This window comes from Amphiura filiformis, chromosome 15 (genome assembly GCF_039555335.1).
Source record: "Amphiura filiformis chromosome 15, Afil_fr2py, whole genome shotgun sequence".
NCBI classification, from domain to species: Eukaryota; Metazoa; Echinodermata; class Ophiuroidea; order Amphilepidida; family Amphiuridae; genus Amphiura; species Amphiura filiformis.
In genome coordinates this window covers 31,437,844-31,582,022 of record NC_092642.1, presented here as the reverse complement: position 1 = coordinate 31,582,022, position 144,179 = coordinate 31,437,844, and the positions used below count along the sequence as shown (strand labels likewise).

Below are 144,179 nucleotides of genomic sequence, written 5' to 3'. Positions count from 1 at the left end.
ATCCAATCAGAATTTTTCTTATATCGAACGAAAGCTAACACTTCTCCCTAAAATAGATTTACCACATTTGCCTTGCTATAAACATTGAATTGCGTTATCTGTTGACCTAATGAAAAAAAAAGTGTTTGGGGGAGTGTTAGCTTTCGCTCAATTATTTAAAAAAAAATCTGATTGGATAAAGGGAACACTTGTGGTTTTGACAAAAACCAATCACAGATTTATATTTTCCAGCTAGAAGCTCACTCAGATCTTATGATGCCATGCACTCAACCGTGTAGTGTAATCAAAGATTGTGTAGAGACAATTCACTGCTTGCTTGGAAGCTCTTGGACAAAATTGTGTGCTCAGGTGTATCGAGATGGAAACTGTGCATAGGCCTAGATGGTTTATAAGATAATCGTTTTTGTAGCCAAACCTTTCAATATGCCTCTGCGGTAGTTCATAAATTGTGATGCGTAGAGAGAGTTCAGTGAATGAATGGAGTTTGCATAGAAGGAACATAACAATTCCGGTTATTGGAACGGGATTTGGTATCAAATGGTGGTTTAACAAGGCAAAATAAAATAGTCTTTGGAAAATATAAAACATAATGCTGTTATGAAACTGCACATCCGTTTTGTCCGTCTGAATTTTTCGTAAAATCAAGATTGTACAACATTATTCGCCGGACTATGAGATGGAGTATCTATAAGCTTACCGATTCACTGGCCACAGGTAGCTACCAAACATCAACTTTTAGGCGCCCACAATTGAACATTTTCGCAATATGTTTACCTATTTAGAATTTAATTAGACTATGGATTTTCATGAAAGTATGAATAATTTATACCGTGTTTGAACAAAATATCAAAAATACATAGTCAACCGTGTATTTAATTTTAATAAGTGCAATACAATGACACACATGTCTCCTACTTATTCTGTGACTTTCATGGAAATAGCTTGATTTGTTTTGGCGTGACATTGCTATTACTGAAAATGGGCGAAAACGGCATGTGTGTAATTTACAGTACAAAGGCATCATAACACATGGATCTTTTATCACCATCGTTCAGCCGCACTGTGCAATATATTGGAGCAATCCTACATTCTTTTATAGGAAATACTCCAAATTTGGCAGCTTAATAAATGTTATATGGGATTAAGTGAAACATTCCAATATGACCTCAGATATTTAGGTTGAAAAACATACTTTTATGTGATTGTTACCACGATTTTACCCAAAAATGTCATTATTACAGAGGATATGTACGTGTTACGCAGTTGTGGGTTTTCCAATATACTGTGGACATAAATACATGCCAGAAAAATCTGGTTTGTCTCTGCCGGCATTTCAAATGATGAAACTCACACACCGCAATAATTGTCTTCAAAACTTTAAAAAGTGAATTTGTTTCATCCTTTTTCGACTTGCTTAAGTGATGTTTACGATAGAGCAAGTTTGTCAATGTAAGTGCAAAAAACAATCCGGAACAAAGCATGTTTCCTAATGAAAGTGAGTGAATGGTGAAAACAGCACCGTTTTGGATATTATCATCTGTGCAAGGATTTTATACGCAAGGATACAAATAGTTCGCAAGTCAACAGCGGTCTTCGGTGGACAAGTTTGAATCAGGATATACATTAGTAGTCCGGAACATTGAGTGCAACAGAACTTCATAGTCAACAACAATCGGCTGCCGGGTAAGTAAAAATTGTAAATCATTCTTAAGCACTTGATAAAGTTTCTGCAATCTTATTGGTTCTTAGCCGTGTTAACACGGTTTAGGGAGTCGATGCGATAAGCGTACCCGCTATTTGTACCAATCGGAGGCGCATAGCAACAACGAGTCGATTCTAAGCCCTAGGTAATTCCATGTAAAATGTAAGATTTTTAAATCCCAATTAGATTAAATTTTGTCATACTTATGATTGATATTTTTATTAAAATAATTCGCCTCGTTGAAATAATGACATCTTCCGTGTTATATTAGTGGATAGATGCAAGAGAGCGGCTAAAAACAATACCTCTATTATCTAATAATATTGTAATTCATTGATTGTACATGTTTATATACAAGAACATTGTCCAATAATACCGCGCTTTCCATTAAGGGCTGGGGTATGAACGTTTGGACAGTATTTATTTTGGGACATTAGAGCACATCAGACATATCGAATAAATTGCATTCTGAATACGAAGAATGTCATTCTGATATCAAATAATTTTGAATTTTTGAAATTCGCAATTTAATACACATTTTATGGCAAATCATTAAAAATTGATATTTTTGATATTTAACGACAGGGCTGTGTGCTATCACCAAACCTATTTAACATCTACTCTGAAGACATAATGAGAACAGCTTTGGAGGGGTTTGAAGGTGGAGTGAAGTTTGGCGGTACAAGAATTACTAACCTGAGGTACGCCGATGATACCACTCTTATTTGTAGCAGCAGAGTAGAGCTGATTGATCTTTTGAAGCGCATCAAAGAGGCCAGTGAAGAAAAACACCTTCTCCTGAACACAAAGAAGACAAAAATAATGGTTGTAGACAGAGAGAGAAAAAGTGATGAGTTTGTGATAGATGGACAACAGATTGAGGAGGTGAAGCAATTTGAATATCTGGGTTCAATGATTAACAACAGTGGTGACAGCACAACTGAAATTAAGAGAAGACTGGCTATTGCAAGGACAACTGTGCAGGGCATGTCAAGCATATGGAAAAGCAGAGGCCTATCCATTGACCTCAAGGTACGCCTACTTCGTGCAACTGTGTTTTCCATTGCCACTTATGGATGCGAGTCTTGGGCTATGACCAAGAATGATAGGAAAAGAGTAGATGCTTTTGAGATGTGGTGTTACAGGAGGCTTCTACGAGTGACATGGAAAGACAGGAGAACAAATTCCTGGATCCTTGACAAGATTGGTACAAGTCTAACCATCAGAAGCGGCATAATGGAGAGAAAGCTGAAGTACTTTGGCCATATTGTCAGGAAACATGGAGGTGTAGAAAAACAGATTTTGCAAGGGGCCATGGAAGGCAAACGAGGAAGAGGACGTCCACCAACATCTTGGACTAATGACGTGAAGCTGGTTTCTAACCAGGGAATGCAAGGTGCAACACACTTGGCATCGGATCGAGTGAGATGGCGTACTCTTGTGAAGACCACAGCAGCGCTACACAGCGCCACCTGACACAGAGAGAGAGAGAGAGAGAAGTCAACTTTATAAATCTGATGATTTATACTTAAAGTGTATGTAGGTGGGTTGAAAAGCCGACGATCAATTGAAAATGTTGACCTTTCGTATTGAAGATATGGATTGACCGTCGGCTTTTCCTCCCTGCTACATACACTTTAAGAATATATCATTAGATTTATATAATTTACTTCGAGGACTGTTATATATCAAAAATATCAAATTTTTATAATTTGTCATAAAATTTGTATTATATTGTGATTTTCAAGAAATGAAAATTATTTGATATCAGAAAGACATGCTTCGTATTCAGAATACAATTCGATAGGTCTGAGGTGCTCTCATGTGCCACAAAAAATACTAGCAAAACGCAATAAACGCTCATTTTTGATCCCTTAAAGATTTAAATTTTATTAACTGCAATCTACGAAAAAAGTCCTTGGAACGCTTGATACACTCTGTCGAAATCCCGTGTAGAATTTTATATGATCATGGAAATGACGTATATTTTGCCAGGAAACAAGCATGACATCTACAACAATGATTTACCCTTCCCCTCTCCCCATCAATCAATGTTGGAACACATTGGGAAACCGCTGAAGACATTGGCATTTCTCAACATTGAACGGGGGAGAGGGGGTGAGAGTTTTCCGTTATTTACACGCAAGCGTTCCAAGACATATTTCGCTGATTGTGGTATACAAAGAGTGTGTTATGCATTCGTTCACATGTTCATCTATCAGGGCACAGTTCTTTAACACTAATACATTTGCACAATCATCGAGTGACCTCTGAAAATTTGGGTACAAAAACTCATACTTGAGGTCACATTCTGCACTAAGATTGTTTAATTGAGGTTATTGAGCTATGCAATTGGGTTGAGGCCATTGTGGACCATGGTGATTCTACAGTGATCTCGGGTAAAAGGTAATTTGGCCTCGGGTATTTCCGACCCCATAATTAAGATTAATTCAAAAACCTTGTGTTTCAATTGGTATAACGCTTAGAGACTGATAACTAGGTTCAGTAAACTCTTGATATGCTAACAAGTACCAAGTCCAGATGTTGTAGTAAAACAAATAGATCAAAGTACATAATTTTTGGTCAGTTATGGCTTAATGTTCATATATAATAGTGAAATTAGGGCTCTTATGAGCTAAAACACTCTGATGACTGGTTAAGTTAACGCAGAGATAAGAACCCGTGGATAAGATACGTTTGCTTTATCAAACATCATGAATTTAAAGCCATATACTAGGAGACAGTTTTCCGTGAAAAATCTGTGACAAGTTGACAACTCCGTGAAACATCTGTGTTGAAATACAGATTTTTCATTGATTTTTCAACAGATCATTGTTTCATTTTTTGTCTATAAACATACGATTTCAGTCTAATAAAAATTTTGCAATTCTTTGCCAAATTTTTAGAATTAAAGCCTTAATGTACGATTTTTTGTTTCAGAATATACCTTTATGTTTTTCAAAACCGATTTTTTGTTCCAACTTAAATCTATGAGCAAACTGTCAAATTCGCCCTATTTGTCATGTTTGTAGTAAAACGGGATGATTTTCTGTTGGTCCGACATATTATCATAAATTGTCAGATTATGATAATATGTCGGAACGACCTCAAATTGTAGTCTCCTACGAAGCCAGTTTGGTTACGCTATGTGGAGGGAGCGACACCAAATTGGCTGTGATTAGGAGACTAACTCTGATGCTGCACTCGCCGTCCTGATCCAAAAAGCGCGGGATATTTTATTATTGAAGTTTATGATGTTGTTTCTTTAATGTTTTTCGCGTCCAAATCAGAGGCGGATTTAAGGAAAAGGGCCCTGTCAGCAAAATATCCCGGGGCCCAATAGTAAAGAGTTGAAATCAGGAGCGTCCCTGATTTTTTTTCGGGAAGGCAAGTGAGCATTAGTTCGGCCTAATGTTAAGAGATATGTGCGCGTAGTGCGCGAGCATTCATTCCATTTCATAGCCTACTTTTTGAAGTAAATGTACATTTAAATGTACAGGTACATTTAGCGCGAAGCGCGCGAAAATGTGCAATTTCACACTATTCTATATCCAAATCAAGGTTTAATCAGATTTGTGAGTGTTTAAAAGGTAGTACTAAAGAACAAGGAATATTTCCTTTTATGTTTTTGCTTGATAGTCAAGAAGCAAAAAAAAAAACCCAGATCAAGGTCCAGAATCAGTTTTAATATCATAATCTGACCTCAAGGAATAAGAAGCAAATACGTTAGTACACGTGAATTTTGACATTAGGGGGATGGGGTTGGAAAAAATTCTTAAATCCAGGACCTTTTGGCGACAAAACAAAATTGTGGTACAAATGCGCGCAAAGCACGAGAAAAATTTTGCCATTTTGAAACTAAACTTTTAATACATGGTGCAAAAGGGGGATTTATACTCCACCGGATCTATGCCTTTATGTATCTTAGGGCCCCGGTCAGGGCCGGATTTGCCTCTTGTTAAAATTGGCCAAAATTTGGAGGGCCCCAGACTCACTGTGAGGAAGGCATATACACTCAAGTGGTTTTAGTTTAATTTGTCTTACGTATAAGATTGTGGCGGAAGCATAACAATAGAGGGAGCCGAACATATTTTGTTTTCGATTTTTCTATGACATTTGCGGGTGAAGCACGGAAAACATTCAGTCTGAGTTTTAGCCCAAAATGAAAGTGAATATTGCTGTATACAGGGCCAGAGTGCGCTTCGCGTGGGCAAAATTTTACCCTATTTTGGCCCAAAACATGGTGTTTAGGTCTAAAAAGGAAGGTGCACAAGGCAATTTTTGGGGCCCCACATTTGGGGGGGCTATAATATTTGACCTTTTGGAGCTCATGTACCCACGAATAGTTATTGAGAAACGAATGGCCCTTTGTATTGGCATTTGGGCTCCCGGGAACTCTTGATCTTGGATATCTGGGCCAAAATTGGCAACATTCCTATATCCTATCTATAAGGGGAAAGACCTTTAGGCCTAAGTGTATCACGGTCCACATACGGGGTCCTTTGTAGTTTTAGAGTCAGCTAGCTTTGATGATACCCTTGTATCTAGCATTGGGGGCCCTGGGCCCATACTAGATTACCTACTTGTATTTTGAGAATGTATAATGCTCTAGGTACCAATTCGTAGTCCTGTTTCTATACAAAAAAATTGTATTCCGAAATATTAAAGGGCCCTTGACCTTTGACCTCTTACTGGGGCAAAAACGAAACTTTTCAAAACTCATAAATGCTGGCATAAATAAAAAATGTCCAACACGGGCATGATAATTATATAACCTTTTCAGTACTATTCTACCCATCGCACCTTTGAACCTTGCAGAAAACAATTAAAGCAAAACAAAACAAAAAAAAAAAGCAGGGGGGGGGTCCTTTGGCCAAAAAATAACAGGGGGCCTTGTCAGCAACTGCTGACTTGCTGACAGCTTAAATCCGCCACTGGTCCCAATGTATTGGGAACTTTCATAATGTTTGCATATTATCATTTTGGAAGAAAAAAAGAAAAATCTAAAAATTTAAAAAGATCGTACATTAAGGCTTTAAATTTTCGGTCCACTTAAAGACTAAATAATGAGGTAAAATGAAATAATAATGAGAAAAAATATATATGAAAATATGGAGCACTATGATATCGTAATAATGACATTGCAGCAAAATTGCCCTGTTGTCCTAAAGTATTTTAAATTTGGCTGATATCAATTAATTCAAATATGCCAAGGAATAAGAAATTAAAAAAAATTTAATGTGTTTAAAAAATACATTGTGGCTTTAATTAATGTAAATTGACGTCAGTATTAAAGTTCGATAGATATTTTAACCGTTATCGGTTACGCCTTATAATTTATCAGCACTTATCAATACCGGATGTAAAAATGTCACTGAGTCAAGTAAATAGAAATAGCACTCTAAAGATCCATTTACAAGATACCGTAAGATACTGTCTTAATTAAAAAAAAAATTATCAGACCTACCCCGGAAAATATTAGAGCATTCTTGTTACCGTTGGAATTGGCATTACATATTATTGCTCCTATACCCCAATCCTAAACGTTGGAGATATGTTGTGTAAAAGGTCATCGAACTATACGGGGTCAATTTTTTTTTACTGCTAATGACGGAGAATGGTTTCTGTTTTTCTTATTTGGATAAAATGTGAATGTTATTGACCAGTTGATATTTTTGCTTTAAGGAAATTACCTGATGTAGCCCCGGGTGAGGTTCACGCCCAATCAATGAGGCTGTCTAATTTCCCTGGGATTCACGATATAATATAACAATATATAATCTCAATTAAATTTGGTGTAAAAGAAACAACCAAAAAAATAAAAAAATAAAAAAATAAAAAACAGGACCAAAGGTTTGTTGGTACCGTTGGAATAGGCATAGCATGTACTTTCTTTAAAATGGATCCAGTCCTAAACGTTGAGGGTTTTGGGTAAATGGTTCCCGATTTTTTTCATATATCACGTCTGTGCTCTCAATGCCGTGCTCTTAATATTGTGTAATAAGCAGATTGTCCCCAACCAAGCAATGCAGGTCTCACAAGCGCGACGATATTTGAAAAGGCTTTTCTTGTTAAAGCTACCTTCGAACCGCGCGCAAAATGACAATATGGCTAGGTTATGTGCTAACATGTACACCAGGCACGAAAAGAAACTCGTCAGTTATGGTCACCCTTGCTGTTCAACAACCTGGTAATTTTGGATTATTCTGAAATATACATTTTATTAATTGGACATTGCTTTCTCATTTGGCACCCTGTTCGTGAAAATCAAACAAGAATTGACCAAGATATGCGCCTCCAAACCGTCTAACCCCAAAATCAAAAGTTGCAATTTTAACCATTTTCAATGGTAACGCATCGTTGTATTACACACATTAAGCACCACGGGCCAATCAAAAAAGCACACAATGTAACAGGCACAATTGAATCCTTGGGACATTTTTTAAAAAATTTGTTAACATAACCTAATGTTTTCTATACGCATTATTTCCATTCTGGAGACGTCGATTAAAATAAGTTAATTTCCGAGGGTGCACGATAGCCCCTTCTACCAACTAACTAGTAAGTACAGCTTGTCACCAGACGGGTTGTTTAAGCACATGCTGACTGAACAGGCAAAGTTCACTAAACTTTCTTCCGCATTTTTTTATAGTTTAAGAAAGGGGTCCACATTATTTATGCATACTGGACCGATCGATAGATTGCCTCAATTGCCTCGCAAACCAGCGGAATTGGTCTAGTTAGGTTTGCGTTGGTAATAGAAAAAACATGAACTTAGTGTCATCACCTGGCCTGGTATAGTATTTGCATATTATATTATTGCTGCCTGATGGGATCATAGAAGCTATACCCACTTCCGCCCGGTCTGACCACGATTGAGGGCGTTTTTACTCTCTTCAACGGGTACGATTCGCTAAACTTAGGACATCTTTATGTGGTGACCTCAATCACATGGGCCGATGAAGAGTTGATGTGAATCATTCATAACCGATCGATACCGTGCCTCATTTGGTTAAGAACAAGCCAACAAAATTCGTCATAGGTTTGCGTTTTTAATACAAAAACCGTGAATGTAGTGTCACCCGATATTACTATCAGCCTTTGCTCATCCAGATACCACCGTAAACGCGGTAAAACACGACCTTTGGCATTAAAGAAGCATCCCGGAGTGAATGATTAACAGGTTCACGCGTTTCAAAACTGGGTAGATATGTGCATTAATCATTATGTGCCTACAATCAACGTCATGTTAGGCAAAGAAAATGTCGTTTTATGTTAATAGTGGTCAAGATGAGGTATACCTGTCTCTCCAAGATGCAGGGATAGCAAAGTCAATAGGTATGTTAATTAATCGTGTGCAAGTGTCCAATGGGTATAGCCAAGGGGTGTGACGGGTCACCTTTGTTTTATGCATGTTCCCCGAGAGCCATTCAGGCCCGGTCGTATAATGATCACACTGGCCAAGTGCTTAAAATTAGGCGAGCCCTCGGCCAAACTCCCGTGAAAATCAGTACGGGCCCACCGATATGCTAGGCTTCGGGCCGTTAGGGCCAGTGATTTAGGGGTGGTGCAATAATTATGTGTACCCCCGGGGTGGTGAATTCTCCAAATGGTTTGCCAAAAATCGCTTGCCCCCCCCCTTTTGGCCGTGCCAAAAATCTTTGTCCCCCCCCCTTTCGACATGCCAAACAACCTTTGCCCCCCCTTTTGACGTGCCAAAAATCTTTGCCCCCCTTACACATGCAAGATTTTGGGGAACCCGAATTTAAAACCTTAAATGCGAGCGCAGCGAGCAGGAAATTTTGCATATTTGAACGTGTTCCTAACGTTTTCCTACGCCTTTTTAGGGCATAATATAAAATGGTACCCAAAATATCTGTGCCAAAAAATTGCTTGCCCCCCCTTTCGACCTGCCAAAATCGCTTGACCCCCCTTTGACCTGCCAAAAATGCTTGCCCCTCCCTTTTGGCCTGCCAAAAATCTTTGCCCCCCTATAATTCACCCCGGGGTACATAATTATTGCACCACCCCTTATGTCACCAAGCATGCCCACGAAGCATGCCCATCTGTAAGACGGATTCAATACTGACTTCAACGTCAATTATGGCATTATCTGTTGTTGATTTAGGAGTCGGAAGTCTTACAAAGTGTCCAAAGCTGGACCAGTGTTATGTAACATTAAAATTAGTTCGAGCCCATGTAAATTGACGAGGGCCCGTATATTTCAAACTTAAGGGCCAACATGGCCCTTGAAGAGTGTGGCTTATTTCAAGTACAGTACTGCACTGAAAATATTCAGGTCCTTTATTTAGTTATTGGATGTGCGGTGGGTGCAAAACCGGGAAAACGAGGTGGAAGACTACCCATACATTGAATCATATGTTAAACTTAGGGCGCACACCACTAAATAATCGTCCCATTGAAATACCCGGGAAATTACAAGAAAGTAAGTTTGTTTTTCAACACCATGTAACAACATTTTAAATATTTTGATCAAACCAACGTCTTAAATAAAGATTAAACTTTTATTTAAATTTGATTTTTTGGGACAAGTTAAGACAAACTCCTGAACAGCGCCATCCCGAATTTCAGCCTCCTTACCAGTTCCGGCCATGATATTGTTCCGAGGGCCTATTACCCATGCATGTTCGATTCGGAACATTTTCTGAATAGATTTGTAATGTTGAGCTCCTATTCTATTGTTTTTATCAAAACAACCAAGAGTCACTCAAATTTGGTTCCCTCGGGACGCCGATATCTTTCGCATAGGCGCTATTTTTTACCGGAACTATGAGGGTTACACCAAATGCGGAAGGATTTAGTGTAGTGCACCATAAATTAGCACCCGTTATCGACAGCCCGTCACCCAGTAGAGACAGCCCGTCATCCTTAGGGTTACTCTTGCTTTCTTGCCATACGGGGCCCTTGTTAACATGATAACAATGGTGTTAATTGGGTGCTACTTATATTCCAGACAAAATGTCTGCGGCAGGTCTAAATGTGATGGATATATCTCGCCTTTCCTCGCCATTCCTTGCCAAACTGAGCAAGACTTAGTTATCTCAACCTCACCATTCCGCGCCTAATAAACTACCTCGTCTTTCCTCGGCTTTTCTTGCTTAGCCTTGTCACTATTCGCGCCTTTGTGGGCTCCTATATTGTAGAAGGAATAAACGTATTCTTTTAGCATGTTATGTATTTTTTAATACTTATTTTAGTAATGTTTATACTTATTTTAGTATTGTTTATACTTATTTTAATGCAGATGCTGCCAAACAATTATTAGAATATATAAAAACGGATAAGACAGAAATCATACACCAGTTTTCAGTCAACCTGCCAGAAGAAGTACAAGATACACTGTTCCCCTTGCGTAAACAAGGACTGATCACAACTACAAACAATGAGCTAAAGAAATTATGTCAGGAGTTTCTTCCAGAAGCCTGTATTCGCGGAGATAAGGACATACTACGCGTTCTCTTGTCGCTTGGAGCAGACCCGTTTTTAAAGGGGTCAAAGGTATCTATTTTGTGCCCCTGACAGGTTCACTGTCATCCTGCAAGCATTACTTGTTTCACCTGATGAAGGGATAGGCCCAATACTAGTTATGTAGAGGAAATATTTTGACGGCAATTCCTCCACCTGTAAACTGCATTTGACTTATTGTATTTTTTAGTAGCCGGCGCAGTATAAACTCTCTAAACTAGCTTAAACTCTCCACTCCCATTCAAAAAGGATTTAGTATTATTAGTATGCTTCGAATATATGATCGCTCGTGACCACCTCCGCGCTGCCATAACATCTTGTAGACAGTAAGTCCCGAAGTAACCTTCTACATAGCGGGTGGTCTTTCTGTACATTTGAATGCAAAGGCGGTAAACAACACAAGACTACTGTGCAGCAACCCAGCAAACACAAAACGTTTTCGACATCATTCGCAAAAGGTTATAAAAGGTTGTCAGAAAACGTTTAAATGTCGGGTTATATAAAGGGTATATTAAGAGTATATTACGTTTTCATAACCTTAAAAAACATTTTTTGACAATCTACTGCTCAGCAAACAAAAATGTTTTACAGAAAACGTTTAAATGTCGGGTTATATAAAGGGTATGAAAACGTTTTAATAACATTCCAAAAACATTCTTGAAAACTTGATACAAAACATTCTAAACAAAATGTTATATTGGGGTTGAAAAAATATTTTGCGAAAAATGTTTGCCCAAAATATTTTCAATAACGTTTTAAAAACGTTTTCATGACCTTTATATAACCCGACATTTAAATGTTATTAAAATGTTTAAAAAAACAACATTTTAAGAACATTTCTGTGTTTGCTGGGTTCAAATATTTTAGCATAATGTTATTTAAGTATTGACACAATATTTGGCAAAAATGTTTGCAAAAATAGTTTACAATAACATTTTTTGAAAACATTTAAAAATATTGTTGTAGTGTGTTATCATACAAAACGTTTTAAAACGTTATCATGACCTTATATAACCCGACATTTTAATGTTATTAAAACGTTTTTACCTAAACCAAAAGCCAAACTATAACTTATTTAAAACATTTTTTAAACGTTTTTGTGTTTGCTGGGAAAGTTGTCTATCATCTTTGTGATTATATTGTCAACGTTTCCGTCGATGACTATTTTTTTCCGATTACAAATTTCGGAATCCTCCATGTGTAATAATTTTGCTATTCAATTGTACTTAAAATTTGAAGATATTTACCTAAATAGTTCCTATCCTTTTCAATCCCTCATTTCAAATATATAGTTTTGGTTTCTCTTTTGTTCAGAAACCAAAAATCAAGGGATTAAAAAGTAGAGCTGATCTGTTCTGCAATCATAACACTATTATGCTGGGAGGACACAATATAGGGTATATAACCAGAAGTATACAATAGCCTGGCTATTGTGCTAACATAATTATTATCATGATTGATATCGGAAATCTATCCCGCGGACGACAGTTGATGCTCTCTGTCGACGGTAGGTGGCATATTACACTCACGAGTTCTAGGCCTAGAAATCATATACATGCGCGTATATTGAAGGATGGGGTGGGGTGGGGGGATTTGTTTGTTTGTATGAAACATAAACGATGCATGGAGATGATTTGATTATGAATTAGTTTATTATCCCCGGGAAGCACAACCCATACCTCTTTAAGAGGGGGCCCCCCTCCCTATATAACCACATCTTCCCTAAATTACCCCTTTCCCCTCCTCCTCCCCTACATTCGATATCTTCATCTCGAGCTCTCCTCCCCTTCTCTTTCACTTCCAATGCTCTCTCTCATATGTTTCTCTCTCTCCCGGCCCATATCCCCCTTGCCCTCCAACACCCCCCCCCCCCCACACACACACATCACACAATCTTTTCTCCCCTCTATCTTCTACTTTTTGCACTAAAAATTGCTTCAGTAAAACTCATTAGGTTATTAGAGGTCATATAATGGCCTTCCATCGATTCTGGTACATGGGATTAAGGACATGAATCGATTTTGTTTATAGCACCTATACAATTACAATAGTGGCCCTTTTGTAATGTCGAATGCAAATATTTCGACGGTCTATATATTTTCACAGTGAAATCAGCTTAGGCTATTTCGTAGTCTCAAGTCAATGCTTTCAAACTAAATCAATGCTTTCAAATGTAGACTGCTTTGTTCGACTTCTCTGCTCGTGAATATTGCACTGCGAAATTTAAACATTTCTTTTGTATACTTAGATCAGGTAACTCGAAAATCCTGTAATTTTATTCGTCACACCACTTATAAGAAACTGAAACCAAAACCGAAACTGACTGACACAAATGTTCGGTTTTAAACAAAAGGTAGAAACAATGAGTTCGATATCTTATGATTCAAGTGGTTAGGCAGGACAATAGGAAACCACGTGACCAAAACCAAAACCAAAACTAAAACTATATATTTGAAGTGAGGCAATGGCATGAAGATTTGGTCACACTTGCTGGACTTGGTATGTCGTGCCCAATGGTCACGTGCGTCTTTATAATTAAGTATTTAGAAAAATTAAATTGTAAATCGCTGTGGCCATTATCGACAAACTAAAGGTATAGTGTGACATAATTGAGCTCCTGCGCAATTTAAAATATTCGTATTATTTACGCGCGGCCTTTGGATGTTAACTTTTATTCCATGCAGCACTGTGTACACTCCAAATAAAACATAGTAAAAATTACTCAATCCGGCTAAAAAAAGGACAGAACAACAACATAATCAAATGGAACTCAATATTGATTAATTTTTTACACAATATGAGTACAATTTAATCAAATTTGAGTTCAATTCACTCATTTTGTTGCTTTGTTCCCTTTTTACTCAACAAACGGGTTTTTTGATCCACCAAATATTTACGGGTTCTTGTTTTTATAATTTTCTACAGGGAACACCATTGGAAATATGCAGTAAAGAAGGAAACAAAGACTTGATAGATATATTGGCAGAAGTTCGTTCGGGTATGTTTTAACATTTAAAAATGTTAACGTAACGTCACATCATTTATAGCGTTTATTTAATTACTTACAATTTTAATTTAAAATTGGCTTCAATGTTAATGATAAGGCAGATACATAAACATGAGCAGATACTGTACGACTTTCAAATGCTGTAAATATAAATCCTTAATCAAAATGAACTCATGACGGATTAGCCCAAGATCAAAATATAATTGTCTATTTTTTTGCAGGGCTTTTGTATGATATTGATCAACTTCAATCGTGTCTTTTCATTGCTTGTCGTCTGGGTCATCAAGATCTTGTACAATACTGGATCCAAAAAATCAAAGTCGTACTCGGTGACTACTTTTGGGAATTTGATTTTTCCTCGGAGTATGACTTCCTCAATGCAGCTCGGGCAGGTAAGATTTCATTTATTATAATTTCTTAAGGGATGGGGTATGAACGTTTGGACAGTATTTATTGTGGGACATTAGAGCACATCAGACATATCAAATTGCATTCTGAATACGAAGAATGTCCTTCTGATAACAAATAATTTTGATTTTTTTTAAAAATTAACACCCCAAACGCACAACACAATGTACTATATCCTAGAATTAATCATATACACAGTAGTAAACATTGCTTCTTACTTAACATGCTTAATAGGGTATTTCGTGATCCACAGCATCATCTGCCCACTTTTCTAAAAAAAGGTGAAGATTTTTATAATATTGGAAACCTCTGGCTCGATAATGTTTATGTACAATATGACAATTGAACCTCTTTTTTTTATTTTTTATTCCAAACGATGAGAGGAATAATTTCAGATACATTACAACATAATACGACAAAGGCATAAATTGGAAAAGATTCTAAGTTTAGTATTCGAGGTGGCTAAAAACGTTGGTTCTGCTAAAGTACCAAAATAACACCCCAAACGCACAACACCATATGTCTTAGAATTAAACATAAACACAGTAGTAAACATTGCTTCTCACTTAAAAGGGCATTTGGTGATCCCCCACTTTTCTAAAAAAAAGTTGAGATTTTTATACCACTGGAAACCTCTGGCTCGATAATGTTTATATACCAAACATTTCTTGCAGGTATTAATTTATCAAAAATATTGTGAACTTTGAATTACGTTCTGGTACACCAGAACGAAATTACAACACATTGTCTATGGAGCAGTGTGGTATTTATGCAACTTACAAACACAAAATCGGAATCAACTGAAATTTACGTGGATATCTACCGCAGTGGCGTGACTAGGGTTGGTAGCGCCCGAGGCAAGAAACAAAATTGGTGCCCCTCCCCCCTCCCGAGAATATAGACGCGGACAGTGTCGTAGCTAGGGGTTGTGGCGCGCAGGGCTAAGGATACATAATGGCGCCCCATTCTTGAAACAATTGCGCGCGTAGCACGCGAACTTTTGGACAAATAAGGCCTAAACTAATTAATTTTGGTTACTAGAATATCGGTCTTAAAATGTTCTTTCTATTGATTTTGTGCTGAAGCGCGCGAAAATTGTGACTTTCATCGCTTGGAGGGGCGCAGAATCGATGCTGAATTGGTCAATTTGGCGGCCCCTAAGGGTGGCGCCCGGGGCACGTTGCTCACCTGCCCCACCCCCCCCCCCGTAGTTACGCCACTGATCTACCGAAAAATGTTATAAAAAGAGGATGCTAAGAACATGAAATACTCTATACTTTAATTTAATTCTATATATAATGAGTTTTTGTTTTATCGTCATCACTTAGGAAGAAATGATGATGTTGCCAAGCAAGTGCTTCTACAATTGTGGGCGGAATACAGAGTAAACAAAGTAAGGGAATTTGAGTTAGAATTTACACCGGAAAAATGCACTATATAAGCTTTTGTTTTCAGATATGTAACACATTATAGTGCCGAAAGATGACCAGCAGCGTCCTCTATAGAAATATTACTTTTACGGTTAGTTATCAATCTGAGCGGTATTATGATTAGTGTCACTTCTACACAAGTCACTTCCTACAAGTCACGTGGTTCCATAGCCAATTAAAAACCTTTTTTTTTATATAGAAATTCATAAACCAATCAGCGATCGCTATTTCGAGCTTGTCGTCAGACGGTTTGGACCGAGACTAAAGTTTGTTTGGCTTATATAAGGCGGTAAAAATAAAACTCATAACACTGTATTGATATAGAATGGCATGTACGCAGCTGGGCGCAATGCTTACGCTAGTTTTGCGTTGCGTAATGCGTGACAGGCGCACGCTTATGTGAATTTACGCGAGCGTAAGTTGGGACTTTATTGACGTGCGCAATAGCAAAAGCCAAATAATTTCCTCCTTATATAAGCCGAACAAACTTTAGTAGACGTAGAAAAAATGTTTTTTGCTTGCTACTGTCTCTAAGCAGCACCATGGAAAATATATCAAAAACCTGAAAGTGCATTACATAATTATTTTATGATTTTTGACACTGTTACCCAGGTAACAAAACACCTGATATTATGGCAATCTATTCTTTGTTTTAAATGATTTTCCAAGTGGAAGAATTTGAAATAAATTTGAGAACACGGTCAGTTTTGCTTTATGCAAATTAGAATTTTTGCACTAATATGCTCCTTTCTACTTTTTTTTGATACGTTGTTGGAGCGTTCTTTTAGAGATGCTTACAAAAAACCATTGGTGCTCCAATTTGTCTTGGCCAAACGTAGATTGAATCGTCTATAGTATAGTTGTGTATCGGTACCAAATATATATATATATACAACAGGATAGGAGGTTGTTAAACATGTTAAATATTATAGAATTCTAGATGGGGTTGTATCTCCCTCCCTCTGCTAAAGCGTGTAACCACAAAATACCTTCATTTCGATTCTTAGTACTTAGAAACTTTTCTGATGAGCGTTTTGATCTTGTTTGAGCCCTCTCGAGCTAGCTTTTGAATCATCAAGCTAATATAATAGAGGCCGTCAGCCTTTCGCCGTCTTGTGGGTACAAATGCTACGCGTGTTCATGCGTCTGATACTACGCGCAGGTCGCAGCTTGCCACGCAGTTGTTACCACGCAGCAACGCGATGATTTTGCTGTTCACGCATGGACATCGAACGACCATCGCAGCGTGTACCCACAGGATGGCGGCATATGACGTCACGCTGACGGCCTCTATTATTTTGTGTAAGCTAATCCTAATTAACCCTAAGCCTATTCATAACCCTAATCCTAACCCTAACTCTTATCCTAACCCTAAACCAACCCTAACCAATCAATGACAGTGCCTGTTTCAAGCCTATAAGCCTCCATGCATGATCGCCTGCCGAATTCGACCACCTCTATGAACCGGAGACTAAGTTTTGACCCCAGTCCTATTGGGTATCTGTGTTAACGTGCCTATGACCGAAATCCTATCGTATTCGACAAGTAATATTGGTATAATGAGTAATCATAATCCTCCGTTAGTGGGAGACCCTATTTCCTATCGTTTATTAAATGTCTCGATTTATACTTATTTCGAAGCAGGACGCATCGAGTACATCTGGCGGCAAAGCAAAATCTGCAAAATGGAAGAAGAGAAACATTCCGTCCCTTGACCCCAATTGGCTCCACCCAAACGACCCTGAAGAATTCCTGATAAGTATCGATTTATCACACAATTCCCTTTTCAATGTCGACGGAGAATTGATATGGGGACTGCCAAAGCTGGAAGAGCTGAATATATCATACTGCGCCTTGCGTCAGGTTCCAGAAGTCAAGAAAGATAAGAACATTCTAGACCTCAGGTATGGTATAATTATTATATTAAAAAGATTTCATTTTTTATATTTTTTATTTCAAGACATATCAAGGCATTGACAGCTGTTATCATTACGATTAAGTTGACGGGTTGGCGGCTAGATAGTGTTTAACCTCTTATTGGGGTTTCTGCATTTTTTTGTGGCATTTTGATGGTATAATTTTAGAAAAAAAGGTATGACCCCATCGGGTAAGGGGGGTCCTATTGACAGGCACGTACCGTCACTTCAAAAGTTGAGTGCCCCCAGGGAAACGAAGGACCAAATTGACTAACAGTGTTACATCTTGGAATTTGAACTATATACAATTAAGGTCGTGAGTGAGATAATATTATAATATTATATTATAATGAAGCGGCGAAGATAAGGGTCAGTCTAGAGCTGGTCAGTACCAGCTTTCATAATATTACAATACTTAATCTGATCATTAAGTCACGAAAAACATTAAATAAACGACAAGAAAATTTGATCTTATTTTAGACTTCAGAAGCTTGACTTGTCGAACAACAGGCTCAAAGAGGTACCTGCCGATCTGTTTATGATTTCCACTCTGACAGAACTGCACCTACAAGACAACAAGATAAAATGCATAAATCCTATTTCAGCAGCGCTTCAGTCGAAAGCAAAGCATGGTAATTTTATATTTCTAATTTATATTTCTGTTATATCAGTAAATACTCAGATTTGATAAATTGATGAAATGTCAAAAATAGTCAAACTTATAGTCATAGTCATATTTATAATCATGCTTGATTTTGGATGAGTATTAAAAGAACTGTTTAAGATGCACATGTGTTTAATTTGTTTATGATTTATTAGATATTGCTCATAATTTGGTATAGTGTTGCCTTTTTTTAAATGTGATTCTTTTCTTTAGAATTTATCTTTTTTTGGTTTAAGTTAACCTTCATAATATTATTACAGAATCACTAGCTACTTGGCGCTGCGAGAACCTGAGAAACTTCAATCTCGCTAATAACAAACTGGAGGAAATCCCACTTGGAATAAGAGGAGCGAAGAGCTTGGAAACAATTAATGTCTGCAATTGTTGTCTTACAAGATTGCCAGAATCATGGCATTGTCCTCTGGTAAGCCCAAGTTAGTTTATTCTAACATCACATTGAAATGTCTAAACTACTTATTATTATTATTAATTTTTGCATGATTTGCCGTTTATTTTGTTTTCCATATAATTAGAGTGTTTTAGATGCAGCAGGCAACAATATTTCATCAGTGGTAAACATGTCAATGTGGAGAAGATCATTGAAGAAACTGTACTTGGCCAACAACGACTTATGTGAATTTCCAGTGACAATATGTAAATTGTTTGCCCTCGATGAGCTTGTTCTTTCCAACAACAAGATTCAAAAGATACCAGCGGTTAAAGAGTGGAAGACTTACAGATTATCGATTCTAGATTTAGCTGGCAATCAGATACTTTGTCTGAACAGTAATCTAAGAAGCAGGTAACTATAATGTTTGTTGATATAACAAAAATTTAAGTTGACCTTTGGACAACACTCATACACAAGCAGACAGACTGATAAACAGCCGATATACACCTAAATACATGGCTGAGTAAAAGTCCAAAGTTTGAATTGATCTTATTGATTGTTGGCAAAAAATAAAAGCTTCCAATACTTTTAGATATAACATTGTGCAATAACACCCCCAAAATAGAAACTGTTTCACTTAAAATGAATCAATCCAATCTTCCTTTAAGGCTGCATACTGTTCAACCAACAGGTATAATGCTGGATAGGGCCTACACCAATCTGATACACCTGGTCATGATGCAGTCATGTCTAAAGTAGAATTCACCACGACCTTTGCATGACTTAAACCCCATTAAAAGCTATTAAACCAATATAACACTCATTGAAAACAGCTCAACTGATTAAATCAGATCTTCTCTGGTTAAATCCACACTACACATGTTTCTGTTTTACCTGTGCGGTATTGGAATGACCTGGTATTATAGTTTCAGTTGTGCAACCGATTATAAAGCAAACCCAAGGTAACAATACTACTATGCGCCTTGGTTCACGAAATGAGACAATAGTCTGCTTATTTTTTAACCAGCATTCTTGAAAATGAGAAACATAATGGTTGTTGATTTAACACGGTTTGGAAATAATTTCTTCATATTTTTGGTGTTATCTGTCGTTTACATATCCTTCCTAAAACACAAAAGTGCGAATATTTCCAAACACCTAAAAATTTAGGACATGTTACAAAACTATATTTTTAGAATTTCAGAGAATACTTTAAATATTGGCCGGTTATTTTTCACACAGTGACGTTAACTAGGCAATGTCCTAAAGGTTCCTATTACCTATAACATACACTAAAACACCAAATATTTCCAAACACCTAAATTAGCTAAAAATGTAGGACATGTTACAAAACAATATTTTCTAAAATTTCAGAGAATACTTTAAATATTGGCCTGTTATTTTTCACACAGTGACGTTAACTAGGCAATATCCTATACTTCTAACATACACTATTTGTAGATGTCACGCGTCAATGGTGAGAGCACTGTGTATTGTGTATAGGAAAACGGACAGTAACTGCAGTATGTATTACTTTAATTAGATTACTTAAGGCACACTCTCCCAGGAGTAAGCAAAAGATTTGGAGAGAAGCTACTGGTTCAAAAACCACTCCGGATTGGATCCTGAACTTGCGTGGCATTGATGAAGGCGAATGCACATTCCCCCGTTTACTTACCACCAAGTTGGACGAGCTCAATTTACAAAACAATCGACTGCAAGAACTTCCGGAATCAATTTGCGACTTGCAGTTGCAAACACTTGACATATCCGGGTAGGTAGACAGTTATAAAAAGATGGACCCAGTATTTTTAAATGGTCAAATTAGTAAATTCCTATGCCTATTAAATTGTTATTACAGAAGATCAATTTACATTAGATAGATGTAGTCCGGCTGCCAAACAAAATTTTCCACAAAAGTTCAGTTTAGTTTATTTCTTAATTAATAGAAGCTTGTGTTGGTGTCCATACTTTTGTTTTTGATGGATTTTGCTTTTCAAGACCACCAATTTTAAAAATAAGTTTACTGGGCCTCTGTCAGCATTAATCATGAGATATGGAGGGGAAAAGTTCATACAAGGGTCAAAATTAAAAACTGCTCAAATGTTGTTGAAATATTCACCAAATTAATCCACTTGTCATAGCTGTCCAGAAAAAGAATCTTTTTACCTATCCGTGACTTACCATTCTGGAGTTATAGGCAAAAAGGTCAAAGGTCACGATTTAATCTCCGCAGGCCCACGTGGGGGTGCAATGGTGACCTTTGACCGTTTTTCTTATAACTCCAGAATGGTAGGTCAACGTCAACGTCAAAACCACTGGCATTAGGTAGATACAACGTAGCTGGATACAACGTGACATATTTGCAGTGATTACGTAGTCAACGGCTGTCTTTTTTCTTACATGATCTTCTTCTTACACAGCCGTTGACTACGGCTGTGTCTTTTTTCTTACAGGATCTTCTTCTTTCTTTCTTCTTCTTCTGTCGACCTTTATATTTGCTCTGGCACTGACATGCTTACACCGATTTTGGCCATACTTGGTCATAACTATCATTGCCCATACTCCTACATGTCACATGAAACTTGTGGAGTCAAAGGCACGTAGGGGTCATAGGGGTAAAAAACATGATTTTAACTCAAAATGCTTCTTCTCCCACAGATTACGTAAGACAGTGACGCCACTTGCACAAATGCAATGCTATTACCCAGTGTCTATGGGGTCCTCACAGATTTTATTTTTTTGGGGGGTCAAAGGTTATTAAGGGTTCACTTCCGGCCTAAAACGAAATTCCTGCAAGATGCCTATTCGGGCACAAATAACATATAGCAGAGTGATGCCACATGCACACATGCATTGACATTAGCCAATGTCAATGGGATGTTCAGAGATTTTGGGGTCAAAGGTCATTAAGGGTCACATAACGGCTGTGTTCGTGGTCTTAGACAACAGTTATGTACATGTCTAATTTGTTTTGTCTCTAAACATAGGAATTCATATATGACAAATCTGCCGAAGAGACTAGGCTTAATGTCCTGGTTGATAACCTTAAAGCTAGATGGAGTTAACATTAGAGAACCAAACCAAGTCGCGCAAATCTTGCGACAGCGAGGAACAGGAAGAGCATCGGAGATTGTCAAACTGCAAAGAGAAATGCTGCTAGACTATCAGGAGTACAGAGGAGTTAAAGTTATGCTTATTGGACCAAGGGTAATATGTTCGACCATATTTATTTATAAATACGCACGTGATCCATGGACACGACATACCAACATCAGTAAGCGTGACCAAACCATCATGCCCCTGAAAAAAATACCATTAAAAATTTAAATATTAATTGAATAGCAAAAATATTACACATGGGGGATTCTGAATTTGTAATAAGTTATAAACAAACAACATTTTGAAAGTATTTGCCGACGGAAAAAAAAAATTATCGACGGAAACGTTTACAATATGATCACAAAATAGACAATTTTACTGCACAGTATTCTCGCGTTGTTTACTGCCTTTGCATTCAATTGTACAGGAAGTCCACCCGCCATTTAGAAAGTCACTTCGAGACTTACTGTTTACAAGCTGTTATGGCAGCACGGAGGTTGTCACGTGTGTATTTATAAATACCTATTTAACAAAAAATAAAAGAGTTTTTTCCGACCACTACATTCGAACGAGCGGACCCATTTCTTGGAACTCAAAGTCCGCATTTCCGCAAACAGCTTAAACAAACTCTTATTTCTAATAAATTTACATACAATTAGGCCATTCTCGAGCACCGTAATCTGTCATGTCTGTTAGTCTTTTTATTTTTGTTTGTTGGTTTCATAATCTTTGTTTTGTTGTTTCGTCGGGCCTTATTGGCCTTCCTGCCTTTTCCGCCATATATATATTTATTTTTGTGATTCTTTTGTACTTTATTATAATGACATTTGATGTTGTTGTTTATTTTTATATATGAAAATAAACGAATAGAAAAGTACTATAAACATATATGCACACATATGGCACTAATCCCAAACAAACACGCACTCACCTAAATACAAATTGTTGAAGTGCGCTTGATATTATCCGGGTGTGATGAAAGTACACAATTTCATTATATTTCCTTCTGTGCTATTTTACTGTCTAGAAAACTGGCAGATCAACGTTGTGCCGCAAGTTGGGCGATCTAATGGCAGAAGTTTACACACCCCTACGTAGCCACACGTCAACCACTAACGTGAGTTTATATGAACATGAGGCATGATCTATAGTAATTTACGCAAGTTATGGGCATGCATATGCTATGGCACTAACTCTTCGCTGTAGAAGTGACGTCATAATCGGATTAACTACAATAGCAATAGATGAATACAATTTTTAACTATATCGCCCTGCACTACAAGCAGGTTGCACTCATCACCTGTCTGCAATCACAGATTGAATTCAATACCGCTCTTTTCAAAGATACTAATATTACAGGTGCGAGTGATCAGCATGATATGGTTCAATGCATAAGTACCGCGCGAACTTTGTAGTGCTGGGCGATGTAGTCAAAAATTGTATTCCTTGCTATACCCTTACGTCAGTTCTACAGCGAATATATCATGTCGCCATCTCCATAAGGGTGATTAGTATTGGTAAAATTGTACTGTATAGCACACAGCATCACCATCCTTATATCTTCGTGTCAGAAATTGCCATGATAGTAGGGTGAACCACTAGTTGTTCAACAGCACGGCATGGCGATTTTGTTCCGCCGTGATTTACTAGTTTCGAGATAAAACGCCGAGCACTCCAGGCAAAGTATAACACACCACCTGTACCTGTACGAACACCACCTGTACGATAGATACATAATTTTTCTTTTCCACGACGCATATACTCAAGCAAATTCGATTTTTTGTTGTCGGGTTATGTTTTCAAGACGCAAGCGGGGAATTCAATACGCAGAGTAAAGGTTATCAGATTCATTCAACACATATATTCATGTGCAAGCCTTACAAATGTTTTGTTGAAATAGCAAAAATAACGAACTATATTCAAGGATTTGAGATTTTATCATATCAATAGTAAACACACCAGCATGCCTATGTAGCTATAGGAGCGTGGTCGGGTCACACAATTCATGTGCTTCATCAGGAATGTGACATGTGAGTCGATTCGGACTATTCATTGAGTTATCAATTCTATAGAGACTGTGTAAATACAAGCTTTATTGTCCGACATTCAACAATAGAATAACCAATCTTGCCTGGATATTTTGAAAGACAACTCAAACAGCTAAATTAATAACATGATCGCTGCGCTATAGCGATTAGTTTAGCCGTTTTTTAACCAATGAGATACCAAAACCAATCGCTTACCGCACCGGTTCGTTTCACTAAATTATTTACCTAGTGGAGACGATGTGTAGCAGGTATTACTATACCTCATAAATATGTATTGGGTAATCCATACATCTTATTGGTTAATAACGCCAGCGTCCGAGTACGGTATTTTGACTACTACCACACGGTGTCTCGTCCACGCGAGTCACCATTTCTTCAGACGTAGCATTATGCTACACAACGGCGATTCTGCAGATGCATTTATCGTGAAAATGCTGCAGTTATTTTGCCGATATTACCGATGGATAATAACACACGAATTTGACGTTTTATGAAACAAAATGTTACTTATGGAGTGTTAAAAAGAAAATTAGAATAATATAGGCCTAAATTTAAATTGATTTAACAGAAATCCTCCAATAAAATCAGGTAAGCAAGATATTAAGCTTAATGTTACCATGTCGTTCGGCACGGTGGTACCCGTGTAGTTTGACTTTTGTTTACGATTTTACCGTGATAGTGAAAATATTTACGAGGTATAGTAAAACAATTACAACATGCTCATTTCGGGGAAGTACTCAAAACTACTGGTCCCTCGGTGTTGGATGATATGACTACTTCCCTCCGCTGTCGCGTCGGGAAGTAGTCAAACAGTAGTTTTGACCACTTCCCCTCAAAACATGTTGTACTATCCTAATTGCGTGACACTTTTGAAGAAGTATTAATTCAATTCAATGTGTTTGGTTTCTTATTGCTGTATAGGAAAGTGGCCAATCAACATTGCTTCTTAAACTTGGCACATTGAGGAAAGATCGAGCTGCTTTGGATACGTCAGAGGATATCATCGTGTCTATGCAAAATTGGAAATCAAGATCAAAATTCCTGGTATGTGAGGGATATTAGAGCCCAGCGAACATGAGACTTCAAAGAGACTTCATCAGAAATGAAAGAAAACTACACGGTCTTAGGAAATGAGCCTTCATTATCTGAACTTTATATCGGATTTTGATTGTAATGTTTGGAGTGTGGTCTGCAGATTCATTGAAATATTAATTTTATTGCTCGTGGGTTTTATATATATATCATGAAGATTGATTGGAGTGCCAATGTGTGGGTATTCGTCTCCAATTGAGACGTGCTTTGCTACTGCATTTTACAGGAGTTGGTGTTTCTAAAACGGTCAGTGATTGGATCTTTTTTGCACGTGGCTCCGATATGTTGTGATATAGACTTTAAATTTCCGCAATGAATACAGTTGAATAGTTTTTTTGTGATATTTTGTTTCTCGCTTTTTGGGCAAGAGGTTCTGGGTTCAATTCTCTGTAAGGCGGGTTAGAGTTTAATCTTTTTCTGTCCATTTTGAAAATGTACATAGGCCTATTGTACTGAAACGGTGCTGCGTGGGTGCGAAAAAGAGCCGTAAAATGTACCTCGGAAATTGCTTTATTTTAGAGGTCGGGTGGCTTCCCAGCAAACACAAAAACTTAAAACGTTTTAAATAAGTAATTTTTTTTCTTTTGGTTTAGGTAAAAACGTTTTAATAACATTAAAATGTCGGGTTATATAAAGGTCATGATAACGTTTTAAAATGTTTTGTATGAAAACACACTACAACAACATTTTTGCCAAATATTGTGTCAATACATTATGTCAAAATATTTGAACCCATATATAAATGTCATGAAAACGTTTTTAAAACGTTTAATTGAAAATATTTTGGGCAAACATTTTTCGCAAAATATTTTTTCAACCCCAAAATAACATTTTGTTTAGAATGTTTTGCATCAAGTTTTCAAGAATGTTTTTGGAATGTTATTAAAACGTTTTTATACCCTTTATATAACCCGACATTTAAACGTTTTCTGTAAACATTTTTGTTTGCTGAGCAATATATTATCAAAAATGTTTTTAAGGTTATGAAAACGTTTTATACTCTTAATATACCCTTTATATAACCCGACATTTAAACGTTTTCTGACAACCTTTATAACCTTTTGCGAATGATGTCGACAACGTTTTGTGTTTGCTGGGTTAGAGGTCAGCGTCTAATGCACTCCCCCCTACGGGGCTCGTGCATTAGACGCATCAACATCTCAGTACGCGTGCATTGTTTTGTACAATATCACTTCCAAGAAGTGATACGCATTACCTATAATTATATGAAGAGCTTTGTTGCAAAACCCCTTACATCCACTTTTGACTTTTTGAGAAAAACAGCTTTTTTTAATTGTGCAAGTATTACTGGTTCGATTTGATTCAATTTGGGTTTGGATAAAGTGTTGATGAATAGAAACTAAAAGAATAGGTTTGGTACAATTTTGAAGCCTTCCTATTTATTTTATGATATCTTTTATATCGTGCCTTTTGTGGATGTAAGGGCTTTTGCTACAAAACAAATTTATCCCTTTTCTAGAAACCATCTTTGCAATCATATTTGAGCCCATTCGTTTGCGCTACTTAATGTAACTTGACTAATGCTTTCAAAATCAAAAAGAAAATTTGAAATATCTCATTTACTTTTTTAATTATGAATTTTTAATTAAATTCGGGAAAATAGCATTTTTTGAGTATTCCGAAGCTACACCTCTTGTTAATTAAAATGATTTTGTCAAAAATAGTGACCCATAAACAGTTCCCTTTGGTTTTAACACGTAAAGAACTTTCCATGCTACTAGTATACATTAAAAAATTAAAACAAAACAATTCTATATTCATTTTAAGTTCAGATTTCCGAAATTCCCTAAGATTTCCCAAACGGGAAATATACCATATCTCCGGAAAGGAAAGTGGTATGAAAGTCAAACAACCACCAAAATGTGTATTTTTACCCACACTATAATGTCATGTCAATAACTCAAGTTCAACCAAAAGTGGATGTAAGGGGTTTTGAAACAAAGCTCTTCATATGTTAGAAAATAATTTTCAAGCACGAATCACGTGTTTTTTTGTTAAATAAACTCATATTGACCTTAAAAACAAAATAAAAACAGCCGTCTCTCACCACGAGATTTAATTTCATGGGCACCGAAATTGCTTGTGGCAATGACGTCCCAGGAACACAATGAAAGTTGACGACAATTGTGCACAAATAACCAAGATGTCACTGCCACAGGCAATTTCGGCATGGAAATTGTGAATATCGCGTGTTGAGAGCCATCTGTTTTTATTCGTTTTTGTGGTCAATATGGGTTTGTTTTAAATAAAACCATATGATTCGTGCTTGACAATTATTTTTCTAACATAGACCTATAAGGCATAATGGTATACAGCAATTGGTTCATTTGCCTCATGAATATTAATACGTATATGAATGGTAATTAAGGGTCTAAATTTTATTCATTATACATTTGGCGCAACTTCAACTTAGTTGCTTGCTCTCTGTCCATATCTCAGAATGTGCGAAGGTTATTTAAACTTGAAAGTTCAACCTCCATTTCAGAAAATGTTATGCATCGGTACCCTATAAATTCTCTTTCCCATTTTAAACTTCTATATACTGCTTAACCTGTCAGAACGTTTTTTTGATTGAATATTTTGACAGGGTGCACAACAAATGGAATTCACAGTCTGGGACATCAAAGGTGGAGACGACATGACCGTTATTAGTCAGTCATTGTTTACGCAAAATACCATTTACATCTTGGTCTGGAATTATAATAGCTTGAAGGAAGATCTTCCTGAGATTCAGAAATGGATGCTGAATGTCAGGGTAAGGTGCACTTCGCGGTTATTTGATGGCATGTAGAACTGTATTCATTTTTAAGCAAAGTTGAACATTGATGGCGCTATTTATCTTACATCTTATTTGCATCTTTACAAGGTGAAGACAATATGTTCTATAATGACATTTAAACATCTTTAAAATGAAGTATATATTGAGAAATGTTTGGGTGATTTGTCTCAATTTGACGTTGAAATGTTTAGAGTTATAGTTAAATGTTACAGGGTTAGGATTATGGGGTTAGATTGTTAGAGAGCGGATGGTAGTTTGTAGTCTGGGTTCTATAGTTATTTAAATTTTACCTAGCTTTCGTTTCAAGGTCCTTGACCCGATCAACAAACCCATCCCCCATTTTTGTCATTAAAACAAAAATTTTGTTGTTAAAAATGTTGTAAACTAAAACGTGGTGTATTGTGGTAACCACACTGGAAGTGTATGTAATATCTTATTGGGTATGGGGCACTGTTATACACCTTTTTGCTTCTCATATTAAAACCGCTGGAAAATTTGGAAATATTGTCTTATTGGTAGGCCTCAATGCAAAATAGAAAACAAAACATACAAAATCGGATCATGCCTCTTTAAACGTTTCACGTTCCATAGGTCTCGGCTCCTAATTGCAAAATTATTGGAGTTGGTATCTACTACGAGGATATCAAGAATCAGGGAAATTTGACAGAACATCTGAAGAAAGACCTACAAGCACAATCATTATGCCACCTTCTAGAGACTGATATGCTTATTGACGCCTCCAACTACAAAAGTGAAGGAATGAAAAGATTGTATCAGAATTTATTGGAGCTAGCCTTGAAGATGAAAACACAGCATGGCCGTGATCAAGGACCTCTCATTGGCCGAAGGGTAAGCAAAATTGTATGTCATGCCAACTGAATTTAATCAAACCTGGAAGATCCGATAAATAGTATGCTTCAGTTCATATGTATAGTTTGCCTTGTCGTTCAGGTTATTTGTAAAATAATCTTAATCAAATTATCATTATGTTTTAGGTTCCGCAGTCATTCCTGAAGATGAAGGAGAAGTTATCATCGGTTCTGAAAGAGCTGTCACAAACAAGTGACGATTCTCCCCGTATTGTTAAAGAAACGCATTTCAGAAAGATGTTCAAGGAGAGTGCGGGGGAGATTGAGAACAAGTATTTTTGCAATAAGGAGCACTTGCAAAAAGGTTAGACTTGAGTAGTAATATAGCTTTCCCGAACGTTCACATCCGGTTCCGGGTCACGAGGTCAAAGGTCACTTCCGGGTTAAAAGTCAAAAGAAATGGTCAAAGGTCAGTCGGAAATGACGCCATTTTGAGTCGAGAAGAAAAATTTCCAAAAAAATAAAATAAAATAAAAACTAATTAAAAAAAAAATTCGAAGAAAAAGAAAAGAAAAGAAGCTAAACAAAAGTGGTCAAAGGTCAACCGGTAGTGGTCAAAGGTCAATCGAAAATACCGCCATTTTGAAAGGTCAACCGGACAAACATTGTAAAACAAACGAGAGAGACGAGAAATGTTCATCTTTTAACTTTAAGAAATAATACTAGTAATTGAGCGAAACATTTTGTACTTTATTAAAATCTATAAATCCCCAGCAAATTTGCCGAAGCGAAGAGAATCTTCCTTTTTGGAGGCGCGCAATATAGGTTGTCATATCCCTTCCAACAACCACACAAAATACCAAATGCGTCGATTGAGTCATGAAATGCGTAAAATGAGTAACGAAATAAGCGAATAAGCGGTGAAACGGGCGAATGAGTGGTAACAATGAGTCAATGAGCATGTAAATGAGTCAATAAGCAATGTATATGACCAAATGAGCAGTGTAATGACCATAATATCAAAATTGGTATTTTGATAGTAAAGGGGAATTGCGATGTAGAATCGGATAAAAGCGGTTCTCCTATCCCTTACCACCACATATACGTCCACCACCACCACCCCGCATACAGCAAAATGCACTAATACATCAAAATGAATCGATTGCATAAGAAATTGCTTCAAAAATTGCCTCAAAGCGTAACAGATTGCATCAAAATGTGTAAATTTCGTGGTAGCACTATTAAACTATCATTGTTTTATTCATACTGCATAATCGAAACAGACCTAAAATTTCAATGTGGTTGTGAGAAAAAGGGGAGCTTTTACCTGATACCAAAATGTACATGTCGATGGGGTCAAGTCCGGTAAAGTGAGGCTGTCAATATGTTTCAATATCATAGTGCATTATTTGAAAATGCGAAGGCATGCAGTCATTAGCTGCTTACATAAGCCTGATTATATAAGGCTGGTGGATAAGCATCAATAAGTGTTTACCCTGACTGCTCATATCCATAAGTAACAGACTTAAGGTGGTACTACACCCCTTGATTTTCACAAATAACAACACACTGGTAACAAAAGTTATGTATATTATAAGGGCAAGGAATCCAATTACTTCACTGAAATTTCAGTGATTCAAGACAAGTGGTTCATTATATATGTTAAGAAATGAGGTACATTCTAGCGGTACCTCTTTTCTTATCATAAATAGCGTACCGCTTGTCTTCAGTCACTGAAATTCCAGTGTAGTAACTGGATTTCTTGCCCCTATAATATATATACATTTTGTTACCAGTGTGTTATTATTTTTTGAGAAAAATGCAAAAATAGTCACAAATTTATCAAGGGGTGTAGTACCACCTTAAGTACTGTTTATCAGGGACAGTCTTTTACTCTGGTATATCTGCCTATGCATGTCATGTTTCCATTTGTAATTTCATGTTTAATTGTGCTAGAGTGCGATGCGTAATTGTTAATGGATGTTAATGGATACTTATTTTAATTTTATATATTTAATTGCAGTTGTGAAATTCCTCAAAGAGACAGGAACCCTTATCCACGTTAGTGATCATACTTACAGTCTCACAAACATGTACTTCCTGGATCCCAATTGGTTGTGTAAAGTTCTCCTCATGCCTACAAGAAGCCGCCTTGCCGCCACAATCGGGAGACAGCCACGTCAGCGAGTTGACAAGGACATGATGAAACAGTATTGTACAAAATGCGGCTTTGGCGATGATCAATTTGACGAGTACATAGAACTGCTTGGACGTTTTGAAATAGCAATAGCCTACACTGCTGACAGGTTGGCCAATAATACCTATGCCCACTCTTTATTCAAATTCAAAAATTTGTGTAAGGTCGTGGGGGGGGGGGGAGAGAAATATAATTGCCTTCGGCGGTTTTGGTATAGCGGGGTCGAGGTAGACGGTAGATTGCATAATTGTTACCGACATTGTCGGTGGCGTAGTATACCCAAAATGCACAGCCCAAAATGTGTAACTGTGGTGTTAAAATGCGGATAATACGCAAACATGATTCGTATATAAAAATGTGTACACTTTTATATATTGAAATAGGGCCCCCTGTTGTCTGTAAGTATAGCGGTTTCCGAAAAAATAGATGAACCGCAATAAATCAAAAATATTTGAAACAATAGAATATGGAAACTATTATATTTATTAGTTAAAAATCGAAGTGAGGTATGCGGCTGGCTGGGGTGCCTGCGGGCGTTAAGAAAGAACCACTAACCGCCAAATGTTGATATCCAACTAGTTTGCCCCGCAGGGCTACAAAGAAGCACTAACCGCGAAATATGGATATACATCAAGCTTAAACTATAAATTAGCCCCCGAAAGAGGGCAGGACTAGAAGAATGTGGGAAATTATGGGATAAAAAGTATAAAAAGTAGGGTTAGGGTTAGGTTTAGGTTTAGGGTTAGGGTTAAGGGTTAGGGTTATTATTTTTATCATTATTATTATTATTATTATTATTATTATTATTATTATTATTATTATTATTATTATTATTATTATTATTATTATTATTATTATTATTACTTAAAATCCAAAGCTTTAAGATGCAAATATAACGCAAAATATTCCAATTATTATTATTATTATTATTGTTATTAGTATTATTATCATTACGATCATCTCATATCATAACCTAAATTGTCACCAGTTTCCTCTTGCCAGGACTATTGCCTACTGAAGGCGCATTCACAGAAAGTCATGGTGAGAAACCAGAAAACTACACTTACGACTTGGTGAGGCTGTACAAAATGATGCACCTTCCTCCTGGTTTCTTCATCAGACTGATGACCAAAATCCTAGCGGATATTCGTAAAGGAAAACATGACGATACCAGGCAAGAATTACAAATGCTAAAAATACAGTCAGCCACTATAAATAAGGTAACAGTTGATAAATCATGACCTTAGAGCCAAAATGAGGGTCGAATTCGAAAATCAACAGTATGCTTCGACTATTTATAAATACGCACGTGATCACCTCCGCGCTGCCATAACACCTGGTAGACAGTATTCACAAAGTGACCGGCTGCATAGCGGGTGGTCTTCCTATACATTTGAATGCACAGGCGGTAAACAACACAAGACTACTGTGCAGTAAAATGGTCTATTTTGTTCAACTTTGTAATATTGTAAACGTTTCCGTCGATAAATTTTTTTCCGTCGATAAATACTATCAAAATGTTGTTTTGATAACATATTACAAATTTGGAATCCCACATGTGTATTAATTTTGCTATTCAATTTATACTTGAATTTGATGATATCTGTCTGAAGAGTTCCCATCCTTTTCAATGGCATGATAATTTGGTCACGCTTGCTGGACTTGTGCCCATGGGTCACGTGCGTACTTATAGATATAGTCGAAGGTAGCTGATCAAGGTAATCTACCTAGATGGTTCCGAATATTCACAAATATATAATAAGGCATCACTTAAAATTAAAACATAAAAAATTATTTTCTTAATACTCACCAGCTCTAAACATGATTTCCATGCATGGAAAAATGGTATCATCATCATCAGGGAGCATCAACAGCAAGTAACCATCAACTGTGTGCAAGTTCGTGATGGGACATACATTTGTGTATCTGTAAAGAGTCATTCAATTCGATTGTTGGCTAGGGGTATTGCATTTGTAGCAGATCATATCGAATATCTCATTAAAGAGTGGTATTCAGGTAAGAAATATTAATTTTGTTATTGGTTTTGATATGCTTTTTTTTGATCAAAAGTTTACTTCATGATGACATTTCCTGAGTCTGATGTTATTGATGCCTGTGATTTGTATGTAGACCCCGCCCGTGCAATATGCTTTCCAAAGGCACATCTTTTGTTTTTCAAATAAGAATTGTCAAGACCTTCAAAATCCTGCCGATTTACAATACGATGCGCCGTAAGCGGTTGCTCTTTCCAGTCCAATTTTTGACCTTCATTGTCGACATAGCCGTTCTAGCCACCATTGGAATTTCACACAAGTGTGATAATAATAATGTTGAAAACAGGTCCACGCCGTGTGATCAATAGATAGAAAATGGATCTATTATAATTGTGAATTAATGTTTTACTACGCATTTGCGTGTAACATCATTAATGTCATGATGTGTTTAGATGTCAATTATTGACATCTAAACACACAATGACATATTTCTGTGTTGTATTCGTATTACGCAGGATTTGGATGTTGACATTTTCCCATTATATACTTCGTATTTTGATCTCTCCCCCAGCAAATGCTGGAGGCGCATCGACCGAATTGTGCTTCATTTGATATTTAGCATTCTTACAATACCATCATTATTATATAATGGAAAACAAATGTAAACACGTTTTTGTGCATTGCCGGGATTATCATCAAAATCTATTTTCTGTTATTGTAAGATTTCTAAAAAAATGCAATTTTTTGACCAAATTATAGATCTCATTATCAGAGATATGTGGTCTTTTAATTTTGAACCGAACAAGTAATGTAATGACAGGAGATCACTATTCCAGTCCAACGCCTAGATCGTGAGGGCATGTATCGGTGAATCTGATTGGCTGATGAAATCTCGGGATCCCTAGACCTTGGGCTTTCGGGGAAATTAGAACTTTGAAAAAATGAGGGCGTTCTTGTCTTCAAATCTTACAATATTGCTTTTCAAATGGCTCTATATTTTCAAAACGGCATATAGTTGTATATAGGCCTATTTGTATTTCTATTTGACTGTGCTACGTGTTATTGGTGTACGTGTCAGTAGAGTAGGTATCAAATAACAATTTGATCATAAAATAAGTATAAAATAATCATCAATATTTTTAAGCTTGTCTTGTTCCTGTTTCTTGTTTTTCCCTTTGTTTTCTTGTATTTATTATGGTTTATTATCTTTTCACTTACTCCTTATATTTGTACAGGCCTACTTTCATCGCCATGTGCAGAAGAATCTGTACAAAGACTAGTGCCCTGCCCTTTCTGTGTTAAGGAGGTTTGTCCAAGCCGAAGCCCAATGCAACTGACTGACGTCATTGCCGATTGTTTTCAATTCGAACTGACAAAGCTGACTGAGGAAGCGATTGTACGGAAGAAAACAGCGGTCAAGTGCGAAAGGTAAATAAATGGTAGTTATTTTCTTTCCACATCAAAATTTAAACAAATGGCTCAATGAAATATTGAGAACCGGGTATGAGAACTGCCAGCATGCAACGTCATAGGTGAGGTCATTCAACAAAGTTGAAAACGGCATTAGATGACATTGGGCCGTCCTCTTTCAAGTCTAAGCTCATTAAATTAATTGGATTAACCAAATCTATCTTATTAGATTAAATATGTTATTATATTTGCTGGGTCCATGATCATGACATTTGAAGTTAAAATATCGCAGATAAGGACACGGAAAGGAAAAAGGACCACTTTTTCCCATTGTCTAACTCTTGGTTTGTTTCTCCATTAACAGGTCAACAAACCACGCTAAGGAATCCGTAGAGCTACGATTAATCGTACCAGATCTGCTTCTTTTAGATCTCGGTGTTGAATTCTTTCACGAGCGAGATTTAAAGCCGGTCAGTACAGACATCGATACACCCAATGAGCCGCTGGGAAAGGGGAGTTTTGGAATTGTCCGCGCAGCCGTCATATCGGGAAAATCGGTAGCCGTAAAGAGTCTTCTAAAACATGATTATAATAATACATCAAGCGTATCTCGGGGAGATACATTAGACGAGTCCCGGAAGAGAGAGCATTTCACAGATTCGGTAACAACGCAATTTCCCGATTTTAGAAAAGAAGTAGCTACTATGTCACAATTACAGCATCCGTGCATAGTCAAGATCATCAGTGTCAACATACTGAAGTTAATGTTTGCCATGGAATTCGCACCATACGGTGACCTTTCGCAATATCTAGAAAACCAGTTTTGTAGCCCAGATATAGATGAGGTACGCGTGGAAGGTTCTAAGACAATCATTAGCCAAACTGCTTTGGATCGCAGACTTACCTTCAAGATTACCTACCAGATCTTAGCAGCCGTGGAGTACTTGCACAAGAAGGGTATCATTCACACCGATTTGAAGACAAATAATATTTTGCTATTTTCTTCCGAGGTACAAGATCTTGTGAACGTCAAGCTAGCTGATTATGGCATATCTCAAATTTCGGCAACAGGTGAAGCTATTCGCGGTCGCGCCGGTCTACACGCGTTTACGGCTCCCGAAATAACTAGTGGTAGCGCTTTTAACGAAAAGGTAAATTAAATGTCTTTCATATCAAATTATTAAGCAATATAAATGACAATATTAATAGTAATGTCATATTATTAAGCAATAAAAAGTGAATATATTAATAATCATACCAGCTTTGGGGCAAAATCATTTTAATTGCTTGTGTTTTTTCTTTATTCTTTACCCTTCTTTAATTTTCTTTCATTCCTTCCTTCCGCCCTTCTTTCTTTTTTCCTTTTAAGGTTGACATATTTTCCACCGGAATGATCTTCTACCACGTGACGAGTGGCATCCCTCCAGGAGGACACGATGTTTCTATGGAAACAAAACTTGATATCGCCAAAGGGGAGCGACCGAAATTCGAATTTCAAGAATACATAGTACATCCAAACTTCAAGCATCTGGAAATCACCATGAATTCTTGCTGGAAAGAGGACCCCGGTGACAGGCCTTCGGCTTCTGAATTACTTCAGTCTATGATGCAACCCCAATTCTTTTGTCTTAAGGATTATCTCGAGATTACAAATTTGGGCGAGGACGGATTAGTTGCTCAAGCGGTAAGGGTTCCCATAATAATAGAGAGTTGCGATTGACCATACGCCTTATATCTTATAAGATGTTGTAAGTACATACGTTGTAAGGACACACGTTATTTATGCAGCTATATGACTCATCAATAAAGCCTACGTAGCACTATATAACTCCATAAAGACAACAGCCAACATTCTAAATTGTGCATTTATTTTCTCCTTACAGTCAAACGGTAACGCTGATACTGTGTTCATAATGACAACGAGTAACGCGAAAGGAGGTGACAGGAAGTGGTTGCGATGGCAGGTCAGGCTTCATAACTTAGAAAAAGACTCTTACCCTAGTGGAGAACGAGATTTTACTTGCGCGTTCAACCACGAGAAGCTTCTGATTATTTCAACGATGGTAAGTTAATACCTATAGATGAAGTGACATGTGGTATAATATACCAAACAGTTGGGCGATAACCCGCAAATAGATTCATCAAAATTTTCCAAATACAATTACATAAAATCTTCTTCAACAAAACCTAATAAAGGTGATGTTGAGATGCTTCAATGACGTTTCGTGCTGTGTCACTTTTATCACTATATAGTTGGGTGATAAATTCACGAGTTTTTGCCCGGCAGCATGTTTTGTTGAACACTATGCGTACTTAAAAAGCTCCTGCCAGATGAGATATAATAATGATGGTACCGTTTGGTACGTTATTTTTAAAGGAGCAATCCATGATGTTCTCTATTTTAAGTTACGTACGTACGTACAAAGCGTTTTTAAGGGGGGGGATAACTATTCTGGTATTGTGTACGTTTGAAAATGGTGATTTATTTGAGTATTAAAGTGATCCATGTCGCAATATTTTAGCGCTTCATATCAACGATGTTTTCCTTTTCTTCCGTTCTTATATTACTATGTTGCTTTTTTTCCCTTATTGTTTTCGTTTCCTTATTGAACCAATTTGCAGGGAGACGGAATATACGTTTTCAATGATGTTTCTAAACAGAAGACGAAACCACAAGTTCTTGAAAGATCCACAGAATTGAAGCTTATGGTGTCATGTTTGCTGTATGTACCAAGAACGGAAAAGGTAGTGTCCGATATATTTGACATAAATAGTACCACGTCTGGAAAATGAAGATTGCTTAATATTCACGCAACAACATTTTGTAACCTTTTTTTTTATAAGTCTCACACTTGGTTATAATACGAAATAAATAAATTATATTAATCTGACAATGCTAACATAGAGAAGAAAATGCTGCTGGTACGCGGATATAATCGACAACCGATGTTTCATATAATTAAACGTATTGCTATTAGTCTTGTGTTCTAAATTACGTCGATTGACAACACTTCATCCATAAACGACGTTGCATAAGACATGGCGGACCTCGTGAATAATTTAGCGAAGGCACTTGCTGCTGCCGCCATCGTTGACTCATGTCAACTATAACGACACTGTCCTCTGATCAATTTGGGTAGTTTATTGCCACGCCAATCGACCATTTTGCTATAAGGAAGTGTTTATGTGACATCGAAAACTAACATACTTATTTATATTTATAATACAGGGTGCCCGTCATCATGGATTTCTGTATGCCGGTCTTGAAGATGGCAGGGTGGCCATCTACGAACGCTCCGAAACAACATGGAAGAATCTTGCGTTTGCCCTGATAAACGACACAGCCATACCGTGCATCTGCATGGTCCATGTCGATGGAGACGACACAAGTCCTTCACGGCTTCTTGTTGCGTGTGGTAACAGTATCAAAGCAATCAACACTACAAATCATGCCAGGAATCTTGAAGCGCGAAAATTCATCGATATTCCAATAGAATCTTCGGTTGAAAATCACGTAGCAGGGTTGGTTTGTTCTGTTAACAGTATGTGCTGTTTTCTTAACGACTCCTCACGAATCCATAGGTTTAGTAAGTCCTCTGGTGACCCCTTGACAACATTTGAATGTGGCACATCTTTCCTGAACAGGGGTGCCGTCAATTTGCTTCCTAAGAAACCCAGCGCAATAGTATCTGAGTCAGCAGGTTCCAAAAGCGAAGCAACCGGTGAACATTATGCGCTAGAAGCGAATCATATTACTTCATTGTTAGCAGTGAAAGATTCTTTATGGATAGGTATGAATTCAGGGGATATTTTAGTTACCGATGAAGCTGGAAAGTCACTAGCTATTCTACATCCAGATCCTATGCTTAAATTAGATAGGGGACCCGTGACAAGCCTCCTATATCCGACTTTGACCGTTCCTCAGACTGAGACCCCTGGTAACGTTTTGGCAATTCGAAAAACATCAAACGGATATCAGGTCTTAATATGGGAGGATTGGGGCAGTAGAGAAGCTATAGATTTTGAAAATGTACTGAAAATTCAATAGGACTGTTAACGCATACCATAGTCACGTCGTTTGTATAATGATAGCGCATCATACCTTAAAATTCTGTTTTTTACACAATTATATTGTACTTTATTAAACCAACATACCCTGCAAAAATCAAGACCCTAGGTGCTTTAGTTTTGTCAAAATCCGAGATTTTGAATAAAACGCAGGAACCGTCGTTTTATTATTACGATGGAAATAATTAGCCGAACGCATACGCGATGTTCATTACACAGTACGTACATGGCGTGTGGGATGGTAATCTACACAACAAATGATCGTATCGTAACACGACCGAATGAGTGATACGTATTGGCGACATCGGCGCTGGTAGTAAATTCCTTGCTTTGCCTTAGTTGTTCGGCTAAAAATTAAAAGGGGGTATATACATTTGACAATTAAAGCTAACATTTTATGGCAAAGAAAATACTACTGCTCTATTTTATATGAAAATGTTATGATATGGCTTTAACATTATGTACATGAGTCACATAGGTTTTAAAATGACGCATGGGTTCAAATGTTAAAACAAAGGGTTGGCTTAATTATTGGAAATTTTTAAACTTATTCCCACAAGCAAATGAAAACTCACTCAGAAATTCCGTGACTTATCCGAGGTCACTTCTTCAGCTGTTGTTACTGTTGGTTGATGTTAGCGGTACTGTCACGTGATCGATCATGTGATAAAGGGCCGGCTGTTACTCAACGAACAATAGTATTTTTGCCGGGTTTTTTATTGTTGATTTATTGTAATGATTTTTTACAAACAATAATAATAATAAATTCTATTTTAGTGCGATAGGTGTTGGTGTTGTCCAAGTCTAGAATTATTATAATGTTTTGTTAGAAAATCACATCAACATCACATCAACCAACTGCGGTAATTGGGGAATGTTGCCAATGTTAGGGTCAAATTTACAATAATCCCACAGCATGCTCCTAAAATTAAGATTAAAATGTCAAATGTGCGCAAAGCGCACGGAAATTTGCAATTTTGCACGCGATGTTTTTAGCCATCACTCGATAAATAAAACAGGAGATCTCCGGATTTATTATAAAAATTTGAATTTTACTGTGACTTCAGGCTTAATCTTTCACGTGGTGTTTTAGTACACCACTGGGCATTAGAATCATGCAAAAAGTAGATATTCGAGGAAAACTGATGCCGTCGCAGTGGAGCAAATCACACATTGTGGCTTTAATGTGTTCATTTATTTTGTTTAAACAAAATATTATATAATGTTCAATTCTAGACCTGAACAAAACCAACAGCTATCAATATACATAATTAAATATTTTGTTAGTTACTTTTAACATAGCTTTTCCTTTCGTAATCAAATGTGTCATCTTTTCTGCCTTTTTGTGGTAAGTTTTATTCTATAAATTGTATATTTGTGTGTAAATTGAGGGAGTTATGTACATATATTTAAGTATAATTTAGCCCAATAATGTGAATTGAATTATTCCATTCATATCATGATAAAAATGTTCCTTGCTATTTGTTACTCACTTTTTCTGATGTTTAAATGTCATTTATATAAGTCTCTACCCCTTATGAAAGATGAAAGTAAGATTTAAGATAAATAGCCTCCATCAGTGTTCAACTTTGCTTAAAAAATGAATATAGTTTTAGAGGCCATCAAACAACCGCGATGCTTTATTACTAGTAAATGTTTTTAACCTTTTGAAAAGTGAAACATTTCCCCCACTTCCCCCGCCACTTCCATACACAAACAACTTATTTGCCACTTCTAAAGGTTCAAAACATGTTTTCCCTTGTTTTGACCAGCTCCCAACCTTTAAAATTATAGCCATACATATAAATAATATTTTCTGGCACCTTTCATACGCACTTTTAAAGGTTACAAAAATGTTATATGTTTGTTTAGTACTTAAAACAGGTTTATATTGAATGACATTTTACCAAAAATGTAGGTTTTTTTTGTCTTTGTAAAGCAAATTAATTTGACATCTGTCTGAATTACAAATCGGGAAAAATAAAGGTTTTGAGAAATGCCTCTCATGTCACACAAAAAATACTGTGCAAACGTTGCTATCTGTTCCCTGAAATAATCTCATGTTAATACATAAATAACATAAAGTTTGAACATGTTATTCAAACGTTTTGTTACTATATATAAGCCCACATTAAAACGTTTTCTGGCAACTTTCGGACGCCCTTTTGTTTTTCTTATAATTGATCCCTCCTGTCGTTGATGATATTTTGGCTCAGCTAACCCCTAATCAGGACGGAATTAGCAAAGCGGAAAACTGAACTCGAGGCTTTAGGTTTTAATTATATTTTCAGTTAATTTGCCAGGTAACTGTACGGTCTATCTTGCTGAGGCTTGGTACTTAATGTAGTACTACATGTAGTTCAATAGAAGCCATTTACCTTTGGCTAATTTTACTCTGCATAATTAATTAGGACTAATTTCTTGACAAATTAAAATGAGCTCTAATTAAGTATGCAGATTGAAATTTTCAAAATGGTAAACGTAATTTACGTCTATTGTACTTGTACTACATAATGTTGCCAAATCTCAGTTAGATGTACGCGACGTAAATAAACCTATGTTTAACAACCACAGCAATAGGTGAAAACAATAATAGTGAATATACTGCGTCAAAAAATATTCTGACACTGAAATAAATTTGTTATTTTAATAGATGCACTTTATAATCCGGCACATTATGACACCCCCATTGAATCCAATGTGACTTCAAGAAGCAAGTTACAAGCATTTGATTAGACGAGTGTCCAGTTTTAAAAGTGACAAACTGGCCTATTCAAGACTCCACGGACTAGACATCTGGTGAGAGTGGTTAATGACTAATTCATGTTTGCCTTCAAGTTAAAACAAAAGGAACAAAAGAAAACTGGAACATAAGAACTGACAAATAAATGAAAGTTATGAAAAGTACAGCGAAGTAAAAACTAAAATAAAAACTGCTTCTAATAAAGCTTCATTGACGAAAATGTGCTGTTTCTTTGTTGCGCTTGTTGGAATTTTTTGCGCCTTGTATAGGCCAGTTTGTCACTTTTAAAACTGGACCTTCGTCTATTCAATTGCTTATAACTTTACTTCTTGAGATCACATTGGTTTCTATGTGGTGTCATAATGTGCAGGATTAGATAATACATCTATTAAAATTTAATGTATTCCAATATGGTTCAGTTTTGAAATTGTGATTATTTTTCCAAGTGTAAGGATACTTTTTGGCGCAGTATAATCGCGCTGCACTACAAGAAGGTTGCACTCATCACCTGTGCATGTCTGCAATCATAAATTGAAAACAATACCGGTCTTTTCAAAGATACTAATCTTACAGGTGCGAGTGATGAGTTCACCTATTGCTGTGGTAGTTAACCCGACTATTACATAACTTCGCCAGCGTATAGTCCACACAGTTACCTAGCAAATTTAATAACTTTGAATAGAATGAAAATGTAATTAAAACTTTAGCCTCGCTTTCAGTTTCCGCTTCTCTAATTCCGGTCTGATTGGAGATAGGCAAGCCAAAATGCCATCAACGGCAGGAAGGGACCAATTATACGAAAACTCTATCATATGAAATAAAAATGTAGCAATTTTGTCTTCGTAAAGATTTCCGTTCTTTATCTTAATCTTCCATTTGAATGTCAAGAATTATCATTATTATGAATTATTTAATTAAAAATGTAAAATGCAGGGGAAATGATGGAAAACATCTACTTTAATAGGTTCTCGACGAACAATCCTCTTAGATCAAGTGCTATTATCATGGGTTTGAGAATGCCAAAATGAGGGAGGGAATACAACCATTTTAATAGGTTTCGAAAGAATAATGCTTTTACTTAAGTGAAAAGATTGTAGTTAAGAATTCCACAATACATGGGAAATTAGGGAATACAGCTAATTTAATAGGTTCTTAAGAATAATCCATTTGCTTGAAGTTATTTGAAGTTAAGTAAATGAATACATAAAGGCTAGGATAATCAACTAATCATTATAATGGAGCGCGAGAACAGCAGGTTTAGATGGCTTTGCTTGTTAAATTGTTTTTCTTTACTTAGTATTTCCCTGGATTTCAAATAACAAATAAAGGGGAAATGAGGGCAAACAAACACGTTAATACGTTTCTTTAAAACAATCCTCTTACTTTGAGTTATTTTTTATTCCAGGGCAAGGTCAGATCGTTTTTCTAGTTAAATTGCAGTTCGGAGGTGAATATTGTTTTTGAAGTGTGCGCATAGGCGGCGGGGACGGGGGACACGTCTCACCTAATTTTTTGCAAGGGGGCAATAGCTTGCTTGCGATTTTCCAAATAAGATGTGAACCAATCAAGTGCTCATAAATACTTGAAGTCGATGATGTCGAATGCTGCCGAGAAATCGAGTAAAACAACACAACTTCGTCGACGCGTCCCCTTTGGCTACTGTCTGCAAGAGATCACTGAACCAAAGATTGTGTATAGGCCCATATGCATATATACGACTCCCTATTTTGATATAAAATTAGATCGGTTGAGCTCATAATAATAAATATTATTTATTATTCGAGCTAATTCGAGCTAAGTCTTTGCCATTGTCTTTGAGGCCCAAAGGTTTCCAAAATTCCAGGGTTAATATAAGGGGTACTACACTCTGGCCAATTTTGTGCCAATTTTGCATTTTTCTCAAAAGTATAGCACATTGGTGACAAGTAAGATATGTATATTATAGGGGCAAGGACTGCAACTACTACACTGGAAATTTTATTTCAGCACAGGCAACAGTTGTGGAGTTACAGTCAAAAATGAGGGAAAAGCAATATTTGATCAATAAATCAATAACTACTTGCCTTGAGTTGCTGAATTTTCAGTGCAGTAGTTGTAGTACTTGCCCCTATAATATACTTATCTTACTTGTCACCAATGCGCTATAATTTTGAGAAAAATGCAAAAATAGGCACAAAATTGGCCAGGGGTGTATTACCCCCTTAAGACCACCCTTAAGGGATCTAGAATGAGCGTTTATGGCGTTTCGACAGTATTTTTTGTGGGACATGAGAGCACCTCAAGTATCGAATTGCATTCTGAATACTTATCATGTCTTTCTGATATCATTTTTGAAATTCACGATATAATACAAATTTTATGACAAATTATTAAAATTTGATATTTTTCAAATTTTGATATATAACCGTCCTCGAAGTAAATTTGATAAATGTAATGATATATTCTTAAAGTGTATGTAGCTGGGAGGAAAAGCCGACGATCAATTGAAAATTTTAACGTTTCATATTGAAGATATAGATTTTTTTCCCAAAAAGACCTAATTTGTTTTGGTGTTTTGGGAAAAAAATCCATATCTTCAATACGAAATGTCAAAATTTTCAATTGATCGTCGGCTTTTCATCCCACCTACATGAACTTTAAGTACATATCATCAGATTTATAAAGTTTACTTCGAGTATTGTATATCAAAAATATCAATTTTAATGATTTGCCATAAAATGTGTATTACATTGCGAATTTCAAAAAATCAAAATTATTTGATATCAGAAGGACATTCTTCGTATTCAGAATGCAATTCGATAGGTCTGATGTGCTCTCATGTCCCACAATAAATACTGTCCAAACATTCATACCCCTTCCCTTAAGAGAATCCAATGTTGCATATTGAAGAAGCGGGCTTGTCAATGCATAATGGGTACCAATCGTCTTGAAACACCCCGTAAGTGGTATTTCGAGGTTGACAGGTGAACTTCTTGTGTTCAAAGTTTGTTGAACTATCCAATTATTATCTAGATAAAAGGACATTTGGTTGTCGAAATGTGTAACCCAAAACCCTAACCTTAATCTCTAGCCCTAACTTATTGCCTTACACGATATACATTTCGACACATACCATTAATGTAATGTGCCTATTAGAAATACAATGTATAAAATGGAGCGAAAAGGGCAGGACAGTGGCGTAGCTGCCGGGGGGTAGGGGGCAATTGCCTGTTTGGGCCCCCGCCCCTAGCGCTATTTGGGCCCCCGCCCCCTAGCTCAAGGAATAAAGAGGAAAAAGAGAGAGAGAGAGGAAAAAAGTGAGAGGAGGAGGAAAAAATGGTACTATATAATATCAAAATGTGTTGCTTTTAGGGCGCTAGATAATATAAAAGGATAAAAGTGTTCGCTATAATACCGCTTACTTTAATTTGTGCATTCTTCATTATTTTAAAAAAAAAAAAAAACACAGAGTATGATTTGAACTAGCTTCTACGTTATCCGAAGCAAGCCTTCTCACCACTATCCCATTGAGGGAGGTTATGTTCAGCCATTTACAGTTGTTTACGGATTTGTACGGAATCACAGATTAAATGCATTGAACAATACTTGTATGAACCAGATTGGTCTGCCGGACAAAACGATTCTCAAACGCCATGATCGTATGCCCGGCTATTTGTTCGATATCACTCTCATGTGGCAGAGTAACCCAGCAAACACAAAACGTTTTCGACATCATTCGCAAAAGGTTATAATATCAAAATGTGTTGCTTTTAGGGCGCTAGATAATATAAAAGGATAAAAGTGTTCGCTATAATACCGCTTACTTTAATTTGTGCATTCTTCATTATTTTGTTCGAACTAAAAAACACAGAGTATGATTTGAACTAGCTTCTACGTTATCCGAAGCAAGCCTTCTCACCACTATCCCATTGAGGGAGGTTATGTTCAGCCATTTACAGTTGTTTACGGATTTGTACGGAATCACAGATTAAATGCATTGAACAATACTTGTATGAACCAGATTGGTCTGCCGGACAAAACGATTCTCAAACGCCATGATCGTATGCCCGGCTATTTGTTCGATATCACTCTCATGTGGCAGAGTAACCCAGCAAACACAAAACGTTTTCGACATCATTCGCAAAAGGTTATAAAAGGTTGTCAGAAAATGTTTAAATGTCGGGTTATATAAAGGGTATATTAAGGGTATAAAACGTTTTCATAACATTTAATAACATTTTTTGATAATCTACTGCCCAACAAACACAACATGTTTTACAGAAAACGTTTAAATGTCGGGTTATATAAAGGGTATAAAAACGTTTTAATAACATTGCAAAAACATTTTTGAAAACTTTTTACAAAACATTCTAAATAGAATGTTATTTTGGGGTTGAAAAAATATTTGCAATAACATTTTACAAACGTTTTCATGACCTTTATATAACCCGACATTTAAATGTTATTAAAACGTTTTGAATAAAACATTTTAAGAACATTTCTGTGTTTGCTGAGTACAAATATTTTAACATAATGTTATTTAAGTGTTGACAAAATATTTGGCAAAAAACGTTTGCGAAAAAAGTTTACAATAACATTTTTAAAAACATTAAAAAATATAGTTGTAGAGTGTTTCCATATAAAACGTTTTAAAACGTTTTCATGACCTTTATATAACCCGACATTTTAATGTTATTAAAACGTTTTTACCTAAACCAAAAGCCAAAATATAACTTATTTATAACGTTTTTAAAACGTTTTTGTGTTTGCTGGGAAGATCGAGATTAGCCAGTACAGTATTAATGATTCTGCATAAAATTTATCCGTTTTACAATATATTCAAGCATGGAAGAAAGAGATAAGAAGGAACCACAACGAACACATTCACTTTGTCCACTCCCTTTACCGACATTTAATTGACATTGTTATTCATGAGGATTTACTTTGATCAATACCCCGCGTTAAATAGGTGATTGGTATTGTACTCTATGTATTTGCATGTCTTCTGGAGCGTGTCTGAAGGATGATTTGAACTAATGACCTTCCGTGCAAGCACTCTATAGGATTTTCTCTGGTGACGTGATCATCGGTCATTGATGGCCTACATCTTTTTCTTCCATTTCGCCCAATTTTCCCGAACTTTGATGACTTTTTTTCTCAGAGTTGGCAGTCTTTGGCACTGAAACGAGTTAGCTAGTTACGATTATACACATATAAACTATTAAATTAAACAGGTTTCATGTACCGGACTCAACCGGAACATTGTGCATTATTTAAGAACATTTTGCATCTATTTTTCATCGAAAAAGTCACCAAAATCTTACCTTATTTGCTAAAGATGAAACTCAGCAAATAAACGGCCGATTTTGATGACCTTTTGATGTGTTAAAGGACATTTTCTACACAACACGATCAAGAAAACAGTTTGACTGTAGATCCCAAAACAAAGCTACTATACATGTTCAGAGCATCAGTGAAATTCCATAATCTTACTTCTGGGTAGCGTTTGTTTGTTCTTGGATGGGTTTGTTATAGTTTTTTTCCAGTAATGATTTCGCCAAGCATCGATCGCGGTAAATGGATCATACATGAAAGTAAGTACCATTGATAGCTTTTCTTTTCATGCGTCAATGGATAAGCGGATTAAAACTTGGCCGATCGAAGTCGTTGTGGTTCCTTCTCATCTCTTTCTTCCATGATTCAAGACAGTCAAAGATATCGAACATACGACAAAAAGTCTAGCTATTAATAAGATCCATTTTGTTTGTAAGAAATCATTACAATAAAGCAACAATGAGGTGTGAAAATTTGACTCTATTCATACGAACGCTTCATACATGCAGATTGTCCATTAAAATTGGTCTGAGATCCGCGGTATAAAAAAGAGTTTGTGATTTGCACCTTTGATACAAAGTTTACGTGAACGCACGGACGAGGCTGGAATTGACAGTTTTGTACTACATCAGGTGGTTCATGCAACGCGAATAACTTTTGGAAATAAAGTCGTGATATGCATGTAGTAGTACTTTTTAGCGACCACAATATTCGGGAAGCGCTGAAATACAATAAATAAATGTAAGCGGCATGTTAGCCCTGGTTTAATCAAAATCAAAAGTATGCTGAATGAAAGTAGACATAAGTCCCACACTTAACATTTTTGTTTGTCGCACAGAGGAGAGAGAAAACAGAGAAAGTACCACCAGTCAAAGTCCCCGTGTATTGTATGCTACCAGATCTCGCATATTCATGAGGGCCGAATGTTCGATCGTGCCGTGTCAAACAATCACGCCAGCGCTACGTGTCTTCGCGTATACGCAATAGAGCGTTGCGTGCTTTCGCGATCACGTGATAGACCATGAAAATACGCGGTAATTGCGTAGCAGTCTCGCCTGTCGCATTTCATGGAACAATCGGCCCTCATTATCGGATGATGCGGAGACTTTGACTGGTGGTACGCTCTCTGTAGTACTCTGTGGTTTGTTGCTCTTCAATAGCCAGAACAAGCGTTGGTCACGGTCCCAGCCGGCTTTGTTGACAAAGGAGCACACTCCAGCTTGGAACCGGGACTAGCGGTATACGCATGTATATACGCCCATATGAACGCCCGTATGAACACATGAACCGCGAAAGGCGTATGGAACATAGCAATCTCTCTAATATCGATATGCATTGTTTAAGGCACAGATCATACGTTTTGTTCAAGGCGGAATAGTCCATGCACCAAGTATTCGTTATTTCCATTCTATTTACAGTCATTTCGATCTTCTAACGAATTGTTTGATGACGTCGATTATTCAGAGATTCAAATATAATTGTTTTTTCGTCAACACAAATTTTGTCTACAGGTTAACATACAGTTAATTCTTGAACAATGTGGCAAGATTACGTCCTATTGTTCATTATGATTCAAACTGTATACTACATAAATGGATTAGTGCATTTTGATCGAATCACAGCAACCATTTATGGTATTGCATTCCCATGCCCAAGTTAATACCATTTTAGAAAGTACAGATGCAAGTTTTTACAGTACATAATGATTTAGTTGAATTCATTTGACGGTTATGAATAAACGTTCCTTCGAAGTGTCATCAATCTGCACCCTTCACACATTTCCTCAAGAGTAAAACCTGTATTTTTTTTTACAAAACAATAAGCGATATCGGCAATACAGATTCCGGGACGGTTTTTGTGTGCCAATTTTAGTAGGTTTACTACAGCTGAACTGTGACCTATCGGGAAAATTGTTGTGTGTTTTTGTTTTTGTTTTTGTTTTTACTACAATTAAAAAAAATATAGTCATCTCAGAAGTTGATTATTTAAAATGATATTTTAATGATAACATTATTGCATAATAAATAAAAATATAATTAACGCAATACCGAATTGGCGTAGTGATAGAAAAAAAAAAAATCTTTTTTATGCTTTGGAGTAAAACTAGAAACAAAAAAATTGCCCCAAAATACAATAGTAAAAGAAATTGCGCATTTTGTGTAGCTCTAAGCCTACAAAATAAAAAATAAGAAAAAAACCAAAACATTGCTCCTGAGACAAACCTGTTTTTGGCCTCAAAATGCGGTGTTGTTTGCAAAAGGTTTTTCTCAAGTAACAACTGGCATAATATTAGAGCTGTTTCCTTCCTGTCGCGTACTTGACGCACCCATCCCTGTTGTATTTGTCTTCTCCGTTGTTGAAGTACCCTCCACATCTGATGTGCGAGCATACATATATCCGCATGTTACTTTACGAAGTAACATTTTATAACCCATTCGAAAATGTGTATTTGTGATTCCGTATAATATGCTATTCATGCTAGAGTTGGTATGGGCGAGGATGATAGCGCAGACATAAATCTCATACGGGTAGATGTCTCTGATATCGCTCAGCACTATAACGGTGTAAGGTGTCCAGCAAGTCAAGAAAACGACGAAGATGATGAACACGGTTTTAAGCAGTTTTAAATCCCCGATTTTCTTCGGATTTTCTCCGTTAGCTTCCGCTCTGCAGGCTTGAATCTGAAATACAGTCAAGGATAATAATTATAATACAAAACAACAACAATAACAACTGCGACAACACCGACTACAAGGATGACGATGACAACGACGTTGATCACGACGATGATTAGGCCGTATAAAATTAATGTTTTGGTTCTCGTCCAGAGGATTTTTATGAATTGATGAGGGAGGGAGGTGTTTTGTTTTTTGTTTTTTTGTTTTTTTCAATGTAAAATTAGCATTGTCAGTAGTTTTCGGTCTTCTCCAACAGTGCTCGAGGAAACGATGAGGCCCTTTTTTTTTTTTTTTAATTTGAGATTCTGAGGGATAACCCCCTAGAGTACCACAAAAAAACTTGGAAGTGATGCTTGTTCTCTAATAAACTTATTTATATGTATGAAGATTTCATAAATCATTTCAAAGTCTTTTCAAAAATTGAAAAATCAAAAAAAAAATCAAAATCTGACAAATCCCAGAAATTGAGGAGGGAGGGGACGAGAACCAAAATATTAATTTTACACGGCCTTATGATGATATGCTTAAAACTACCAATTAAATAAATAACCATTAAACAAATACATACGGCCATGCGTTGTCAAGTGGTATAATTTGCCCCCAATTTTGATGTGTGTTCTTCGTTTCACTTAAAGTAAGACATTTCTTTAAATACAGTATAATTATGTGATGCGACTGATTTTGCTTGATCGCATCACATATATAATCTCACACTATGAATGAAAGTTTGTATACAATGTGTGTAAGAATACATATAGGTTGATATCATAAAAATAATTAATGTTAAGTATATGATTTATTCCATTTCTACTTAAAGATATTTCGAAGTTTTATTTTGTTACAGGGCACTTTTTTTTGGATAAGTTTTGGTAAATAGTTTATTCAGTGTATATTCTTCCTATTGAGAATCTTGTCAAATCAAATTCAGGTGATGTTATTGTGATCAGGAATATGCAGCTGAAATGACAATATGGGTTCGGATACCAGGTTTCTCTCTGGCAACATTGGGGCAGTGATGAATTTATGCGATTTGAGAAACTCTATGATATTTTGGCCTAAAATGATCACTGATCAACTACATGAGTTGTGATTTCTGTTCACTATATACCCCTAACCGATAGCGAAACTCTCCCCCCCCAGACAACAAACATTCTTTTTGACATTAAAATCAGTAACGTGTATAGGGTAACTTTGGGGTAATATGGCACTTAAGCATAAAATGGCAATAACTACCAACCTACGGAACTTGATATCAACTCATATTTATATGGTTTCAAGGACTATTTATTACCAACACAAACATGATGAAAAATATTAAACTACATTTTGCTATTAGGCGACGAAAAAAAGAAAGTAGGGTCGTTCGGTCGGCCGTTTTTTTTTTTTTTTTTGTTTTTTTTTTTTTTAGGAAATGACCCCCAAAAATCACCAAAATCTGTAAATAATTTGCAATTTGAGAAAATACAAAAAAAATATGTTCCTGAAATTTCCGAAATTTGGGTCGGCATTCATTTGTACAGGAATTTTTTTCCCAATGTGTTCAAAATCTGGGTCGGTCGGGCCCGTAGAACAGGGTTTTCTTTTTTCGTCGCCTTAACGAGGAAATGCCATATTACCCCAATGTCCTGTGTAAATTCAATGTAAATTTTTAAATATGCAAATAAAGATGCAAATTAATTGACAGTTCATTAACTTTGAATGTAAACCGCTTTATCTTCAAAAAGATAACAGCACTTAACAGGAATGTAAGGGGTACAATCTGCACGTTAACCAAGGGTGCCATATTACCCCAATGCACTGTGTCTGATTGAATGCGGTGCAGGAAGTCATTCACACACTCGAGTTCACTCCCAACAATTCCCAGTTGTACAATACGATCCATATTACACACTTATTATGATAAACTCTTGATTTGATTTCTTCAACTCAATTTAACATGGTAATCTTTACACTTATAACCTTATAACAAGTACAAAATTGACACAAAAATATCTTGCCTTTTTGCAAAACTTTTGCAGCACTGTATTTCTATGTTTATAGCTAAAAGTACATTCGAAAGGTCGTATTAGACTCAATGATTCAACAGAGGGGGCTGTAAACTTTTCTCGACAAGCAGATTTTCGTGTAGGGTGCCATATTACCACAAGTGATCCTAGGCGTAAGAAGAATTTACAAGAATTAGTACTTTTACTGGTGGCCAAGTGTTCAAAAATTTAATTTTGCAAGAGTGAAATTAAAGATTTAACCAACCATTTATGAGGCCCTAAGTTCCTTAACTTTGTTAGAGAGTTAAAACTTCTAACCAAGAAGAAGGTCAGTGTGACATGTAATAGAAACGTTGCTAATGTTCTTTTTATAAAGGATGCTGTAATCGTAAAATAAGAGTGTATGCATGGGTGTGATAATTTACGAAAAAGTCATTCGATGTAATTTCATAGTACCCAATAAAAGTGTCAAATCACAATGTTAAACAGATACATTGCAGTGGCTACGGAACCGGTGCACCGGGGGGGGGGCACTTCAATATGAAATGGATATAGGTGTAGGGCAGGCACTTTCGCACTAAGGGGCATTCGGTGAGAGCAAAATGTAAAAAATATGGGGTCATTGGGTGAGAGCATGATTTTTGGCATTCGGTCAGAGCAAAATGTAAAAAAATGGGGTCATTGGGTGAGAACATGACCCAAAATCAGTGAAAAATGAAAGTTGCTGTTTTGAACTTGTAAGGGTCTTTGGGTGACAGAAAAAATAAAAAAATAGGGGGTCTTCGGGTGACAGAGCATGTGTTCGTAAAAATATATGGGGTCTTTGGGTGACAGCGATGCTGAAAGGGGGTCTTAACAGCCCTACATACGCGTCACCTCCAAAGCTGGAGTGTCCCCCCCCCCGGGCCGGTGCACCGATAGCTCTATCCTTCCAAATAACTTTGCTGGTCATGGGGCAAGTGCCATATGGCACCAATAGTTTCAGCCTTATATGGATGGGCCTCAAAATCGTCTGTGCATATGTGTTGTGGATAATGTAGCGTAACTGATCAAGAGTAGTAGAGCAAGAATAACAAATAATACTGCAACATTCCCTATCTTGTATTTAGACTGTACTGAGCCCTCTGTATAAAGTGTTACTATATAAAAGCATACATGCGTCTATTTGATTCATTCTGTTGAATGAGAGTCATCTTGATAAAACCTCTGTGGGATTATTCTACCATTCTATTATATTGGATATCTGTTAAGAAGCACCGTAAGTTATTATATTCTTCTTATCTGTATTACGTATTGTTACTTTTAATTAGGGGTCTTTTTCATTTAAAGGGTCACCATGGCAACAACTTTTGGGCTATTAAGACAAATGAGGCATTAAGATTTGCAAAACAAAGTTGAGTTTCCTTTTGCTATTTCAGTTTCAAATTTTAATGTAGAGATTTTAAGTTATTATCTCATAGTAAGGGGGTTGTAAATACTTTTTGGTAGATGTTTATTGCTCAACACTGTAAACGGTAAAATGGTAATTTCTTTATCGTTTGTAATTGTTTGAAAAAGGACACATGTTATATATAGCTTAAAGCTCATTAAAACCATATTATAACATTTGCCGAGAAGAACGCCCTCAAAAAATTGTTAAATTCAGGTTTTTACACGATTGTAATGTACTTTAGTAAACAAAGATTCACTGCAAAAATCAAGACTTTAGGTGCTGTAGTTTTGTCAAAATCCGGAGATTTTGAATAAACCGCCGGAACCGTCGTTTTATTATTACGATAGAAATATTAGTCGAACGCGTATGCGATGTTCATAACACATACTACGTACACGACACACACGTACGCCAGACGATCGTACGTATTACAACCGCCGGAGTAACATATAATAGCGCTAGTAGTAAATTCCGTTTTTCTTTGCTTTACCTCACTTGTTCGGCTCAAAATTAAAACGGGATATATCTGACAGTAAAAACTAACATTTTATGGAAAATAAATACAAATCTATTTTTAAAGAAATGTTATAATATGGCTTTAAGAAACCGGTAAACATGCACCCCTGTAGATGGTTTTGAAAGCAAAAACAGCACAATACACTTTAGAAATTGTTTTTATTGTTAAACATTTTTACAAACTTGTTTAGTACAGTGTGAAAAGTATACATTAGCAAAGCCAGGGGTCGGTACATTAGAAGTCGTCGGTACATTGATGTCAAAAGTTTACTATTTGCACTCGATATGCAATACGATGTTTGATATGTTCTCAGGTCCCAATACGTGAAAACTTTGCTATCCGAGGACTTAAGGAACACGAAGTCAGCTATAAATTTACGGTCTGTATAATTATGCAGAATGTATAATTTTATGAAGTTCACATGAAAATCACATGTAATTACTGTCTCAGACAATTTATTATATAATTGTCTTTTTGTTTTCATAACTCGCGTGAAATTAAGGAACACAAAGTCAGCTAATAAATGATTATGTACCTGCACCTTTAGAATTGTAAAAATATACACATGATGTTTGTTGTTTTATTTGCACGTAACCCAGCATGTTTCATCTCTGATTAAGGGTGATATTTTTATGCTTTTCAAAGTTAAATATTAAATGGAGACTTCACCTTCAATTAGATTCAAGGATAAGTTGGAGAACAAACAATTTTACAACAAAGTCGCATAATACCACATCAAACAGTTGCCGAAAGAAAATTCACGAGAGCAAACAGAAAAGAATCGACCACAGAACAGCACAAATCAGCCATCACAATTATGCCACTTTTAATATAGGGAAGAGGGCTGTACATGTAAATCAATGATAGCATCAAGTTTATCGAGAATTCCTTCTGGAAATCAAAAGAATACATCAATTACACAACAATACAAGATTGTTTTTACTGTTTTATAATGATTCTCTTTTTCCACTTAAAAGATTAAAAGATAAATAAATATTTCACATTCTGCTGTAAAATGAAATACAAGTGCATGTCAATGATTTTATATCATTGTAAAAACAGTTTTCTTGTGTCACTCAAGACACACAGATATTGCACACTTTTAGGTTAAAGAACTTAGACAAGTTCATGAAATTTGACAAATTAATGAAATTAAACATTAGGGGTATTAGAGTTAGACGCATCAACATCAGTTATCATTGATTTACATGTAACAGCCCTATTCCATAGTAAAAGTGGCACAATTGTGATTTTACCCTTTCGTTGTTAACTAAACATATCTCGAGATTAAAAAAAGCAAATTGAACAGAACAAACGGTATTTGAGAGCTAGGACTATGCCCTTGACGTAGATGTAAGCATTATGTCACAACGGTATTTTGTAATTGCCAAAGAGGGCGCTTTTCACTTGCACAATTTTTTTTGAGACAGGCTGTATATCGCCACATTTGAATTACAACAGTGGCCTATGGAGCAGTGTAATACACCAAATCATGCATTACTCGCAAACGCAAAATCGGAATCAACTGACATTTTGGGAATAAGCTTTTTTCGTGGATATCTACTGCAAAATGTCATAAAAAGAGGATGCTAGGATCAGGAAATCCTCCTTTAAGGTTAACAACTATTTTAAGATGTTGTGATTTGGCAGTTCAGAGCATTTTGCGAATGGTAGTGAGCTTTGGCAAAATTTACATTGATAATTGCATAGAGAATTCGAATATCACTTCTGTAGGTCCTGTGGTTCTTGAGTTATGTTGTAAAGAGAGTTGAAACCACAACACTTAACGTACATAACTCATTAACAACAATAAATCAAGCAAGTTTTCAAAGTATATGATTTGTAGAACGAACATTTGCAAAACATCAAAGTGTTATTTTTCAATGATATGTTGATTTAAATAATGAAAATCGATTTTGTGGTTGCTTCGACCAACAATACCTAGTCTACCCTTAAGAAGCATCATAAGTAATTGTTATCTTCTTCTTATCTATATTCCGTATCGTTACCCTTTACATATATTGCTTTCGAGTTTGTATTGATTGATTTTCGGTTTTGCACTGATTGATTTTGCTTTCTATAGATAAATATTACTCAACACATAAGATAAAAATTCAATCGTAAGCGGCTGACAATTTAACTTTTTGTTATAATTTGTAACTGTTTGAAATAAGGCACATGGTTATATTTCAAAGCTAATAAGGAAACCATAAAACCGGCAATCGTGTCATTCTTTCAATCAATGTGAATTAGTTAGAGGCAAAAACAGTGCAATACTATATAGAAAATTAGACCAATGTTTAATCTGTTCTAAACTTGATTTTGTCACTTTACAGACTTACATATTTCATTACATTATTTTCAATTTCTGTCTTTACTAATTAATACATTTCATAAGCTTTCTGATTCTTATTTCATAATGTAGTAAAGCTTCCAAATCGGGATATTAACTAATTGACAGTTACATTTATTATTTTATTAATAGTATTATATTTACCTGCATAGTAAATAGCCAAAATAACATATGTTTGTGTGATTCTAATTTTAACATTGTTGTAAAATTATTTTTTCAACTTCTCTCCACATCTTAATGTTTTTGCAGCTAAAAAAATGTTCAATATAGTTATTTACATATAATTCACATACTTTTCTTTCTCTACTTGTTGAAGAAAGACGTTTGTTGTATAAATGGTTAATCTTCAATTTAATGTTATTAAGCGAGGTTATTTTGATATAAAATGAACATTTTTCCAAATTTTGCTCCAATTGAATTCCATGTTCTCAAATTTCTTTTCCCAAATGTTTTGACATTATTGGTTTAGTCGGTATCTTGATATCGTAGCTTCCTATATAATTGTATGGTATAATTCATTAATGCTATAAAATTATTTCCGTCATAAAAATGCACATCCTTGATAGCCATTAAAATCGATTGTTTTAGAGCTAAATATTGTAATCAAACACTGCCTGGCCATGCTGACTGTTAGCGTAAAGACATACTTTTAATTTCATCTAATAAACAAAAGACCCCATTTTGGTCATACAAATCTGAAATACATAATAATACATAATATGTTAACCCACTCTTTGTAATAAAATTGTTGTTCCTTCACCCATACGTTTTTACTGCCGAAATTACAAATTATTAAAAATCATTTTAAATCTTGCAACCAAATCCAAAGATTTGACTGCTGTTTCTAAGGGGACAATTGAGAAACGTAAATGTACAAGAACCCAATTCACTATGTACACATTCTACTAAATTAGAAAACTCGTGTGCAATTACTGTTCCAGACAAAACGTTATTATACTTGCCTTTTTGTTTTTATAGCTCACATTTAATTAAGGCGTGGGGTATGAGCGACCTTGAAGTACATGTATCTGGAGAAGGGAAGCAACTAGTTACCCCAAATCACAGCGACAGGTAGTGACTTGGCCGCCGAGTGTTAATATATATTTATTTTGGAAGGTTCGTGTTTGTTTTAAATTTTGGGGCGTTTTTCCAAAATTTGATATTTTTGGTGATATTTCAAAAACGCGACATGCCAAAGACAAATCTTTCTGCACATACTTTGTTATTGCTAATACAACCCTTTTCTGCATACCTACGTTACAATTAGTTTTGGTGATTTAGTAATATTATAAATTTTGTGACTGCATTTTGGCGTTTTTGATGCGATTTTAGGCTTGCCGTGATTTAACGTTGATATCTGGTCTTGCTCCTTTTATAATTTCACTCTGATCGTCGGCTTTTGTAAATAACAGAATGTAGATTGGCTCTGAATAAGTCTCGTAGTCCTCTTGGTGGGTTTTTTCATGATATATTTAGTTTGTATTTGCATGTAACAACCCAAAACCAACCTCTGATTTCAGGGTTGAAGGCTGTTTTCGGAATTTCCGTGGACTCAAACAAGTGCACGAGTGGCGACTATGGTTTTGTACTTCCCGCATTGATGATTGCGTCTACGCCTAACAATATACTTCTTTTTATATGTTGACTGTAGCTGGTATATACTGGTATACAAAGAATTGGTTACATGTCAATGACCATTAACTTCAGGGATAGACCCTTAGATTATTTATGCGCCTTTCTATCATGCAGTATCTTTACCCGCAGACATGTGCCGTGCCATGTGCCAATATTGCGTAACGTTAAAGGTTAATACATTTCTTTGACTTCGAAGAAACTGTGTGCTTCTATGGCCTTACGGTCTAAGGCGTTGGTTTCTAAGTTGCTGTACTTGGCGTCGCTTGTTCGAAACCGTGCGTCTGTTACTTCTCTTATGCTGCTTTATTTTGCCAACGTAGGGCCTAGAAAAACTAATTTATAATTTCTTTTTGTATTATTTATTTATTTATTTATTTATTTATTTATTTATTTATTTATTTATTTATTTATTTATTTATTTATCTATTTATTTAATATATTTAATAACGTTTTGGGGCTCAAGAGAACGGGCACATTTATTTATTTATTTATTTATTTATTTATTTGTTTTATATATCTAATGACGTTTTGGGGCTCGAGAGAACGGACAGATTTATTTATTTATTTATTTATTTATTTATTTATTTATTTATTTATTTATTTATTTATTTATTTATTTATTTATTTATTTATTTATTCATTTATTTATTTATTTAATTTTTTTTTTAAATTTTTTTTTTACTTTTCGATTGATTATTTGATGATTGAGTGAGCAGATTTATCGATTGCTACTTTAGTTGTGGGATTTCTATTTGATTTTGAATGATATCGTACATTAGTATTGATTTTTTCCGTTAAGCATAATCAAGAATTAATATCACAGGTTTTAGTGCAGATAGAAAGTTGGCTTAGTGATATCCGTTGATTCAGAACCGGAAGGTGCCGGGTTCGATTCCCACCTATGCCTATTTTTTTTAAAGACTTTCAAAATTTCTGCAGTAAGTTTATTTGGCGCGCGATCTCAGTTATTCATTTTCTGATGGCTGTGCCTCTTACAGACACCCTCCCTCTGGAATCCAAACCACGGTTCGCTCATTACACCTCCCTTAAGGATACGATACATGATTTACCGACAAGTGACTCATTTCGGAATGCGATCATGAATTTTGAAGAAAAAAAATTTCCACAGGCTTAGTTGGGACTCGAACCAGCGATTCTCAACTTCCTTCGATTACGCGTCTAGCGCTTTACCACTCGGCCACCGTGGCAGTTGAGCGGATGAGTGTAATGATAAAAGATAAATCTCATAATGCCATCTTTAGCCTTTTGTTTACTAAAAAAGACGCGTTTTGTAAAGATAGATTAGCCGTTTTATGCATAAATAGCACGAACGTTTGGGAAAGGTTTCAAACAAATAATAAAGACACTGATGTGATGATGAAATTGCGTAAGTCGGGAATTATCTGTGTCGCAATGTTTTGTTTTGGTTTTAGGAATTTGACCTTAAAATGTACGACTTCGTGACATTATCATTCGAAATCAACAAAAGATATTTCAACACTATATGTCCTCATTCTTTTTATCTAGAATGTTTTTTACATGTATGTGAAATAGCTTCAACAATGGTTCGCTGCATAATGGTAAAAATAGCCTTGAACTAAAAAAGGGCGAGAGGTACCCTATTTACGGATTCAGGCTAAATTTAAAATTGATATAAAACGTTTGTTTTTTGATCGATTAATTTTTGTCGTATAAAGAAATTGTATCTGGCGTGAATTACACTACAATTTTTATTCCTAGGGCTCTTTGACTTCTTCAAATAGTTTTTTTAATGATAGAGTGAATCTCCTGGCACTCTATAATTACGCACAAAAGATCGACCCCCCTTAAGGAACACAATGTCATCTAATAAATTATGTGTCTGCACCTTTAAAATTTAAAATGGTAAAAAAATACGTATGTTGTTGGTTGTCGTTCTTTGCATGAAACCCAATATATCTTCTTTTTACATCCCTTAACACAGATCGTAGTCCAAACGTTGACAACTCTGTGCAATTTGCATTGTTATTCATTAATCATTTAAATAACAATGGTCACGGGATGAATATGCTCCAGTGAGATCTCGGGGTCTCGCCATAGATGAACTCCTGGATGGGGCAGCTTTAATTAGCATGAGGCCGCATTGATATGTAAATAGCGTATTGTTATTTCAATTTGTGCCCAGACGTATTGAGGGCGGAGAATATAGACGGAGAATGGCTGCATATGCCAGGCATGTCAACTTGCTGAGTGAAGGCTGATAATCACCTTTCTGTAGAGGTAATAAGCTAGTATATTTCGTGTACCAGTTGGTTATAACAAAAAATTAGTATCATATTAAATATATTAAATGTATAAACTTTGAAATTTACATGAATTTGAAGAGCAGAGCTTCGAAATCTAGCTAAGTCAGGTGATGTGAAATTCTGCTGCGTGACCCCCTCTGCGTGGTAGAATTATATTCATAAAACATTGAATTTAACAGATATCATGGGCAGCCAACCACGATTTATCAGCATTTAAAATATATGTTAATTAACAAAGATAAATAATAAAGAGTACAAATGGCAATTAACTAGTAAACAAGCCTGAAATCTTAAAATGTTGCCACGTGATTTCCCGAACACATGATATGTCAACATGTGACCACTATTCAGATTTACCGTAAATATTTGGAGTATGCTTGCACATCATGCACATACACTGTGCATTTCTTTACCTCCGTATAAAATCAATAATTCATGCTGGGAGCCAAGTAACATTGTCTGCTCAGTGCAGATTGGTATTTTATTTTACTTGAGAGCATAATAGAAATACATAAGACGAATAAGGCGCCATGATGGAAGGTCAGGTCGGGTATCAAATGTTATTTATAACTTAAATACTACTTGTATTTCCCACCTTGCCTCTGTCACATGTTTCCTTCATATTATTGACAGCAAGTCCTAATTTTGACTTTGCAAATTGCAAAATGTCATTTCATATCAAATTAGTAGACTTTCTTTGAAAAAACATATCACTGGTGCCTGATGGGAATACCCGTCCGCCATTTCATTAAACTGGATCGTTTTCGCCTGGTTTGTGCCCAGATGTATTGGGGCGCGCTATACTCTCATTGAACAGGCAAAGTTCGCAAAACTAACAACGTTGTTATTTGCCAAACTGAATTAACATGATCCAAGGGGTCGAACATGAATTATTCATAACGAGCTATAACGGATCGATAACTGGCCTCACTTTCTAGCTAGTAAACCAGCTGAAATTTTCATAGATTTTGCGTTGCTAATAGAACAACCGTGAATTTAGTGTCACCCCCTTGGTCTCGCCTTCCGAGCGAATAACATGCTTACCATACCTCAACAAGACACCGATTAATTCTGATAATGGTTTGTTTCTCATCCTTTATCTATTACATAGTATGTCTGTCATTCGCAATTTATTTAAGTGCTGACATTGAAATCATACTCCTACATATCTTCTGTACTCTTTGTGTCAAACTCAAATCCCACCAAGGGTGTCAAGTTTTGCAGTATAATAGCGTTTATTTTCCATGGAGAGTAATCCTTCGATAACGTGATAGCCTTGAGAAGTAATTAAAAGATGATAGCAATTGTCAGCGAATTAGCTATTATCTATGTATTCCTATGAGAAACATAAATCCAATTAATTTGATGTGGTCCCGTAGGCAGAAACCATGATTACGATCCACTAAGGGACCATGTATGAAGGGATGGAAAAGGACAGGACATAAAACGACTTATTATCAAACGACTTTTGTTATCAGATTAGACCATCTTAATTTAATATTTTGTCACAAAACAAGTTGAAACCTAATGCGGAATGCGGGCTTAGGTATTTTTGTATTTAATTAATTTTTTATCAAACTGTGAGACGAGTTGCTTGACAAGAATACGCACGCATAGTTAATTTCACTTTGTTAAAGATTGGGAATTCTAATGATATTTAAAGACCTGAGCGCAAGAAGACCGTAAGTCCACTTGGCCCCTCAACATGTATACACAAGTTGCGTATAGTTTCGTATAGTTTGGTAATGTTTTATACATGTTCAGGGGCCAAAACAAATCTTTCACAACCTTTCATGATATTTTCACCCTGGAACATGTATTAAACATTATAAAACCCTAAGAAACTATACGTAACTTTAGTGTATACATTTTGAGGGGCCAAGTGGACTTACGGTCTTCTTGCGCTCAGGTCTTCATTTGCGACTTACGTCTGACGATGGCAAACGTGGGATTTTTGTGTGGAGGATTTCCAGAGAAAAAAATAAATTGACTCAACCAGCGGGAATAACGCGCTAAAAGCGGGTGATTTTACTAATCCGCGCCGGGGTTTTGAAGTATTAAATTAAGATGGCCTTCTATTTTGAAAATCGCAAATTATTATTTTTTAAATGCTTTTCGGAAATGAATGGTGTTATTTGTCTTAATTTAACTAGCCTAATTTACGCCATTTTATTTATGTTTGGTATTATTATATTGGTGTGTTGTCTTGTCACTCTGCCTTTGATTAAGATTCTGCCATATGGAAAAGTTCGGCCCACTTTCAGTCAGAAAATATTACCCAGCCAACCAGATCAAAAAACAGAACAACAGGTGGGAAATCAACAGTTAACTTGCCGTGTATAATGCGGCCCATACACGATCAATGTTATTGATCAATATTGCGGCCCTAGATGCAGGAGTGGATACAAATTCTACTATTGTGTGTGTGCAATAGTAGATTTTGTATCCACTCGTGTATTTGGTCTTTGATATTGATCAATAAATTCAACGTGTATGGACCGCATAAGAAGTGTGTAACTAGTAATTTGGCAAATGCGCGAAAGTTTTTCATACGTGAGAATCAAAAGCTCAGGCCATTAACCAAATTACAATTGATTAAATTTACATTCAGTGTGCCAACCTTTACAGCTTTACAATCGTGATTTTCTTCTTGGCATGTCATTCGGATTTGTTACCCTCCCGCATCACAAAATTACAAGCCCTTACTTGTTGTAAGTTATCTTCTTTTCATTCTATATACGTACATACACAATCTTTCTATCCTTTTAGTTAAAAAGTCAAGTTACCATAGTAACTCATCACATACTTTAGAATGCTTCTCAGAGTTTCAGAACCATTATTCTCTTAGAATGAGAATCTTTATAAAAACCAAGGCTTGCTCTGTGTTATAAGAACATACTTGTTTCACATTAACTTTTTGTTAAAGGTTGGATGTGACGTATCTCTTAAAAGGCAAGGTCTTAACCGCAAAACATTAAAATAACATAACACATGTAACCTCATAACCTCTGTCATTCTGTTTCATTAAAAGCTCTTAAACCCATCGATTTGATTGGTAATGTTTGTTTTTTATTGCATTCGTATCATGTATCACCATCATGTATCAGCTCTTGTTGTTTTTCAAGCGCTGTGATACTTTGTGAGAGCTCCATACAAAATACTTCTATATATAAACACGAGTATTATGTATACAAATATATATATATATCGTCTACCATAAAACATAAGTACTTTGTGCGTTTTAACATAACATGTTATTTACTTTACTCTAGCAATCACAGCAATATGCCTTATATGTTAGAAAATAATTTTCAAACACGCAACACATGGTTTTATTTAAAATAATTTCATATTGACCATTAAAATGAATTAAACAGCCGGTTCTCAACACGCGATATTCAAAATTCCCACTCCGAAACTGTCCAGTGCAATGACGCTTGATGATGCTTGTGCTCAATTGTTGTCAGCCTTCATTGTATTACTGGGACGTCATTGCGCTCGACAATCTCGGCGCCCTGGAATTTTGAATATCGCGTGTTGAGAGACGGAGCTTTTGATTCGTTTTTATGGTTAATATAAGTTTGTTTAAAATAAAACCACGTGATCAGTCAAGATTAATAGGTAACTTTTCACGGGAAAAGAAGAGCCCTACAGAGGTTAAAAGCAGTGTGACTCGCTGGCAGTAGACCAGCAAGCGTGAGAAAGTGACAGCGGATTACTTTGCTTTAAGACCCTGCGGGGCTCTTCTATGCTTGAATTCCATTCGTTGCAAATCCCTGTCATCGACGTCTTCGGCCTCAGCCCTGTTGGGGTTTTACGGGATTGGTGTCTTTTTAATAAAGTAAAAACCTGGCACCTCAGCCCTCAGGGCTTACAAAACATCAAGGCCACAAGCACGGCAGAGCTGAAGCCGTAAAGACTAATTGAGGGCATAAAATCAAGGTGAATCGTTGCAGTAGACCAGCAGCAAGCATAACAAAGCGACATTTGTTAAGAATATCAGCACCTCGGATATAGGGAACATTGTATTTTCTGGTATATCATACGACGCAATGTTGAAGTGATAATTTGCTTTACAAACATGATTTTGCTTGTTAAACTTGTGCAATGCATGTACGCAGGATTATATATATTTTTGTATTTTTTAATTTTTCTAAAGAACTACATGTATAATCAAAATTTAATTGCTTTTATCGTTCCTAGCATATGAAATAAACATGTGTGCTTCATATATCACAAGACAGGTTAACTTGTTAAACTCACATAACGCATCTAGGAGCGTAAATGGATGTTTACAAGTTTCTGACCAGAACAAATCTAAATTCAATAGATTTTATCATTTCTAGCGCAACATTTAGACACAAGTTTCTGACCAGAACAAATCTAAATTCAATAGATTTCATCATTTCTAGCGTAACATTTAGACAAAAGAAGGTCTAGATTAAACTACCTGAAATATGATGGATTTTGACCTAGATTTAAATTCAAATCAAATTATCATCTCGTATTCGTGTAGATTTGTAACACAATGATGCAATCATTATTTTTCCTTTGTGAGCTTTCTGTAGGTGTGTCAATCATTTTACTCTATCTTCTTCAAGAATTTGAAATCTAATTAATTTTCATTCTAATTCATTGACTCAGATTTACTTATTCTACAGTGTTGTATAAATATACATGGTAACAGAAACTTGCTAACGAAAGTTGGTAAACTCTTACAAAATAATCACATCACTTTTCACCCCTGAGGGAGTAAGCATGTTGTCATGTGCCTCAAAAATTTGTAACGATCGCTTGATCGGCAGCTACTTTTGACTATCTGCAAGGTGTTATGGCAGCGCGGAGGTGGTCACGTGCGTATTTATAAATACGTATTCATAAACATTGTCGAAGCATACTGATCGGGTGCTCCTCCTGCTTATAAAACCAGACCTCTTTCCTGTCCCGCCATATTTGCTTGGTATTCCTTTAACTGAGCACTTTTGGACTTCGGCCGAATGTTATAAAATAAATAAATGTTGGTATTATACAGCGCCTTTCACATGTGAACATGTACCAAAGCGCTTTACATTTATTCCGCCTTTGGGCGGCGCTCAATGGACAGTACTCATATCAGCTCCCCATTTCACACTTGGGTGGAGAGGAGTAATCGAGATAAAGTGCCTTACTCAAGGGCACAACACGATGGCGTCGCCGGGGCTCGAACCCGCAACCTTCCGATTTTGAGTCGTAGCCCGTTCCGCTCGGCCACCGTGCAAAATGTTATAAATAAAATAAGGATATTACAAATGAGCCAGGGGATTCCTAGAATGATTTCAGTGGGCTTTTACTTGCACCATGAAAGGGGACCTCCCATCTCATATCTCACAAACTGTATGATCCAAGTATTTAGATTACTTTGGTGTACATAAAAAAATGTATTGGCCGTGTTGGGAATAACCTCCAAAGAGCCCTTACTTGATGTGAGTTATCTTACCTGTTAACGTTTCTTTCCTTTTTAACGATCAATGCAGTTGAACCAGGAGGGGGATTGTTAAATTTTAAATTGAGAAAATTGCGAAAACTAGGGGGAACGCGATATTTTTTCCAAAACGCCCATTCCCCCCTGCCGTAAATGACGATCGGTTCCTTACTATTATTGCCTATAAATGTGTGCCAGAATTGTTTTCCCCTTTCCGACCTGACAACAATTACTCATCCCTGGAGCTAGCTCAGATCCTAATTTAGAACGCAAGTCACAGACAATTTTGGCCCAACATCTATAGCCCAAGGCAAAACGAACACAATTTTCATTACGCTTCATCTCCAAATAAATCTCATTCGTACTATTTTAAGGTCAAATTGATTCATTTGAGACCTCACAATAAAAAGATTAACCATTATAATGATATAATACAAGCAGAAACTGTGTTAGGTCTTAATCTTGTGAGATTTCAAAATCGTACTTCGTATCAGATAAAGGGTAAGAAACAGACCATTATCAGAAATAATCGGTGTCTTGTTGAGTTATGGTAAACATGTTAGTCGCTCGGAAGGCGATACCCTGTAGGTTAAAGCCTTCTAAGCGACTGACATGCGAACCATACGTCAACAAGACACCGATTATTGATAATAATCTGTTTTGAACCGTTTATCTTACACATACGGCGAGCATAAACTAAGTGAATTTGTGTTATTGTTTATTCATTTTCCAAAAGACAAAATTGCCGGGGTTAGGTTGCAAAATATTGTAGGTATCCTACGACTGTAGTCTCGTGCCCTGTAATATACTGCATTTCTGGTGCAAACATCCTTGGTTGAAGAGATGTAAGACCAAACGACTCTTGTTTTGAAAACTAACTTCAAGGACTGTTAAATATAGAAAATATAAAAATAAATGGATTAAATATCTATATATTTATATGATTTGCCATAAAATTTGTATTATATCGCGAATTTCAAATAATAAAAATTATTTGATATCAAATTGATATCAGCAGGACATTCCTCGTAGAATGGAATTTGCAGTGTCTAATGTGCTCTCAGATCCCACAAAAATATTGTGCAAACGTCGCTATTCAATCCCCGGGTATTCAATCCATTAATTTGAAGAGTTTGTTTCTGAAGAGTTTGTTTCTAAAACTGGTTATATCCGATAGCTCTGTGTAGAAACCTGATTAATGAATTCTTGCAGAGTTGAAAAGATAGATCATTGGAATATTTCGTTTGCTCTGTTTAACCATTCCATTGGATAATTTTAGAAGGATCGGAAATAAAAAGGATTATTTTAAAAATAACACAAATTCATATATCTATTTTATCGTTAAAATTAATGTTATTAGAACTTGTCTGTAATTTGATAGCTAACATTATGTTTAACAGACTTCTGCATAATAATTTGTACAATTTGTGACACACTAAAATCCCACAAGAGGTGTCATCTTTGCAGTATAACAGCGTTTCTTTTCAAAATCCTTGTTTTATATTACGACGTATGTCTGTAATTTGAGAGCTGACATTATGTTTAATTTGTCAGACTCCTGCGTAATTAATCTGTACGTTTTGTTGCAAACTGAAATCACACGAGAGGTGTCAAATTTTTTTAAACCCTAGAACTACGGTACTGAGCCGTATTTTGTAGCACGAACTATGAAGAGGGGGTTGTTGCGACCCCCCTACATTTTCAAATATAAACGTCATATACTATTATTTTTGATACTAATGTATAGACGAATCCAACGAGCCAAGTGATGGTTATAATTCAGTCGGCCATTACTGGGTCCCGTCAAAGGTACCTCTCGATGAATTGTCGGCAAATCAAATCTGCACAAAGGAACAATGTGTTATTAATCTATTGCTTCTCCATGTTATGATAGCTCCAAGGTTACACCACTCTTTTTTAAATACAAGATAGATGGATAGGTAGATAGATTTATTGTGAAATTGTTTCAAGAGCTACTGACTTTTTTTTGTTAGTTAGGTGAAAAATAGTCATTTCCTTTTATGGCAAAATGTACATTTAACCCGGCCAGTTGTTTCACAATCTCTTTTGTAACATTGAAGAGTGGATTTGGTGCTTAGAATATTATATAGTTCAAAATCTATTATGCTTTTAAGAATAATAACACACCAAAATAGACTTATTTTTCAAATCTGTGGCAAATCGCAAAATCATCCAATTTCATCGTATTGTGTCTATCAACGGTACTTTGGGGTGATGTATTAAGAATAACATTTATAGTGACACCAACTTCTTGTTGCCATGGAAATATATAAAAGTTATTTCCTTCTTAAATTGGGCGTCTTTCACGAAATTATGTGTAAAATTTCTTGTTAATTTAATATCATCCTGGATGATTCGTTAAAGTTGGCGGGTTTTGCCATTTAGGGCAAGGTCTTAACTTTAGGAGCTACGTGAGAACCGAGGGCTTTGGAATTTGAAGATACCACTATTTCTCCGAAAGGTGTTTTTAATTATTTTGAAACGTACACAAAACCTCTTTAAATTTAAAAAAACTCATGTTTTCTAGAAGATTAAATTGGTTTGGGGAAACCATGTAATGTGCTCTCAGTGTTTCTAGACATTTTCATATTTTTGCAATCTCTTATTCGTGTATTTCGGCTATGTTTTGCAATATTAGTATTTGGAAACTTAAAATTATCAGGAGATTGTAAGCCTAAAGTAATGTCAATAAATATACTAGATTACAGAAATATCACTCAATTTTGAAACTGGACTTTGAATGTACACTCTCATGAATATTGATTGGCAACATTTTTTAATATGTCACCGCTCTAATCAAACACAATAGAACTATAAACCCTGCAGTGCGTTGGGTGTAACCGGTGGGGTGGCAGGAGGAGGGCGGGTACCTTACTTCTCCTATTGGAGCACTTCCCAACGCCTGCTTGCACTCTCTTGCGGTAGATTTCTCCCTGCGGCACCCTCGATTAAGAAAGTTAAGTTACGCCACTCCCTCATTTCAAATTTTTAGTTTTGGTTTCTCTTTTGTTCAGAAACCAAAAATCAAGGGATTAAAAAGTAGAGCAGATCTGGTCTGTAATCATAACACTATTATGCTGGGAGGACAGAGTATAAGGTATATAACCAGAAGTATACAATAGCCTAGTGTGCTAACATAATTATTATCATGATTGATATCGGAAATCTATCCGCGGACGACAGTTGATGCTCTCTGTCGAAGGTGGCATATTACACTCACGAGCTCTAGGCCTAGAAATCATATACATGCGCGTATATTGAAAGGATGGGTGGGGTGGGGGCTTTGTTTGTTTGTATGAAACATAAACGATGCATGGAGATGATTTAATTATGAATTAGTTTATTATCCCCGGGAAGCACAACCCATACCTCTTTAAGAGGGGGCTCTCCTCTCTATATAACCACCTCTTCCGCAAGTGACTCCTTCGCCCCCCTCCTCCTCCCCTACATTCGATATCTTCATCTCGAGCTCTCCTCCCCCTTCTCTTTCACTTCCAATGCTCTTTCCCATCTGTTTCTCTTTCTCCCGGCCCATACCCCCCTTGCCCTCCCCCCCACACACACCCCCACTGGTTTTTCCCTTCAATCGGGGATGCACACATTTTACACAGGTTGCGTAACCATGAAAATAATAGAGCTCGATCTTCCCCAGTCAAACATTCCTGACTTTCTACAGGGCAAATTGAGACATCACCCCCTATTGCCCTGTAGAGTGTCTTAACACGCTCTATAGCCCCTGTTACCCTGTATAGAGTCGGGGATATCGGAGATATCCCCGGTTGGCGGTATATCCCTAATTACAGGTAAAAAAAATGAAATATATCCCCGATTGAAGGCAAAAACCAACGCACCACACACAATCTCTTCTCCCCTCTGTCTTCTACTTTTTGCAGTAAAAATTGCTTCAGTAAAAGTCATTAGGTTATTAGAGGTCATATAATGGCCTTCCATCGATTCTGGTACATGGGATTAAGGACATGAATCGATTTTGTTTATAGCACCTATACAATTACAATAGTGGCCCCTTTTGTAATGTCAAATGCAAATATTTCGATGGTCTATATTTTTTCACAAGTGAAATAGCCTAGGCTTATTCGATTTTGTAAACCACGTCTTTCAATGTAGATTACCATGCTCGATTTCTCTCCTTGTGAATATTGCACTGCGAAATTTAAACATTTCTTTTGTAGTAGGTAACTTCAAACCAAATAATTTTTTTCTTCACACCACTTATAAGAAACTGAAACCAGGAAAGTTGAAAAAGAAGGAGGAAGAACGGAATTATATCCTTGAGATAATTCCGTAGGTTATCCTGTCGCACCTATTCATAGTCCTTTATTCTCAAGTAGTTACACATCTACTTGAAAGTAGCCTTTGATGTGATGTGTGTTGCCAACTACGGTTGATTAATTTTCACTCCAGAATTGAAACCATATCCAATGTTGCTCTGCAGGGATACCACACGTGGATACTATAAGAAAGAAATGTAGTTTTGTAAAGATTCCAAAAAATTCCGCCCATTTTGGAACATATATTAATTATTTAGGAGAGTGTTTTAGGATTTTGTTAGAAACGGGATGATTTTGATCATCTATATTTTATTGTTTTAATGTATTTTCCTGTCATTTCCTGCAAACCTAATAAAGATATTTTGATAATTGAAAATAGTCTGTATCATAAATCGTAGAGGTTGAAAGCGTAACCAAGCGTGCAAAATTATTATTTGCCATGGAACTTCATATTTTATTTGAAATAAACTGGATGTTAGGATCTGCATGCATGGTATGCATATTATTGATGGTATACAGACACTGACCTTTCCCTAAAACTAGTAAGCAGCAACTTGTGTATCACACCCGTCATGGGTTCGAACCCTAAATAGCGTGATTGCTTTTGAATGAGCGGCAACACACATATTTTGTTTGAGGATAGCTGGAACTATCTCCTTTCTTTACATCTTCTCTGCTGAAACCAAAACCGAAACTGACTGACACAAATGTTCAGTTTTTAACAAAAGGTATCTTATGATTCAAGTGGTTAGGCAGGACAATAGGAAACCACGTGACAAAAACCAAAACTAAAACTAAACATTTGAAATGAGGCACTGTGAAAAACTGAAAAAGAAACAGAAATAACAAAACAACGTGTTTAACGCCGCTAAAGAGGAGACTGAATTATACTAGCTTTACAGAATAGATTAGTACTCGATCTTTTCTCTCCTCATTCACCATTCAGGTATTTGGTCAAATTGCTATAGATGGCAGCTAAATCAACAGCTTATCCTCAAATAACTGTCAAATTACTGGCTTGTGACCATTAATATTAAAGAATCAGTGGCTATATTTGCGAGCCGAGTGAAATGCAGTTTCGCGAAGTAAATTAAAATCAAAGTAACATGAAAATCAAATGTTTAACAATTTTTCTTACAGTAATTGACAATCTTCGTTCTCCACATGGACAGGGCCACAATTTCACACCACGTCTTATGAGAGACGTCCTGTCTCGGGATGTCAAATCAGTGTGCCTCTGAGTTCATCAAGGTCTGCAGGATCACTTGGTGCTTCAAAGCAATCACACGATTGCCAAACAATTCTGCAAGGCGTTCTGTCAATTACTGTAAAGAAAGTGGAAAACCGTGATTTTCATGTTGTTTTAATTGACTTCGCGCAACTGCATTTTTACACGGCTCACAAAAATAGCCACTGAGCCCTTCTTAAAATGATCACGTGCCAGTAATTTTACAGTTGTGGGAGGACAAGATGCTGATTCAGCCATCAACTAAATTATATTGACCAAATACCTCATACTTTCTAATCTAATCTAATCTAATCTAATAATTTCAGCTTTTGCTTTCATTGAGCATAATATCTGTCTCATATCATTTCCTGTGGCAGCTCCTTTGTCTATGTTTGCTATTATGTTGGTGTGTTGTCTTGTCACTCTGCTAGGATTAAAAGTTCAGGCCATTAGCCAAATTGATTAAAATCACATTTAGTGTGGTACACTTTACAGCTTACATTCGGATTTTTTACCGAGCCCTTACTCGTTGTAAGTTATCTTCTTTTTTATTCTATGCTTACACATTCTTTCTTTCCTTTTAGCTTAGCTAAAAGTCAAAGTTGTCATAGTAACTCTACACCCACCTTATCATACTTCTAAGAGTTTTAGAGAGAAGCATTATTCTCTTGGAATGAGAAACTTTATAAAAAAAATAATGACTTGCTCTATTTAACAAGCTTATACTTGTTTCCCATTAACATTATGTTAAAGGTTGGATGTGATCATGTGACGTATCTCTTAAAAGGCTGGCTCTTAACCGCAAAACATTGAAATAACATAACACGTATAACCTCTGCATTCTGTTTCACTGGCATTTTTAAAAAGCTCTTAAACCCATCGATTTGACTGATAATGTTTATTTTGATTGCATTCGTATCATGTACCACCATGTATCAGCTCTTCTTGTTTTTCAAGCGCTGTGATACTTTGTGAGAGCTACATGCAAAATACAAAATACTTCCATACGTATATACAGTAAGCCAAAAAATTAAGGTACTAACTACGTTCATCATGTGTTCATCTGTGTATATCCTAACCAATGACAGATATGTCATAATTGGAACCAGCAGCCAATAACCACATATTTTAGCTCGAATGTAAGACCTCGTTAATTGAAATTGATAAATAAATAAATAAATAAATAAATAAATAAATAAATAAATAAATAAATAAATAAATAAATAAATAAATAAATAAATAAATAAATAAATAAATAAATTAATAAATTAATTAATTAATTAATTAATTAATTAATTAATAAATAAATAAATAAATAAATAAATAAATATATAAATAAATATATAAATAAATAAATAAATAAATAAATAAATAAATAAATAAATAAATAAATAAATAAATAAATACACGACGATCCAAAACCTGTAGTCTCGTGGCCTGTAATGTACTGCATTTTAGGTGCAAACATCCTTGGTTGAAGAGATGTAAGACCAAATGACTCTTGTTTTGTAAACTAATATGTCAATACAATTTTCAAATGGTGGTCGGCTTTTCCTTCCAGCTACGTACACTTATTAAAGTACATTATCATTACATTTATAAAACTTGCTTCGAGAACTGTTAATATAGAAAATAAAAAAATAAATGGATATTTACAGATTTGCCATAAATTTGTCTTATATCGCGAATTTCAAATAATCAAAATTATTTGATATCAGCAGATATTATCGTACTGAGAATGGAATTTGCAGTGTCTAATGTGCTCACAGGTTCAACAAAAAATACTGTACAAATGTTGCAATCCCTTAATTTAAGGAGTTTGTTTCTGAAGAGTTTGTTTCTAAACCTGGTTACTAGTATATCCAATGTAATGGCTCTGTATAGAAACCTGATTAATGAATTCTGGCAGAGTTGAAAACAGTTAGATCATTGGAATATTTATAACGATGACTTGAGCATACAACGTTTGTTCTGTTTAATAATTCTGGATAATTTTAGGAGGATTAGAAATGAAAAGGATAATTTTAAAAATAACACAAATTCGTATATCTATTTTATTGTTAAAATTAATGTTATTAGCATTTGCATAATCCAAAATATACAAGAAAAAATGTGATACAAAGCAACCAGTTTTGGAAACAAACTCTTCATTACACATACGTAAGAAATCATAAAAGGGGAATGCAACTGAACAAAGTTTGAAAAGGATTTTAATGAAGTGTTTTAATATGCGACATGATCAAGGGGAATGAGTCACTAACGATGACATTTAGGGCTTTCAGAAACTGAAAACCCCATGTTGATACTTTGTGAAGTTACGTCAATTTATCAATCGCTGAAAACAATATAAAACAAAAGAATTTTAACACTTTCTTTGCCAATATCTCAAAATCAATATTAGCGAAATCCGACTCATTTCCCTTGATCGTGACACATATATGTAAAATACACCAGATCTATCTTCAAATGCAATGCATTAAAGTAGCAAAGTATGTTTACGTGTATAAACAACATTAATGTTTTACAGTATGTCTGTAATTTGATAGATGATATTATGTTTAACAGACTTCTGCATAATTAATCTATACATTTTGTGACAAACTAAAATCACACAAGAGGCGTCATCTTTGCAGTACAACAGTGTTTCTTTTCAATGGAGACCATTCCTTGTTTCACAATATGTCTGTAATTTGAAAGCTGACATTATGTTTAATTTGTCAGACTCCTGCGTAATTAATCTGTACTTTTTGTTGCAAACTGAAATCCCACGAGAGGTGTCATCTTTGTAGTATAACAGCGTTTCTTTTTAACCCCAGAACTACCGAGCCATATTTTGTAGCACGAACTACGAAGATGGGGTTGTTGCGACCCAGGGGGGGTACTCAAAATAAATGACCATACGGGTATGATCCCCCAGAAAGACCCCCCTTTTTGGATTTCGCAGCTCCGAAAGATCCCCAATATTTGACCAAAATAGACCTCCGAAAGACCCTTGATTTTGATAATTTCAGCTCTGAAAGGTTTTTTCAGGCGATTTTCAACCAGAAAGCCAAGAAAGACCCTTGATTTGGACTGTTCGCAGCTACGAAAGTCCCCATTTTACTTGTTCGCAGCTCCAAAAAGACCCCCTTTTATCGGTACGCCGTCAGCTCCCAAAGACCCACCACCTCAACATTCCGGGGGAGCATACCAGCCAAAATGCCCCCCCCCGCGGGGTTGCGACCCCTAAATTTTCAAACATAAACGTCATATACTATTATATTTGGTACTAATGTATAGCTATGGGATTCTTCTATCCAGTGATACCCAAAGTAAAAAGTCAGTAGCTCTTAAAACAATGTCACAAAAAGCGAAATGAAAATCATTGGGGCCTCACCAACACCCCTCCCCCTATGTTCATCTTTGATTGCCGGTCCTACCCCCGGGTAAGGTGCTGGGGTAAAAATTTTATCACCAAAATGAGCGCAAGGATGTATCTACGATTAACTTAGGTCATTTGGGCGTAAACGCGTGCAGTTTTTTATGACGGATAAAAAATCTTTGTGGGGTGGTACACCCCCCCCCCCCTCGTAGTTCTAGGGTTAATGGAGAGCTATCCTTGTTCTACATTATGTCTGTAATTTGAGAGCTGACATTATGTTTAATTTGTCAGACTCCTGCTTAATTAATCTGTACTTTTTGCAACAAACTAAATCCCACGTAAGGTGTCATCTTTGCATTATAACAACGTCTATTCCTTATTGAGTGCAATCATTTCAAAACGTTCCAGCCTTGAGAAGAAATTGAAGATGAACGTATAGGCCTATAATACTTCAGTAATTTATTTAGCTGTAAACAAATTGGATATGGTCTTGTTCTCACGTCTATTTAGAGAAATTGATTACGATCCACCCAAGTTTACCTAGTAAACAAGACTATGATAAAAGATTTAGTCCAATCTTTAATATTACGAGAAAATCTGGCCAATTATTAATTTAGTAAGGTTGTGATTCCGCAATATTTTCATTATAGTACAATAATTAGGGGAATTTTTTCCCTGAATAATTTATTTAATTCAATTGGGAGAAATGATCGATTAGGTTACTTTGTATTTTGATCAAAATATCTTGCTGTGAAAAATCTATTAAATATGCAGCTACTAAGTTATAGAATAAAGTTAATAACAGCATTAAAAGTTCATCATCGATTAATCAATTCCGCCATGTATTTAAAAAACATTTTATGCAAAATTACTATTAATTCTTATTGTATCTGGTTTATATGACCACATTGGATATTTATATTTTATAATACTTATTTGTGTTGTGCATTTCCTTACTATTGTTTACTGTTATTTTTTATGTATTTAGATTAATTCATGTCAAGATATGACAGCTTACTGTTTATACTTCTTCATTGAAATGACAATCTGCTGCCATGTCAAATGATGAATTAACCAATCAAGGGATCACAGACTTTCTGGCCTCTTCTTGGCCTTTCCTGTGATTCCTTCACTCTAACTTAACTTGTATTATGATTTTGTATGTATTCTAGTTTTTTGCTATTTGATGAGTGAAAAAAATAACTGAATGAATGAATGAATGAATAAGTAATTTAATTAAACAAGCTTGCAAATTTCGCTTTTTGTGATCTCATATATACAGAATCCTTGAGATTTCTATACACTTCAGTAGCAAGACTGTAAGGCGACTTATTGCTTTAAGCTAAACTAACTTTATTCAATATTCGTGGAATAACTTCATCAGGTGTATTGATTAAATAAACGAAATTACATTTTGGCTTGACAAACCAAGTGAATTTGTACTCACTACAATATTTCGTCATTGGAGGACTTTATCAGGTATGACTGATATGGTCATCTGATCCACTTTCCCGGGAGACTAGTTACCGGTGTTGCTTAGATTAATTTCTAGTCTTTAAAAGTGGGTCGTATACGTGGCTTAAGAAATATGTGCTCTCCTCTATGTTTAAGGTCTTGGGCAGTGTTTATAGACAGCGCTTAGGTGCCACGATGGTTAGCCCGGTCAGCCCTATCATGGCAGATTTATTGGCAGAATTCCTTGAAGAGCAGGCTATTGCGACTGTACTTATTGAGTGTAAGCCGCGGCTCCTTTTTCCATTATCAGCCAGTTTAGCCAATTGTCACACTTTCGAGCAGTAAAATACCCTTTTATTAGATTAACTGCATCTCTCACATAAAAAATGATTAGTATTTTTTTCCAATACAGGGTGTCCCAAAATAAAGAGGCCCCTCATTTCGTCCTCTTTTGCTCTTATTTCTGACAAGTTGATCAAATATATTTTGGTATGTAAGGAAACCTGTTAGCTTTAATAAATCAAAACAATTATATCAATCGGCTCACAACTTTTGAAGATATGCTCTTTTAAAGAAATGTACCCGTTTTTCACTCTGTCCACGGAGAAGGTTTGGCTACTTCAAAGATTGAAAAGCGAGGAGTACACATACCATGCATGAATATCAAAAATTCCTCAAAATAACTTTATTTATGGAATGGGCTTTACCGGTGGTTTGTGCCAATGGATTTTGTTAATAGTGTCATGTTTGTGGGTAAAATGGATGCCGAACATTGCCGAATTGGACTTCTTTTGCTTTACTTGCAATTACTTATTGTTTCGTGGTTATTTATGCCTTTTTGTTTTATTATGTTTCTTACTTTGTTGTTCCTTGCTTTTTTTTCTTCTTTTTTCTTTACAGCATAAGTCATTTCTCTTTTTAGGATAAACGGTAGCCCTAAAAGGCTGTTTGGTTTGTCTTTGGTTCTTCTGAAGTGAGTTTACTGTGCTGCTCTGCCCTCTACCTGGTTGCCTCCTTGGTGAATACAGGTTTCAGCCCTGGTTCTCATTGCATCAATTGCGTTGCGTACCATCCCTGTGCGCCGGATACTTGCGAATGCATTCAGTAATACGTTTGTGAAGATCTTGGATTTTGCCACAAAGGAAAAAAATCAAGTGGTGTGAGGTCTGGTGATCGTGCAGGCCACTCCACAACATGAGCCATCCCAACCACTCTGTTTGCTATCCGTGGACAGAGTGAAAAACGGGTACTTTTATTCAAAGGGGCATATCTTCAAAAGTTGTGAGCCGATTGAAATAATTGTTTAGGTTTATTAAAGCTAACGAATAAAGGTTTCTTTACATACCAAAATATATTTAATCAACTTTTCAGAAATAGGAGAAAAAGAGGGCGCAATGAGGGGCCTCATTTTTTGGGACACCCTGTAGATAGACGGAAGGCTTAGCAGCAAATACATTGCAAATTAGAATGGTCTTAAAATTGGGCTATACCGTTTATTTTAAAGGGGGGTGTTTTTGATCATATCGTATTTAGGCTTAATTTCTGAGCTTCATAATCCGTATGGTAACGCTTGATTTGTCATTTTAAGTTGAAAATTTTCAGGGATAAAATGGGGACGGCAATGAGTAAATTGTACTTAAAATGATTAAAAATGGGACCATACAATTAAAGGGGCATGGTCCGATTTTACTATATTAAGTTTTCTTCTTGATTGAATGACCTCTACCACAAATTCCCATCTGTGAAGTTTCACGCTGGTGTTTCAATTCATTTTGATATGATAGCTAAAAATGCAATTTTCTAGCCCCATAAACAACTGTGTATTAATTAATTGGTCGACCAAAAGGCGCACCTTTTCATTCATAACATTCAAGCTAAATATCTTTAAGCCCTGAAATTTCACAGGGTAAATGATACCAAAATTTATACCGTACCACTTCCGGTCAAATCTGGGGTTTTTGGGATGAGGCTATTAGCGATCGGGCTATGCCCCTTTAACAGATGGGACGAAAATTTGACTTGGCCTCTCACTGCACACCCCACACTAACTGATAAAAATATCATAGAAACACTGCATTTTTAGCATATTTATAAATAGTGGTATCTCCAAATTCCAAAGACCCTCGGTTCTCACTTAGGTCCTTAAATACAGTTAAGATCTTGCCAACCCCGCCAAGAAATTGCAACCCCGCCAACTTTAACCAATCTTCTCTAACTTTTATCCTGACTGATATCGAATTGACAAGAAATTGTATTCATAATCTCGTTAAAGTCGCTCAATTTAAGGGGAAAATAACTTTTACCCATTTCCATGGCAACAAGAAGTTGGTGTCACTATCAATGTTGTTTTTAATACATCAACCCCAAAGTACTGTTGATAGACACAATATGGCAAAATTTGCTGATTTTGTGTTTTGCCACACTTTCGAAAAATAAGTGCATTTTGGTAGATTATTATTCTTAAAAGCATAATAGATTCTGAACTCTATTATTACAACACATAACTGTTATAATAAGATCATTGAATATACATGTATACTATTCTAAGCACCAAATCCACTCTATAATGTAACAAAATAGTGAAACAACTGGCGGAGGAAAAATATCACGTCCCTATTTGAAAATAGTCTGGTAACTTAAGGGATCTGGAATGAGCGTTTTGAGCGTTTCGAAAGTATTTTTTGTGGGACATGAGAGCACATCAGACATATCGAATTGCATTCTTAATACGAAGAATGTCTTTCTGATATCAAATAAATTTTTTTAATTTACGATATAATACAAATTTTATGACAAATTATTAAAATTTGATATTTTTCACATTTTTGATATATAACAGTCCTCGAAGTAAATTTTATAAATGTAATGGTATATTCTTAAAGTGTATGTAGCTGGGAAGAAAAGCCGACGATCAATTGAAATTTTGACCTTTCATATTGAAGATATGGATTTTTTTCCTAAAAGACCTAATTGTTTTTGGTGTTTTGGGAAAAAAATCATATTTTCAATACGAAAGGTCAAAATTTTAATTGATCGTCGGCTTTTCATCCCACCTACATACACTTTAAGTATAAATCATCAGATTTATAAAATTTACTTCCAATACTGTTAAATATCAAAAATATCAATTTTTAATCATTTGCCATAAAATGTGTATTACATTGCGAATTTCAAAAATCTAAATTATTTGATATCAGAAGGACATTCTTCGTATTCAGAATGTAATTCGATATGTCTGATGTGCTCTAATGGCCAATAATAGATACTGTCCAAACGTTCATACCCCATCCCTTAATAAATCATATTTATTTTCTTTCGAAAATAAGCATAGCTCGCAGGTATATATTGCCCGTATATAATTCGTTGATTAGCTACCTGCGATTTACCTACGACGATTTATCTACAGGATTGACAAGATTGTTCAGCATTGATTAGCATTGAAAGTTCGTGGGCAGGTAAAATGGGCTGACGTTCTACAGTAATTTACAATCGTTGTTTTAAGCTGTTACTTCGTCATAATTATAGTAAGAAAAACAAACAAACAAACAACAAACCTCTCACGCAGTAAAATGAAATAATTGGAAATGTGATCTTTTAAGTAAAATGTAATAAACAATAAACAAGAGATGAAATAAAGTCTGTATAAAAAGTAACTCAGCTGTTATAAATACGCCTATAGATTCAGAACTAATAAGAGCCATTCCATGTCAACTCCAGGGATGTGCACCGCTGTGTGGTGGTAGATATTGATGAGTCAACATAGTCAATAATATTTTTAAAGGCCGATATCTCAATTTCCAAGTTTATAATACCATAACTTACGAACTCAATATCTTCGCTTAGGAATGTCCGATTTTATAGGGGGAAACAGCGTTGTGGAGCAAAATATCTCCATATTTAAGATATGTAAAAACCTCAAAATTGATAACCTGCCCAAAAGTGTCTGCTTTTGACATGACACATCACATATATCAGAGCTTGAGCTACTTGTCGACGCCCAATCCTGCCTATAGATGCAATGAAATCAAATGACGGGGTTTACTTTTAATATTCATGAGAATTTCAAATATTTTCATGTAATTGACACAATAGACTTACTACTTTTAAATTGCAATCACGTTCTTTGATTTGCACCAAAAGGTACTTAATATTATATTTTTATTGAAAAAAAAACCCGATTTAGATTTACATTTTTCTAAAGATTTAATCCTTGCGTATCAGAAAGAGTGAGCACCCTTAGTCGCTAAAATAGCGGTTACTAAAAGTTTACATGAGAACAATTATTGTTGAATGAGGAAAAGAAGAGTCATGTTTATTCGCTATAGTAAACTGTAGTGCGCCCAATCACTATTCTTGTGTGCGCTGGGCCGTATAATTTAGTATTCATGTAAAAATGTACTGAATAAGTTTGAAATGGTACAAAATCAAAGACAAGCAATTAAGATCAATTTTAAATTAAGATAAATTTTAAATTTTAAAAGCAACGACGAGGCAAAACATAATAATACAAGCAATTTCACTTATTATATGCCTACGTGATTGGAAACCAATGGAGTATATATTTTGAAATGTCAAGAAGTTCTTAGGCTACAGAAGAAGCGTAACTCTCTCCTTGAAACTCATCAGGAAATCAATTGAAAAGAAACATGAATATAAAATATTCACAGTTAAAACCTTGAAGAGATTTTGACACAAAATAATGTTACTAAACACATAACATTCAAGACTAAAATAAACCGGAGATATACATTAACATTTGGAACTAATGCCTACGTGATTGAAACCCAATCAATGCAACGTAAACAACTAGCTTTGTTTCCTAATCAAGCTGGCTACATTATCTTAATAACAAATAGTTTACGCCTGTTGTAAAGTTGTTCTCCAAGTACTTCCCCACCTCCTATCCCGGGAAATGTGGGATTTGATGGGGATTGTAAGTCGGGATCGGTTGGTGGAGGCCTGATGCGTATTGTAACGTGTGTAATTTTTCATGGGGATTAGCAATAGTAGAAACAACAGGATAATGGGGCATGTAAACCTAGAATGGTGCATAGCGGTTGGAGAATGTATCCCAACATTTCAAAACATTCTCGGAGATCAGTATGTAATAAGAGTTGACTTGTGACGTCATATGTGGATTGTTTTCAAGGGCATTTCTCAATGATTATATAAACACTGTACCTTTGTCTTTCAAACAACACATGTTGAAATTATATCACAAACATGATTACGTAACAGCATTAGCATAAAATCAATAGGGACACTGCCAAATCATGCAAAACGGCGGGCCTTTTAAATTATAACAAAGACACGTGTTTAAAATGTCCGAGAACAGCAAAAGTACAATGTGCATATAGCTAGTTTTAGGCAGGAATAAACACTAGGTCCTCAGTTTGCTTTTGGTAAAATATGAGACTTGCCAATAAACTTGGGTGGAAATGGGACGTCTGGAAACTTCAACAACTTTAGGGCTTGAATGAAAGAAAAATTATTCTTCAAAAATAGCGATGATAACTGGTGCAAATCAAACGACAATCTGCGCATGCGTAGGTAGGATGGCCGATACAACATGCTGGAAATGCACGAAAATTGTACAATTCCATGTAAATATGGCCTAAAATATTACAAAATGCTATGAAAATTTTAATTTAAATATTCATATGAATTTTTATGGATGATCTCAACCTGAAATGAACAGAAAAGTTTTAAAATAAATTTCTCATTCAAACGATGGCCTCTCTCTCTCTGTACCACTACTTTTTGTATAAATGTAACAATAGTAGAATAACAGTTATATTTTAATCACGGATTCAAATATTTTCTAGTGAGACTCCCGTTTTAATGTTTGGAGATTAGTCAAAAAAACTGGCAAAAATTTTTTAAATTTCCACGTTTGCAATTTTTGGTAATATCAAGATTTTTATAGAAAGAAAAGTCTTGTTTTTGTCAAAAATAAGACATTTGACCACGCATTTTAAATAAACTAAAACCTTTACAGCCCAACAAACATAGTTTAATGAACTGGTAGTTTGTGTTCTATTACTGTTCCAAAAGGCAGCATTCTCCATACTTTAATTCCCGAGAAAATATAAAAAATACAACAATACTTCATTTCAGCCTCTTATTTCCCTTAAGGGCTGGGGTATGAACGTTTGGACAGTATTTATTTTGGGACATTAGAGCACATCAGACATATCGAATTGCATTCTGAATACGAAGAATGTCATTCTGATATCAAATCATTTTGATTTTTTTAAATTCGCAATTTAATACACATTTTACGGCAAATCATTAAAATTTATATTTTTAATATTTAACAGTACTTGAAGTAAACTTTATAAATCTGATGATTTATACTTAAAGTGTATGTAGGTGGGATGAAAAGCCGACGATCAATTGAAAATTTTGACCTTTCGTATTGAAGATATGGATTTTTTCCCAAAACACCAAAAAAAAATTAGGTCTTTTGGGAAAAAATCCATATCTTCAATATAAAAGGTCAACATTTTCAATTGACCGTCGGCTTTTCCTTCCTGCTACATACACTTTAAGAATATATCATTAGATTTATATAATTTACTTCGAGGACTGTTATATATCAAAATTTGAAAAATATCAAATTTTTATAATTTGTCATAAAATTTGTATTATATTGTAATTTTCAAAAAATGAAAATTATTTGATATCAGAAAGACATGCTTCGTATTCAGAATGCAATTCGATAGGTCTGAGGTGCTCTCATGTCCCACAAAAATACTGTCGAAACGCAATAAACGCTCATTTTAGATCCCTTAACAAAACGACTCAATTTCAGCAGGTGACTCTAGACCATTGATTTTATGCTAATGCTGTTACGTAATCATGTGTGTGATATAATTTTTACATGTCTTGTTTGAAAGACAAAGGTACAGTGTTTATGTAATCATTGAGAAATACCATGAAAACAATCCACATATGACGTCACAAGTCAACTCTTATTACATACTGGCTGCCCCTCGTACAGCCTGTATCAACAGGCTGTATCAAAATTATTGTTCTCAGCACAAGCCACATTTTATTTTGGAATGCAAATGAACACTTGAGCGCAAGAAGACCGTAAGTCCACTTGGCCCCTCAACATGTATGCACTAAAGTTGCGTATAGTTTCGTATAGTTTGGTAATGTTTTATACATGTTCAGGGGCCAAAACAAATCTTTCACAACCTTTCATGATGTTTTCACCCTGGAACATGTATTGAACATTATAAAACCTTAAGAAACTATACGTAGCTTTAGTGTACACATGTTGAGGGGCCAAGTGGATTTACGGTCTTCTTGCGCTCAGGTCTTCAAATTAGACTAATTGAAGTGGAATATAAATTTATGTTCTACTTCATCTGTTGAATCTGTTGGAATTAGCAGTTGGATTTTGCAGATATTGTCATTTTAATGAAAGAAGGTGTAGCGTAAATTTCGCAGACAACACAAAATATAGTAGAAGGAGAATGCTAATGTTCCATGACCAAATCTTGGAACAAAGGTTTGAAAGTGTTTTATGGATGCCTGAAAGGTACTGAAAAATATCTGGCTTGGGCTGCCCTCTTCAAAGTGTCAGACATTTTTGGTAGGGGTTAAAGGTTAAATACGGGGTCAAAATTAAAAATTATCCTCATTCTTATAAAAGGTATACCAAAAATACTGTCAAACCTTTGTTCCAAGATTTATTTAGTGAATTTCCTAACTGACAGCTTATTTAATTTAAGATGTCACGAATTTCAAGCTAAAATATCAATGCAGCAATTAATTGCACATTGTTTTGTTATATCTGATGCACTCAAAAGATTGAAGTAAGATAATTACTTCGCAGAAGTGCATTCGTCAAGATAATCGCACTTGACCGTGGAGTTATTGCATTTAAATGCAATAACGTGCGATTATCTTGACTAATGCATTCTGCTCGGTGAACTATCCTTTTCTTAAGGAAGGATACGAATGATAAATCATTGAATTCCACAGGGAGAAGAGAAACAGCCACCAGTAAAGATCTAACTCTTGTCCGCGCGTAAATAAATCAACAAATCAGATCCTTTTCCAGATGAAAGTTAAGATACTACTTTTGATAGAGTCAAGAGCACACGTAGTTCTAGCCCTTTAAATTGATCAAATATTACTTGGAAGGAGCATATTGATAGTGTCCTTAAACTTGCTCTGAGACAATGTCAAACAAAGTCAAACATTTCCTACAACCTGAAGCATTGTATATATGTATTGCATTATTCGTATTTATTACCATATATAAATTATGGTATTTTAGCATGAAGATTTGAATGCACTTCAAGCTTCGTATATTCATAATCGTTTTAAAATTAAACAAAAACATTGCGTAAAAGTGATTGCAAATCCCTTGCTACTTAAATATAATACTTTAAGCATCACAAATGTGTACGCGCTAGAGCTTTGGACATGTATCAATATAAAAAAGATTCTTGTTATCAAATATTTTGGACGATCTTTTTGAAAAGCACTTTGATGTTCACGCTATAATCACTACACTCTATTATATAAAAAAGTAAAAAATACTCAGTGTTGAGTAAAACTGATATAGTCAAATGAACTTAAGGGCTGGGGTAAGGGCAAACTAAAAGTACTGGTCACTAGAGAGAGAAAGCGACGAGGAATCCCAAATCACAGCGCCAGGTAATGACCTGGTCACCAAGTGCAAATGTGCATTTATTTTGGAGGGGTTCATGTTTGTTTTAAAATTCGGAGCGTTTTTCCCGAAATTTGATATTTTGGTGATATTTCAAAAAGGCGGCATGCCAAAGACAAATCTATTTGCACATACTTTGTTATTGCTAATACAACTCTTTTCTGCACACCTACGTTACAATTCGTTTTGGTGATTTAGTAATATTATAAATTTTGTGACTGCATTTTGGCGTTTTCGATGCGATCTTATGCTTACCGGGATTTAACGTTGATATCTGTCCTGCTCCTTCTATAATTTTACTTTGATCGTCGGCTTTTGTAAATAACAGAATGTATATTGGCTCTAAATAAGTATCGTAGTCCTCTCGGTGGGGTTTTTCATGATATTATTAGTTTTAATTCCATGTAACAACCCAAAATTTACCTCTGAATTCAGGGTTCAAGGCCGTTTTCGGAATAGCCGTAGACTCAAAAAAGTGCACGAGTGGCGACTATGGTTTATACTTCCCGCATTGATGATTGCGTCTACGCCTAATAATATACTTCTTTGTATATGTTGTCTATATCAAGGTATAAGCTGGTATGCAAAGAATTGGTTACATGTCAATGACTTTGGTTAATATGACTTCAGGGATAGACCCTTTGTGTGCCTTTCTATTATGCAGAATCTTTACCCGCAGACATGTGCCCGTTTCATGTGCCAATATTGCGTACCGTTAGAGGTTAATATATTTCTTTGACATCGAGTAGGCTGTGTGGTTCTGTGGCCGAGCGTTCTAAGGCGTTGTGATTTCTTCGTTGCTGGTCTGAGCGTCGGTTGTTCGAAACCGTGCGTCTATCATTTTTCTTATGCTGCTTTTTTTTCCAGCGTAGGGCCTAGAAAAACTAATTGATAATTTCTTTTTGTATTATTTATTTATTTATTTATTTATTTATTTATTTATTTATTTATTTATTTATTTATTTATTTATTTATTTATTTATTTAATGACGTTTTCGATTGATTATTTGATGATTGAGTGAGCAGATTTATCGATTGCTACTTTAGTTGTGGGACTTCTATTTGATTTTGAATGACATCGTACATTAGTATTGATTTTTTCCGTTAAGCATTATTAAGAATTAATATCACAGGTTTTAGTGCAGATATGAAGTTGGTTTAGTGGTACTATCCGTTGCTTCAGAACCGAAATGTGACGGGTTCGATTCCCACCTATGCCTATTTGGAAACATAAGACTTGGAAAATTACTGCAGTAAGTTTATTTGGCGCGCGATCTTAGTTATTCATTTTCTGATGACTGTGCCTCTTACAGACACCCTCTGTCTGGAATCCAAACCACGGTTCGCTCTTTACACCTCCCTTAATATTGATTAAATGATTACTGAATGAGAGCACAATTTAATCAACATCATGTTCACTTGACTTTTTTTGCTACGTTTCCTATTTACTCAACAGTTGTGTCATTATTATTTGCAGCAACTTTACCTCGAGTCATAAAAGTTATATTTTTGAGCAAGATCGATTTTTGATCAATCATCAGAGAGTAAAACCAGAAACTTGATAGGCCAGCCCCGATCCTTACTCCATCATTACAGACATGGGATACATATAAACATCTCAAAAAGTAAATACCCGCTTAAATAATGGCCATTATTCAAACAGGGGCTATTGTATTACAAATCTGTAAAATGCGTTGGAAGCATTGATACCTCATTTCATTTCATTTCATTTTATTAAAAAAAGCATCGCGGCCCTAAGGCCAAATTGAGCAATATTTACATTAATTAAAAGACATCAAAATATTCCAAAATTACAAATACAAAATATATAAACAACAAATTTAAATTCAAATAATGCAAGATAATAATAATTTGATACGATAGCCCAGAAAGCAATAAAAAACCCGGTCAATTTAATGTAGTGAGGTCCAGATTTGAAAGTTGCACTTACATACAATACAAAAACACTCAGATATTATTACACAGATTTCCTTCCATTATACTTAATTCCAAATCAATTCAACTTACTGCAACTTTCAAATCTTGGGTTACACTGATTTAAATGTACGCTGTGACGTCAATATTTAGTCAATTGGTACAAATGAGGTGTCGAAATGTGCGAAAATAAAACCTGCTTTCAACGCATTTTACACATTTTTAATACAATTACTCGTTTTTGAATAATGATTATTATTTAATGGGGTTAGTTACTTTTTTTTGATATGTTACTATATAATTCTAATAGTAAAATGATGGAGTGAAACATCGGCTACTGACACATACCACATCTTTTGCATGTGATTGGGATGGAACATTCCACGCAAAGATGGGATGGTTTTTCTTCACATACCTTATTTAGCACCTTTTACTGAATGAAATTCTACTTCTTCTGTTGAATTAGCTGGAATTTGCAGTAAGATTTTGGAAATTATTCGTTACTAGCAAGATTTATTACACAGTCCCTGCTTCCCACTTTGACAAGCAAAATTATTTGTTGTCTCCCAAAGTTGTATAAATTTGTTCGAAAAATATACTGAAGTATAATACTAGGCCTGTAAATAATATCAAATATTATTGATTTTTGGTAATTTTATGAAAAAAAACTGCTTTTACACATTGCATTTTCAAATCGCATCATTATTATTACTAGCAGGGATATGCCACAAAGCCATTTTGATAAAGTCGTGAAAAGAAGTACTTCCTTAAAACTTTAAAAATGTACTATTATCATCAGCTAAAATTCTTATTAAATCTGACATTCTTAGCAATTTGAATATATAAACCAAATTGCCAAAATATTTCAGCAACGCGACTAAGAAAATCCCACAAAATTGAAACAGTCGAAGAACAATCATTTTGATACAGCCTGTAGGAGGGGAATTAATTGAATTGTGTACAAGAATTTAGTTATCAATCATCAAACATAGAATGCATACATTTGAAAGTTTAAACTTATAAAAAAAACCTTATTATTATCGCGTAGCTTTTTGATGAGTAAGCAGATTTAAGAAGACAAGACAAGGCTATATTCATATTCTGTTTGAGGAATTTAAATACAGTTCAGACTAGAAGATCAAAGGGGTTTTTATGTACACTATATTATTCTTGGTGTAGAACCTGTGTTTATCCAATCGTAATTGCCACTAAGGCTGCGATTACATAGAAGTATACGATATACGATATTCGCTATTCGCTTTACGATATACGCTCATTCGATCAGGCTGAGTTCACATAGGAGTATACTATAGTTCACATAGGAGTATACTATGTGAACTCAGCCTGATCGAATGAGCGTATTTCGTATAGCGAATAGCGTATACCGTATACTTCTATGTGATCGCAGCCTTATACGAACGGACTAAAGACGTCTTTATTTTGTCAGGATATGAATAATAAATCATTGAATTCCTGAGGGAGAAGAGAAACAGCCATCGGTTAAGATCTAACTCGTGTCTGCGCGTAAATAAATCAACAATGCAGATCCTTTTTCAGACAGGCGGCATAGGTCACGCGACACGTGACGTTCGAGGCTGGCGAAAATACAAAGCTGACAGCCCCATTCAAAATATTCGGTTAGCAGTTATATATTGAAAAACAACATACTTACAGTGTGGTACTTTGTCGTACCCCAACGGTTTTAGAGTAAGATAATTTTTGCTTTGACACCACATAACAAATTTAGAATTGTTTGTGAAGATTTCATGATTATGTGTTAATCCAGTGGCGACGTCAAAAATGGCGATATCGCATCCACCACCACCTGTTCCAGATGAAAGTTTCTAGCCCTTCAAATTGAACAAAAATACATCTACATCTACAAAATACTCAATAACGTTGCAAAAAGCAATATCTAATTGAGATAGGAATGATGGATTTGGATGAACAAAACACATACAAAAAAGAGAGAAAATGGGTTACTTCATAATGTGGTCGGAAATAGCTGTCTTGAAACTTTCAGTGCTGGTTATGTTGAGGATATTTGAAGGGAGGTCGTTCCAGTCCTGTATTGTACGAGGATAAAAGCTGTATTTATAAACGTTGCTGTTGGTTTTGACAACTCTGAATTTGGCAGGATGGTATTGCCTTGTGATTTTCATTGATTGGCGATTAATATAATCCGGTATGGGTATGGCAATGGTTTCATTTTGTATCTTAAACATGGTGGTTAAACGAGATTGCTTTCTACGTTGTTCCAGTGTTGGCCATTTGAATTTTTTGAGAATTTCTGTCATGGAACCCTTGGCTCTACTGTAATTTTTGGTGACAACCCGAGCAGCCCTGTGCTGTATCATTTCCAATCTTTGGACATCAGTTGTTGTATGTGGGTCCCACACAGCACAGGCAAACTCTAAATGAGGTCTTACAAGGGCGAAGTAGAGTTGCTCCTTAACTTTCTGCGGGCATCGCCAAAGGTTCCTACGAACCAAACCAGAGAGCCTTATTTGCTTTGGCAATTATATTATTCAGGTGGATAGTCCATTTAAGATTATGAGATATTTCAACACCTAGATAGGGATGATGAGGGACTTGTTCCAGTTGATCATTACACATGTTGTACGATTTGATTAGTGGGTGCTTTTTGGTTGTAATCCTGACAGTTTTGCAGTATTGTTAACTACATGTATGCACACAACACAGGGACACTCACAATAGGCAATTGAACCCTACTGGTAGCGCTGTATCGTAGTTATTGGGGATGAACAAGTTAGTATCATATATCAAAAATTATAAAAGCTATGATTTTAGTACTTTCTCTCTGTTTCAATTACTTATTCTTTTCCAAATATCTGAATCTTCAATCCGGTACAAGCTTTAATAACGGGGGAACATACATTTTTATTAAAAAGAAATCCTACCATCTATCCAAACTCGCCGTGTTATTCCAATGCACATTTTACTTCACCGGGCAGCCATTTTTTGATCGTATTTTGAAGATTGGCGTCATAAAACCGTCATAGGTACAAATTTAGTACTTTCTGTCAATCAATTATGGCTTATTCTCTACATGTCAATCTTTAAATAATTCGCATAGTCCTTATAATAACGGTACTCCGCCTTGATGAGTAAATGACAGCAAACAGCTGCAAACCAGTGAAAAATATCCCAAAACTCAGTCAGTGGGGCTCTGTTCGTACATGTCAATAGAGTCATTATCGATTGGATTAGTCGTACGTAGCGGACAATTCGGTCGCTCATTGGATCAATATTATCAGGTGGTAATAAATTTGCATTGGACAATAGATTACTATATAATGGTTTAGTACTGCATATATATCGGTTTAATCTTCAACATGTTCAATAAGCGGGTTTATGGCTGGAAAGGTCACGGTGAATTCGCCGTGGACGTAAGTGCACTATGAAATTTCATTTGCCATTTTTCGGCCCAGGTACAAAGAGAGGAAAGATCCTTCTGAAGAATTTCTGTATCTTGGGGTGATTGAATAACTCGGTATAAGAGACAATCGTCTGCAAATAATCTTATCCTGGTAAAACTGTCAATATGGTCTGCTATGTCATTAATGTAAATGAGAAACATGAGGGGCCTAGAACAGTTTCTTGGGGGACTCCAGATTTAACCTTGGGGGACTCCAGATTTAATACTACTTGGAAAAAACATATTAATAGTGTCATTAAACTTGTTATGAGAAAATGACGGTGTTATCAACAAAGTCAAACATTTCTACAACCAGGCTGTATATATTACATGTTTTCGTTAGTATTACCGATTATAAATTATGGTATTTTAGCATGTGGATTTGCCTGCACTTCAAGCTTCGTATATTCATAATCGTTTTAAAATTAAACAAAAACATTGCGTAAAAATGATTGCAGATGTAGAACAAATCCCCTGCTACGTATTTATAATACTTTAAGCATCAATGATATGTACGCTCTAGAGTTTGGGACATTCACGTTTAAACATTAAAAGTTCTTGTTATGTAATATTTTGGACGATCTGTATCTGTTTACAAAGCACTCTGGTATTCACGCTGTAGTCTCTACACTCTAACAATAAAAGAGAGTAAAAATTACTAAATGTTGAGTAAAAATGGAACAATCAAATGCATTGCCTTAGGAAGATTTTCAACATTGGGGGCTAAAACTTGAAAAAGTTTTGGTGGGCCACCCGGGGGTGACCGCAGGGGTTTCCTTCCTCGGAGTCAGAACATTTTGCAAAATACAGGTCACAAACACCCATTTCCCTCTATTTTATCACAATTTTTTAACTTCACCTAGGATTAGGGGGGGGGGGTTCCTAAGCCTATGAAATGAACTCAATGTTGATTAAATCTTTACTCAGGGGCCGTTCCGACCATTAGGCCAGGTAAGGCGGTCGCCTAGGGCGGCAAACGTAGAGGGGCGCAAAAAAGGGCGCAAAAAGAAAAAAAAACAGGAATGGAGAAAGAAAAGGGAAGAAAAAATGACAGCGCCTCCCTTAAGGGGCGCCGAATTGATCAATTCAGGAGTGATTCTGCGCCCCTCCAAGTGATGAAAGTCTAAATTTTCGCGCGCTTTGCGCGCATTTCGCACAAAATCATTATAACCCAAATTAATTAGTGGTACGCCCTATTTGTGCACATTTTTGCTCACTCCTCGCGCAATTGTGTCAAGAATTATGTATCCTTAGCACTGGGCGCCTCAAACCCTGGCTCGGTCTCTGGAAAAAACTGATGAGTTTTCAAGGGGTAACCCCTTAACACTTTTTTGGTATGCTCTGGTGGGGCGGCAGGGAGAGGCTTTGCCTAGGACGGCAAACTCCATAGGAACGGCCCTGTACTCAATATCTAATCAACATCATCTAATCAACATTAAGTTCAATTGACTCATTTTGTTGTTATGTTTCCTTTTTACTCAACAGTGAAGTACTGATAATAGAAAAAGACAAACGAATGTGTACATTAAAAAAACATGGTATGCGTTTTTGAACCGTTTTTGATGTAAGTTTAAATTGTTATAAAAGGTTTGTTTTTTGATGTTTTGCATTGTTAAAAATTACGTCAGTCATTTATTATACTACAAAAAAGTCCTTGATTTCTTTAAATACCTTTTTATTATGATAAAATTAATCCTCCCGTCCCTCTACACTGTACGCAAAAACATTAAGTAATCTTAAGACGTATCGGAGTAGTCATGGTCGTTCAAAATATGTATAGAGTAGATTAATGAAAAGTTATACACCTTTTAAAAATTGCTTAATGTATTGTGATTCTTGAACAAGTAAACAAATAGTTGCTGTATAGGTTCAAAAAACGATCAATAATATAAACAATTTCGAATTCTTTACCCAGAGCAGCCAGCGTACATAGACGTTGAATCTGGCCGGATTCGAACCGGCTTAATTGGTAATAGAGCGTCGTGCTAATTTAGTAACACGAGGTCGCCGATTCGAATCCGGCCAGATGCACTGGTGGGTGTTTTTTTCAACGTCTGTGTGCGCTGGCTGCTCTGGGTAAAGATTAAAAAATGTGTTCATCCTATCAACCCAGAGACCCAAGTATATAATTCTGGTCAATAATATAGTCCAAGCATAATATTTAAAGCCACATAATTTTATTCACATAGCAAATATTACATGAATTTTTTGTCATAGACCTTTGTCAAGTGTGAAGTCATAGACCTTTGTCAAGTGGTTCTTGAGATATGTGTCATTTTATGAAATTTCGCTTCGACACTCTTAAGGCGTGGGGTATGAGCGACCTTGAAGTACAGGTATCTGGAGAAGGGAAGCAACGAGTTACCCCAAATCACAGCGACAGGTAGTGACTTGGCCGCCGAGTATTAATATATATATTTATTTTGGAAGGTTCGTGTTTGTTTTAAATTTTGGGGCGTTTTCATACTTTGTTATTGCTAATACAACTCTTTTCTGCATACCTACGTTACAATTCGTTTTGGTGATTTAGTAATATTATAAATTTTGTGACTGCATTTTGTCGTTTTTGATGCGATTTTAGGCTTACCGTGATTTAACGTTGATATCTGGTCTTGCTCCTTTTATAATTTCACTTTGATCGTTGGCTTTTGTAAATAACAGAATGTAGATTGGCTCTGAATAAGTCTCGTAGTCTTCTTGGTGGGTTTTTTCATGATATATTTAGTTTGTATTTGCATGTAACAACCCAAAACCGACCTCTGATTTCAGGGTTGAAGGCTGTTTTCGGAATAACCGTGGACTCAAACAAGTCATCCAATGTGGTGACGTGTCATATAACAGACACAGACTATTCAAAAATGTTTAGCTTGCTTTGCTCGCCGTTATTGGTAACCCATTTTTTTCCTCCGACTGGGTGCCACTGTCCTAATGCACGACTGTTTTTATTTACATTTCTGGGCCAAATTTCTTTAACGCGTCTTTGACCGAATCACTTCAGATAGACAAGTTATGACCTTCCAGCATCCGGGTACAATGAAAAAAATATAAGATTAATAGATTGCGTGTGTGTCATCTCCTTAAAAATACTAGAGTTTTTCCGAACATTGTACAAAACACTTAAATGGGCAATCCATTAGATTAATCAGAAATAACCTTATTGGTGTGTTTTTTTCCTTTCACAAAAAATAATTTGTACATCTCTCTTTTTTGTTTTTCAGAGTATGGCGACTACCTTAATGAACGCTACTATCACTCAATTAGTAACCATTACTAGTGATCACCTTACTACCACTCACGTTTTACCCACGTCGCCAGCAATTGATAATGATAAAGATGTTTATGCTAGATTTGTGTATCAAGATAACATTAATGTTGATCCTGTAGCTAAGGTGATACTTGTCATCTTTTTCATCATATCTATGGCATGGGGAAATATAGGAAATATTGCGGTAATGGGAGCCATCCTGGTACATCGGAAACTGAGACAAAATATTGCAAATACATTCATTTTCAACCTGGCTATTGCAGATCTTTGTGTGACTTCGTTTGTGGATGCATCTTATGTTATTGGTAATTGTTTAAAGATATCCATGTATATAAATAAATATAAATCTGTAGCAATAATCTAATCGACCACAATATGATGCATTGCAAAACATTTTTTGGGTTTCTATCCGAACAAAATGTCTCTACAACGATGGGCTGATATTGCATGTGATAGAGGACATATCAGCATTTAGATTCTACCAGCAGTGTACTTCTATTTATAAATGCGCTTTTATAAATAAGTACGTGACCACCTCCACGCTGCCATAACAGTTTGTAGGCAGTAAGTCTCGAAGTGACCTTATACATAGCGGGTGATCTTACTATAGATTTTAATGCAACGGCGAAACAAAATGAGACCACTGTGCAGCAAAATTGTCTATTTTGTTCAACTGTGTGCTTATATTGTAAACGTTTTCGTCGTTGAATATTTGTTCCCTCGTCAAATACTTTCAAAATGTTGTTTGTGATAACATATTACAAATTCGGAATCCCCGCATGTGTTATAATTTTGCTATTAAAATACTTATAAATGTGATGATATTTATCTACAGAGTTCCTATCCTTTTCTGTATAGTGGTAACGCTTGCTGGTCTTTTTTTTCGACTGGACATAAAAAACTGTTTGGGCTCGGTTCAGTCTACATATACATATACGGCTGAATGTGCAGATTTCCAGCCACAAAAAGTGAAAATCGCGTGTTTAATAGAAAAATGTCAATTTCTTCAAACCTACGAATATCACTAAAGCTTGTTTGCACGTATAGATGAGCATCTTCTAAAACATAAATTTTGAATTAGAAGGATTTAATATTGCTGTAAACGTAGTTTGCCATAGTGTCGAGTCGTGACTATAAAAATTTAAAATCTACTAACATAATAATATAAAATATTTCGAAATTTTATTCCCATTTAAATTTAAAACAGAAAAGAATGTACTTTTGTTCTACTTGTCTGAAATTATCAAATCTGTAGCTATATTTTATGTGGAAAAGTTGATAATACATATATTTCGGCTCCTTTGCTATTAGCACTTAAAGTGGTACTACACCCACTGATATATTTTTGACTAATTTGGCATCTTTCTCAAAAAATAACTACACATTGGTAACAAAGTTATGTATATTATAGGGGCAAGGAATCCAATTACTTCACTGAAATTTCAGTGATTCAAGACAAGTGGTTCATTATATGTGTTAAGAAATGAGGTACATTCTAGCGGTACCTCTTTTCTTATCATATATAACATACCACTTGTCTTGAGTCACTGAAATTCCAGTGTAGTAACTTTATTCCTTGCCCCTATAATATACATAGATTTTGTTACCAGTGTGTTATAAATTTTTTTTGTTGAGAAAAATGTAAAATTGTCACAAATTTATCAAGGGGTGTAGTACCACCTTTAAGTGAATGATTTTACGGGTTCATTAATAATTGTAAGATCTCCATGCAATACTGGGGTCATCGGCTTCATCCTGCCTGTAATACCATGTCACATATCTGTTATCTGCCATTATTTATAGTCTCTTTTTCTGTCACAAAACACAAAATATTCTAGAACACTTCACAGTGTAACCATTTATCTTGATCTAATTCAATCGTTAGTTTTCTTTTCGTGTTTGAAATTACTCGGGGGGGGTGTCAAAATCTTTATACGGGAATGTGCCAAACAGGGACCTAGTGTTTGCTGCATTTGCCACTCATCAGTATGCCAATTTCTTTAATAAAAACGGACCCAAATTTACCATAATTGCGCCGTTTTTGCCTAAATGCGCTCAGTAGTCTCCACTGAAAACCCACCCATCGATATACCAAAATCGAAAATCGAAAAATTAGTTCGACATTATAAATTTTAAGGCAATTTTAAAGACAATGACGTAAATGCATGAAAATAAGTAACATAAAGGCTACAAGAAGCATTTTAGTTGGGTTCTGTTACAAAATTTACTTTTATGCTATGCAATACAAATATTACAAAAGAAAAACAAAATCTTTTGTTTGGATTATTACCCAAGAAAAACATACCACATGAATTGTTGCTATCCAATGCATACGTGGTATTTTTTATTAGGGCAAAGGTCATTAAGGGGTCATTTCCGGTCTAAAACAAAATACCGTATAATCCAGAAGAACATACCAAGATGACGGTATGTTAACACAGGAATTGTTGTTCCCCAATGTATAATTTGTATATATAGCATTTTTATTCGGGGTTAGAGGTCATTAAAGGGTCACTGCCGGTACAAAACGAAATTCCTTCAAAATGCCTCTTCTGACACTAATAACATATAGCTGAGTGATGCTACGTGTACACATACATTGACATTGGCCAATGTCTATGGGGTGATCAGATATTTTGGGGTCAAAGGTCATTAAGGGTCACACCACGGCTGTGTTCGTGGTCTTAGACCACAGTTATGTACATGTCTTTCTTTTCGTGTTTGAAATTACTTGGTAATTTTTGTTTATTTTTAGAACAAATTAGTTCGACATTGAAATGTTGTTTTTTGTAACATAATTTTATAATCTTCGATTTACATATCGATTAAGAGCCCAAAGTAATCAGAATATTTGCTACATACGCTGTAAAATTATTTCACAATAGGATTTTTTTGTTTGAAAGAAAAGAAGACAATGGAGAAAATGTTCATGAAAATAAATATTAATATAAAGGCTACAAGAAGCATTTTAGTTGGGTTCTATTAAAAAAATACTTGCTATGCTATGCATTACAAAGATTACAAAAGAAAGACAAAATCTTTTTTTTTACCTACTTGAAATATAACAAATTATAATATACAATAAAGTATTTAAAGTTTATAAATAAAAACTAATCCGAGCGCTTGTTCGTGGTTCAATTTAATTCGGTCACTTTTGGTATTGATTAGTTAAACACAGATACAAAAGTGGCGTAAGTGGTTTTGCGACTAGTTTACAGAATTAACCAATGACCATATGTGATTCGATCAAGCAAAATCAGTCTGAAGTAGGCCGGGGTAATTTTGGGATTCTTACATTTTCATTTTTATCGTATTCACAGCTCACATTCGTGAAAAACCCATGTCAATACAACCGTTGGTTACAAAGTCACAACAATTTGAATACCGGTACATTCAAAAGAAAGAAACCAAGAAAATCATGTTTAAAATTAGAGTACTTTAATTGAGTAATTTCTAGCACATCTAAAATACACGTAAATACGCTCGTACATAGTAACGATACATTTGGTTTAAGCAGGCTATAGCTACGAAATTTGGCATACCAAAATGTTAAATTCGAGCTTCTTTTGGAATAATTTGGATGCGGGTCAAAAAAGTAACTTTTCTTTTTTCCTTCTGAATTACCTCAAAGATATTTTCATGTGAAAGAAGAATGTTTTATATCATCCATTTTGCACCAAAAAATATCAATTTTGATTTTTCTACCACTACAAACATTATTTGGCCCATATCTCAAAACTAGGATTGCGGAGTTCCGACTGATTTTGTTTGATCGCATCACATATCTTTGCTTGTAGACTACCACTTTGATTGGAGTAAAACTCTACTGGAGGTGAAAATCAGAACAACAATCACGTGATATATATTTTTAATATTTCCTGTCCATTAAAGTTGTTTGTTACATTATTAAGATTATAGTTGCATACCTCGATATGCCATCCATAAATAATCTAACTTTGAGATTAAATTAAACGGAGATTAAATTTTCTTCTACATGTACATTGAATGGGATTGTAAACATATAAATTAAAAATACCCCAATTTATTAATAAATCTGTTTCGACTTTTGAATTCAAAATAATGGACCATGATCATGACAATAGCTTTACGTATGTAATTCCAAACCATTATGGCTTTTAACTAATTTGAGTTTAAGATTTTTAAATATAATTTTAGTATTCAATAGCACCCATAATTATTTGCAAATCTCTTACCGCCAGGACATAGATTTATACATTAATCAAGTAATGTTTGAAGCAATTATAAGCTTATTGCCCTGGAAGTTAAGACGGTTGAGATGACTTCAGCTAAATTGAATATTCAAAAATCTGTAATTATTTTCATCTTTGTACATGCTTAAAGGACCAACATTTCTATTACGTCAAGTAAAATAATGAAGTCAATCCACCATTTTGAACTACTGATTCAAAGTCATTTGATTACAATAACTCTATTTGGGTTTAGTTGTCTGACCATCACAAGTGGTTCATACGTATATCAATTATTGAATACCGTAAAAGCTCGATAGTTAGCACATGTGTTTACTATCGAGTACTTTTAAAACATGCAAACATGAAGAGCCCCATCCACAAAAGTGTAAAGGGTTTTCAGCAAATCATCGATACACATAGTTATACATTGTAATCGAACAAGTAAACCTGCAAATGATTTTGGTACAATTGCATGTTTTCAACAACACTCGATAGTACGCACATTATGCTAACTATCGAGTTTTTACGGTAGTTAATTTTAGTTGAAATATTGAAAGATAAATCTTCAAAGATTACATTAGTCTGGCTGTCTCATGTGGCTGAAATATATATTATATTAAATTCAGATGAAGTCAAGTATTTAAATTTCAATTTAGGTGAAGTTTTGAAAAATAGAACTTGATCAGTTTCATGAATAACTAAGCAACCATAATGTTATTAAATGAAAAGTCAGGCTTCAGACCCAAATATTGAACTCTAATATTCCTTCTTGAGGTATCTGCAGGAATAGAAAAGTATGTACAAATTACCTTTGCCACGCGCGTGGAAGAACGCCACCGTTGGAGGATCGCCACGCAGTGCGTAGCAAACCGCCGATGGTTAGGATTGTCACAAAGTAATTTCCACGTACCAAAACAGAGCTCCTATCTAGCCACGTTCTGAATAATATCGATTTGGGTAAACATGTTTTGTTGCCACATCTGTAGCTTGACTGCTTTACTTCACATTTAGCAAACATAAATCAGGTAAATTAAAAGGCAACTAATATTACCAACATCAGTTTTGGACTACCACTGGGGTCAATTTTTAGCCCTCTTTTGTTGATGTTGTATATAATAGCCTGTTGGTAGTTTCGAGACGTCCTGGCTGCTGCGTTGGTGGTATTTCACACGCATCTGCTCAAACCAATAATATGCCTGTGACATATCCTTTGTGAATGGGGACACGAAGGGCCATTCACGAAGGACATTCTACTGGCTCGTACTGGTGTGCGTCAAACAAATAACATCAAATCATCAGCTTTGTCTCGAAAGTATAGTCTTTATACGATCGTAAAAAAATGCTACAACTACTGCACTGGAAATTTTATTTCAGCACAGACAACAGTTGTGGATTTACAGTCAAAAATGTGGGAAACCCAATATTTGATCAATAAATCAATAACTACTTGCCTTGAGTTCCTGAATTACCCTCAGACCGAGAAAGCCAAAAATGACAAGGACACAAAGATTTTGCCAATCATGGATGGCAATCCATCAAGTTGCCTTTTATTGAGCGTTTGAATTTGTTTCAGAATTAACACCAATTACCTTTGATCTCAGCCGAAATAAAATTAACAAAAATATTCTCATAGAGAAAACGTTATGGGACACATTTGGAACACGACAGCCGCCAGCGAATTCCCCTTACCCCAGTGACCCTGACTGGAGTAAAGTGTTACACTTTGTACTTTTGAAATCAGATCAAAACCTATCCTAGGGTAGACCCACCCCTAGAATTAAATTCCTGAGTGTACAACTCTGAAGCCGTTGATTAACATAACATATCATGGCTGAGACCCACACAAGGTATATATACTACTGGTGCATACAATTCAAGATCTCCGAGGGTGGCTGTCCCCTGGGATTCCATCAACAGGTGTGTAATTGACCTGGAGGTTACAATGGATAAAAGGATTATTGTGACTTACTCGTCTACAAAAATCCCAATCTTCAACAATTACTAATGTACTATACTCGAGCAACAACCAACTTTTTGCACATATAACTCTTTTAACATGTACTGATTATTGACAGCTCTCCATTTTCTAGAACTGATATATATATATTTATAGAAGGGGGAACAATATTATATTGTGACCCTTATCTTTGAAGATCTTGTGCATATTTGAAGTTCTCTGAAAGCCTTTCTCTCGATTACCTATGGCATCTGTGATAAACACATTTGGAACTTACAGGCTGGTTAATTTAAAATAACATTCTGAAAATTTGTACCATTTTGCTTGTACTCCTGATCTATTGAGACTTTCTGCTTATCCAGTATTTCTCTATATTGTAATAACGAAATTTATATAACATTTAACGATAATGTCCTCACTACTTTACTTGCAGCTATTTCTGTAAAGGATTCCCTCTTCGCATGTGCTGATTTAAGCCCTTAAATCACCTAAGGACAATTAGAAATAACCATGCTAATGCAACACAATTGACATATCATAATACATTTCCTTTGTTTTGTTTGTTATTGAGCTGTTAACTTCTCTCTATTCCCTTTTCTTAATGAGAGTGAATTATCACTCTTAATTATGTGTTCACTAATATATACTTTTGGGCATTGCCCCCATACCCTTATTGGGAGTGGTGGGTGGGGAAATTTCTTTCCGATGTTTACTTGATGGAGTGCCATTCATAAATGACTAACAAACTCAATCACGCACTACATGTAGAGGTTTACAAAATCGATGTCAGCTATTGATCCCCATGCCAACACCACAACACACACAGCAGGGAGCTAGCATAACCGTACCCGGATCGACAAACACAATTGGGATCGTCCATTTCTCGCCATGGGTAAATTTGTTTTCCTTTCGCTTTGCCCGTAAAACATTATTTTCAGTGCAGTAGTTGTAGTCCTTGCCCCTATAATATACATATCTTACTTGTCACCAATGCGCTATAATTTTTGAGAAAAATGCAATAATAGGTACAAAATTGGCCAGGGGTGTAGTACCCCCTTAAGTAATCCATAATAATGTTAACTTTCATTACATACCGCCGTAATTAATGTCGTTCTCCTTTTCTCTGTTTTGTATTATTTAATAGGAAATCTGGATGCTGCTATTTTTCTTCGATACCCAAAATTCTGTACTGCAGCTGCATCTATTTGCATAATTAGCTGCACATGTTCAATGTGGAGTATAACGATTATAAGCGTCAATAGATACATTTACATCACGAAGTCCACGGTAAGACACTTGTAAAATGCATCTTTAAGAAGGATTCTAATTAATAAATAAGGGGACTCGGATTAGTACGTAAATCCTTGGTGTAAGATATATGTTTAATGTTAAAACTCCATTGAGGAATTTTAAAGCAGCTTACGCATAAATAAAACTGTATAATCGTTCAATAGAAGATGTATGATAATATTTTAGACTAATTCCGTAGATTTCCAGAATTCCAGGGTAAAGACCAACCTTTTTTAAAAGTCAGTTATTATTACGTTGCATACATTCAAATGTGTTAGTGAAAGTAGCAGAAATAATAAAAAAAAACATTATCTCTCAAATATTAATAAATTGTCAAGGTCTGGAAAAGCAAAACGAAGATAAAAACTTGACTGATTACTTTTTGATCTCTTTTTAAAAATTTCTTCTTAAGTATTATGACCAGCCTATCGTTCATAATGTGTATTAACAAGGTCAAAAACGTTTTAATTTTTGAATTTCATGGATTATGTCTTCCATGAAGTGGCTACCTTGAGTTGTTATTGACTCAGACCTGTTGGTTTTGTTTGTTAATGACGTTTTGGTTTAGATTATTTCTGATTAATGCACATTTTAAATTGCCAATATAATAATTTAGCCGGATTTGTAGCGCGCTTTATGGCAGCGCCTTTATAATAACAATAATTATACCGATACTAGACAAAATACATTACTTATGAAGTAAAAATGTGTGAAAAAACTGCTACAAAATAATTTAAAATGTGACCCTGATCATTCATACGAGTATATAAACATAGACTATACTATATAAAAGACAAAACTTGATATTCAACATAGTTAAGGCGAGGGAAATGCACACAAAAAGGGCGAAGCATTTATTTCTAGTGTGTTTTGTATGTCAGAAAATAATTTTCACGGAGCACGGTGTATCAGCAGTCTTACGAAGGGCAAGGCACTTAATCCCGCACAGTGTCATCGCCCCGATATCTTCATGGCAGAAATTGCCATGGTAGGTTGAATCCACAGCCACGCATGGCCATTTTGTTCCGACCTTTGAGAGGCATAATGAGCCGAGGGACATGGCTAAGGCTACTGACAATAGCCTGGTAAATTACCTCTGTGTGTGTGAGTGAGCATGTATACGCCATTGAGGTCAATGGTCATTGACTGTTATGCTGCCTCCACGGGAGTGTGTGCAGCTAGCCTACGCGCTGCGCTATAATTCGGCACATATAAAATCAGAATATTTTTGTCAATTTTTGAGTTCAAGACGCACGCTTCTTTCTCAAGACGCTAGCTAACGACTATCATATCCGTTGAACATATATATTCACGTGCAAGGAACCAAATCTGGATTCTTTAGACTAAATCAATTACGGAGATATTCATCATTTCTACCCCGGTATCCAAACATTTATCGTCTGAATATCAAATCGTGCATAGCACATTCCCGTGTATCGAGCCCGGGTATTTATTTTAGTATCTCTGCTATACCAAGTAATTATTAGCCAGGCGATGTCAAATGTAAATGGGTACCGGCTTATACTGGGAAGGTCCCGGGGCACAGTGTCATCGCCCCGATACCCCGAAATCGCCATGGTAGGTTGAATCCACAGCCACGCATGGCCTTTTTGTTCCAACCTGTTTAATAGTTTTAGGACGCATAATGAGCCGAGGGACATCCGACTAAGGTTACCGACAATAGCCTGGTAATTGACCTCTCTGTGTGTGAGTGAGCATGTATACGCCATAAGGTCATCTGCTTTTAGACTGCCTCCACGCTGCGCTATAGTTCGGCACATATAAAATCAGAATTTTTGTCAGTTTTTGAGCTCAATACGCACGCTTCTTTCTCAATCTCAATACGCAAGCTAATGACTATCATATACTTTCAACACATATGTTCAAGTGCAAGGAAAAAAATATGGCTTCTTTAGGATAAAAGAATTACGGGAGGTATTCATCATTATTATCGTCTGAATATCACATCGTGCATAGCACATTCACGTGTATCGATCCCGTGTATTCATTTTAATTATTAACCAGGCGATGTCGGTGTGCGGGGGAAGGTAAATAATCTCATTGGGAATGGTAGACACCTCACAGGAATATTATACACGTAGGAGTCTGGCTCCAAGTTAATTAATGATTAGCCCTATCACTTTAAGTGCAAAAACTAGCTCATCCTCCCATTAGTGCATAAGTGGAGACCTAATAATTATCATGATTATCGCAAATTGTACTTTCTTGTGTATCGTTAAACACAAGCTGAATTCCTCTGATGTGGTTTTTTAACTAACTGAGGTAAACATATTAACATTTTGTCACAGGCAGTATCAGTGTGGTCTTTGCGGGGAGTTGGCGAAAATAGTAACTTTTTGCACAAGATTTGCAATTTAAAGAGAATTGGTCATTGCTCATTGAAATGAAGCTAGTATATTTACAATATAAGTGTGCTCTTTCATTTAATGACATAAATCTGAAAAATATTGTAAGGATCACTTGAGGTTTTGACTCTAAAACCTACTTTTTGGTCAAAAATTGTGCTTGGACAGGTCGTTTTCATCAGATTTAGCCCATTCGCCTTGCTATAAACATTGAATTGCGTTATCTGTTGACGTAATGAAAAAAAGTGTTTTAGGGGGAAGTCAGTGTTAGCTTTCTGATTGGATGAAGGAACACTTGAGGTGTAGACAAAACCCAATCACAGATGCCTCTTTTCTACTCGTCACCAGCTAGAAGCTTACACAGCTCTTATGATGCTATGCACTCAACCTTGCAGTGTAATCTAAGACTGTGAAGAGACAATTCGCTGCTTGGAAGCTCTTGGGCGAAATTGTGTGCTCAGGTGTATCGAGGTGAAAACTGTGCATAGATGGTTTAATGAGAATCGTTTTGTAGCCAACCCTTTCCATATGATTGACCTGGTACACACAAAATGTTGTCTTTATTTTGGGTAAAAAGAATGTAACATTTAAAATTGGTCTGGTAAACACAAAATTCACTCACATTAATTTTGGGCTTAAATAGAGTGCAATTGATTTTTTTTGCGCTTCGCGTCCAATTATCTCAGTAACACAGGACCAAAATGATGCTCAACGGGATTTGTTGTCTTTGTAACCCTCAAACCACTGACACTGATTCGCCACTGAACATTTTGGATCTCAAAAAAACAACCGTTTGTACAAAGACAACACCCCCGGGGACAACACTTAGCAGTAATATGATCCAGATGGGTAAAAAATGACGGTTATGTGATCTTTGCCTGACGGCCTCACTACACGGGCTATGTCAGGGACAGAAACAGGGGGCCTTATTTACCTTACACCTCCCCTTAAATAGTGGGGATTTCTTGACCCCACTTTTGAAAACTTCTGACTCCAAAAGTGGTACCCCATCTGGCTCCCGCAGACCAATGGAGTCGCATTTGCCGTTCGGGGTAATAAAGATAGCCGGGAAATTGTTCTTGACTGCCCTTTTCAAAAACTTGAATCTGCCATTGGGGTATGCTACACGAACTGTTTGACTAAATGAGTTACATGTATTACCATCAACTTAGATGAACAAGACCGGAAATATGTCTCTCGTTTAAAGCATTTTTAAATAGGGCATTTCGCCCTATTAAAATAGTGTTGTAACCAATGCACTTTTTAAAGTGTAAAAGCGCCCAATTTTGTTTTCACCCATCATAGTTAAATTTGTCTGTAAGCGATGTCGTGTTCCACGTATATATATTTGCTTTTCATATGTAATTGGTGGTTTATTAGGACTATAGTGACATACAAGGCACTATGATGAGATATCAATATCTCCGGCTTCTTTGACGTCAATTGTGATATTTTACATAGGGCAGTTATGCTGCACAGCAAACACGATTCGACCTTTGCAGTACTTAAACCTGGTTAACAGGAAATAACTCCAGCAAAATCAATCGATAAAGCCTAGTCCATCCTCCACATTGAATGGTGGGCTGCACTTTTGCCCAAATATGTCACTTGTCAATCAATAATCACCCACTTGAAATCCCCTGACTCTCTCCACTGACCAAAGTTATGGACAGATTTGGGGGTTGTTTTTGCTGTTATCTGTCATTTATATATCCGGGAGGTACCTTCGGAAGAGAGCGGTCCACAACATGAGTGATAGTCACTAAAAGTTGCATTCGATTTACACAGGGAATTTTGCAGGCCATGCCGTGCCCTTCCTTACTAAAATACAAAAGTACGAATATTTCCCAAACATCTAAATTAACTACAAATTTCGGACATGTTACAAATCTATATTTTCTAGAATTTCAGAGAGTACAACATTTTTTAGCTAGTTAGTTTTTACACAGTGACGTTAACTAGGCAATGGCCTATACCTCTAACGTACACTGTTTGTAGAGGTTACAGGTCAATGGTGAGAGCACTGTGTATTGTGTATAGTAAAATGGATAGTAACTGCAGTATGATTCACCTATTAAAGTGTCATTTTCTCGGATACATTTTCATATCCTATATAATATGGTACGTTTGATATATCTAATACCACTATACAGACTGTAACAATAAAAATTATACAATTGCAATTTCACTTCTCAGAGAACAATAAAAGAGATCTTGGCAACAATGTCCAGAAAACGAGCTAGGCCACTTTAGACATTTACCGCATATCAAGCTCGCATTGTGTAAAATCGATTAGCAATTGAATACATGAATACAAAACCCATCCAAGTCCATGCGAAGTGATTTTGAGAGAAAAATCTGTGTATCATTTTAATTCCTTAAGTTAGATTTATCTTGTCAATATGGTAAGTTTACGTGCAAATGAGTGGATTAAACTGTATAAAGTATGACGATTAGCATTTCAGGGACTTTGTAGGGTTCATTTTAAATTTTGGACTTGGGTGGTTTTTTGAATCATATACAAAGACAACAACGTTAGAATGAGATTACCACTAGTAAGATAATACAAAATAAAGCACACAGGTATGTATAATGTTGATAAGGATTCTGCCATGTAATATAAACCACACACGTTCCTTTATTAAACCCATTTTTTTTTTCAAAAGTCACTCTCACATGCTCAATAGACACAGATGAGTTGTTCTTTCATACATATGACAGGCCTATGTATAGCAACAATTTCCCATGCTTAACTCAATTTGGCCAACGTATGGACCTGGGTAGGTTTTGTATTCATATATTCAATTGCATTTTTGCTTTTCATGAAAAAAAATAAAAGGGGTTATGGCGTAAATGTGACATGCAGTAGGATCAGTAATATCTTGGCTAACATAAAAAATTTACTAATTCAGATTTAAACGCTATGCCCGATGTTACTTAATCGCCCGAATTGGATAGAGGGTAGACTTTGTTTAACCCGGCAATAACTCCGCTAGAGGGCGTTTTCAAAATGGCTGCCAAATTCCATTGAACGTGTTATAAAGGCTTAAAAATAAGCCCTGCTGAATAATGTACTATACATTTTGGCAACGTTTGGTTGCTAAAACGACCCGCTTATTAAAATTATAATTTTCACCTTTGGCATGCTTCTTTGTTCATTCAGGAAAGTTGAAAAAGAAGGAGGGAGAACGGAATTATATCCTTGAGATAATCCCGTAGGTAATCCTGTCGCACATATTCATAGTCCTTTATTCTCAAGTAGTTACACATCTACTTGAAAGTAGCCTTTGATGTGATGTGAGTTGCCGACTACGGTTGATTAATTTTCACTCCAGAATTGAAACCATATCCAATGTTTATTCTATAGAGAATCCCTTGAAAGTATGACACGTGTGTGTTAAGTAACTGATGTTGCTCTGAAGGGATGCCACACGTGGATACTATAAGAAAGAAATGTAGTCTTGTAAAGATTCCAAAAAAATCCCCCCATTTTGGAACATATATTAATTATTTAGGAGAGTGTTTTAGGATTTTGTTAGAAAAGGGATGATTTTTGATCATCTATATTTTATTGTTTTATGTATTTTTCTGTAATTTCCTGCAAACCTAATAAAGATATTTTGATAATTGAAAATAGGCTGTATCATAAATCGTAGAGGTTGAAAGCGTAACCAAGCGTGCAAAATTATTATTTGCCATGGAACATGAACATTTTATTTGAAATAAACTGGATGTTAGGATCTGCATGCATGGTATGCATAGTATTGATGGTATACAGACACTGACCTTTCCCTAAAACTAGTAAGCAGCAACTTGTGTATCACACCCGTCATGGGTTCGAACCCTTTTGTTGTATTTTATTGTTAAACCTAAATAGCGTGATTGCTTTTGAATGAGCGGCAACACACATATTTTGTTTGAGGATAGCTGGATCTATCTCCTTTCTTTACATCTTCTCTGGTTCATTAAAATAAATGCGGGTCTAACGTCGCAATTGAATAGGATAGTTTTTGAATTTCTACAAGCATGACAAGACAGCAAGCATTGATGGAGTTAAGGCCTATAGTCTGTTGTCTGATGCCGATCCCGTGTGTGTGATGCCCCCCCCCCCATGTTACTATTCACAGTAATGTAGTAGACCAAGATAAATGAACTTGAACTATGAAATAAAAAAACTTTTCATTACTTATACAGTATATTAAAAAGCGTTTGTTTTATTTTTTGTGTGTTATTTCACTAGATTTATCCACTAATCTTCACGCGCAGAAATTCACTTCTGTTGGCTGCCGCCCTGTGGCTGCTTTGTTTCTTCATTGACTTCCCCAATCACGTAGGGTTGGGCGATCACATCTTTGACCATAAAAAACTTGGCTGTTCATTTGATAGACTGGGGCATTACGGATATACTGTTTACTTTATTCTACTTGGGGTCGCCACTCCTTTGTGCTTGGTTCTTTTCAGCTACACGAATGTCTTTTTATTCGTGAGAGATCACCAAAGAAAGGTAGGTTTCAGAGTTGTGTGAGTAGCCTTTAAGATTCGTTAAACGAGTTATATCCAGGCAAAACGTTTTTAAACGTTTTAAACGGGTTATATCTTGGGTTTCGGGTTTAAAAAAAAAAACCTTTTAATAACATTAAATGTAGGGTTATATAAAGGAAATTTTGTCAAATTGTTATTGTAAAATATTTTCTCCAAACATTTTATTGCCAAATATTCCGCAAACACTTAGATAGCAGAATAGTTTGCAACAAGTTTTGTGTTTGAATGTTGCGAAAATGTTTTATGCCCTTTATGTGCCCTTTATATAACCAGACATTTAAACTTTGTTGGCAACCTTTTCTAACCTTTTGCGCGAGCTTTTGCGAATAATGTCTTGTTTACTGAATAAAGCTAAAACAACAGAATGGAATCTAGACAATCAACATTTTGAGATAGAGGCAAGAGAGACATTTCTGGGATACCTTGTTACCGCTGTTTGGTCCATTACAAAATTATGTAATTATTACCTAAATTCGAACAATGAGGGCGCAATTTATTTTACAGGTAATTTGCACATTGACATGTGGTAAAGACTTGTAAACTTCCCTAAATATACAAAATCATAAATGAGAAAAATCATAAATGAGATAAAAAGTAAAATTCAACAGAACTGAACTGCTGAGCCGGTAAACATATACAGGGCGGACTTGCCCCAACGCTACTTTTTTTCTTTACCTCGTGTTATGCCTACTAAACACAATATGTCGATCTTTTAATTGCATAATATGTTGAGCAAAACGTTCACATTCCAAATAAATATAAGAAAACGAAAACCGTCTCTGCAAGGTCTTGAGATTATTACAATATTAGTAATTTCAAAAATGTAAACTTCCTTGACTCAAAAACGTTTTTCTGCCTCCGCCAGGAGGTAGTTTGATTTGAAATTGACACCTAAAATGCCGCACATTGCGCGGCATGTAGGCCGATTGTACAAATTTATATTCTGACAAGTACTCTAATTTCCGCCCAATATCGAGAGCCCAATATATATCCCCCACCTCTCTGCGCCATACATAAATTCGCCTATCGCCATTTCCGAATGTTCAAAAAGCATATGTGCAATAAATTAGCATTAAAATTAATCTTATTCTATAGGGATTCTAGAAACACCTAGCACGTGGCGCCAATGGTGCGGGTCTATCAAGTTCATGAATTATGCATTAGATTTTTTCAAACTCATATGTTTGATAATTGAAGACCGAATTAAAAAGACTAGCTTGCGTATACCGTCCCGTCAACCAGCAACCAATCACGGCGCGCCTTTGTCATGACGTCAGACGCAAACTAGTCTTTTTTAATTCGGTCTTTGATTATTCGCCACTTGCAGCAGTTCCGCCATTATGCACTATGTGCGGGGAGAGCCTCGAACTGGCAGCATACATGAAAGGGAATAGAACCAGTCATATAACATTATGTGTAAGGTTACGTAATTCTTCCTTTCATGTATGCTGCCAGTTCGAGGCTCTCCCCGCATATAGTGCATAATGGCGGAACCGTGCAAGTGGCGAATAGGTTGTAGCCTCAGCGCTCATCAACAGCTTTATCGTTGAAGGCAAGATGGAAAACAGTTATGCTGTGACAATGGGAATACACATCAAACAAGGTTTAATTTCATGATTACATGAAATCTGATTATCAATGGAAAAACTTTGGCTGGAGAAGTTGAAGCTGACGTTCTTGGCGACACTTTGGATGTGATAATTTGACATGGTGGATTGTTTTGTGCGTAGCTGAGGGGAGTTTTGTGCCATTTAATACGCGGTGAGTCAGCAGGCCGACTGGCATGCATGCTAGGCTCGACTAGGCCGCAATCATCGTGCATGCGTGTCTACATCATGGGATTGAAAAGACCGGCTAGCTATTTGATTTCCCTGCATACGAGATGTATGTGCTGTAGTGCCGTGTTCAACGTACAGGGTGTATCAACATGATTGGTACCGAGACATGTGACATTTTCAAAAATATATCAAAAATATAAGATTGCTAATTAATATTGTTTTTGTACTATAAATAGAAAGAGGCATATGTTAACTTATTGATCTAATAATCTGACGATGAAAGGTTGATGCATCTGGGAGCTATTGTCAATTAAATGAAGATCGGCGTAATCATGGTTTTACTTATACACAACAAGATGAATATGTTCACTGCTTGAAATGTTTATTGCATACGTGCTCTTAATTCAAGTTAATAAGGTATTACTGCTTTGACATTACTATCAACCAATAAATATTGATTAGAGCACATCGTGAATGAAGAAATATGCAAGGAAAAAATAAAACATTTCCAAGATCTTCAACATAAATATCATTGTCGACAGGTATTTGTAATAAAATAGAGCGCAACAGCTTGAAAATGGTGCGCTACGGATCCAGCGTTACGATGAAAAGTGTAAAACACCTACTTTCCTTTAGAATCATGTAACTTCTGAACCGAATGTGCTATTTTTAAGATCTAAAATTCGTAGAGAAGATAAAACTACTATCATTTCAAATATGTAAACAATTAACCCCAAACTGGTACAAAACATAGTAAAGAAAATCTGCAAAAATGAAAAGTCGTCGGTACCAATCATTTTGATACACCCTGTACACACGGCATGTCATGATCATGATGATGTTTGCAATGTATGGTATGATACGCCTAGCCGCGCCTATGGCCGGCTTCATTGCTGTACTAAAGTATTGCAATTTTATTGCGTTGATATAATTCGGAATAATTCGTTTTAAAGTATTTGCTTCCCCAATTCCCATGCGTGGTTGGTCATGTTGGTGGTATGTAGGCCTATGTCAGTTTTTTTTACATTCTACTGAGTACTGTTGCAATATTTTTGCATGCATATACCCATGACCGTTTCAAGACTATGACTGAGAAATTTGCTTTTGTTTATAAAATAAAATGCAAGAATCATCTTTCCCACACAATACTTCTTACAAACAAGGTGTTGATATTGGCCCTTTCGATGCAAAACAAAGCACAAATGAAGGAAAGAAAACAAAACAATAATGTTTTTGATTTTTATTCAATTACACATATACAAAAAAAAAGTAATGGCCTATGAAAAGACTCCCCCTAAATATAATAATATTAATATTATTTTAGTCCTGAATACAAAATATAATAAACAAGCATAAAAGAATCTGATACAAAAATGTGTTACTCTGAAACGTTACAATCGTAATTTTCAGTCAAAAAATCCACAAGAAATGACTCTTGATGCAACTTAGGCCTATATTTAAAAAACAGAAACGGCTGCCTGCATCTGGAACTCTTCATATCTGAAAGTTTGAAGGTCTTATTTCATACATCAGAATTATCTGCAAGATTGCAAGATGGCTTTAGGTGACCGTGGCCCTATTGGCTAATGCACAAATTTAGATTTTCTTTCTATATAAATAATACTATAGTATATGTTAAAACTTATGCCCTGTAGATTACATTCGGTTCTTGAGATATGGCCTGTCAAAATGGCGCGAAACCAAAACAAAAAATTGGCAACAACTTTCTTTTTATTTTCTATATTTTTGACAAGTCCAGTTGCCAGATGATTTTCTAATTCATGCATGAATTTTGCAAAGTAAAGATTTCAGATAATCAGATACAATTAAAAGAGCTATGGTACTGAGGCATGGTACATGGGTAGAACACACACTATACTACAAAATTACGGTGGCGTTTTGGCAAATTTCAATTTTCATAATTAATTAGGGCCACTTATTAGAAAAGTTGATTAGGGCCCTAATTAATTATGCAAATGGAAATTTGCCAAAGGCATCCATTTTATTTTGTAGCCGATCTGAACATTTTACTTTGTATAATTCTTGCATATATAATTAGAAAATAAGGCCTACCTGACAACATTGCATAACAAAAATAAAAGAAAGTTGTTGCCAACTTCTTGGTTACGTGCCATTTTGACAGGCCATATTTTGGTAACCGAATATCCGATTAAAATAAAAAAATTCAGTTTTGTAATCAGGAGAGAATGGGCTCACATATTTCAATCAGACAAAAATCTATATCCAATAGCGTTACCTTAAAGCTAGCATTATAAGTGTCTCCTTAACTAATAACAAAAGCTGCCCACTGGTATCTTGGCATTGTCTTTTTTAAAGACATTTCTTGTTTGACGATAATTTCTGTGGCGAGATGTGTCGGACTGTCTTGTTTTCTTGGGTACTTAACTATGACGTGTGCCAGCTAATTACATCATAGTTGTACTTTTCCAGCAGTCATGAGATCAGAAACATGGGGTGGGCGGACTTGCCCCGAGGGCGGACTTGCCCCGGTCTCCCCTATGCATTTTAAAAACTTCCGTTCACCGGAGGCTATTGCCCTTACAACTTTCTAGTATTTTGGAAGTTCTCAATATGCCTTTTAATCCTCTTATTTCAAATCTTGATTGGATAATAAATATTTCAAATTATTCGTAAGAAAACATTAGTCTTCAAGGGCTCATTCAACACCGTAAACATGCTAAATCTCTGACTAGCATATAATTCATTTATGATACAAAGCCCGATGACGCGTGAAGTGCACTGTGCCCAGGTTATATCTCAATACTATAATCGCTTTTAAATTGGACCTTGTACGGTGTTCTATCACATTTGAGCTCACTTAAAATTTTAAATTTCAATCACCGTTATACGCATAGTCCTTGACAGGTTTGTATGTAAACTGATTATGGAAAGGTTGCGATTCCCAAACACCGTAATCGTACGTCCATCTATCTATTCAAAATCACTTTCATGTGACTGAGCGAGGTCACTTGTTGAGCCAGTTTTGCAGATTTTGCACGTACGAAATGGCCGCGCCGACAACGTAGAAAAATGTACAACATTTTTGTACTGCGCGCGTCACAAGGTTCATGCAAACTGCATGACGAAAAAGTATCATTTTGAAAATAAAGACATGATGCACGAAGTATTTTTGTTTTTTGGCACAGTAATATTTGGGAAACACTGACATACCATTAATTTCAAGCGGCATATTATCCTTCGTCATAATCAAAATAACAAGCATGCTGAATTAAAGTGGACATATTAAAGATCCGGGGATAAATCCTACACCACTTAAAACCCTGTTCGGTGATCCCAGCTCAAGTGTAAAAAAATTGAAATTGTTTATAAATTGCTTAAAAGTGAAGGATAAGTCATTCAAATTGCCATCTGTTATTTTTGAAATGACAAATTTGGCAAAAAACAAAGAAAACAGCAGTACTGACGAAGTTGAAGTCCCATTCAAATACATGTAGCTAATTAGATACTGTCAGTATCTAGATTACAGATTCGTGTAAAATGTCTTATTTTGCCTTAAATACACAGCTTTGGCTGAACCACTCGCCAGCCGTGTTGTGATCCCTTTATTACCTTTGACCCCAAAATATATGAAAACCCCATAGATATTGGCTAATGTCAATGCACGTGTCCATGTGGCATCACTTTGCTATGCTTTTTGTGGCAGAAGGGGCATATGTTGAAGGCATATCGTTTTATACCGGAAGTGACCCCTTACTGACCTTTGACCCCAAATGTGTGTACACCACATAGACACTGTGTTATAACAATGCATATGTGCAAGTGGCGTCACTGTCCTACGTAATTTGTGGAAGAAGCATTTTAAAGGTATTTCGTTTTATACCGAAAGTGACCCCTTAACGACCTTTGACCCAAATAAAATAATACTACATATAAACTGGGTAACCACAATTCATGTGTGAACATACGGCTACTGTCCTATGTTTTTCTTAGCAAATACAAAATTTTGAAGGTTTTTCGTTTTATACCGGAAGTGACCCCTTAATGACCTTTGACCCCAAATCTGTGTACACCTCATAGACACTGGGTAATAACAATGCATGTGTACAAGTGGCGTCACTGTCCTACAGAATCTGTGGAAGAAGATGCATTTTAAAGGTATTTTGTTTTATACCGGAAGTGACCCCTTAATGAGATTTGACCCCAAATAAAAAATACCACATATACATTGGAAGACTGCAGCTCATGTGTGAACATACCGTTACTGTCCCATGTTTTACTTAGCTAATAAAATTTTTTGAAGGCATTTCGTTTCATACCGGAAGTGACCCCTTAATGACCTTTGACCCCAAATCTGTGTACATCCCATAGACACTGGGTGATAACAATGCATGTGTGCAAGTGGCGTCTCTGTCCCACATAATTTGTGGAAGAAGATGCATTTTAAAGGTATTTCTTTTTATACCGGAAGTGACCCTTAATGAGCTTTGAACCCAATTAAAAAAAATACCACATATACATTGGGTGACTGTAGATCACATGTGAACATACCGTTACTGTCCTATGTTTTCCTTAGCTAATAAAATTTTTTGAAGGTATTCCGTTTTATGCCGGAAGTGACCCCTTAATGACCTTTGACCCCAAATCTGTGTACACCTTATAGACACTGGGTAATTACAATGCATGTGTGCAAGTGGCGTCACTGTCCTACGTAATTTGTGGGAGAAGATACATTTTGAGTTGAAATCACGTTTTTGACACTTGTGACCCCTGCGTGACCTTTGACCCCACGAGTTTCATTTGACATGTAGGGGCACGGTCAATGATCATTTTGACCAAGTTAGGTCAAAATCGATGTACGCATGTGAGTGCTAGAGCAAATGTAATGGTTGACAGAAGAAGAAAGAAATAACTAGACTTAGCTGTGGTCTAAGACCACGAACACAGCCGTGTTGTGACCCCTTAATGACCTTTGACCCTAAAATATATGAAAACCCCATAGACATTGGCTAATGTCAATGTATTTGTGCACGTGGTATCACTTTGCCATGTTATTTGTGGCAGAAGGGGCATTTTGAAGGTTTTTTGTCTCAGACCGGAAGTGACACCTTAATGACCTTTTTACCAAAAAAAATAAAAAAATACCACGTATACACTGAGTAACATCAATTCATGTGTGAATGTACCGTCTCTGTGCTATATTTTTCTTGGCTGATAAAGTTTTTTGAAGTTATTTCGTTTTATACCGGAAGTGACCCCTTAATGACCTTTGACCCCAAATCTGTGTACACCCCATTGACACTGGGTAATAATAATGCATGTGTGCAAGTGGCATCACTGTCCTACGTAATTTGTGGGAGAAGATGTATTTTGACCACCTTAATGACCTTTGACCTCAATCAAAAAAAAACCTTATGTACACCGACAAAATGCATTGTTCTAATTTTAATTAAAAAATTCTACTATGTTTAGTTGTTGAGATAAAAATTCTTAAAATTATTTAGCTTAAAACAGGAAGTGACCCCTTAATGACCTTTTACCCCCAAAATAAAAATACCATGCATACATCAGGTAACGCTGATTCATGTATGATGATTATATTACTCTGGTCTGTTTACATTTTGAGATAAAAATTTTTAAAATTTTTTTGATAATTTTGGTTTTTAACCGGAAGTAACCCCTTAATGACCTTTGACCCCAAAACTGTAGACATCCTAAAGACCCTAGCTAGTAGCGATGCATGTGTGCTAATGGCGACTCTCTGCTATGTAATTTGTAAAGACAGTGATTTTTTGAATATTTTTTACAAATTTTTCAGACTTTACCGGAAGTGACCCCTTAATGACCTTTGATCCCAATTCTGTGTGCAACTTTTAGACACTGGCTATTGGTGATGCATGTGTGCAAGTGACATCACGGTGCTATGTAATTTGTGGAAGGAGAAGCATTTTTAGTGAAAATCACGGTTTTGGCCACTGACCGGAAGTGGATGACATTTGATCGGAAGTTGATCATGTGACATCTGTGGCACCACCCAATAGTCCTAGTGACCAACTATGATCAACATGGCTGAAAGCATGTGGCTGCGATGGCTGATTATGATGTTGACAGAAAGAAAGAAAGAAGAAGAAGAAGAACGCGGAAAAAAGAATGCACAGCGCCGATGGCGGCTGTGCAAGAAAAAAGACACAGCCGTGACTAACGTCACGGCTGTGTAAAGAATCAGAAGTTTTAACTTTCCAGGGAAATCAGTATTTGACAAATAGCTTGTGTAATGGGAATTTATATATAAAAGCGCATAGAATTAGCCTCTTGTTTCGTATAATTCTTGATTTACCCACGCATTATACTTGAAATTATGTCTAGCAATGAACAACATTGATTTTTCATAATTATATAGACGTTCATAAAACATTGACTTGACTTTGGTTTCTTTAAAGACGCTAAATTAAGAATTTACCTCCCAATTTAACTTTAAAATGATTTTTAAAAGAAATTACTTCTTACATACATAAACTCACAAAACGTGATTTTAATTATTGAAATGTGCATACATTATTTGGTCCGGATCCGCTTTAGCAGAATTTATATTAGGCCTAAAAAAGAATTGTTTGATTGGCTAACATAAAGTTTTTTTTAGGGTAGATAGGTCGGGATTCTTTTTTTTTTTTTTTTTTTTTTTCTTTTACTTTTTAAGCTGCAATTTCGTTTGATTAAGGCCTTGGAACTTTTGATCTTTTTTTTCTTAATTAATTTATTTTATTTATTTTTTTAAATTTTATTACTTTTTTTTGCAAAAAATAAATACAAAAAGTTAGGGTCGGGCCTAATTTTAGGGTAGGTCGGGTTACGCCAATCAAACACTTTTTTAGGCCTTATTATATACCAGAAGGTAGGACAGTTGAAAAATGCATAATAGTTATGACTTTGCAGATGCGTTTTAAATTCCACTCGCACATGACAATGTTTTTAACTGAAGAAGGAACCAATCTTTAAAAGCTTTTTTCTGTAGTGTACATTAGAACATTCAATCTAATGTTATATCTGCATGAGATGAGCCGTAAGATGTGCTCTGAACTGAACATAATTTAAGATAATATAAAGCAAAACTTTTTTGTACTAGCTTTTCATTAAGGAAGGAATCAAATTCTAAACGCTTTTATCTGTAGTGTAACAATAGTAAAATTTATTTATAATTTTGTATCTGCTTGTGTCGCTGCGTCTGAATTTTCAATAAAATAAGGCAAAACATAAGTTTCTTGTATTGGCTTTTTCAAATTCATAAGAATATTTTAATATATATAAATAAAATCTATTATTTTGTTTTTGTAGTTATACCTTTGCTGTCTCGTTCTCTAAAAATGTTGAAGTCGAAAAAAACACCCAAAAAAGCCCAAAAACAGCAAAAATGTATTTTTATCATCATTTAATAAATTATTATCTTAATAGAGCTATTTTGCTCAAACACTTGAAATCGACAAAGGTATGTATATTGAATATGTGGATTGATTTCAAATAAACTTACAGCACACAAATGCCACGATTTTCAGTCACTTTAATTGTTATACCTTGAGAAGTAAACAACCTAAGATGGTAAAGGAAAGCCCTTTGCTATAGGAATCCAAATATGCAGTTAAAATTCATGTAAGAATATACACTGAATAAACTATTTACCCAAATTTACCACACAAAAAAACGAACTTCCCATGCATTTGGCTCACGGCCTGTTTCATCACTTTGGTCAATAATAACACACGAGCAGCAATATTATATATTTATTACAGCTCATAGTGTCCTGTAACAAAATAAAAAGTAAAAGTAAAAAATGGAATAAATCATTAATTTATCTTTTTTTTTTTTATGATATCAACTAGTACCTATATGTTTGCTTACGCACCTTGTATACAAACTTTGTTAATGTGAGATTTATATATATTTATAGAGGTGCGTTACTTTAAGTGAAATACAGGACACTCATCAAAATTATACCACTTGAAAACGCATGACCGTATGTATTTGTGTAATGGTTACCTATTTAATTGGTAGTTTTAAGCATATCATCAGAGACTTTGCGAAATGAAGTTAGAAACCACAAACTTTAACGTCTAGAGGATTATAGAGGATTATGTATTCAAAACCACTCTGCCATTAAAGCCGCTTGAAGTTAAAGTTAACGCGCGAATCTATAGTGTGCCGTAAATTATGATGAAAATACGTCATAATTTAGAACAATAATTTGCATATTTCCTCAAAGACTACATAATTACCACTTATGTATTATCTAGTTAATATACAAATTATTGCAAATCTAATTTGGTTTGGGTAAAAAACATGCTACATGTTGCTGAAAATTATTGATTGAATTAGATCAAAATAATTTTTGTTCCAAACGTTACACTTGATATATACTTGACTTCAACGCCAAGGGGATTAAGTTCCAGTAAAAATGGCCTGGTTTTACTTGAGCCAGCAGTATACGATACTTCTGGAAGAGTAAAGCAGGTGCATAACATTTTTATATATAATATGTCATAGGTTGTGCCTGGTAAGAGAGGGGTAGAGAGGAGGAGAGGGAGGGCATTGGAAGTGGACAGGGAGGTGCTTTGCCGGTAGCCAGGGGCAGCTCCCCCGTGGGACATATTTGTCCTCCTTCTTGACCCTCCCGTTTTGGATGCTGGCCGCCGTGATATTTTACGCTTTTAGGCCTTTTTCTGCCATTTTAAGCCCTGACAAAGTCACTGCATGGGGAGGGGGAAACAGGAGTGCGAGTGGGTAATAATAGGATGGTCAATTTTGAGAGAGCGAGTACAGATAGAGGGGAGAAGGAGGGGGAAATATGGAGAAAGTCGGGAAGGGGAAACAGGAGGGGGAGGTGAGAGAGATTCAGAAGGAGGGGAAAGAAATAAAGAATACGTATTTCATTAGGCTTTGCGTAGTAAATTGGAATTGACAAAGCTGACGAGCCTTTATTAAATAATATATATAGGCCTATAACTATCGTAAGAATATTAATTGAAACGTATAGCTAGTTTCAAAACAATATGATAAGGAGATTAATGCTGGGTCCCGACATAATCCATGTTGAGTGTTATCGCGAGTTCATGTTTACTCAAACGAAGCTCTTAAGGTAAAGTCTTTTGTCTTGAAGTGGGACAGATAACCCCTTGACTAAACAAAAGAGAGACATTTTGATGTAGTCGGTTACAAGCTCTTACACATGCCCTTCTTTTGAACGCACATTGATACACATGTCCCGAGTTTAAGCGACAATACGCTGTTGTTGCAGTAACCAACCATACGTTCGCGTTGGAGTAAATTTGAGCAAGAAATCCAATCGATATTTCTGAAGTTACCGTTCCAGTTAAAGTAAATTTTCTAACTTCATTTCGCAAAGTCTCTATCATCGTCGTCGTCATCAACGTCGTTGTCATCGACATCCTTGTAGTCGGTGTTGTCGCCGTTGTTGTTGTTGTCGCAGTTGTTATTGTTGTTGTAGTTGTTTGTATTATAATTATTATCCTTGACTGTATTTCAGATTCAAGCCTGGAGAGCAGAAGCTAACGGAGAAAATCCGAAGAAAATCGGGGATTTAAAACTGCTTAAAACCGTGTTCATCATCTTCGTCGTTTTCTTGACTTGCTGGACACCTTACACCGTTATAGTGCTGAGCGATATCAGAGACATCTACCCGTATGAGATTTATGTCTGCGCTATCATCCTCGCCCATGCCAACTCTAGCATGAATAGCATATTATACGGAATCACAAACACACATTTTCGAATGGGCTATAAAATGTTACTTCGTAAAGTAACCTGCGGATATTTGTATGCTCGCACATCAGATGTGGAGGGTACTTCAACAACGGAGAAGACAAATACAACAGGGATGGGTGCGTCAAGTACGCGACAGGAAGGAAACAGCTCTAATATTATGCCAGTTGTTACTTGAGCAAAACCTTTTGCAAACAACACCGCATTTTGAGGCCAAAAACAGGTTTGTCTCAGGAGCAATGTTTTGTGTTTTTTTTCTTATTTTTTATTTTGTAGGCTTAGAGCTACACAAAATGCGCAATTTCTTTTACTATTGTATTTTGGGGCAATTTTTTCGTTTCTAGATTTACTCGAAAGCATAAAAAACTTTTTTTTTCTATCACTACGCCAATTCGGTATTGCATTAATTCTATTTTTATTTATTATTGCAATAATGTTATCATTAAATATCATTTTAAATAATCAACTTCTGAGATGACTATATTTTTTAATTGTATTAAAAAAAAAAAACCCAAAAAAAAAAACACACAACAATTTGCCCGATAGGTCACAGTTCAGCGTAGTAAACCTACTAAAATTGGCACACAAAAACCGTCCCGGAATCTGTATTGCCGATGTGTGAAGGGTGCAATAACTTGAAATGTGTGAAGGGTGCAGCTAGTTGACACTTCGAAGGAACTTTTATTCATAACCGTTAAATGAATTCAACTAAATCATTATGTACTGTAAAAACTTCTTTGCATCTGTTCTTTCTAAAATTGTATTAACTTGGGCATGGGAATGCAATACCATAAATGGTTACTGTGATTCGATCAAACTAATACATTTATGTAGTATACATTTTGAATCATAATGAACAATAGGACGTTGCAGCAAACACAAAACGTTTTCGACATCATTTGCAAAAGGTTATAAAAGGTTGTTAGAAAACGTTTAAATATCGGGTTATATAAAGGGTATATTAAGGGTATAAAACGTTTTCATAACATTAAAAATATTTCTTGATAATCAAGTGCTCAGCAAACACAAACTGTTTTATAGAAAACGTTTAAATGTCGGGTTATATAAAGGGTATAAAAACGTTTTTATAACGTTCCAAAAACATCTTTGAAAACTTGATAAAAAAAATTATAAAAACATAATGTTATTTTGCAATAACGTTTTGAAAGCGTTTTCATGACCTTTATATAACCCGACATTTTAATGTTATTAAAACGTTGTGAAAAATACATTTTAAGAACATTTGGACAAAATGTTTGCAAAAATAGTTTACAATAACAATGAGAAAACATTTTAAAAATATTGCTGTAGTGTGTTTTCATGACCTTTATATAACCCGATATTTTAATGTTATTAAAACGTTTTTACCGAAACCAAAAGCCAAAATATAACTTATTTAAAATGATTTTAAAACGTTTTTGTGTTTGCTGGGATAATCTTGCCACATTGGTAACTGTATGTTACCCTGTAGACAAAATTGTTGTTGACGAAAAACCAATTATATTTGAATCTCTGAATTATCGACGTCAGCAAACTATTCGTTAGTAGATCGAAATGACTGTAAATAGAATGGAAATAACGAATACTTGGTGCATGAACTATTCCGCCTTGATCTGTGCCTTAAACAATGCATAGCGATATTTAGAGAGATTGCGATGTTCCATACACCTTTCGCGGTTCATGTGTTCATACGGGCGTTCATACGGGCGTATATACCGCTAGTCCCGGTTCCAAGATGGAGTGTGCTCCTTGGACCGTGACCAACGCTTGTTCCAACGCTTGTTCGATATCTTTTACTGTATTGTTCTGAAGAGCGACAAACAAAAATATTAAGGGCTTAAGTGTAAGACTTATGTCTACTTTCATTCAGCACTTTTGATTTTGATTAAACCAGGGCTAACATGCCGCTTAAATTTAATTGTATTGTAAAAAGTACCACTACATGCATATCACACACGACTTTATTTCAAAAAGTTATTGGCGTTGCATGAACCACCTGATGTAGTACAAAACTGTCAATTCCAACCTCGTCCGTGCGTTCACGTAAACTTTGTATCAAAGGTGCAAATCGCAAACTCTTTTTATACCGCGGATCTCACACCAATGTCAATGGACAATCTGCATGTATGAACCGTTCGTATGAATAGAGTCAAATTTTCACACCTCACTGTTGCTTTATTGTAATGATTTCTTACAAACAAAATGGATCTTATTAATAGCTAGACTTTTGTCGTATGTTCGATATCTGTTACTGTCTTGAATATATTGTAAAACGGATAAGTTTTATGCAGAATCTTTAATACTGTCCTGGCTAATCTCGAGATACAGGTGAGTGATTTCGAACAAATAGCCGGGCATACGATCGATCATGGCGTTTGGGAATCGCAACCTCTCTATTTTGTCCGGCAGACCAATCTGGTTCATACAAGTATTGTGCAATAAATTGCTTGCATTGTAATGCTTTTAAATATGTGATTCCGTACAAATCCGTAAACAACTGTAAATGGCTGAACATAACCTCCCTCAATGGGATAGTGGTGAGAAGGCTTGCTTCGGATAACGTAGAAGCTAGTTCAAATCATACTCATGTTTTTTAGTTCGAACAAAATAATGAAGAATGCACAAATTAAAGTAGGCGGTATTATAGCGAACACTTTTATCCTTTTATATTATCTAGCGCCCTAAAAGCAACACATTTTGATATTATATAGTACCATTTTTTCCACCTCCTCTCACTTTTTTCCTCTCTCTCTCCTTTTTCCTCTTTTTTCCTTGAGCTAGGGGGCGGGGCCCAAATAGCGCTAGGGGCGGGGCCCAAATAGCGCTAGGGGCGGGGGCCCAAACAGGCAATTTTTGCCAGGCGGGAAATTGCCCCCTGCCCCCCGGCAGATACGCCACTGTCTTGCCCTTTTCGCTCCATTTATACATTGTATTTCTAATGGGCACATTACACTAATGGTATGTGTCGAAATGTATATCGTGTAAGGCAATAAGTTAGGGCTAAAGATTAAGGTTAGGGTTTTGGGTTACACATTTCGACAAGCAAATGTCCTTTTATCTAGATAATAATTGGATAGTTCAACGAACTTTGAAAACAAGAAGTTCACCTGTCAACCTCGAAATACCACTTACAGGATGTTTCAAGACGATTGGTACCCATTATGCATTGACAAGCCTGCTTCTTCAATATGCAACATTGGATTCTCTTAAGGGTGGTCTTAACCCTGGAATTTTGGAAACCTTTGGGCCTCAAAGAAAATGGCAAAGACTTAGCTCGAATTAGCTCGACCAATAAATATGAGCTCAGCCGATCTAATTTTATATCAAAATAGGGAGTCGTATATATGCATGTGGGCCTGTACACAATCTTTGGTTCAGTGATCTCTTGCAGACAGTAGCCAAAGGGGACGCGTCGTCGAAGTTGTGTTGTTTTACTCGTTTTCTCGGCAGCATTCGACATCATCGACTTCAAGTATTTATGAGCACTTGGTTGGTACACATCTTATTTGGAGAATCGCAAGCAAGCTATTGCCCCCTTGCAAAAAAGTAGGTGAGACGTGTCCCCCGTCCCCGCCGCCTGTGCACACACTTCAACTAGAAAAACGATCTGACCTTGCCCTGGAATAAAAATAACTCAAAGTAAGAGGATTGTTTTAAAGAACGTATTAACCTGTTTGTTTTCCCTCATTCTCCCCTTTATTTGTTATTTGAAATCCAGGGAAATACTTAGTAAGGAAAAACAATTTAAATGCAAAGCCATCTAAACCTACTGTTCTCGCGCTCCACGATTACTTGATTATCCTAGCCTAATTTTATGTATTCATTTACTTAACTTTAAGTAGCTTAAGTAGCTTCAAGCAAATGGATTATTCTAAAGTACCTATTAAATTGGCTGTATTCCCTAATTTCCCATGTATTGTGGAATTCTTTTAACTACAATCTTTGCACTTAAGTAAAAGGATTATTCTTTCGAAACCTATTAAAATGGTTGTATACCCTCATTTTGGCATTCTCAAACCCATGATAATTGCACTTTTTCTAAGAGGATTGTTCGTCGAGAACCTATTATTGTTTTCCATCATTTCCCCTGCATTTTACATTTTTAATTAAATAATTCATAATAATGATTGATAATTCTTGACATTCAAATGGAAGATTCTCACCATCTATTTGAGACTGGTGTAAATCTTTACGAAGACAAAATAGCTATAAATTTTATTTAATATAATAGAGTTTTCTTATAATTAGCCCCTTCCTGCCGTTGATGGCATTTTGGCTTGCCTAACTCCAATCAGACCGGAATTAGCGAAGCGGAAACTGAAAGCGAGGCTAAAGTTTTAATTACATTTTCATTGTATTCAAAGTTATTAAATTTGCTAGGTAACTGTGTGGACTATACGCTGGCGAAGTTATGTAATAATCGGGTTAACTGCAGACATGCACAGGTGATGAGTGCAACCTGCTTGTAGTGCTGCGCGATATATACTGCGCCAAAAAAGTATCTTTACACTTGGAAAAATAATCACAATTTCAAAACTGAATGATATTGGAATACATTTGTTTTTTAATAGATGAATTATCTAATCCTGCACATTATGACACCACATAGAAACCAATGTGACCTCAAGAAGTAAAGTTATAGGCAATTGAATAGACGAAGGTCCAGTTTTTAAAGTGACAAACTGGCCTATACAAGGCGCAAAAAGATTCCAACAAGCGCAACAAAGAAACAGCACATTTTCTTCAATGAAGCTTTATTAGAAGCAGTTTTTATTTTAGTTTTTACTTAGCTGTACTTTTCTTAACATTCATTTTATTTGTCAGTTCTTTTGTTCCAGTTTTCTTTTGTTCCTTTTGTTTTAAATTGAAGGCACGCATAAATTAGTCATTTACCACTCTCACCAGATGTCTAGTCCGTGGAGTCTTGAATAGGCCAGTTTGTCACGTTTAAAACTGGACCCTTGTGTAATCAAATGCTTGTAACTTGCTTCTTGAAGTCACATTGGATTCAATGGGGTGTCATAATGTGCCGAATTATATAGTGCATCTATTAAAATAACAAATTTATTCCAGTGTCAGAATACTTTTTAACGCAGTATATCTATCTGGGCAGCAGCAGATTTCAGTAGGAGATACTAGGCAGAAGATGAAGTCAATTGACTGGTCTTACTGGCAGGTTTTTCTAGAGATTGGAGAGCTACTAGATGGAGTCTAGGGAATGGTCTCCTTTCTACTGCGCAATGGTGGAAGGCAACGGCAAACCACCACCGACTAATTGCCAAGTAAACCTATGATGATGAGTACAACTAACGTAAAGAGAGATATGACATTGGATAGTGAGACCCCCAGGCCTGAAGGTGTTTCAAAAGCTACTGGGGAAGAGAGAACAGATGGTATCTGCCTGAGCATCAATGACGCGTTAAAGCCGCAAGGAGGCGTGAAAGCTGATAATCCCAAGGACCTCTGGAAATCAACATTGAAGATTGCGACTTGGAATGTCAGGACGATGAATCTGGGAAAGCTAGACATTCTAACAAATGAATTGAGAGAAATGATGTGCACCTAACAGGAATTTCAGAGATGAGATGGACAGGAAAAGGACATTTCACCACACTAAGTAAACATGTTGTATACTATTCTGGTACAGAAAGTAAAAGAGAGCATGGAGTTGCTTTTGTAGTCAATGAAAAAGTCGCCAAATGTGTTCTAGGTTATAACCCGGTAAACGAAAGAATCATTACCATTCGTATCCAAGGCAAACCAATGAATATGTCAGTAATCCAGGCATACGCACCCACCTCTGCATCAAGTGATGAAGAAATCCAACAATTCTATGACCAGCTACAACAGGCCATAGACAGCATTCACAAGACAGACATTCTTGTCGTCACAGGTGACTTCAATGCTAAAGTTGGAGCAAGGAGTACCAATAAATATGTAATGGGCAGTAATGGCTTAGGAGAACAAAATGAGAGGGAAGAGATGCTTGTTGACTTTTGCCAAGAGAACAAATTTGCAATCATCAACACCTACTTCAAACAACACCCAAAACAAAGATCAACGTGGAGAGTATCCAGCAACAAATCAGAAGAGATAAAACTTCTTTCATCACCAAGAAATGTGCTGAAGTGGAAAAGGATAGTGTATCAGGCAACACCAAAGATATGTATAAAAATATCAAAGCACTGACTTCCAAACCTGTTCCAAGACTCAACGTACTGAAGGATGAAAATGGAACCATCCTAACGGAGGTTGAAGAAATTAAATCAAGATGGAAACAATACTGTGAAAAATTATATGCATCTCAAGAAGACAATGCAGACGAGGAAGATGGGGTTGAAAGCGAAGACACTGACAGTGAACCAGAGATGCTGATGAGTGAGGTTAACCAAGCAATGAAGAGGCTCAAGAATGGTAAATCACCAGGAATTGACAACATCCAGGCAGAACTGTTGAAAGAGAGTGAAGGGGAATGTGTTGCAATAATTCACAGACTATGTAACAAGATTTGGCACAGTAAAGAATGGCCAGAGGACTGGAAAAAGGCAGTATTCCTACCTTTACCAAAGAAGGGAGACACACGGGAATGTGCTAACAACCGCACCATCGCCTTAATTTCACATGCTAGTAAAGTCCTCCTCCATACCATTGCTGAGAGAATTAGAAATCATCTTGAGAATGAATTACCACCAGAGCAGGCTGGCTTTAGAAGAGGGACAAGAAACCAAATTGGCAATTTGAGGAATTTAATGGAGAAAAATAGGGAATTCCAGCAACCAGTATACCTTTGCTTCATTGACTACTCAAGGCATTTGATTGTGTGCGGCATAGGCAGCTATGGAGAATAATGAAAGAAATGGGGTTCTCCGAGCATGTGACTGATCTGATTTGCTCATTATATCACAACCAAGAAGCCATCGTTAGAACAGAGAGTGGAGACAGTGAGTGGTTCACTATTGGCCAAGGCGTTCGTCATGGATGCATTCTGTCACCGTACCTTTTCAACATATATGTGACCCGGCAGCACAAACGAGCCGTAAATTCCCTAAATTGTATTCTGAGTTATGGTGTAAAATGTGTACGAAGGTCGTATTCATCGGTCACTTAAGCTGGCGCGACATCTGTCTTATTTTGATAGTCACAACACCAATCAATAATCCTATTATTGAAGTGGATAATAAGCTTCTACCTTAGATGGCTATAGAACTTTTAATAGCTCTGGTCTTTGTTTGCTTTTGCTAAATCCTTTTCAAGTGGTGGGTTACCAGGCATTGTATTTTGTATAGGTATGCATAACCAACAATTAACAATGAGAGAACCTTCTTAAACCTCGTTGACTTGGGGATGATTTGAAATGACCGCCAATTATGACTGTTTGATATTTATTGCCAGCAATGTGGAAAAAGAGACACACATAGAAACGAAAAAAGCTATAATTTTGTTGAAGGAGCAAAGTTTAACTAACCATAACTCCGCTTCTGGATATCGTTTGAAGTCAAATGATATACCATTTTTAAGTTTATGATGTTTATTTTTAAACACGAAATAAAACAAAATTGACTGGGGAGGAATTTACGGCTCATTCGCCGTGGACGGTCACATATGCAGAGTACATCATGAGGAGAGCATTTGTTGGTGTTACAGGTCAGGTGTCAGTCGGAGGACGAAAGATAAACAACCTCAGATACGCTGACGACACCACCCTTATTGCAAAGTCATCAGATGAGCTTCAGGACCTTATAGACAGAGTAAAAGCAAGTAGTGAGGAATTTGGGCTGCATCTCAATGTCAAGAAAACAAAGATAATGATCTGTGGAGGAGATACAAATCAACAAGTGAAGGTGAATGGAGAAGATGTGGAACAAGTGGACACTTTCAACTTTCTGGGATCACTTATAGACAATGCAGGGGGCAGTTCACAGGAAATCAGAAGACGCCTAGCCATGGCAAGATCATCGGCAATTGCGTTGACAGATATATGGAAAGACAGAGGTATTTCTAAAGCTACCAAGATTCATATTATGGATGCTCTGGTTTTCCCGATTGCCTTGTATGGCTGTGAAACGTGGGCGGTTGGAATGACAGATAAGAAAAAAATCATGGCGTTTGAAATGTGGTGCTGGCGGAAGATGCTGAGAATATCGAGGAAAGAACATAAGACCAACGAATTTGTAAGAAACCAAATCGGAGACCATGCTTCCATGTGCCAAAAAAATAGATCGATTTAAACTGGCGTATTTTGGCCACATTTCTAGAAGAGATGGTGACAGCATTGAGAAGATAATTATGCAAGGTCACATAGAAGGCAGTCGTAGAAGAGGTAGACAGAAGCTTAGATGGACTGATGGAATTAAACAATTAACAGGCCTTTCTCTCGTTGCAGCCCACCGTCTGGCTCAAGACAGAAGCTGCTGGAATACCATCATCAACAGGGTCACAAAGGGTCAGTCATGACCCATAGGACAACGACGATGACGATATTCACTATTATTGTTTTCACCTATTGCTGTGGTAGTTAAACATAGGTTTATTTACGTCGCGTACATCTAATTGAGATTTGGCAACATATGTAGTACAAGTACAATATAATTAATTTCAATCTGCATACTTAATTAGAGCTCATTTTAATTTGTCAAGAAATTATGCAGAGTAAAATTAGCCAAAAGTAAATGGCTTCTATTTAACTAGTACTACATTATGTACCAAGTCTCAGCAAGATAGTCCGTACAGTTACCTGACAAATTAACTGAAAATGTAATTAAAACCTAAAGCCTCAAGTTCAGTTTTCCGCTTTGCTAATTCCGTCCTGATTAGGGGTGGTGCAATAATTACGCCCTAAACAGGCGTAGGAAAACGTTAGGAACACATTCAAATATGCAAAATTTCCTGCTCGCTGTGCTCGCATTATATAAGACAAGTTAAGGTTTTAAATTCGGGTTCCCCAAAATCTTGCATGTGTAAGGGGGGGGCAAAGATTTTTGACACGTCAAAAGGGGGGGCAAATGTTTTTGGCACGTCGAAAGGGGGGGCAACGATTTTTGGCATGGCCAAGGGGGGGCAAGCGTTTTTGGCAGACCATTTTGAGAATTCACCCCGGGGTACACATAATTATTGCACCACCCCTTAGGGGTTAGCTGAGCCAAAATCAACGGCAGGAGGGATCAGTTATAAGAAAAACAAAAGTGTGTCCGAAAGTTGCCAGAAAACATTTTAATGTGGGCTTATATATAGTTACAAAACGTTTGAATAACATGTTCAAAACTTTATGTTATTTATGTATTAACATGAGATCATTTCAGGGAACGGATAGCAACGTTTGCACAGTATTTTTTGTGTGACATGAGAGGCATTTGAGCCTATAGCCGAAGTTTTGTCAGCGTTATCTCCTAGATTTCAGCTGTTATAGATATAAGTGATATAAAAAGTGGGGTTTTGTTTCGTTTTACCTCCTCATTTTGTTTTAAAAGTTACAAAAAACAACAACAATATTTCATAATTTTTTGGCACAAAATAACAACATTAAAATCTGAAAAAAGTCGTATACATTGTGTCTTTAAGGGGCCCATTGATTGGTTCTTATAGAAAATAATCTACCACACACTCGATCGAATTTGGAGCTTTTGGCAATTCAACAAGCAAACCCCATCTGCCCTTGACCTACTATCCGACGATAATGATTAATTTGGTTATATCCGTCTAATTATTCATCTATTAAATTTTGGTTGTTTTTACAGCTACGGAGGGTATGTAGAATTGTTCTCTAAAACCTTAAAATGGATGTATCTTTTATTTTTCCCGATTTGTAATTCAGACAGATGTCAAATTAATTTGCTTTACAAAGACAAAGAAACTATATTTTTTGTAAAATGTCACTCAATATAAACCTGTTTTAAGTACTAAACAAACATATACAGGGTGTCCCAAAAAAAGAGGCCCCTCATTGCGCCCTCTTTTTCTCCTATTTCTGAAAAGTTGATCAAATATATTTTGGTATGTAAAAAACCTTGAGTCGTTAGCTTTAAAAAACCAAAACAATTATATCAATCAACTCACAACTTTTGAAGATATGCTCTTTTAAAGAAATGTACCCGTTTTTCACTCTTTCCACGGAGGTTTGGCTACTTCAAAGATTGAAAAGGAGTACACATACCATGCATGAATATCGAACATTCCTCAATGATAACTTTATAAAGTAACTTTATTTATGGAATGGGCTTTACCGGTGGGTTTATGGGCAATAGTGTCATTAATTTGTGGGTAAAATGGATGCCGAATGGGACTTCTTTTGCTTTACTTGCAATTACTCATTTTTCTTGGTTATTTATGCCTTTTTTTTTTATTATGTTTCTTACTTTCTTACTTTGTTGTTTCTTGCTTTCTTTTTTTTTTTTTTATTTACAACATATTTCATTTCTCTTTTTAGGATAAAAAGGTAGCCCGTAAAGGCTGTTTGGTTTTTCTGAAGTTAGTTTACTGTGCTGCTCTGCCCTCTACCTGGTTGTCTCCTTGGCAAATACAGGTTTCAGCCCCGGTCCTCATTGCAGCAATTGCGTTGCGTACCATCCTTGTGCGCCGGATACTTGCGAATGCATTCAGTAGGCCTAATACGTTTGCGAAGATCTTGGATTTTGCCACAAAGGAAAAATATCAAGTGTTGTGAAGTCTGGTGATCGTGCAGGCCACTACACAGCATGAGCCATCCCAACCACTCTGTTTGTTATCCGTGGACAGAGTGAAAAACGGGTACTTTTATTCAAAAGGGCATATCTTCAAAAGTTGTGAGCCGATTGAAATAATTGCTTTGGTTTATTAAAGCTAACGATTTAAGGTTTCTTTACATACCAACATATATATATAATCAACTTTTAAGAAATAGGAGAAAAAGAGGGCGCAATGAGGGGCCTCTTTTTGGGGGGACACCCTGTATAACAATTTTGTAACCTTTAAAAGTGCGTATGAAAAAAGGGCCAGAAAACATTTATATGTATGGCTATAATTTTAAAGGTTGGGAGCTGGTCAAAACAAGAGAAAACATGTTTTGAACCTTTAGAAGGGGCAAATAAGTTGTTTGTGTATGTAAGTGTTTCACTTTTCAAAAGGTTAAACACATTTACTAATAAAGCATCACGGTTGTGTGATGGCCTGTAGAACTATATTATTTTTTAAAGCAAAGTTGAGCACTGATGGAGGCTATTTATCTTAAATCTTACTTTCATCTTTACAAGGGGTAGACACTTATATAATGACATTAAAAAAATGTCTACTTTTTGCATGATTCTAATGCCCAGTGGTGTACTAAAACACCACGTGAAAGATTAAGCCTGAAGTTACAGTAAAATTCAAATTTATATTAGAAATCCGGAGATCTCCGATTTTATTCATCGAGTGATGGCTAAACACATTGTGTGCAAATTACAAATTTCTGGGCGCTTTGCGCACATTTGACTTTTTAATCTTAATTTTAGGAGCATGCTGTGGGATTATTGTAAATTTGACCCTAACATTGGCAACATTCCCCAATTAACGCAGTTGTTTGATGTGATTTTCTAACAAAACATTATATAATGTTCAATTCTAGACTTGGACAACACCAACATCTATTTGATTTGTTTTGTTTTATTTCTTCTTTTGCCTGGGTTACTCATTCAGTGGATGTTTTAAGGTATCCTCTGTTCTTCCATGAGGCCCAGGGGTCACATTAAAATATACATCAAAATACATCAAAATAATGAAACAAAATCGAAGCAGCAACAAAAAAGTAGTTCACAGCATCTTGCGAATGGTAGTGAGCTTTAGCAAAAATTGCATTGCTCAATTCATAGCGAACGTGTAAAAGAATTCAAATATCACAGCTATACTTTTGTAGGTCCTGTGGTTCTTGAGTTATGTTGTAAAGAGGGCTGAAACAACACCACTTTTGTAAAACGTACATAACTCATTAACAGCAATACATTAAGCAAGTTTTCAAAGTACATGATTTGTAGAATGAACTTTTGCAAAACACCAAAGTGTTATTTTTCAATAATATGTTGAATCAGATAATGAAAATCGATTTTTTTTGGCTGCTTCGACCAACAATACCACGTATACCCTTAATGTATGGTATGACTGTCTGTAAAATGTTAAACTATTTAGCAGAAGTTTCCATGATATGATGGTAAAAGATACAGAGACTAGACGGCAATGGTAACGGGAAAACGGCTAATGTCTCCAGCAGGGCCGTCGCCATGGGGGGTGCGACACCCCCTGGCGATCCCTAAAAAAAGGAATAAAAAGAAAGGAAGAAAGAAAGGGAGAGAGAAGGGGAAGAGAGAGAGAGAGAGAGAGGGGAGGGAGAGAGAGAGAGAGAGAGAGAGAGAGAGAAGAGAGAGGGGAGGGAGGGTGAGAAGGGAAAGACCACATTCAGTTTGTAATATAGGTCCTATTGGGCCGTTATATGGGGCATACAATGATGTAGGTCAGGCGCGTAGAGGTGATGTAGACAGAACTAATGAGTTTGAAAGATCTACAAAATATGTGCGCATCCATCACCCCTCTGCATCGCGCCCTTCTTCAGCACCAATGGAGATTAGCCATGAAGTTTTTAGAAGGGTGGTCCATACAATCACCCTGCATGTTGCCACCTGTATGTGGCCTGTGGGTTTCTAACAGCTTCTAACCAAATTAACCTCATATTTGGCCATAAACCTAAAAAGGGCCATGATGATGCCTAAAAGTAGTACTATTCAGGTGGGTGCAGACACCGATCTCCCGAATCAGGTATTTTAAATTGCTTGATTAAAAGAATAAATAAAACAATCTAGCTGTATGAACTGCATCGGAAACGACTGAATGCATAGCTGGCCAATGATAATAAAAAACATTCCATCAATTTTTTAAACGACTGCCAAAGAAGGCCAGAATGCAACTTTATTAAAATATTTAAGGCCCCGTGGGCCGGAGCAATGCGTAACCTTGATGTGACATTAACCAACAGTAACATTATGTAATTTGACACCATAGACTATACGCTGACGAACTTACGTAATAAAGGGGATTAACTACCATAGCAATAGGTGAAAACAATTTTGAACATATCGCGCTGCACTACAAACAGATTATACTCATCGCCTGTGTATATCTGCAATCATAGATTAAATACAATACTGGTCTTTTCAAAGATACCAATTTTATAGGTGTAAGTGATCAGCATGATATGGTTTAATGCAGAGGTACCGCGTGAACGTATTAGTGCAGCGCGGTATTATATCCAAAATTGTTTTCACCTATTGCTATGGTAGTTAATCCGATTATTACGTAACTTCGCCAGGTATAGTATTCAACTTTTAATAACAATGTTTTTAACTTTTACCCTTTAATTTCCCTCATTCCTCAAGCGCTACCCTCTATCAGGGGCTAATTTGTAGTTTAAGCTTGTTGGATATCCATATTTCGCGGTTTGTGTTTCTTTGAAGCCCTGCGAGGCAATCTAGTTGGATATCCATATTTCGCGGTTTGTGTTTCTTTGAAGCCCTGCGGGGCAATCTAGTTGGATATCCATATTTCGCGGTTTGTGTTTCTTTGAAGCCCTGCGGGGCAATCTAGTTGGATATCCACATTTCGCGATCTGTGGTTCTTTGTTACAGAAACGTCTAAGTGCCACGACGTGGCAAGGTAATATTATCTTGCCATGTTAACTTATTATCAGCATTATGTCAACATAACGATATACATTATCTTGCCAAGACGGACAGACCTGGACTAATATAAGTACATAGACATTTCCCTGTGTGAAATTGAAACATCTTGCCGTGATACAATAATATCATAATAAGCTACAATATGCCACTGACTGTTTAAATTTATGCTATCCATAATAACAATAAATTGTTTGATAAAACATTGAAGAAATGCAGGTGGTCCGGGGTTCGAACTGGGACCACAGATTCAGAAGGCCAGATCGGGTGTTAATAGTGTTACGTGTAAATAGTCTCGCGGAGCATCTATTTAGTCTTCTTTATCAGTCGTTTATTTTTTTAAATCGCTGGTCACCGCTATAGCGTGACTGTCTAATTAATACGGCCCATATCATAACGTTCAATTTAATTGGGCGATATCAAAGACTCTAAATACAAAATCTACCATTGTGGACTGTAACACGCGATCATTAATAGTGCACAATGGTAGATTTCAGGGGTCTTACTGGTTGCTACTGAGGACGATGACTGCACAGTAACAATGCGCGTCGGGTTCAATCCCCGGGGTTCAATCGAAAAGGCTCTCAAAACATGCAAAATGCTCTATTGAACATAACTTGCTAACAATGAAATGTAGAAATAAAATGTTTATTCAACCATTTACAAGGTGAAGTTATAACCAAAAAGGGAGGTATACCCTTAAACGAACAACGGACAGCGGCATTCGCAGCCCGGGATCGCAGAGTCATAACAGTGTATTGTCTGTAAGACTGTAATAAGCTTTATACTTTACAATTATTGATAAACGGAACTAAAGATATCAGCAACTATCATGCTCTACAAGTCCTTTCTCCTTTCCGTATTCACCTTCCAACTTTTACTCTATGGCACTGCTTTCGGGCAACCGGATGCCTCTGTCGACACCCAAGTCCTGATCATAGGAGGTGGTCCAGGTGCTATTTTTGCTGGTTTGAAGTTAAATGAAAACAACATCACTGACTTTATCATACTAGAAGGTTCCGATCAATCACGTGGTTATCTGAAGACACTCATCTTCGCCGGATTAGAATTTACTCCTGGACTCTTATGGGGGAATCCAACTAATCCGGAAGCGGTCTTGAGCAACGGTAATTCTCTTCATGAATCCAATTATTCATCGTACACAGTTTACACTGATGGAGGTAATGATATCACACGTGTTGCCATCAAAAGAGAAAACAGTCTCTTAGATGCCTTTGATAACGCTACCGATGCTATCATTAAAGACATCGAGGAAGGAGCGCGTCCTGATTTGTCACAAAAGGCAACGTTAGCTCGTGGTGGATGGATAGCTAATTCGGCAGTTGAAAAAGTTATGGAGTGGTTCAACTTTGACTTTGCTGAAGGGAGATCGGCTCGAGATACATCAACAATTCAACCCTTTCGCCAAGCTGAGATAATTTTTGATGAATATTTCGTTCTCGGAAACAGAAGCTTTCTTGATCGTTTCGAATCTCCCCTAGAAGAGCAATTTCGACTGAACCAGGTAACTTTATCACTTTCATACAAATTTATTCTTCATATGTAAGACTGTGTGATTATATGTAATTTTGTGCCTGGGTTCATGTAAATGTGGCTGCATGATTTTTGCATCCAATCTGTTGCTTCTTTGTGGTGGAGGGGTGATATGTTGATGATCATTTTGATTTGTTTTGTAAAAATTGAAACAGAGGCAGAAGCACCACGGCGAAAGATAAAAAGCGTTGTCATTTTCGCTTTTAACTAAAACGTTTGTAAATACTATAAACTGATATTAAAGTACAAGGTATGATTAACTTTAAATGTGTGTTATCAGAACGACATCCACATAATTTTATTTATAAAGCACTGCGTAACCTTAAAGATTTTTTTTATTCTTAAAAAAGTTGCGTAACCTTAAATTAACTGAAAAACAACAGATGGCACTATCACTGCACTAAAATGATTCATATGATCATTTTAAGACCAGTTGTAGTAGAATGATTCATATGATCATTCTCAGAACTATGATTATTACTGGGGAGCAGGGGTCACATTTAAGGAGTTTGCGCGTCCAGGGACTCCTTGTTTTTTTATTTTGCACATTTTGGACTCCTTAAATCTCAAGTTGAAAGTTACCAAAGGGTCCAATAAAAACTGTAAAACGATAAAATCAGTAAATCATTTGAATCACCATAATTTCAGTTTAGAATTTCGGACAGATGGACTCCTTAAATTCTCATCGGACCCCTTAAATGTTGGTTTTGCAGATACCAAAGGGCCCAGATAAAGTAAATTGGACCCCTTGATTTTTTGTGCTCGCGCTATCCGGTCGCGCTACCCCCTGCTGGGGAGTATATCATATTTCCAGAATAAAATCCCGATAATTTAAATATACCATTAATTTTACTTGTGCGTTTAGTCACGCGCCGGGTCATGGGCGATTTTATATTCATGGAATCGATACAAAATCAGTCAGAACTTGGAAACGTTTTCATTAAATGCCAATATTGTTTCTGCATAAGATACTAAACCCAATTTTGCTAGCAGTTATGACTATTTTCCTGAAATGGTCAGAAACATATTTATTTATTTATTTCATTTATTTATTTATTATTATTATTATTATTATTATTATTATTATTATTATTATTATTATTATTATTATTATTATATTTCGAGTCCACTTCTGTTAGACTCACATTCTTCATTTATCAAACCATTTTATCATATAAACATGCTCTCTTATCTGTGTTAATAGCGTGTTACAGTCGTGAACCAAACTGAAGGATACGTCAGGGCAGTCACAGAGGATGGTATCGAATACACAGGCAACTATGCAATTGTAACCAGCACCGTTGGGGTTATTCAAAATGGCGGCATAACCTTTGACCCTCCTCTACCACCGTGGAAGTCCGAAGAGTTTTGTCGATATCAAATGGGTACCATTGATCCAATCTTCCTTAGATTTGAAATTAAATTTTGGGATGACACAGAGTTCATTTTGCATGCCAGTGACAGACACGGATACTATCCAGCATTCTTGAATTTAGAAGCAGAAGGTCTTTACCCACCTGGAATGAACGTCTTGATTGGATTCCTGACGGGAGACGAGGCATATCGAGCAGAATTATTGACAGACGATGAAGTAAAGGCTGAGGTGAGTTTTACAACATAAAGACTGCACAAAAAGTAACGCAGCTGTTATAAATACGTCTATAGCGTCAGATCTAATGATATTGTTCACACTATTTCAATATAGACAGAAGGATGATTTATTTACGCTTATTTTGATACCCTATTTGTCCAATTTTGTTCAATATTAACAACACAGCAGCGTTTTAGATTATGGTATTTTTCTATTGCAAAAACAAGTTTATCTCCATTTGAAGAGAATAATTATTGCATTACAATTTGACACTCGTTGCAATTTTTTTATGCGTATTTCTCCTGGTAAAGTTCGGGCTCGTACGTGTTCTTCCCCCGTTTAAACGAAATTAATTTTCAAGACAGCGGGCTGATGACGTAAGTAAATGAAGCGGACACTATAGGGGAGAGTGGGGTAATCCCGAACATCTTTTCATTTAAGCCCATTACTACACATTAAAACAACGTAAGATAGAATAAACCATACCAATATCAAGAGTGGGTTTACCCGTCGTTCCCCTAGTCATGCCTATGTTCACGATAACACAATGAGCCTAGAGCTCTTTTCATGTTCATTCATGCATAGATCATCTAGATGATCTCTGATTCATGTATAAATGCGCGACCTTCAATGGTCAACAATGGTTAGCTGCCAGCTCATTGGAATTGTTTATTTACATAATAAATACAATATTGATCACTGAGACTAGTATACCTGAAAATATTTGTCTCAGATTGATCACGCTGAAATTCTAAGCTCAAAATATTTGTTTATTTCTTAGTCCAAATATTTCTCATGATATTGATATACATATGAATTAATTTACTAATATATAAAAAAGAAGCGGCTGATTTTATTCATATGTTTAAAAACCATTAAATTTGTAATACTTAATTCAGAGGGTTTTTTTAGAACAACAACAGTATACGTTCTGTGCATTGAGAATGTTTACAGTTCCTTCTCTCAAAGCGGGCACATCTCATTTCATGACGTCAACTTTTTTCTAGGTCAAATCTGTCTCGTTCTAAGGAACTCACCGCTTAAGTTGTTTTTTGCGGAATATCAATTTTAAACGTCTTATTTTCTCAAAAAAGGAGTCATTTTCATTGTCCTCATATGATGTTGTCCGAGCAATATATATGCCCTTTTTTTAATAACGACATTTGACAAATGGGGTATCAAAATGCGAGTAAATAAATCATCCCTTTTTTTTTTATGTAGAAACATTGTGGAAACATTTATTTTTGTTCTGAAGCTATAGGGGTATTGTTCTGAGTGATTTTTTTTGATGATTTTGTGATGTTTTCTTACAATTGCTCAAGTGGATGTAAGGGGTTTTGAAACAAAGCTCTTCAATTAAAGTATCCTAAAGTACAAACTTGACATTTAATATGGAATATTTTTTCGCAAAATTCAAAGACGGGTCTGGACGGAGTCTGCATAAACCGCACGGGCTAAATATCAATTGGGGTGTGTCGGGAGATGGTGTAAAAAGTTGTTTGATAGAAAATGTCCTTTCCATAAGTTTACATTATGGTGCTCTTAATGTAGCGAATTTGCCTAAAATGGCGGATTTAGGGAGGCTGAATTTGAGCTTTGAGGGGGACACAATTTCGAACTTTATGCAACATTGTGTTGTTATTATCAAATTTATTGAGGTGATATTTCTTAAACTTCGTCAGCAATTGGCATTCATCACAGCTGAAATACCCTTGTAATGTACCAATTTTTGAACATGGGAAGAGCTTAAAAATAGGACTCTTAAGTGTGGTACGTACACAGAAAGTTTGAATGGCCACTCGGGGTCAAATGTTATAAACTTACGGTAATAAGACAACCACGCGGAATCCTGGTTGTCCAGTGAACTCACGCTGTTTCTTTGTGTACAGTAAGTTTATAATATCCGGCCCCAGGGGACCATTCAAACTCTCTGAGTGCGTACCACTTTTAAGAGCCATCATTTTTAAAGCTCCTCCCACTTTCAAAACTGATGGAATACAAGTGCATTTCAGTTCTGACGAACAATTAGTGGTATTTAGGTTCAGTAAATATCTCCTCTAACCTTAATAAATTTGATAATATCAGAATAATGTTGCTCAAATTCAGAAATTTTACCCCCACAAATATCAAATTCAGTATCCTCAAATCCACCATTTTAGGCTAATTCACTACATCATAAGCGTCATAATGTAAACTAATGGGAAGCACATTTTCTGTCAAACAATTATTTGTTACCATCTCCCAACACGCCCCAATTAATATTTAGCTCTTGCGGTTTATGCAGACCCCTTCCAGACCAGTCTTGGAATTTACCGAAAAATATTCCATATTGAATGTCAAGTCTGTATAACGATCTTGCCTCACAGGCGCCGGTGATGTTGACTACACTGGTATAGCTCCGGGATCTACCGGAGACGGTAGAGCGGCGGCAGAGGCAGTCACTTGATGTGCATGTATTCTGGATGGAGATTGTGAGGAATATTCTCCTGCAGAGCACAAACCACCTCCTCCTTGTGGTGATATGTCAAACCCTATAATCCAAATAAACGCCGCAAGAACGCAAGGGGAGCAGCGTGGCAGAGTGGTTAAGGTAATCTCCGTTCTCCCCGTGGTTCATCTGGTAATGGCGGGGCAGATGACCCATGATAAAAGACCCGTCGGTTCCGATCAGGGTAACGCCGATTGTCGGCTAAACTTGCCTGTCCTGTAAATATACCCCGGGGGCAATCAACTTTGGAAGTGACGGTATGTGCCTGTCAATAGGCCCCCTCTTTTGAAGTCAACTATACCCGATGACCCCCTTTTTTTAAAAAGTCATACCCGATGACCCCCCTTTTTTAGTTGCGGCTACCTAATGACCCCTTTTTCTAGATTTTCTAGAGTAGCATCATCAAAATGCAACAACATAATGCTGAAACTTTCAAATTTTGCTCCATTTTTCCAAAATTATGCCGAAACTTTCAAAATTTTGCTCTATTTTTTCAAAATTTTCTACCCGATGACCCTTTTTTAAATTTTATACTCAATGCATTTTTTCCAAAATATTATACCCAATGACCCCCTTTTTGATTTCGTTTGTACCCAATGACCTCCTTTTTAAAAATAACGCTTTGTACCCGATAGGCCCCTACTTCGCGACGCCGGTAGGCACATACCCGTCACTTTTTAAGTTAAGTGCCCCCCCGGAAATATACCTCGATAGCTATCTACGGCGACCCCCTTCACCAGGTCACTTGTGCCTGGCCGAAGTTTCGTCAGTGTTATCTCCTAGATTTCAGCTGGTAGATATGCCTAGATATGAGACATAACAATAAAAAAATAAAAACGCGAGGCCATAATCAACAGAGAAAAATCAATAATTTGTAAACTAGGCGTCATATAATTTTTGAATAGTGAATTTTGTGCGGCCCGCGAGACTCTCGGAGATGTTTAAACTACTATTGCTAAAACTCGAAAGTACATGGTAAAAGCAGTCATGGACGTACGAAACGAGTGTACGTTGCGTTGTAATCAAATTTTTTTTCAAAGGTTTTCATGGATATTTGGTTTATGGAGAAAAACATGAATATAAATTTCCTTTGTATATTTTTCCATGCTCCAATAAAACAATGACCTAATCGTGAATGAGTCCTGAATAGCTAAAAATTAAGTTCATTACAGGTAGGCAGACTTACGACCACTAAATTTATTTGCGATATAAATAAAAGTATGACTTCCTCTTCCAATTTTTTGTAGTCATCAAAATATTACAAATTCATAACCAATGGTTATTAACCATAGATTTGGGGCCAAGGATTATAGACAATTTGCATAAAATAGAGATCATGTCAAAAGTGACAAATTTTACATAGACTTTCTCTCTGTCACACTATAATGAGCCCGTTAGAAAAGCCGGTAGGAATCATCCGAAGGAGGAAATAGCCAATATTTGTCACTTTGTTCTCTTTTTCCGTTCAATTTGGTATAACCAGAGAAGGTAACTTAGGAAAATAAAGTCGGATCGTACGAAATGAGGTAACGAAATACGCAAACAGAATTACCCATCTAATGATTACTTTGTTTGGTACTTTAGGTTGAGTTTGTTTTAAGTGTTCGGATACTTTTTGTGCGTAGTAAAATTTGACGTTCATGTTATTTGCATTTGTGATATTTTACCAGTAATAAATAAAATAATATATATAAAAAAAAAAAATAAAAAAAAAAAATAAATAAATAAATAAATAAATAAAACATAAATAAATAAATAAATAAAATCCGGCTATAAATATCAGGTCTGCTTATATATATGATAGGCGCTAATTTGTATTAATTACTTTTAATACTTGCAGATACTTGAAGTATTGAGAAACATATACGGCGAGGACAATGTACCAGACCCTGTGGAATTCTACATGTCCCGTTTCGCTACGGATCCTGATCTCTATGGTTCCTTCCCCACTTGGCCAATTGGTATCGTTCCAATGGATGCCCAGATGCGCCTGAGCGCCAGCGTTGACAGAGTCTACTTCGCTCCTGAAGGTCAGTTTTGTATTATTTCATTTTAAATGAAATGGGCTTCAGAAAATGGGCACGTCCAAGAAGCACTATGTCACGTAATCGTCAAGGTGTCGACTTTGTGGTGAAAGTAGGATTGAACTACTTTTGGTTTAAATAGTTTGCGTAATAATGTTTTCTCGGTTTTAACACTAAATTAAGTAAAAGATGTAACGAAATAAATTTTGCCTCAACAGGTGCCGGTAATGAGTTCATCGGTATTCTCAGAGGAAGTATTGCAGACGGTATGGCGGCGGCAGAAGCAGTCATTGGATGTCTTCTTGAGGGAGAGTGTGAGGAGTATTCTCCTGCAGAACCGAAAGCTCCTCCTCTTTGTAGTGACGTCAAACCCAATAATCCAAATAAGCGTCGTAAGAACTTTAACGTGAGACCATAATCAACGGAGGAAAATCAATATTTTGTCGTGTGCAAAATTCATGGTGTATGCGTGATATAAATGCCTGATATAAGGGGCATTATCTATTGCAAAAACAAGTTTAACTCCATTCAAAGAAAATAATGTAGTTGACACTTGTTGCAATTTTTTATTCGTATTTATTCTGAAAAATAACAACAATTTGTTGTTGGTAAAACGCCGCAAGAACGTGTAACCATAAGCAACAGAGAAAAATCAATATTTGGTAAAATAGGCGCTTTTGCGTAATAAACATATAAAAAAAAAGTAACTAACCCCCCTTAAATAATGGCCATTATTCAAAAAGGGGCTATTGTATTACAAATCTGTAAAATGCATTGGAAGCAGAATTTATTTCTGCGCATTTTGACACCTCATTTGACACGATAGCCCAGAAAACAATAAAACACCGGTCAATTTAATGTGGTGAGGTCCAGATTTGAAAGTTGCACTTACATACAAATTTTTACAATACAAAAACACTCAGATATCATTACACATATTTCCTTCCATTACACTGAATACAAAATCAATACAATTTACTGCAACTTTCGAATCTTGGGTTACATTGATTTAAATGTATGCTGTGACGTCAATATTTAGTCAATTGCTACAAATGAGGTGTCAAAATGTGCAGAAATAAATTCTGCTTCCAACGCATTTTACAGATTTGTAATACAATCACCCGTTTTTGAATAATGGTCATTATTATTAAAGAGGGTCAGTTACTTTTTTTGAGATGTTTATAATTTTTGAATAACAAATTTTGTGCGGCCTGCGAGACTCTCGGAGAAACTTACTATTACTAAAACTCGAAAGTGCATGGTAAAAGGAGTCATGGACGTACAAGTATACGTTGCGATGTAATTTAATTTTTCCATGTATACTTGGTTCATGAGAAAAACGTGAATAATTTACTATGTATGTTTTTCCATGCTACAGTGACTCACCCTTGAACCCGTGAATGAGTTCTGAATAACTAAAAATTAAAGACCCATTCAGAATGTTCAGATCCCAGCGCAAGTGTAAACAAATTAAAGTTGTTTTATAAATTGCTTAAAAGTGAAGGATAAGTCATTCAAATTGTGATTTTGGTATTTTTGAAATGACAAAATTGGCAAAAAACGAAGAAAACAGCAGTATTGACGAAGTTGAAGGCCTATTCAAATACATGTAGCTAATTTAGATACTGTCAGTACGTAAATTACAGATTCATGTAATATACATGTCTCATTTTGTCTTAAATACACGGCGTTTGGCTGAACCACTAGCAGGCTTTGTTAGCACATCTATGACAATGACAAAGGTATCAAAATCTGAATGATTTTTACGATCGTCCGGATAAGCAAATCACTGAATTGGCCTTTAAGTTCATACCAGGTAGGCAGACTTACGACTATTAAATTTAGTTACGATAATAAAAGTATGACTTCCTCTTCCAATTTTTTGTAGTCATCAAAATTCTAAAAATTTATAACTATAGATTTGGGCCAAGGATTATAGACCTAAGCAAACATGAAAAAATATAAATTAATTGGACAATTTACAAAATAAATTCAGACAAATTGGTAGAAAATTAAATCAATTTGACTTCAAAATCGTCTGTAATGCCTTTTTAAAATAAGGTACTTTGAAAATGAAAATTTGCAGCCTGTGCAATTTTTCATTGGTTATTTCTAGACCGGCGAGTTAAAATAATAGTTGCCTACCCCTGAATGAGGATGACACCAGAGAGTAGTTATTCTTGAGAGGGCACTCACCTCATTTGCATGGCAAAATTACCCGTCTCCTCTGCAGCCAATTTGGTTTCGCTCCATCGAAATCAAGCTGGTCACGGAGGAGACTACTTTCCTTTGTGTTTGTTCATTTGTGTATGGAGAGCCCTTCTTGGAGTCCGTTTGGACTCAGGCTACGCTCTCAGCTAGAGTCCGACGCTGCATTGTACTAGAAACACCTTCTCTGTGAACTCGCTAGAGCAAGGAAAATAAAAACTGGTTTCATTACTATCTGTTTTTGAGCTTTTTTGCAGGTCTGCGACCATGGTGTTACCACAACTGTCTTTGCGTCATTAACATGTGCTGGAGTCTAGCACAGGTCAACCAAAGTCCCGGATTTTAATAAGACAATAATGATTGACACACACACCAGGAAGTTTCTCATCCAAAAGAATGAGAACATTTAAATTCTCATCATTTTGGCCGTTTCTCATCAATGTCCGTTTTCTCATCCAAAACTTCCTTTAGTGTATTAAGTTAGCTTAGGCCTATTGATCCTAAATTTGCTGGTAGGCCTAGGGTAAAACTCGTTTTAGGGGGGTGTTTAAAAAAGTTGGCCACACATGCGTATAGGCCTACATTATCATACTTGAGTGCGCCCCCCCCTTCCCCGGTGAAATTTGAGACTCATTTGGTCACCGTCCTAAGCGTCCTTGCCCACACGAGTCGCCCAGGAGTAGGCCCTACCCCGGCATTATTACCGGTAATTATTAGTGGTTAGCCTCCCTAAATACAGTCGCGTATCGTGTTGTCAATTATCGTTACTTGTGTCCATGGATATGACCCCATGTATAAGTGGTCTTCATAGAATTCACACTATCTATGCCATGTCATTTACGGATACAAAGAGGATAATAATGTTGAGGGCGCCCACAAAATCTTACACCGTCTTACACAATGTTCCAAGGCAAAGTTCAGTTTAATATATACTCATCGTACAAATACAGACGTTTTATAATGTGATGATGTTGTCTGGATGGTTGGACAGTTGTCATACTGTGGAAAAACAACAACCGGGAATCCGCATTCATTTACAAATAGCATTAAATTAGTATCACATAGTGGCTTCCGTGCAGTGGAAAACCTTAATTCTTTCATCAAAAAGAAATGAAAATGACAAAAAAACCCGGATCCACCTGTACGCCTATAAAATGGGCACAGAAATTTGTCTCAAATATGAATGAATTTTAAGAAACATACGGGATATGATGAACCAATGACCTGACGCCATGATAGTAGGATCTATTAGTCGTTTTATATACAATGTATATACCGTGTTGTCATAATACCAATATTTGACATAATATATAACGAGTAATATTTAGTATTGTAAATATGCAGTTCATATGCACAAACGAACACTGATCTTTATGATATTCAGGTTGTTGTACATCTCATATAACATGTCATATAGGAGGTCATATGTGTTGACCTTCTCCTATTGTATTTGTTCATCTGTGTATGGAGAGGATTAGCGCCATTAAAACTCCATCAGTATTTGGGCGTAGTTCAGTGAACTCACCAGATTGCTATTCCAAGTACTTTGATAAATACAGATAATATGTATTAATGGGTCGAGGCGATTGCATTGAAACACTAATAAATTATTCATAACAGTTACGTAATCAATCGATAGTGCGGACACTTTTCATTTACAAACCACCAAAATTCGTAATCTTTTAGCGTTGGAAAAGAAACCACGTGAATAGAGTGTCATAGCCCTGATGACACCCTCACGGCTGTTTGATGTATATAGAATTGGCTTCATTATTAACTAAATGCAAACTATAGATGGCGCTATTTATCCTAAATCATATTTCTTTATTTGAAAGGGTTAGGTGATTAATACCGCCATTAAAACAGCTGGAATAGGTGAAACAAGCAACAAGGAAATTTTATAAACATATTTTATCAAACAATAAAAGGAATTATTTGTATTAAAAGCTTGAAAGGGTAATTTCCAGTAACTAAATAGCGCCACCAATCTTGGCATTAATACATACATTTTATATCCGAAAAAGCTTTAAAAAATATTATTAAAGTGAATAATTTGGTAAAAGAGGGGAAATTAAAGTTGAAAACGACTCAAAAGCATCTGTATACATTAGCACGATATCACTTTTAGCTGTTTAA

The 144,179-nt window shown here is 36.0% G+C and overlaps 2 protein-coding genes across 2 annotated transcripts; both read left to right on the top strand.

The window, feature by feature from the left end:
- The first annotated feature begins 52,425 nt into the window (after window positions 1–52,425).
- LOC140172188 (melatonin receptor type 1B-like) lies at window positions 52,426–118,731 on the top strand. The gene is made up of 5 exons (XM_072195510.1): window positions 52,426–52,501; window positions 92,562–92,913; window positions 99,921–100,063; window positions 106,673–106,936; window positions 118,267–118,731. The coding sequence occupies exons 2-5, from the start codon at window positions 92,565–92,567 to the stop codon at window positions 118,678–118,680; spliced, it is 1,170 nt and encodes a 389-aa protein (XP_072051611.1). The 5' UTR covers window positions 52,426–52,501; window positions 92,562–92,564; the 3' UTR covers window positions 118,681–118,731.
- A 14,192-nt stretch (window positions 118,732–132,923) lies between these two features.
- LOC140171516 (uncharacterized) lies at window positions 132,924–141,276 on the top strand. The gene is made up of 4 exons (XM_072194782.1): window positions 132,924–133,703; window positions 134,937–135,335; window positions 139,652–139,841; window positions 140,054–141,276. Exons 1-4 carry the CDS (start codon window positions 133,011–133,013, stop codon window positions 140,251–140,253), a joined length of 1,482 nt encoding a protein of 493 aa, XP_072050883.1. The 5' UTR covers window positions 132,924–133,010; the 3' UTR covers window positions 140,254–141,276.
- The last annotated feature ends 2,903 nt before the right edge of the window (window positions 141,277–144,179 follow it).

Bases quoted from the DNA above. Each gene is read 5' to 3' on its own strand.
- LOC140172188 (XM_072195510.1), top strand. From the start codon at position 92,565: ATGGCGACTACCTTAATGAACGCTACTATCACTCAATTAGTAACCATT. The intron at 92,914-99,920 runs GTAATTGTTTAA...ATTATTTAATAG, and splicing joins GGATGCATCTTATGTTATTG to GAAATCTGGATGCTGCTATT. The intron at 100,064-106,672 runs GTAAGACACTTG...TTATTTCACTAG, and splicing joins TTTACATCACGAAGTCCACG to ATTTATCCACTAATCTTCAC.
- LOC140171516 (XM_072194782.1), top strand. From the start codon at position 133,011: ATGCTCTACAAGTCCTTTCTCCTTTCCGTATTCACCTTCCAACTTTTA. The intron at 133,704-134,936 runs GTAACTTTATCA...CTGTGTTAATAG, and splicing joins AGCAATTTCGACTGAACCAG to CGTGTTACAGTCGTGAACCA. The intron at 139,842-140,053 runs GTCAGTTTTGTA...TTGCCTCAACAG, and splicing joins AGTCTACTTCGCTCCTGAAG to GTGCCGGTAATGAGTTCATC.